General features: G+C 45.4%; 4 protein-coding genes and 2 pseudogenes across 4 annotated transcripts; 5 read left to right on the top strand and 1 right to left on the bottom strand.

The window, feature by feature from the left end:
- The first annotated feature begins 379 nt into the window (after positions 1 to 379).
- LOC138096991 (zinc finger protein 671-like) lies at positions 380 to 1,252 on the top strand (annotated as a pseudogene).
- A 19,143-nt stretch (positions 1,253 to 20,395) lies between these two features.
- LOC138096992 (zinc finger protein ZFP2-like) lies at positions 20,396 to 45,519 on the top strand. The gene is made up of 4 exons (XM_068993204.1): positions 20,396 to 20,428; positions 23,866 to 23,979; positions 31,806 to 33,009; positions 45,461 to 45,519. Exons 1-4 carry the CDS (start codon positions 20,396 to 20,398, stop codon positions 45,517 to 45,519), a joined length of 1,410 nt encoding a protein of 469 aa, XP_068849305.1.
- Positions 45,520 to 46,232: 713 nt separating this feature from the next.
- LOC138096993 (zinc finger protein 418-like) lies at positions 46,233 to 48,088 on the top strand. The gene is given in 3 exon segments (XM_068993205.1): positions 46,233 to 47,244; positions 47,315 to 47,419; positions 48,066 to 48,088. Coding segments are annotated over 3 exon segments (1,140 nt in total).
- A 340-nt stretch (positions 48,089 to 48,428) lies between these two features.
- On the bottom strand, positions 48,429 to 48,757 carry LOC138097113 (large ribosomal subunit protein P1-like). Its single transcript, XM_068993353.1, has 2 exons — positions 48,706 to 48,757; positions 48,429 to 48,637 (listed from the first exon to the last, which is right to left on the bottom strand). Exons 1-2 carry the CDS (start codon positions 48,755 to 48,757, stop codon positions 48,429 to 48,431), a joined length of 261 nt encoding a protein of 86 aa, XP_068849454.1.
- Positions 48,758 to 54,141: 5,384 nt separating this feature from the next.
- On the top strand, positions 54,142 to 64,372 carry LOC138096994 (zinc finger protein 256-like; annotated as a pseudogene).
- A 5,945-nt stretch (positions 64,373 to 70,317) lies between these two features.
- Positions 70,318 to 84,352, top strand: LOC138096995 (zinc finger protein 418-like). The gene is made up of 5 exons (XM_068993206.1): positions 70,318 to 70,341; positions 71,743 to 71,946; positions 73,261 to 73,387; positions 82,263 to 82,568; positions 83,070 to 84,352. Exons 1-5 carry the CDS (start codon positions 70,318 to 70,320, stop codon positions 84,350 to 84,352), a joined length of 1,944 nt encoding a protein of 647 aa, XP_068849307.1.
- Positions 84,353 to 143,449: the final 59,097 nt, after the last annotated feature.

Here is a 143,449-nt window from a genome sequence, read left to right on the forward strand (position 1 = left end):
CTCCCTACCACTCACCTGCCCCAATGACCCACCTCCTCCTGGAAGCTGTTTGTTGAACCCTGTACTCATGTCCTTGCTGTCAGGAGACCTCCCCCACTCTGTGATGTTCAGAGGCCTCACACGGCACAGCAACCCCTTCCTCAGCCTGTCCCACCTCACGCTTCTGTGAATAGTCCCATGGACTTACCCTGGGTGTGTCAGACATGTTTATGGTGGGGTTGTCCCCTCCTGAAAGTCAGCGTGTGTCTCGTTGGGCACTCCGCTGGCTGCAGACCATTGCCATGCAGTGGAGGCTGAGGCTGCTTCCTCTGAGCAGACTGTTTCTTCAGAAGGAATGTCACCATTTAGGACTCCTGTGGCAGCTCAAAGACCCAGCCATATGACATGTCTGGCCCAGCATCAAAAGACATCTTTCATCCTACTGAACAACCAGGAGGGGAAAGCCAGGCAGAAGCCACACAAGTGTGAGGCCTATGGGAGACAGTTCTGCTTCAGTGCAGACCTCCTTCAGCACCAGAAACAGCACAGTGGAGAGAAATTCTTCAGGAAGGATGAGACCAAGGACTCATGTGATGGAGAAGATCTATGAACACGGTGAAGACAGAATGCACATGCCGGCCCCCTCTGACCCAAAGCCCTGGGTCTCTCGTGACAGAATGACGTCCCCACAAGAGCACTGGCTGTGGGGAGCCCTTAGAACTGAACAGAAGATTAACAAACGCAGTGAATGTGGGAAATCATTCACCTAGAAAGACACGCTTGCTCGACACCGGAGAATCTACACTGGAGAGAGACCTCATGAGTGCAGCATATGTGGGAAATTCTTCAGCCAAAGCTGTGACCTTTTGAAACATCAGACCATACACACCGGTGAAAGGCCTTACAAGTGCAATGAATGCAGGAAAATTTTCAGACAGGTCTCTGGCCTGCTTGAACACAGGTGAGTTCACACAGGAGAAAGGCTCTTTCAGTGCAGTAACTGCGGAAAAGTCTTAGCAGCAAGTCGAACCTCATTCAACACCAGGAGGTTCACACAGGAGCAAGGCCGTACATGTGCAGTGAGTGTGGGAAAGTGTTCAACTGCAAATACACACTGATTCTGCACCAGAGGACTCATACTGGAGAAGAAGCGTGAGAGTGCAGGGAACGTGGGCGATCTCTTAGCCAATGCTCCCCACTTACTGTGCACTTGAGATTTCCTGGCAGTGCCTGTGAGTACAGCAGACCTAGGAAAGCCTTTGTTGTTCTCTAGTCACTAAGTTGGGTCTGACTCTTGGCAACCCCATGGACCATGGAGTTTCCCAGACAAGAATATTGGAGTGGGTTGCTATATTCTCCTCCAGGGGATCTTCCCAACCCAGGGATCAAACCCATATCTACTGCATTGGAAGGCAGATTCTTTACCACTGAGCCACCAGGGAAGCAGGAAAGACCAAAGACCAAAGTTGGACCGTAAAGGCTCCTGAGTGCCAAAGAACTGATGCTCTCAAACTGTGGTGCTGGAGAAGACTCTTGAAAGTCCGGACTTCAAGGAGCTCAAACCAGTCAATCTGAAAGGAAATCAACCTTGAACATTTATTGAAAAGACATACTGAAGCTGAAACTCCAATACTTTGGCCACCTGATGTGAAGAGCCGACTCATTGGTAAAGATCCTGATTCTGGGAAAGACTGGGAGCAAGAGAAGAGGGTGGCAGAGGATGAGATGGTTGGACGGCATCAGGAACTCAGTGGACATGAATCTGAGCAAACTCTAGGAGACAGTGAAGGACAGAGCAGCCTGGCATGTTGCAGTCCATGGGTTCTCAAAGACTGAGTGACTGAGCAACAACAAACCTTATTAGCACAGGAAGGCCACACTGGACAATGGCTTTAGAGTGCGGGGAATATGCTGTCTCCTTGTTCACCCTGACAACTCCCCGGAGTGAAGGTCTGAGCATGGGCTCTGTGAGGGAGCCATGAGTCAGAAGTGACACCTCACACATACGGACACCCACGACAGGAAGGCTCCCGATGAGCGCCCCATGTGTGAGTCGCTTTCAGGAGCTGTGGTACACATTCTCCACTAAGTGTCTTTGCCGGTGGTAAAGGGCATCCTGCACGTGGGAGAAGTCCCCCAACGTGCGCCGGTTACAGGCAGGCAGGCCGACCTCTACCTCTCCCCAGCCCCTGGGAGGAGTCAGGAGTGGCCTCAGCGGCTCACAGGGGCCTTATTTTCACCCTTTTACTGGGTTCAGTATGGAAAGGATCAGCACATGTGTTCTCCAGAAAGCCTGCAGAGATTTACCTTCGGGATGTCTTGGTCTCATTAGGATTATAAAATACAGTCTCCAAGTCCCCCAGCCTTGGAACCATGAGCCCCACACCTGCTCATTTTTGTACAATAATAAAGTCCTTACTCTGAGCTACCTGTAATCTTGAGGGTTCTGTTCACTGTGTGGAGTCTGTTAAGGACACAGTTGTGTTCTATCAGTGTGGAAAGGTTAACATTTCATGAGAACCCTCAGATTTCTGTGCTTCAGAGAGTCCAGGATGATGGCAAAGAATAGCTGTTCACTTTTGGCCCAGTTTGCATTGCTATCAAGGCATTATAGGACTGACTGCTGGGCCCCATCAGATACATGTGGCCTCAATGCTAGCTTTATTGGTAAGTATGAAGAAAGCCAGATGGTCCCTTGTTCCTATAGAATGCTCTCAAGCATTAGTAAGAAGCAATTGGTCTCTGGTATCTGCCAAGGAGCCTGAGTCCAGAATTTGGGAGGCAGGTGTCACTAACTGGATGTCCTACAGGAACCATACTGGTTCAGAAACACTGAGTATGCGTACTAAGTAGTTGGAGAGACTACAGCACCCTGAGGGGTGTACTTGCTAAAGGTCCTCCTCAGATATTCCCATTCGATGGCTATACAGGATGAGAGGGTATAGAAATTGTCAGGACCTCCAGTGCTATGCTTCTTCTATGGCCGAGTTCACCTGCATGACAATCTATAAACCTTCTGTGAATTTGCTGAAACTCGATGAATCAGGTTTTTTTTCTTACTTTTTTTTAAAATCACACCATGCAACATGTGTGACCTTAGTTCTCTCACCAGGGATTGAACCCACACACCTGAAGTGGAAGCACAGTGTCTTAACTGCTGGACCTCCAGGGAAGTCCCTAGGCTTGCTGAATCAGGTCAAGTCCATTGCTGTGTAGGCAGGAAAATGGGGGCTGAGAGAATGAAAATCTAGGATTCCAGAGATACGGGTTTTGTGACTTACCCGGTGTTTTTGGTAACTCCTGTTGAAAGAGGTTTAATCAGTTGTCAGTTCGCTGCCCTGATTCCCAGGGTATGAGGAGATGGTGGAATAATCATACAGCTGCCAAACATAGGATTTAGTTTGTCCTTTCTGTTTTCTTAAGGTGGGTAGTGTCATTTATTCAAGAACTCACACCTAATGTAGTCACTTATTCTTTAAGTAATCACTCAGTGATGTCCAACAGTTTTTGACCTCATGGACTGTCACCTACCAGGCTCCTTTGTCCATGGAATTCTCAGGCGAAAATGACTGGAGTGACTATATTTCAGCATACCTGAAATTTTGCTGTATTGAGCATTTGTTTCATCTAAGATAAAATTTGTTTTAAAACGGAACCAAAACAGTTCTAGCTTTGTCTCTAGGGACTTCTAAATATCTGGCTTTGACATTTTGCTAAGATAAGAATAACAGGATTTATTATGTGTTGTTTAATGTTAAAAACACCAGGGCTTCCCTGGTGGCTCAGAGGTTAAAGCGTCTGCTTCTAATAAGGGAGACCTGGGTTCGATCCCTGGGTTGGGAAGATCCCCTGGAGAAGGAAATGGCAACCCACTCCAGTATTCTTGCCTGGAGAATCTCATGGACGGAGGAGCCTGGTGGGCTACAGTCCATAGGGTCGCAAAGAGTTGGACACGACTGAACGACTTAACTAATGTTAAAAAATCCTGTGACAGTGACTTCCCTGGCAGTCCAGTGGTTAAGACTCAATGCTTTCAATTTGGAGGTCACAGGTTTGATGCCTGGTTGGGGAACTAAGGCCCCACATGCCACACAGTGTGGCCTAAAATCCTGTGACAACACTAAGGTCCATTTGATTACTGATGGTAACGGTTAGGCAGTCTGGCTTGACTGTTACCAGAAAGGCATAAAAGTCCCTGCTGATATCTTCTGACTTGAGCCTTCCGAAAGCCAGGAGTCACCACCCAGATATCCATGGCTTAATCCGGAAGTGCGTCACAACGCTGTGTGGATAACAGTCTGGGAAACTGCCTGGAGGTCTCTGACCCCCAATGTAATTCTGCATTTTCTTTGTCTTTTTATATCATATGCTGTGCTCTTTTTTTATTCTTTGGCCATGCCAAAGGGCATGCAGAATCTTAGTTCTCCCATCAGTCGTTGAACCCACACACCTGCAGCGGAAGCCCAGAGTCGCTTTAATTGCTGGATCGCCTGGGAAGTCCCTCAGACAGAACTTCTAAGAGGCCTCTCAAGGCAAGGGAAGCCGAAAGGGACTGAAGTCAGACATCTACCTAAACAGTTGGATGAATTCCTCTGTTTGTTGTTCAGATGCTAAGTTGTGTCCCACTCGTTGTGACCCCATGGGCTGCAGCACGCCAGGCTCCCATGTCCTTCCCTATCTCCCTAGGTTTGCTAAAACTCATGTGCGTTGTCCGTGATGCTGTCTTTACAGCACTGGACTCTACTTTCACCACCAGTCACATCCACAGCTGAGCATCCTTTCCCCTTTGGCCCAGCCACTTGATTCTTTCTGGAGCTATTAGTAATTACCCTCCACTCTCCCCCAGTAGCATATTGGACACTTTCCGACCTGGCCGGGGGTGGGGGGCGTTAATCTTCCTCCTCCAGTTGACCAGATTTTGTCGGAACTCTTCACTATGACCCCTCTGTCTTGGGTGACCCTGCACTACATGGCTTGTAGCTATGTTGAGTTATGCAAGCCCTTCACCGCAACAAGGCTGTGACCCACGAAGGGGAACTCCTCTCTTGTCAAGGTAACCCATATCATGTGATTCCTGAACTTGCTAGAAGGTGGCGACACTTACCTGTGAATCCTGTCGGCCGCGTGCATAGGCGTGTGCTCTGTCGCTAAGTCGTGTCTCTTTGTATGGACTGTAGCCCGCCAGGCTCCTCAGTCCATGGGATTTCCCAGGCAAGAAGAGTAGAGTGGGTAGCCATTCCCACCTCCAGGGGATCTTCCTAACCCAGGGATCGAACCTGAGTCTTCTGCACTGCTGGTGGATTCTTCAGCATCTGAGCCACCAAGGCAGTAACCATAATGCCACGAGAATAAGAAGATTCACTAAGAGTTTCCAAATTCTGGCGGGATCAGCTAGAGAGAAAAGATTTATCAAGTTGCTTTAAATCACTGTTAGCTTAAAGGTAAACATTTCCTTTTACCTGGGAAATACAGATTAAAAGCCAGTAATACTTCAGACAAACCCATAAAATTATATCTGTGTTCATCAGTTCACTGGGTCCCATGTAACTAATCCTTGACCTTTTGGTAACAGTTTTATAAAGCCTTTAGGGCTTCCACTAGAATTTAATTTCTTACCAAGTTCAGTGGCATGATCTGAAAGTTATTGAAAATCTCGATACAGATGTGCACAGAATCAAGCCAAGGAGAAGACCACTGTCTACCAGCCAAAGAGAAAAGGCTCAGAAGGAACTGAAGCTGAAACAAGTTCAGATTTCTTGACTCTAAATCTGTGGGAAAAGAAATTTCTTTTGTTGAAGCCACCCAGTCTATGGTGCTTTGTTATAGCTGCTCTTGCAGATAAATACAACCAGTAGGACACATGTCTGGGCTTCATGGTCCTAATTTGTGGTCTCAGTACCAGAATATTTTGTGGGTTCAGAAGTCACCCTGTGACTTCACTGGTGGCTCAATGGTAAAGAACCCGTGGCCAGTGCAGGAAATGCGGGTTCGATTCCTGATCCAGGAAGATCCCACCCTCCTCAGAGCAGCTAAACCCTGTGCCACAGCTACTGAGCCTGGGCTCTAGAGCCCGTGCTCCGCAATGAGAGAAGCCACTGTAATAAGAAGCTCACACACAGCAGCTAGAGAGTAGCCTCTGCTCTCTACAACTGGAGCAATGCCCAAGCATCAAGGAAGACCTGGCCCAGCCAAAAATGAATAAGTTACTTTAAAAATCACGCAGAAGAGGGAGCAGCTGCCACAACCTCCAATGCTTTCAGAAGCACCATGAATGTTTTCCTTGTTCTGTTGACATCACATCGTGCTCAGGCTACTGAGTGGAATCTCCCCCTGATCCTGCAAAGGAATCACCTGCCCTGAAATACAGAATTCACTGGTAACACTAAGGGGTGGGGGGACCATAATTACTAATCCAGAAGGCTGGATTAATAGAGAGTAGAGGAGGCTTTAGCCATCCAAATGGAGTGTACCGCTTCTAAAAGTGTGTCCACAGGGCGTCCCTGGTGGCTCCGTGGTAAAGAATCTGCCGCCAGTGCAGGAGACATCGGTTTGATCCCTGGTCTGGGAAGATCTCACGTGCCTTGGAGCAATTAGGTCCAGGTGCGACGACTACTGAGCCTCTGTTCTCGAGCCCAGGAGCTGCAGCTACTGACCCCACACCTTAGAGCCCTCGGTCCACAACAAGGGAAGCCACTGTAGTGAGAAACCGGCACATGCACACCGAGACAGAGCGGAGACCACACAGCCCTGAAGGCCCAGCACAGCTGAAAATAAGCACCACTTTAAAATAAATTTAAAAAGAGCAAAACGCGTCCACAGATGTTCTGGTGACTATGGCTGTGCAAGATGATTGTGCACAGAAATTCTTCAACCTTCAGATCCATGGAAAGTGTGACAGAGGTCACTCGGAGATAAAATAATCTCACAAATTCTGGATTCCCGTAAGGCTCCTGCTGTGCAGGCAGGAAAACAAGAATAAAGAGAAGGGAGATCTCATGGTCCAGGTGTATGGAGTCCGTGGCCCAGTCCAGCCGGCATTCGTGTTGATACAGGTGAAAACACCCTTCATTGCTTCCAGCAAAGGACATGAGACTGACCTGGCTAGGAGGAGAGGTTATATAGAGTCAATCTTGGGTTACCAAAGCTCATTTTCTGAAAAGAGTGGGAGACTTAGGTTTCTATTTTGAACTACTTTTAAAGGACTGTTAAAATATAATTGATAGGAATGAAAGTGTGCATGTCTAAAATTTACAGTTTGAGAAGTTTTACCACACATGCGAACCCGTAGAACTATGATCATAATACCTGTCGCTTGCACATTTACCTCATGCACTTTTTAAAAAAAGACTTATTTTACTTTTGGCTGTGCTGGATCTCTGTTGCCACAGGAGGGCCTTCTTCAGTTTCAGAGAGTGGGGGCTACTCTCTAGTTGTGCACAGACTTCTCATTGCAGGAGTGTTTCTTACTGGGGAGCCCAGCATCTAGGCATGTGGGCTTCAGTAGTTGTGGTGCACGGGCTTAGTTGTGCTACGGCATGTGGTGTCTTCGCAGACCAGAGATCAAACCTGTGTCCCCTGCATTGGGAGGCAGATTCTTGACCCTTGAACCACCAGGGAAGCCCTACCTCATGGACTTTTATAATCTCTCTCCCTGCATTTTCTGACCCTCCCAGCAACCATCAACTTACTTTCTCTACAGCAGATTAGCTTGCATTTTCCTGATTTTTATTTGATTGGAATCATAAAGTGTTTCCTCTTTTTTCCCGTGAGTTCATCATGATGCTGTCTTGTTTCGAGAGTCATCAGTAAGCCTTATACTAGTAGTTCACTCGGAGAAGGCAACGGCACCCCACTCCAGTACTCTTGCCTGGAAACTCCCATGGACGGAGGAGCCTGGTGGGCTGCAGTCCATGGAGTCGCTAACAGTCGGACTCGACTGAGCGACTTCACTTTCACTTTTCACTTTCATACATTCGAGAAGGAAATGGCAACCCACTCCAGTGTTCTTGCCTGGAGACTCCTAGGGACAGCGGAGCCCAGTGGGCTGCCATCTGTGGGGTCGCACAGAGTCGGACACGACTGAAGCGACTTAGCAGCAGCAGCAGTAGTTCATTTTTTTTTTATTGCTGAGAACTGTTTCATTTTCTGGATATGCGTGCATGCTCAGTCGTGTCGAACTCTTTGCAACCCCATGGACTGCAGCCCGTCAGGCTCCTCTGTCCATGAGATTTCCCAGGCAAGGATACGTGAATGGGTCGTTTCTTTCTCCAGGGGGTCTTCCTACCCCAGGGATCAAAGCAGGCTCTCTTGCATTGGCAAGCAGATTCTTTACCACTGAGCCACCAGAGAAGGTTACATGTGTACGTTCAGTCTGCATTATTAACCATCACCATCTTCCATCCAAGTATTCAGTAATACCATAAATCTAGCACGTTTCCAAGGTATAATTTCTCTCACCAGAAAAATGGGCTGTGTTCAAAGAAGGAGCTGAAAAATTCTATCTGGGGTCCCGTGGATGTTTGGTAGAAAACTAAGTTTAGCATGTGCAGGAGGAGACTTTGCAAGGCTGGGCAGATATCAGCATCTGGGGCTGCGAGCTGTTTGGAGGTTCCGGAAGCCTCACCAGCTGGAAAGAAAATCCTGACCAGCCAGAGGCGAGAGCCCTCCCTGAACAGGTTTGAGGATCAGCAGAAACCCAGAGCGGCCTCACATTAGCAGCCATCTGTTGCTGGAACACATATGCAACCTCCCCAAAGGGACAGTGGGAAGAGGGTCGGGAGAGACTGGAGGGCTGCAAAGATCCCTCCAACACAGCCACAGTCCCTGCATTTTCCAGGTTCATTGTAAGGGCTTCTCACCCTCTGAACAGCTTTCTTCAGAGTTCTTTTCATCTACCCCTTTCTGTAATTACTGACTGATGGTCTCTAACAGGTAGCTACCCTCCATGGACCTCACCACCATTTGGGGCTGCTTTCCCAGACAACTCAATTGCTGGGCAGGGTCCCTGTGGGCCTCCTGGTCCATGGTGAGGTTCCTCAGGAGGGCCAGCACCCAGAGACACCCGGTGGAAGGTCCTGCAGGAGCCCAAGGAGAAGGTTCCCAGGGGAAAGTGATGAGGGCTTTCCCTCTGAGGCCCTCCTGCTCCCAGCCCCTGGACCACATCTGACTGGAGATCGCATCTGAGAGGGGACCTTCAGGAGGAAGGTGCGAGGCAGGCGGTGCGCAGAGTCAGGTTGAGTCTTTTGCTGGGTGGGAGAACAGGGGTGGCGTGGGGACCCAGGCGACACACAGGAGGGTCCGGGCACTGCCAAGGCGATTTATTAATAGGTAGGACCTTCCGAGCTAAGTTCTCCCTTCTTCTGGGTCGAATTTTCTACAGCACAGCACAAAGGCAATGCCCTGCCCAGAGTTCGGGCTCACTCTTGTCTGGGGACTCCCTCGAGAGTCTCAGCCCCGTCCTCGCCATCTGCGGACTCCTCCTCCGCCCTCCGCCCACCCGCGCGCCAAGAACTCTGGACCAGCCCACGTCGCTCCCAGCTTGGGCGCCTCTAGGCTGCGGTCTCTGCAAGTCAGGGCCAAGCGCCGCCGCAAGTGGGTAATCCATGATTCATGGTTAATGGAGAAAATTACAGTGCAGTCGGGTAATGAATGACTTTCCTGTACTAAGAAAAATACTGTGTGTAGGGACATGTTGAACACACACACATACAGCCATTCAGTTCAGTTCAGTTCAGTCGCTCAGTCGTGTCCGACTCTAGGACCCCATGAATTGCAGCACGCCAGGCCTCCCTGTCCATCACCAACTCCCAGAGTCCACCCAAACCCATGTCCATTGAGTCGGTGATGCCATTCAACCATCTCATCCTCTGTCGTCCCCTTCTCCTCCTGCCTTCAGTCTTTCCCAGCATCAGAGTCTTTTCAAATGAGTCAGTTCTCCGCATCAGGTGGCCAAAGCATTGAAGTTTCAGCTTCAACATCAGTCCTTCCAATGAACACTCAAGACTGATCTTTAGGATGGACTGATTGGATCTCCTTGCAGTCCAAGGGACTCTCAAGAGTCTTCTCCAACACCACAGTTCAAACGCACCAATTCTTTGGCGCTCAGCTTTCTTCACAGTCCAACTCTCACATCCATACATGACCACTGGAAAAACCATAGCCTTGACTAGACAGACCTTTGTTGGCAAAGAAATGTCTCTGCTTTCGAATATGCTACCTAGGTTGGTCATAGCTTTCCTACCAAGGAGTAAGCGTCTTAATTTCATGGCTGCAATCACCATCTGCAGTGATTTTGGAGCCAAAAAAAAAAAAAAAAAGTCTAACACTGTTACCACTGTTTCCCCATCTAATTCCCATGAAGTGATGGGACCAGATGCCATGATCTTAATTTTCTGAATGTTGAGCTTTAAGCCAACTTTTTCACTCTCCTCTTTCACTTTCATCAAGAGACTTTTCAGTTCCTCTTCACTTTCTGCCATAAGGGTGGTGTCATCTGCATATCTGAGGTTATTGATATTTCTCCTGCCAATCTTGATTCGAGCTTGTGCTTCTTCCAGCCCAGTGTTTCTCATGATGTACTCTGCATAGAAGTTAAATAAGCAGGGTGACAATATACAGCCTTGACGTACTCCTTTTCCTATTTGGAACCAGTCTGTTGTTCCGTGCCCAGTTCTAACTGTTGCTTCCTGATCTGCAGACAGGTTTCTCAAGAGGCAGGTCAGGTCGTCTGGTATTCCCATCTCTTTCAGAATTTTCCACAGTTTGTTGTGATCCACACAGTCAAAGGCTTTGGCATAGTCAATAAAGCAGAAGTAGATGTTTTTCTGGAACTCTCTTGCTTTTTCCATGATCCAGCGGATCTCTGGTTCCTCTGCCTTTAGTGCAGGACAAAAGATATTTTTTTGCAAACATTGTTTTCCTGTACCAAGTATAATGATTAGAGGTTTTTCACTTTCTATGGTTATAAAGGAGTAATAATCCAAACTCGACATTCTACATTTTATTTTATTTTTTCAATTGTGCAGCTGGGCATTCAGGATCCTAGGTTCCCAGCCAGCGATCAAACTCTTGTCTCCTGGGAATGAAAGCACAGAGTCTTAACCACTGCCAGGGAAATCCCTACACGTTAATTTTTTTAAATTTAATTGGAATATAATGACACCTCATTGTGGTTTCTTCTTTATGCCTTTAGCTCCAGATCTTTTCCGGTAGGTTGCAGTTCTTTTAATCCATAGTTGTTCAGCAGTTAGTTGTGACTTTGGTGTGTTCCTGAGAGGAGGTAAGTTCAAGGTCCTTCCATTTTTTCTTCAAATTAAGCTTTTTAAATTAAGATAACAAATGTGCACTAATAAACTTTTGCAACCACAGTTCTAAAATTCTGCAGCTATAGAAGAGGTTTGGGCTTCCCTGACGGCTCAGCGGTTAAAAAATATACCTGCAATGCAAGAGACCCAGAAGACCCAGGTTCGATCCGTGGGTGGAGAAGATCCCTTGGAAAAGGAAATGGTAACTCACTCCAGTATTCTTGCTCGAAAAATCTCATGGACAGAGGAAGCTGGCAGGCTACAATCCAAAGGGTTGCAGAGTCGGACAAGACTGAGGGAGTAAGCACAGAGTGGATTCACGCTACTGACAGCAAGCTCAGGCACCCTGGCCACAGGAAACAGTGTAAGAATGGAATTGTAGAAAGGAGGAGGCCCCCCTACAGGGCCCCAAGAGCGGGCTCTTGTCTAACACTCGGAAAAGAATTGTCCGAGGAGACACGTGCTGACCAAGCAAGAGATTTTATTGGGAAAGGGCACCCGGGTGGCGAGCAGCAGGGTAAGGGAACCCAGGAGAACTGCTCTGCCGCGTGGCTCGCAGTCTCGGGTTTTATGGTGATGGGATTAATTTCCGGGTAGTCTTTGGCCAATCATTATAATTCAGAGTCTTTCCTGGTGGTGCACTTATCGCTCAGCCAAGATGGATGCTAGCGAGAGGGATTCTGGGAAGTGGACGGACACGCGGTGTCTCCTTTAGCCCTTTCCCGAACTCTTCCGATTGGTGGTGGCTTATTAGTTCCGTATTCCTGATCAGGATCTCCTGTCATAAAACAACTCATGCAAATGGTTACTAAGGTGCCTGGCCAGGGTGGGAGGTTTCAATCAGTGTGCTTCCCCTAACAACTCCTCCCTGAGAGACTTCATACTCAAGATACTTCTTGGGAATTGGGGTGGAGGTCTCTTTCTTCTGTAATTTCTTCCTGCTGTGCATGGGTGTATACCTGCCTAGCAGAGCAGAAGTCTCTCTCTATAAGATCTAAGTCAAGGTTTTGTTTTGTCTTGTTTTGCCTGAAACCAGCATTCACCCTTGTAATAACAGCAATTTAGTTTGAAACTGTGGGCTCCTCTCAGAGATGGAATAGACAGGGGCCAAACAGGAGACCTAACAGGATGGTCGTCTCTGGTCCCCGGAATCAGAAGGCAACATTTGGGGCGAGGGTTGCAGGGTTTGTGACCCTTTTTGATTGGTTGGTGGTGAGGCAACAGAGCTGTGCTCCAGGAATCTTGTGTTCAGTCTGAAGTGACCATCCTCCACATGGGTGGGGGCGCAAAGACATTGTTATGCATATTTTTTTGAGTTGGAACCAGGACTCTGTCTTGAGGCCGAACCAACCTTTGATTGTTTCTCCTGTTTCTGTATCCCCTCCCTTCCCTGATTAGCAATTGTTTGAATCTACAACTTTGGAACTCAGGGAAGGTCAAGGATGCTGAATGAAGCCTATATCCTACAGATAAGCAGTGGAGAACACAGAACAGATCTCTACTCCAGAGCCCCACAGAGTTCTGCTGCTGCTGCTGCTGCTAAGTCGCTTCAGTCATGTCCGACTCTGTGCAACCCCATAGACAGCAGCCTGCCAGGCTCCTCCGTCCCTGGGATTCTCCAGGCAAGAACACTGGAGTGGGTTGCCATTTCCTTCTCCAATGCATGAAAGTGAAAGTGAAGTCGCTCAGTCGTGTTTGACTCTTAGCGACCCCATGGACTGCTCCTCCGTCCATGGGATTTTCCAGGCAAGAGTACTGGAGTGGGGTGCCATTGCCTTCTCCAACTGAGTTCTACTCAGTTTTAATTTAGGGAACCAGCAACTATGACTGTCATAACTTCCTGTCAAAATGGAGCATAGGACTGCCCCAGCTTGGAGTATAGACACTGAATTGGAAGTATCTCTGAGTTCCAAGTTCTAGATCTGAGTCTTGTAGGATTAAAATCTCAATCCCTTGGTCTGCCATTTTGGTGTAACAGACCCAATTAGAAGTAGTTGGAGGAGTGATAACTGGAATTTAGTAGACAAAATAAATCTCATTTCTTTTTAGAAGAATAGGCCTGAAACCCAGTCGGGACCTGGCACTCTGGGGAAACTCGTAGCCAGGTAGCCAGTTACCTAGTTTTATAAAAAGTAAGGTTGCAGTTACTAGCTTCCAGCAGACATTGTTTTGAGAATGGTGGCATTTAAGCCTGACACAACACAGAAAACTCAAGTGTTTAGCAATACAATGTCTAATTTGAAATTACACCCATAGTGTCACCTAGTTATTTCCCAGGATGTCTGAACCATAGCTACTCCATTTTGACTTTTAATTGAACCTTGTCCTGAAAAGATCTATCTGAAGGCCTATTCTGCCAGTTTTTCCCAGAGCACAGACTGCCTTATTCCTGATTTTCACCCTGAACTCCTTTCAGGGGCGCTGAAAGTCAGCAGTTGCAGTGGCCATGATTTAATCTTTGTAGATGTAGATGGCAAGTGTCAGTCTTCAGTTGGCAGAGCCCTTTTTTGCTCATAAACTTGACCATGATTTTGAGGAGGGCATTTCATGACCATTTTATCCCATGGTGCTGAGAATGTCCATTCTCAGGTTTGGCAAAGATTTTGTTGACAGGCCACTCAATGTGCTGTTACTGAACTAGGCCATAAAACAGTATCCAAAATTCTCTGGACCACCTGTCTTACCAGCCTCTTGGTCCAGGAAAACATTCCCTCTTGTTGCTTCTTCCCATATCTAGAGTTACACTGTTACCATCATCTATCTCATATGGGACTATATATTATTTTATTAGAGGCCTCACACACACATTTGACAGTGTAAGAAACAGCAATTTTGTAAAACAGGTGAAATACAAATAACATAGCTAGCAGTATTAGTAAAGTCACAAGTAAGACTTAAGTTAAGAGCTTCCATTAGATGTAGCCCAGTATATCTCAGGTCATCTGACTTAGTCGGCTCTATAGAATCTTTATCTTCCAGGGAAATTATATATTGGCACCGTCTATAAGGCACATAACCCAGTTTTCTAATGTTACTAGACTGATTGTTCTTAGTATGATTTAACTGTTTCCAACACAGAGGAGACTTTAAACCTAAATTCCCATAGCCTGGTGTTATCTATATAAATCCACCCCATAATTGTGGGAGATTTTTTCCTCTTTTGCTGAAACCTTTCTTTTTGCTCTGATTGAGCTTGAGTAATAGAAAAAAGCTCAAATTTATGGCCAGAGTCAGAGCAGGCATTATTAATTGGCCCTATGAGGGGATCCCATCTAGTAATATCACAGTGACCTGAATATGACTATATATATATATATATATTTTTTTTTTAAGTAAATTTTCTCAGGGCCAACCAGTTAGAGTCTTGTAGTAGAGAAATTTACCAAGGTAACCCAGAACTAGACACAGGTAATTGGCCACAAACCCAACAACTGAATTGATTTCTAAAACTAGCATAGAATCAGGCCTATGATAGAAAAGCATTTGATTTATATGCAAAGGTCTAAGAAGTAAAGAAAACATAAATGACCATACAAATCAGGCCCAGCATCTTGGGCAAGCTGTCTCCCTCCGATGTCGTCGTCTTCTCATCCTGCTGTAGTGTAGTTTCTCCTGCTTGAGCATTATTTTAAGGTGAGATCGGGTCAGCTGTCTTCTCTATAGACCAATCCAGTGTAGGGGCCTTTGGAAATGGGAATTACTCTAAGAGTTAACTTCCCTTCAGTTTCATTGTGCATGAGCTAGTTAAGAGTACCTGATAAAAAAGTCCTTCCAGCCAGGTTGGAGGGAGTCCCTTAAATTATGTGTTATTCCAGTCCTGGTTGCAGGTCATGAGGCATCTGATCTTCATCCAAAGATAGATTACTGAGATAAGCTTCAGAAACAAACTTTAAGAATTCAATTAAATTTCACATTAATATCACATATCTAAGAGATGAGTCTTACTGGATGCAGACCTCCATTAACAAATTGGGATTTAACATTTTCTGAAATATCTTTTTCTCCCTAAAGTTACCCTCATTTTTATCAAACATAACCAAAGTAAGGCTAGTTTGTTCGCAAAATAAGTCTGTTCTCACTTACTTTGGTCTGATGATTTATATAACCATAATTGATTATAGAATTTTTATTTTGTTGAAACATTTATAGAGTCTCACTGAACTTTTAAAATAAACCAGGGCTGGGAAACTCACACCAAAGGCTTATCACAGATTTTGCCTAACAAATCTAGGTGAATTCTTCCCTTTTTCAGGTCTCAAACATTTCTTGAGATTTTTGTACCTGTGAGATAACCTTCCTAACTCATTTGATAAACTTACTAGAAACCTAAGAATTTCCAATTTTTGGAGGAGTCAGAGAGAAAATATAATTGTTTTGTTTATAACGTTTAATTTTACCAAAGTATTGCCATAATTAGTTTGAGAGGAAGGTTTTCCCTACTCCCTGAAAACATAAGATTCAAACCCATAATTTTTCAGAGAGAAACCATAAAAGTTGTAAGCTTATTCGCTGGTTCATTGAGTCCTTCTGTTAACTTTTGTGAAGTCAGGTTTTCCATTAGAATACCAGGACATATCAGAATGTTAAGAACTCCATATAATTTCTAGGATATCTGTATTAGTAATTTTACCATACATTATAACATGAGTGGATGTATTACTCATTTGATAATCTTTTCCATGTAATTTAACCAACCAAATAAACACAGTTTAATATCTCTCTTTGGGATGTTTCAGGGGCCCTCTGAAGCACCCAAAAGTTAGCTAGAGGTCAAAAAAACTTCAAAAGAATTCTATTTAGGAAGTTTTATCAAACTGATCAATTAAAAGGGTTTAGAACATTTGGTCACATTTAGTCAATGTTGATGGGTGTATCACTTAGCCTGTTGATATGTCACAATAGGCCTGAATACCAAGGCTGAAGGTCTAGTGAAAGTCAGCTCCACCGTCTTGGACCTAGTTGGCTCTAACCAGTTTTCTTATGGCTGTATCATTTCTAACAAAATCCATTTATCTAACTAATTGTAATCCAATTTTAGAAAATCCTGATCACGCATAACTCTTTTTAGTATTTTTTCATACCTTTTTCTTTCTTTCTTTCTTTTTTTTTTTTTTTGCTGAAAACACACTTCCTACTTTCCTTTAGCAACCAGGAACTAACTTTTATATTAGCATTTTATAGATGGGTGAGCATAAATACCAGCGATAATTTCTAAAACCCTTGCTTTCTTAGAATATTTTAGGAAGGCGCTAAACATTATTCATGTATAGTCCCAAATCTCTTTAGTTTCACTGTAAAAGGAAATTAGTGTTTAGTAGTAAATGTTTCAAAATCTTATTTTATTTGGAAATGACCTAACTATTCAATAGACTTCCAACACTTTGCACACTTGGCACAACCCTTAGAAATTTAAGTTACACCAATCTGGAGAGACTATTTTAGACAGGTATTTCTAAAGAATAATTATTCTTAATAGAGTTTATATAAAAGCTCATAACTCATTTACATTTTTTAGAAGTTTCTTCACTCGAGGTAATTTCCTTGTTGACAAACTTGTAACAGATATAATATAATATGGCTGGGTGGCATCACGGACTCGATGGATGCGAGTCTGAGTGAACTCTGGGAGATGGTGATGGACAGGGAGGCCTGGCGTGCTGTGATTCATGGGGTTGCAAAGAGTCGGACACGACTGAGCGACTGAACTGAACTGAACTGAAACCTAGGTACAATGAAAATATTCTACTTAATGTTAATTACTCTAAGACATGTCTATATTAGATAGGTCAACAAACAAACATTAATATCAGGTATTTAATACTGACTATTTCCCAGTTTACATGAACCTGGAATTTATTGTTTAATTTAGAATTATTTTATTTGTAAGCGCTTACCTTTTTTTAAGCCACATAAATAGAGCTCATTTGCAAATTAACCTCAAGAATATTACCCAGAGACAAAGACATACCAAGACATATTTAGACACACACAGTGCAAGATCTAGCTTCATTTTCTAAGTTTAGTCATGAATTAGATATTACAATAGAAAATGTACTAGTTTATTTTTTAAAAGTTGAAATAAATAAAAAATTTAAAGTCTTTTTCCCCTTTTCCCTCAGTCTCAGGAGTTAGAGATGGTCTAGATAAGCGTTCCTGAGAGCCCTGGTCTCAAGGCACAGGGAAAGAAAATCAAGTTCTAACAAAATGGTGGCAGGTCTAAACCAAATGGTGGCCAGACAAAGCAAAATGGCCATCAAAAATCACAACACAGAACACAGAGTTAAAAGACACACACATAAACCTGGCAGTCCTCATCAGAAACTCCCTTAAATACAAGAATACAGTCTCTCAGAAAACCACCTATAGAGACATAGAACTTCAGATCCAAGTACTAACATCAAAGATTTCAAAGGGAGGAAAGGAAACCAGGTTGAAAGAAGAAGGGGGAGGAGGCGGGAGACAGGGGCAAAAGGGGTGGCCTTACAGATGTCTCCTGCCACCTACAGATACCCAGGCATTATGGGACTTTACCCTGGGCCTCCAGAGAAGGGAGGACTGGAACTCGGCCCTACCAGAAATCAGACCAGACCAGAACCAGAATTCGAGTTCTCTGCCAAGAGGAGGTGATCAGTCTCCAATCCTCAGCTCAGGCTGAGGGCCCTTCAACCAGATTCCTGCGTCCAGGACCAGGAGACTAGAAAAATGGGGAAGGATAGGAAGGGTTAAGGAGAGGAAAGAGAGAGGGAAGGGGAGAGAGGTCAATAAAGTCTCTTGTTCTTTACCTGTCAGGGCACTCTGGCCAGTTGTCCATATCAGGAGGAGACCAAAGACTAAAGGGTCCCAGTTGCGGCCACTGGGTCTGGTCCATTGACAGGCAAGTTGGCCCCCGAGTGCCCCGAGTAGTTAGGATGTCAGTCTCAGCGAAAAAGAATCCCCGCCAGGGTCACCATTTGTTGCAGGAAGGCGGACCCCTTCCAGGGCCTGAAACTGGGCTCTTGTCTAACATTCAGAAAAGAATTGTCCGAGGAGACACATGTGCTGACAAAGCAAGAGATTTTATTGGGAAGGGGCACCTGGGTAGAGAGCAGTAGGGTAAGGGAACCCAGGAGAACTGCTCTGCCACGTGGCTCGCAGTCTCAGGTTTTATGGTGATGGGATTAGTTTCTGGGTGGTCTTTGGCCAATCACCCTAATTCAGAGTCTTTCCTGGTGGTGCACGCATTGCTCAGCCAAGATGGATGCTAGCGAGAGGGATTCTGGGAAGTGGACAGACACACAGTGTCTCCTTTAGACCTTTCCCGAACTCTTCCGGGTGGTGGTGGCTTATTAGTTCCATATTCCTTATCAGTGTCTCCAGTCATAAATTAACTCATGCAAATGGTTACTATGGTGCCTGGCCAGGGTGGGCGGTTTCGATCAGTGTGCTTCCCCTGACATATGTATGGCTGAGTCCCTTCACTGTTCACCTGAAACTACCACAACATTGTTAATCAGTTACACCCTAAAACAAAATAAAAAGTTTAAAGTTTGCAAAAAGAAATAATTTTCTGGTTGTTACCAATGAGGTAGTATGTCACATGAGGCCCTCTCCATCCCCCTCAAAGGAAGACGAGGTAATCTCACACCTAGACCCCTTCCATTCTCCATAGGTAGGTTATCTAAGCCTGAAAGCATCCTATTTATTAATGAATTCCTTTTCCTACTTTAAAAAACTTTTTCCTCTCTGTAGCCTTCAGAGTTCCCCGTTGCTCGCTACGAGGGTTGATGCTTAATTTGTGAATCAATCAATAAAGACAATTAAACTTTTAAAATTTACCCAGTTGATTTTTTTTTTTTTCTTGCCAGTTGGGACCTGAAAGGGATCTTTTCTATTGTTCCTAGTGATTCACACTGAAACTCACAAAAGTGACTCTAATGCTTCAGGCTACAAACATTTGAGAGCAATAACCAATTTTCTAGCAACCCATAGACTCATTTATGCCTGAATGGCTCTATTGAATCATGTCCCTCATACCTCAGTTGTGGATTGAAGCAGAAGACACAACCTAAAAGTTGCAAGTTGTTCTATTCAGGGATGTTACTCAGAATTTTAACTCTAGTAACAATGTCTCACACAGCTCTGAGGAACTGCTCCATAGAGTTAAGGGAAAAGCTGGGATATAGAGAAGGTGGTTTTTTTTTTTTTTTTTTTTTGCTGGAAAAAACAGGCAGTTGACCATTAGAGGATCACTGATAATCACAAAGAACAGGCAACTCAAGTTGATGATTTTAGTGCTTTTCTTCAGTGTTTGAGAGGATGCAAGAATCTGGGCTTCTTAACAGTAGTCCTTAGATATGCATCTGAACTATTAAGGGTCATTGTCCCAGGCACAGAATGCTTCCTGCCTGTCTGCATCCTGATTTCCCCTCCGGGAACACCTTTGGGGAACAGCAGCAGTGGCTGTGGCTTTGTTTCTTTTAGAACTGGTATGGGATCAGGAATGTGGGCAACGTTGTCTGCCCACAGTAACAGAGTTTGGAAAAGTCTAAAATAATAGACTTGCCCTCTGAGAGCAGGATGAGCTTGGGAGGAGTCTAAATTAATGTCTCTTCACGTCTTTAAGGAGTAAAGCTCCTCCCTCTGGGGAGGAGAACCATTTCCTCGCATTCTTCCGGCTAGCTGACAGGAAATGCTCTGGAAGTTAAGGATGGCAAACACCCTTTCATGGGGTCTCCAGAGCACCCAGACCACACGACCCGGAAGCGCCTAGGCAGAGCGACACCAGCGTTGAGCCAATGAGGGATGAGGATGAAGACTTTCCCCCAGTGAGTGTGCGTCAGGGGAGGGATTTCCGGTCTCATCGCCTAGCGCTCAATTTGCTTAGCGCATGCGTTGGAGCAGAGTACGCTACCGGGGAAACGTGGTGGGCCGTCGGGTATGGTGGTCCTCATGGAATGGTGAGGCGAGAAGGGGACACCCGCCGAGCCAGCCTGGTTGCCCCCCCTTTTTTTGGCGCCTCTCCTGTTGGCTCGCTGGTCGGGGACGGAAGGGTCCAAGAGGAGGCTCTGTCCCCGCTGCACTCGCCAGACCCGGGATAAGTACCGACACTCGCGTCCCTCTCAAGGCAGACTCCGATGGCTGCGGCGGTGCTGCGGGACCCACCTCAGGTAAACGCTCGTCCTCCCGGCCCTCACCGCCCTCGCCCCGCGCGTGCGTGCTAAGTCTCTTCAGTCGTGTCCGACTCTTTGCGACCATATGGACCGTAGCCGTCCATGTCCTCTGTCCATGGGATTCTCCAAGCAGTACTACTGGAGGGGGTTATCATGCCCCTACTCCCGGGACCCGACTCAGGGATCGAACCCGCGTCTCCTGTGTCTCTTGCACTGGCAGGCAGGTTCTTTTTGGCGGGGGGTGGGGGGTTAGGGAGCGGGGTGGTGGTTCCCTGATACATAAGTCGTGCATCAGTTCTAGGGAACGAATGGAGAAGGGACACTTGTTCTTCAGGAATTTAGTGGGGAGGAAGGAGGCAAGTGTGTACAGGCGTATGCCACTCAAATAGATAATTTCAGGGTAATTTTGTTAATAACTATAGATATAAAGATTGTTATAATAGCACTGAAAAAGGACATTGTTTTAAAAGTTCAGGTCAGTTGTTTTGAGTCAGGTTTTGAAAAATAAGAAGTATTTTGCCGAGTGAAGTAAGAGAGAAAATACATCCTGAGCAGAGGGACTAGAATATGTAAATAGCAATGATAGTAATAAAGGTCACAAACATAACAGTAAACACACAGTGCCTACCAAGAACTGTTTTAAACCCTCAGTATATGTTATTTAATCTTAATAGTAATCATGTGAAGTAGGTGATAATTCTTTTATAGAGAAGGAAACTAGCACAGAGGTAGTAACACGTTGTAGAGACTCATAGCTGGTGTACAGTACCCTAGAATCCCAAGCAGTTTGCCTCTTACTCCATGATGTTCTAAGGAACGAAAGCAAGAGGCTATATTTAATACATTTTTTTTTTCAGTTCCAAGCTTCAGACATAGAAAAGGCTTTCTGAATTATAACACATTTAATTTTATTTATTTATTTATTTTAATCGGAGGCTAATTACTTTATAATATTGTAACGGTTTTTGCCATACATTCACATGAATCAGCCAGGGTGTACCCCCCTCTCCCTCCTCCCTCCCCATCCTATCCTTCAGGTCATCCCAGTGCACCAGCCCTGAGCAGGGGGATTCTTTACCACTGTCGCCGCCTTGGGAAGCCCACGCTGCACCAGACACTTAAGTCAGGGGCCCATGCTCACTTGCCCGCAGCTCAGGCCCCGGGATTCAGGATGGTGAGGCGGTCGTCAGGTCGTTTCTGACCGCGTGGTGGAGAGTGGGAGAGCATGACAGACGGAGGGACCGTGAAATGCAGAGGCTTGTAGGTTGGACTAGCCGGAACCCCGGTACAACTTCTCTGTTTTCCTTTAGAAGCCAGATGCGGTGGGTCCAGAGTCAGGCCTGCAATGTTGCTGCCTGAGAAGTTGGCAGCAAGACTAAATTTGTTGGCAGTTTGTTATACAAGTAATGAGATGTTTGAATCGCAGGTAGGAGGTAGTTTTACCGAAATCTAAAGACGCTCCAACTAGTTGCAGAGACCAGAACAGACTAATAGAAGTACGGGGGGAGGGGCAGCAGGAGGCATGGGATGATTAATTGTGGTAGCCTAATTGATTATTCATGGACCAGAGGGACTGCGCTCGATGTCTCAGGAATTCTGGATCCATTTTTGGAGATGGGCCAAGCCAAATTGTGGGTCTCGGTGACAGAAAGGAAGTAGCGAGTGATGACCCTTAGGGTTTTGGCGCTAGTAGATGAAGGGATGGAAGAAGGCCCGTCAACTGGATGGGGACCTTAGCAGCAGATTAATTTTCCTTGGATATATTATGTTTGTTTTTGCTCTGTTAAGAGTCTGAGATGTTTCAGAGAAGACTGAGTGTAGGCAACGAGTGGGCAATTGACTGAGCAGGTCTGGAAAACTGGGAAGGTGTTCAGGAATGGAAATTTTCAAAAGTGATGACTGTTGTGTGGAGCAGCGTGGAGCCATGGATCACAGTTAGGAGGGGAATGCAGGTTATAGTAGGCATGTTAGTAGGTCAGAAAGACGTGTGTGCCCTGAGGAGTGATTCTTTTGCTCAGGGCCTGGATATGTTTGTGGGGATTGCAAACCCAAGTGAGGTAGAGAAGTGGCAGTGGGAACCGTGTAAGAGAGGTCAACCTGGCAGGTGGCCAAGGGTTGTGTGAGATGAATGGAGGAAAAATGGCTGAGGAGACCCAGGAGTAATTGAGACAAGAAGGCAGTGAGGCTGGGGCTACTGCTTGTTTAGTACTATATGGCTTCTTCAGGATTTTGTGATGAATTTTTATGAGATCTGGGATGTTTTAGTCTTGCTAGTGGATAAGGTCTGGGGCAGATGTCATTTATGAGTCACTATGTCTGGCTTAAAACTCAACATTCAGAAAACTAAGATCATGGCATCCAGTCCCATCACTTCATGCCAAATAGATGGGGAAACGATGGAAACAGTGACAGACTTTATTTTCTTGGACTCCAAAATCACTGCAGATGGTGACTGCAACCATGAAATTAAAAGATGCTTGCTCCTTGGAAGAAAAGCTATGACCTACCTAGACAGCATATTAAAAAGCAGTGACAATATTTTGCCAACAAAGGTCAATCTAATCAAGCCTGTGGTTTTTCCAGTAGTCATGTATGGATGTGAGAGTTGGAGTATAAAGAAAGCTGAGCAGTGATGAACTGATGCTTTTGAACTGTGGTGTTGGAGAAGACTCTTGAGAGTCCCTTGGACTGCAAGGAGATCAAACCAGTCAATCCTAAAATAAATCAGTCCTGACTATTGGAAGGACTGATACTGAAATTCCAATACTTCGGCCACCTGATGTGAAGAACTGACTGACTGGAAAAGACCCTGATGCTGGAAAAGATTGAAGGTGGGAGGAGAAGGGGATGACAGGATGAGATGGTTGAATGGCATCACCAACTCAAAGGACATGAGTTTGAGTCCATTCTGGGAGTTGGTGATGGACGGTAAAGCCTGGCGGCTGTAGTCCATGAGGTCGTGAAGAGCTGGACACGACTGAACGACTGGACTGAACTGAAGTGATGTCTTGTGGGGAGATTTTTAGGGCTGGGGTTTTTACAAAGGTTGAGTGGAGAGACAAGTGTTGTGGTTGAAAGGCAAAGCTGGCAGTAAAGAAGTTGAAGAGAGTTGTGGGAATGTGAAATTCATGTCTGGTTTTAGGGTGGCAAATATGGAAGGAAGGACTGGTGGCAGGTGGCAAGATTGCAGACCAAGCCCAAAGTTAGATGGCATTTGTGTGCACCACCACCCCTTCTACCTAGTGGCTGCTGAGGGCTGAACACATTGGTTAATGGGCTGTGAGGAGACAGTGGCATCTGTTGCACCAGGGCCTGGCATCTTCTCTCATGTTGGGAGCTCTGGTGGCGAATATCTGAAATGGATTTGTATGGACATGGATTGTGGGTTCTCAGAGGGATAATGTTCAAGCTTTCATCTGTCCCCTTCATGACAGGGCGGTGTGACCTTCCCAGATGTTGCTGTGCGCTTCTCCCAGAGGGAGTGGAGGCTCCTTGATGAGACTCAGAGACGCCTGTATCTGGACGTGATGCTGGAGAACTACACACTTGTATCCTCACTGGGTAAGACTCAGCCTCCCCAGTGACCTGGGCTGAGCTCTGTATCCTGCCTCATCTCACCTTTCTGAAGGAGGTGCTCTGTCCTCACGTGGTATAGGTGTTGGCACTGCCCTCTTTTCTCTCCAACCCCAATCCTTGCTGTACTGAACTCTTAATAGGGCAAGCGATTTGGTTATACATATGTATGTATACATCCATGTGTTTTCAGTTCTTTTCCATTAAATCGTTTACTATAAGTTTATTGAATGTGGTTCCCTGTGCTATACAGTAAATCGTTTATTGTGTACATGGTAGTGTGCATCTGTTAATCCCATACTCCCAGTTTATCCCTCCCTCACTTCTGCTTTGGTAACTATGAGTTTGTTTTATCTGAGTCTGTGTCTATTTTGTATATAAAGTTCATTCGTACTATTTTTTTTAGATTCTTCATATAAGTGATATCACATATATATGTTTTTCTCTGACTTACTTCACTTAGTATGATAACTTCTAGGTTCATCCATGTTGCTGCAAATAGCATTATTTCATTCTTTTTATGACTAGTATGTAATCCTCACCCCCCCCCACCCCCCGCTCTTCCCCACCCCCCTCCCAGACACACCTCACACCTTGAGGCTTTGGGATCTTAGTTCTGTGACCAGGGATTGAACTTAGGCGCCAGCAGTGAAAGTGCCCAGTCCTAACTACGGGACCTCCAGGGAATTGGCTGTAATTACTTTTTGACCATTTTATTATAATATGCTTCAATGAAGTTTTTGATTGAGCCTCATGTATCTGGATGTGTACTTTTTTCTCTAGTTAGAAAATTTTCAATCATTGTTTCTTTAAATGTGCTTGCTACCCCTTTCTCTCTGTTTGCTCTTTCCAGGACTCTGAAAATACAAATAATGTTTTGCTTTATGTTTCATAATCCGTGTATGCTTTCTTCACTTCATCTTTCTCTCTTTTTTCTCCTCACTGGATAATTAAAACACCTGTTTTCAAGTTCCTAGATTTTTACTTTTGCTTACTAAAATTTGCCTGTTGATACTGTCTTCATTGCGCTGTATTTCATTGTATTCTTCAGCAGCAGAATTTCTGTGTGGGTCCATTTGTTCGTTCGCTTTCTTTTTTAAACACATTTTTATTTGGCGAGTTTTGGCTCTGTGGGTCTTTGTTGCAGTGAGCAGGGGCTGCTCTTCCTTGTGGAGTGTAGGTTTCTCCTTGCAGTGGTCTCTTTTCTTGTGGAGCACAGACTCTAGGACCGTGGGCTCGGTACTTGTGCAGGGGCTCAGTCGCTACGGGCCATGTAGAATCTTCCTGGACCGGGGATCTTTGGCAGGTGGACTCTTAGAAGACTGGCCCACCAGGGAAGCTCTTGTTTGTTTGTTTTGAATGAGTGTCATCATTGTATTACTAAGGTAAACATTACGCCCAACAGATGAAGGTAATTTTACCAACTCGGAATTTGTGCAAGTACATGAAATTTCCATTTTTATTGTATGGTTTTCTCAGACTAGTCAGACCATTTCTTATGTATATTCCAGTGTAACTGCTTTGGAATGATTTTCAATAGCCATAACATAAGAATGTACCAAGGACTTTCAATCTAAACAGAATTCCAAGTGACTGATTTTTAGTTAAACGAGGTAAGAAATATGGAGGCTCAACAGGGAGGGGATATTTGTATACATATGGCTAATTTACTTTGTTGTACAGCAGAAATTAACACAACATTGTGAAACAGTTATTCCCCCAAAAAAGACTGATAATATCATCAGATTATTGATACTATCCTTTTTCAACAGACATTCAAAACACAAAGACAGCACAAAAAGACAATAAAAGCTTAAGCCCATAGTCATAATTTTTTGACAGAAACTTAAGTATCTTTCCTGCAAATCACCTGGGTCTCCCATATTTCCATCTAGTTTTCATTAGTTAAAAATAGATGTCTAAGGGATATTCATTGCAAAGAAACAGAGGAAAACAATAGAATGGAAGACTAGAGATCTCTTCAGGAAAATTAGAGATACCAAGGGAATATTTCATGAAAAGATGGGGTCAATAAAGGACAGAAATGATACGGACCTAACAGAAGCAGAAGATATTAAGAACAGGTGGCAAGAATACACAGAAGAACTATACAAGAAAGATCTTCATGACCCAGATAACCACGATGGTGTGATCACTCACCTAGAGCCAGACATCCTGGAATGTGAAGTCCAGTAGGCCTTAGGAAGCATCACTATGAACAAAGCTAATGGAGGTAATGGAATTCCAGTTCAGCTATTTCAAATCTTGAAAGATGATGCTGTGAAAGTGCTGCATTCAATATGCCAACAAATCTGGAAAACAGCAATGGCCACAGGACTGGAAAGTCCGTTTTCATTCCAATCCCAAAGAAAGGCAATGCCAAGAATGTTCAAATTACTGCACAATTGCACTCAAGTCACAGGCTAGCAAAGTAATGCTCAAAATTCTCCAAGCAAGGCTTCAGCAGTACATGGACTTCCAGATGTTCAAGCTGGACTTAGGAAAGGCAGAGGAACCATAGATCAAATTGCCAACATCTGTTGGATCTTAGAAAAAGCTAGAGAATTCCAGAAAAAACATCTACTTTTGCTTTATTGACTATGCCAAAGCCTTTAACTGTGTGGATCACAACAAACTGGAAAATTCTTCAAGAGATGGGAACCCAGACCACCTTACCTGCCTCCTGAGAAATCTGTACGCAGGTCAAGAAGCAACAGTTAAAACTGGACATGGAACAACAGACTGATTCCAAATTGGAAAAGGAGCACATCAAGGCTGTATTCTGTCACTCTGCTTATTTAACTTCTATGCAGAGTACATCATGCAAAAGGCCAGGATGGATGAAATACAAGCTGGAATCAAGATTGCCGGGAGAAATATCAGTAACTTCAGATATGCAGATGATACCACCATTATGGCAGAAAGCGAAGAGGAACTGAGGAGCCTCTTTATAAAAGTAAAGAGGAAAGTGAAAAGGCTGGCTTAAAACTCAGCATTCAAAAAACAAAGATCATAGCATCAGGTCCCATCACTTTATGGTAAATAGATGGGGAAACTAGAAACAGTGACAAACTTTATTTTGGGGGGCTCCAAAATCACTGCAGATGGTAACTGCAGCCATGAAATTAAAAGACGCTTGCAAAGCTGTGACCAGCCTAGACAGCATATTAAAAAGCAGAGACCTTACTTTGCCAACAAAAGTGCGTCTAGTCAAAGCTATGGCTTTTCCAGTAGTCACATGTGGATGTGAGAGTTGGACCATAAGAAAAGCTGAGCACTGAAGAATGGATGCTTTTAAACTGTGGTTTTGAAGAAGACTCTTGAGAGTCCCTTGGGCTGCAAGGGGATCAAACCAGTCAATCCTAAGGGAAATCAGTCCTGAATATTCGTTGGAAGGACTGATGCTGAAGCTGAAGCTCCAATACTTTGGCCACCTGGTGCAAAGAACTGACTCACTGGAAAAGACCCTGATTCTGGAAAAGTTTGAAGGCAGGAGGAGAAGGGGATGACGGAGGATGGGATAGTTGGATGGCATCACCGACTCAATAGACACGAGTTTGAACAGGCTCCGGAGTTCATGATGGACAGGGAAGTCTGACATGCTGCAGCCTATGGGGTCACAGAGTCAGACACGACTGAGTGACTGAGCTGAGCTGAACTGAACTGAAGGTGTATACTTCATATATATACCACCTTGCTTCTCATAACTTTCATTATTCAAGTTTTTAATACCCATAGAAGTCCAAAGGTGTAAGAATACGTAAACTGTTCTGGTAATAGGTAAGAGCAGACTGTTAAAAGCGTAAGTTGTTTGTGCTATTTCAGCGTAGTAGAATGTCTTCTTTTGGAGACCAAGTAGAATAATTCTGCTAAAAGATCAGTGCAATAAAGACAGTCAATGTAGAAACAGCCTTTCCCATGTATTAGCTGACACTCTACTGATATTAAGAGGATATAGTTGTTCTGTGTCTGCGTGAAAGTGTTTGATTATAAATATGTGTAATGATCTTGTATTGTTCCATTTCTTATTTTAATATGTCTTCTTAGCTCCCTGTTATATCGTATTAAGAATCCCATCAGTGATGTGATAGGGATTTCCGACCTGTTCATTTATCAATTTATCTGTTGATTCTTCACATCTGAGTGCCTTTTTGGAGAGTGGGCATACCAGAACCTCCAGTATCACTGGTTGAAAGTGTGGGGTGATTCTTCAGTCCTGTTCCTGTCAGCCAACCTTCACGAGTTCAGTGAGTACTGGTATCGTTAGTCACTTAGTCATGTCCGATTCTTTACGATCCCATGAACTGTAGCCCACCAAGCTCCTCTGTCCATGGAATTCTCCAGGCAAGAATACTGGAGTGGGTTGCTGTTTCCTTCTCCATGGGGTCTTCCCAACCCAGGCACTGAACCCAGGTCTCTCACATTGGAGGCAGAATCTTTACTGACCGAGCCACCAGGGAAGACCTGTCTTTTCATTTTTGTCTCTTTGTTAAACAACTTGTTTTGTTTATGTATTGTTTACCTTAGTTTGTTGAATTGTTGCTTTGTTGTTGCTTCACTGAACTGTGGTCAAACTATTATTTTGAACTCTTTGACCCTTTGTAGGTCTCCATTTCCTTGGGTGTGGTTTCTGATAAATTATGGTATATTTCTGCATTGGTTTCATGTTTCTTTGATTTTTTGCGTGTTTCCTGTAGCCTTGCATTTCCTTATGCTTATTTGATGGTGTAGTCATTTCTTCTAGGCTTCACATTACAGTTTTTGATGTGGGAAGATCTCAATCTGTGGTGGGTTCAAGTTTGGGCTGTGGCCATTCTGGCTCTGTGGAAGGCCCAGCTATGTTGTTTTCTGTGCAGCTTCTTCACCTGAAGTCAGTGTCAATAAAGATAATCAAGATTCCTCAATCAGCAAGGTTGCGTGTGTCTGAAGTGGAGAGGGCTGCTAGGGAACTCCTGATCTCTTTTTCTCCCAGAGGACTTTGTCACCAAGGGGATCCTTCTTGGTGCACTATCGACTGTTGGGTACCTGATTGGTTGTAGTAGCACTGGTGTCTGAGGTGTGTGTATCTGTTGAGGATCCACAGACCTGGGGTATTGTATACAGGCACTTTTGGAGGGACAGTAGTTCTGGGGTCTGGGTGATTGGATAGCCGCAGCAACCTTGGCTTTGGTTTGAGATATGTGGCTGTGCAGGGAGCAGCCATGGAATTTGCCTGGCTGCACATGTAGACAGTGGCTGTGGTTCTGTCAAAGTGGCATGTCTATAGCAAAGTTTTTTCTAGTGCCTGAGACACAGGAGTACATGGTGTAGTGATGGAGTCAGGGTCTGGAACGCTGGCACAGGTTTAGGAGGTGTGGCAGCCCTGCTTCTGGGTCAGCACAACAGCTCCTGCTGAGGGTGTTGCCCAGTTCCTTCATACTCACCAGGGCATCCACTGTGACCATGAGTGTCAGATAACTCAGTGGCAAAAGTCCCAGTGTCCTCTAGAGCAGGCATCCGTGTCTTCTGCAGCAGAGGCCACTGGGACTGCAGTGGCCCCTGACCTGTAGCTGAGAGAACTAGCCCAGTGGCAGCCCAGCCCTCATTTCCTAGTCGTTTCCAGATGTTGCTTTTAAGACACTTTCCAGTGATCCATTCTGTGTGCTTCTTCCTTTTATTATGTTTCACTGTGGTGGCAGTGGTGGTGGTGTTCAACAGTTAGGTTGTGGACTGCAGCACTGCAAACTTGTGTCTTTCACTGTCTTCTGGAGTTTGCTCAGATTCATGTCCATTGAGCCAGTAATGCTTTCTAAGCATCTTATCTTCTGCTGCCCCTTTCTCCTTTTGCCTTCAATTTTCCCCATCATCAGGGTCTTTTCCAGTGAGTTGGCTCTTCAGGTGGCCAGAGTATTACAACTTCAGCTTTAGCATCAGTCCTTCCAATGAGTATCTAGGGTTGATTTCCTTTAGGACTGACTAGTTGGATCTTCTTGCAGTCCACAGTATTCTCCAACACAATTCAAAAGCATCAGTTCTTTGGCACTCAGCCTTCTTTATGGCTCAACTCTCACTTCCATACATGAATATAATAGTCAGTTCTTCACTGGACTCTTGTGTCTTCCAAGGCTGATTAATGTCCTTCATGGACAGCTGTTTATTTTTCACTGGTGGGGAAGGGTGGTATCCCCTATTCTACTATTTTATTGATGTCACTCTGCCTGTGCTCTTTCCTGGGTCTGCTGTAGTGCTGAGTTGCTCTGGAACACCACCAGCCTTTCCCTTTTTCTTTTTCTTCCTTCAGTGCTCCATGTACCCAGTAATTGCGGTTATGGCTTTCTTAGGGAAAGGAATCGTTTGTGCATGATGGGATGGACATAACTCTAGCCATAGCACGGTGAGCTCAGTGGGCCTGGTCCTGCTGAATTATAGCCGGGGAGACTGTGGCATCAGGGCATTGTTTAAAATATACCAGGAAACTGTCTTTGTTCAGTGAAAACTTTGGTACTATTGCCAGTGACCACACCCCGTTTCTACTTTTACTCCTCCACTGTTGACTTTTTGCTGACCTGTCATTTCTGTTACTTTGTCATTTCTGCTATGACTTCCAGCAGAGGGATCATCTCCACCTCTCTGGACTCAACATCTTACCTGTGTCTCCTACCACGCTTTCTCTGTTACTCTCTGAACTTTGCCCATCATGCATCATGCTGTGAGGTGTGAATATATGCTTAAATTGACCTTGAAAAGCAAATGGTTTGTGATTGTGTTTTTGTGGCCGTGATCACACCCTTCTACTGAGCTTCACATCAGTCGTAGAAAAGGTCCTACAGGAAGCTGTGGACAGAGAAACAAGCACTAGACCCTGCTGCTTTTCCTTGTGTCACACTCTACTTTTGTGTCCTTTTCTTGCTGAGGTCTCCACCAGTTTCAGACCCAGTAATGCACAGCAGCTGCTGCTTAAACTGATTTCCAACTCCCTAGTCTTAAAAAGTATCCCATTTCTTTCAAGGTCATTCTTACATGAAATGGCCATACATTTATGGTGAACTAGCTCCCTCCCTATGAAATCAACGTGCACTTCACTAGTGTTTCTTTGCATTCAGGTTGCTGCTGTGGAGCAGAAGGTGAGGAGACACCCTGTGAAAAAACTGCTCCTGTAGGAGTCTCATGGACTGGATCTCCCACAGCAGCTCCATTTTCTCAGAAGACGCATCCCTGTGAGAAGTGTAGTACAGTCTTGAGATACGTTTTCCACTTGGTGGAGCAGCAGGGAACACAATGCAGCCAAAAACTGCTGAGGTGTGGGGCGTGTGCAAAAAAATTTTATATGCCTTTGAGAAGCTGTGTACATGAGGCTTTATCTTTTAAGAGCCCCAGAGTCCATGTGTCAGGGAAGCCTCTTAATTCTAGGAAAATCCTGGCCAGCATGGGACATCTGCAGGCCACTTATACTGTGGAGAAGCTGAATACAGCCACCCAGTGCAGATCAACTTCACCAAGCAGAAGTCATCATACCTCCGGAAAGTGCGAGAAAGTCTTCAGCCCTAAACACACACTTGTTCAGGACTGGAGTGTCTACACTGAAAGGCCATGTTTTGTGTGCAGGGAATGTGGGAAAACATTCAGGTACAAATCAACGTTTATTATGCACCAGAGAGTTCATCCTGGGGAAAGACTTCATTTGTTTATCAAAAGTGGCAAATCTTTTAGACAAAACTCAACTGTCAATCAGGATAAAAAAATTTATACTCATTCAGGATCAGAGAAGTGCAGCAAATGTGGAAAATCCTTAAGCCACACATCAGTCCTCATTTCTCCCCAGAGATTGCACAATGGAGAGAATAGTTCTATGTGCAGTGACTGTGCAGAGTCTTTGTACCACAGCTTTGTGTTCATTGGACATAAGAGAGTATTTTCTGGAGAGCGTCCTTATAGGTGTAGTGACTGTGTGAAATCTTTTACATGTAGATCTGCCCTCATTTATCATACGAGCTCTCACACAGGAGAAAGACCTTATGAATGCAATGAATGTGGGAAATCTTTTACCACTAACTGCATCCTCCGATGTCATCAGAGATCTCACACTGGAGAAAAGCCTTATAAATGCATTGAATGTGGAAAATGCTTCACCTCTAACTTCAACCTCCATAATCATCAGAGATCTCACACAGGAGAAAAGCCTTATAAATGCTATGAATGTGAGAAATCTTTTACCTCTATCAATGCTTTCCAGTATCATCAGATATCTCACACTGAAGAAAAGCCTTATAAATGCAGTGAATGTGGAAAATGCTTCACCTCTAACTTCAACCTCCATGATCATCAGAGATCTCACACAGGAGAAAAGCCTTATAAATGCTATGAATGTGGGAAATCTTATACCTCTAACAGTGGTTTCCAGTATCATCGGATATCTCACACAGGACAAAAGCCTTATAAATGCTATGAATGTGGGAAATCTTTCACCTCTACCAGCGCTCTCCAATATCATAAGAGATCTCACACTGGAGAAAAGCCTTACAAATGCAGTGAATGTGGAAAATGCTTCACCTCTAACTTGAACCTCCGTAATCATCAGAGATCTCACACAGGAGAAAAGCCTTATAAATGCTATGAATGTGGGAAATCTTATACCTCTAACAACGGTTTCCAGTATCATCGGATATCTCACACAGGAGAAAAGCCTTATAAATGCAGTGAATGTGGGAAATCTTTCACCTCTACCAGCGCTCTCCAATATCATCAGAGATCTCACACTGGAGAAAGGCCTTACAAATGCAGTGAATGTGGGAAATCTTTTATGTCTAGATCCTCATTCATTTATCATAATAGAACTCACACAGGAGAAAGACCTTATGAGTGCAGTGAATGTGAGAGATCTTTTATCTCTAGGCCTTCCCTCAGATATCATCAGAGATCTCACCAAAGGCCTTATAAGTGCAATGAATGTGGGAAATCTTTTATTACTAGTTCCCATCTCCATCGTCATCAGAGAATTCACACTGAAGAAAGGCCTTATGCATGTGGTGAGTGTGGGAAATCTTTTATTACTCCTGCTGTTTTTCATTGCCATCAAAAAATTCATTCTAGTGAATGGCCGTATAGGTGCAGTGAGTGTGGGAAATCTTTTACCTCTAAATTCAACTTTCGTTATCATCAGGGGATTCATTCTGGAGACAGGTTTTATGTAAGGTGCAATGAATGCAAGAAAACATTTACTACTATCAGTTCTCTCCGTAATCATCAGAGAGTTCATTCTGGAGAAAGACCTCATGAGTGCAGTGAATGTGGGAAATCTTTCATGTCTAGGTCAGCCCTCAAGCGTCATCAGAAATCACATGCAAGTGAAAGGCCTTTTGAGTGTAGTGAATGTGGGAAATCCTTTATCTTTAGAAGTACCTTAATTAAACACCAGAGAGTTCACACAGGGAAAAGTGCTTGCGTGTGTACTGAGTGTGGGAAATCTTATAATAGTAAGTATAGGCTTATTGAACACCAGAGTATTCACAAAGGTGAAAGGCGTTATGAATGCAGGGAATGTGGAAAATCTTTTAACTTTAACTCTGCCTTGTACTATCATAAGAAAACTCACACTGGAGAAAAGCCTTACAAATGCATTGAATGTGGAAAATCTTTTATTACTAATTACCTCCTCCGTATACATCAGAGAGCCCACACTGGAGAAAAGCCTTTTGAGTGCAGTGAATGTGGGAAATCTTATACCCTTAGTTACCACCTTCGTTGTCATCTTAGAATTCATACTGGAGAAAGGCCTTACAAATGCACCAAATGTGGGAAATCTTTTACCACTGGTTACCAGCTCCGTATACATCTGAGAAGTCACACTGGAGAAAAGCCTTATGAGTGCAGTGAATGTGGAAGATCCTTTAGCAGCAAATCTGGCCTCCATTATCATCAGAGTGCTCACACTGGAGAAAGGCCTTATGAGTGTGGTGATTGTGGGAAAACCTTTGTCCAGAGATATCATCTCATTATACACCAGAGAGCTCACACTGGAGAAAGGCCTTATGAGTGCACTGAATGTGGGAAATCTTTCACTCATGGCAGCAGCCTCTATTATCATCAGAGAGTTCACCGTGGAGAAAGGCCTTTTAAATGTAGTGAATGTGGGAAATCTTTTATTAACACCACTAAACTGCACTCTCATAAGAAAGCTCACACTGGAGAAAGGCCTTAGGAATGCACTAACTATAGGAAATCTTTTATGAACAAATCACTTTGAACATTTGAGAGTTTACCCTAGAGGAAGGCATAAATGTACAGGGAATGTGCAATTTCCTTGTTGAGTATGGGGACACTGGAGGAAATTGAGGGGCCATTGGTCTGAATTGAATCTCATTTCAAGTGTTTCTGAGAGCAGCATGAATCTTTATTCCTTATTCAGATTAGAGATTATAGGGTATTGAGGCACTATTGAAAGGTATGTATTCTCCAAGCCTAAAAGAACCGTGTTTCCTGATGTCCACAAATCTTTGAGCTAATCTCATTATTTGTATGACCACTGGGTCCAAGGGAAACCACAGTTGGTACAGAAACTCTGGTTTAATAGGGAGTGGGGGAAATTGCAGGCAACTTGGTGGAATGTGCCTCTCCTAAAAGTGCACCCTAATGTTTATATGACATTGACTTTACAGTATCAGTTTATATGCTGATTCTAGTGAATTTCACTCAAGGACCTTACTGCAGAGGCAGGAAAGGAAAAGGGGATGTGACTCTTGCGATCTAGGCAGCATTCCTGCTGACTCAGGCAGAAATGTACTTCATTGTCCCCATCTTCGCTACCACTGATAGAAGACTATCTCCAGAGGACATGAGGAGTGTGTTGGTGGGTTCAGCATACAGTTGCAGAACCTTTTTTTCCAAAAAGAGTAGGACATACAGGTTTGTTTTTTTTTTTTTTTTCATTTTGAGCCAATTTTTAAAGCTATATCAAAGTATAATTTACATTCACCAAACTGCAGCCATGAAGTCAGACCACTGCTTCTTGGCGGGAAACCAATGACAAATCTAAACGGTGTCCTGAAAAGCAGAGACATTACTCTGCCGACAAAGATGTGTATGGCCAAGGCTATGGTGTCCCCGGTGGTCACTTACGGTTGTGAGAGCTGGACCATAAAGAAGGCAGAATGGCAAGGAATTGATGACTTCAAAATGTGGTGCTAGAGAAGACTCCTGAAAGTCCTTTTCACAGCAAGGAGATCCAACCTTGAATATTCACTGGAAGGACTGATGCTGAAGCAAGTTTTCACCTAGGTATGAACCTCTTGATTCCTGATAATGCCGATATCTGTTAATGGTATGTTTACCTCTCCTTGCCCTTCCCACCTCTCCAATAACCATTGATGTACTTTCCCTTAGAATAGATAACATGTGCATTTTCTTGAATTTATCTGATTGGAGTCATAAACGGCTTACTATTTTTGTTTTCCTTTGTTTCATATTTCTTTCAGATTCATCCATGATATATACAAGTATCTCATCTCTTTAGTTTTTGATGAGTAGCATTCTTATATTTAGATGTACAACTGTTTATCCATTCATCTTTTTCTGAGCGTTTAGGTTATTTCTAGGTTTTCATTCTTGAAAATAAAGCTGCTGTAAACATTTGTGTTATTTCTTTATGTGGATGTATGTTCCTTTTATTGATAACTCAGGGGTGTGTCTGAGTCACTTTGGTAGATGAATTTTAACACCTGATGAAACTAAGAAACTCATTTAAAATGACTGTTCCCCTTTGCATTTCCATCTGCATTGTAGGAGTTCCAGTTTCTCAACTTCTGTACCAATCATTAATATCAGTCCTTTTAATAAGTGAGTCGAGCTGTCTCTGAGCTTTCAATTGGTTTTACTACATTTCCCTAGAGGTTCATGATTTTTGAGCATTTTTAATGTGCTGTTTACCAGCTGTATATCTTCTGTATAATTGCTGATCATATCATTTGCCTTTTTTAATATGTATCATCCCTGTTCCCATCACTTAAGTCTAGGCATTCAGCGAAACAATAAACCTAGCCCTGCTTTGTAGCTTTTGCAATTTTTAAAATTCTTAGGTTGTGAAAGTGGGATGTACTCAGGGAAGGAACTGATAAATTCTGCTCAGGTCCTCTGGGTGTTCAGTGGAAAACTAAACTTAGCATCCAGTTCCTTATGTTGTTTAGTCACTCAGTCGTGTCTGACTCTGAAACCCCATGAAGTGCAGCACGCTTCACCATCTCCTGATACGGGCTGCTTACGTTCTGAACGCTTTCTTCAAGGTTCTTGTCATCTTTCTCTGTTTGTAATTATTGACTCATGGCATCAGGTATTTCCCCTCTGTGAAGTTCACCACCACTTGGGGTGCTTTTTCAGAGACTCCAGTTGGTTGATGGGGCCACTGTGGGTCTCTCCATCCCGGTGAGACTTCTCAGGAAAACTAGAGCCCAGGAAGTTCCCCAATGGAACCTGATGTGGCCTTTTTGTCCAAGGCCCACATTGTCCAAACCACTGGCCATGTTTGATTGGAGGTGGCATCTCAGGAGAGGGAAAGCGGTGAGCCAGGTATGGCGCAGAGCAGGAGGTGGCAGGAAGGTAGTGGTGGTAATGGGGGCCCAGGGGAAACCTAGGTGTGGTGGCGCCCACCAAGGGAATTTAGGTAGGACCATTCAGGCTGAGTAACCAATTTTCTTGGGGTGAGGTTACCAGGGCTCATCCCTAAGGTGATGTGCTGCCGAAAGTCACAGATCCCTCTTGCCCTTGGAGGTTCCTGAGCAATGCAGGACAGTGAAGGCAGGATGCAGTCTTGTTGATCTGCTGACAGGCCCCATCTTGTGCCCAACATGTATGGTGTAAATGCCAAAGATCTCCTCGATGAGGCAAAAAAACAAGGCTTAGCCTCTGAGGCCACAATAAAGAGTTTCGGTCTTTGGAGCAAAGCGGAGACTCAATCTTTGTGTTGATTAGGTTGTCCAAGCTATATTATTAAGGGAGAAATTAATGTCAGACAAGAAAGCACAAATCAGAACTTTAGTACTAAGCAGGATAAATGGCAATAAAAAAACTACATGTAGGCATCAGTTTGAAACTCCAGGAAATCAAGGATTAAAGATTAAAAACTACATGTAGACATCATTTTGAAATTAAAGGAAATAAAATATTAAAAAGTCCTGAAATGACTTCTTGTGGTACAGTGGTTAACAATTCACCAATTTCAGATTGGGTGAAATTGGTCTTACAATGCAGGTGGCATGGGGTGGATTCCCTGGTCCTGGAAGAACCCATATGCCACGGGGCGACTAAGCCTGTTTTCCAGAACAAGAGAAACTAATGAGAAGTTCTCTCACCACAACTAGAGATCAGTCCCTGCTTGCTGTAACTTAGAGAAAGCACGAAGCAACAAAGACCGTCACCGCAGCCGCCACCTCAAAAAAAAAGTTCAGGGGGACTTCCCTGGTGGTCCAGTGTTTGGGAATCTGCCTGTCAATGCAGGGGACATGGGTTCTATCCCTGGTCCGGGAAGATTACACATGCCAGGGGCAGGTAAGTCCATGGGCCACAACTACTGAAGCCTGAACGCTTTAGAGCTTGTGCTCTGCAACACAAGAAGCCGCCATAATGAGAACCCCTCCCACAGCAACTAGAGAGTAGCCCCCACTGGCTTCAACTAGAGAAAGCCTGTGTACAGTAACGAAGACCCACTGTAACCAATAAAAAATAATCTTCAAAAATTGTTCAGGGAAAGTAAAGCCTGTTAAAGACAATCAACTATACTCCAATGTAAAATAAAGAGTTTACAAAAATAAAGAGAAATAAAAACTAAGGGAATTTTTTTTTCCAGTAAGACTACCATCTTGGTTCATTTGGGGTGTTTTTACAACAAAATACCACAGCCTTAATTTTTTTTTTTTTTTAATGAACATTTCTTTCTCATTAAGTTGGAGGCTGTGAAGTACCAGATCAACATACCAGAATGGATGAGTTTTCTGATGGTAACCCACTTCCTGGATCTTAGTTGGTGCTTTCTTGCTGTGTCCACATGCGATAGAAAGAGTTAGGGGTCTCTCTGGAGCTTCTTATAAAGGCATTAATACCACTTCCGAGGACTCCATCACCCTATAACTGAAACATCTCTTAAAGACCCCACTCCTAATACTAGCACCTTTGGGACTGTTCTTTCCACACACAACTTTTGGAGGAAAAACTCAAACATTCAGACCATAGCATCTGCCTTGCAAGAAATGTGTGAATTTCATTAGAGATGAGCAAAATTCTATAGGTCAAAAAGTACAATTAAAGAAGAGCACTGAGGAAGGAATACAGGTAAAGTTATTTTTCTCGTTCTTAATTGATCTGATAACAATTTGAAATAGTAATACCAACAACACATTCTATTATGTATGCTTATGTGTATGCATATCCTGTATATGTATGCTTCTATGTAAGTAGAATTGTGTAGTCGCTCACTGTCCGACTCACTGGTCGGACTGCAATACGCCAAGCTTCCCTGTCCTTTACCATCTTCACCAGAGCTTGCTCAAACTTGTCCATTGAGTTGGTGATGCTATCCAATCATCTCATCCTCTGTCGTCCCTTTCTCCTCCTGCTATCAATCTTTTCTATCATCAGGGTCTTTTCTAATGAGTCAGCTTTCTGTATCAGGTGGCCAAACTATTGGAGTTTCAGCTTCAGCACCAGTCCTTCCAGTGAATATTCAGGACTGATTTCCTTTCGGGTGGACTGGTTGGATCTCTGCCGTCCAAGGGACTCTCAAGAGTTCTCCAACACCACAGTTCAAAAGCATCCATTCTTTGGCACTAGGCTTTCTTTATACTCCAACTCTGACATCCATACATGACTACTGGAAAAACAATTGCTTTGACTAGATGGACCTTTCTTGGCAAAGTAATGTCTCTGCTTTTTAATATGCTGTCTAGGTTGGTCATATCTTTTCTTCTAAGGAGTAAGCATTTAATTTCACAGCTGCAGTCACCATCTACAGTGACTTTGTGGAGTCCAAGAAAATAAAATCTGTCACTGTTTCCATTGTTTCCCCATCTATTTGCCATGAAGTGATGGGACCTGATGCCATGATCTTTGTTTTTTGAATGTTGAGTTTGAGGCCAGCTTTTCCAATCTCCTCTTTCCGGACTCGATGGACGTGAGTCTGAGTGAACTCCGGGAGATGGTGATGAACAGGGAGGCCTGGTGTGCTGCAATTCATGGGGTCGCAGAGAGTCGGACACGACTGAGCGACTGAATTGTACTGAACTTTCACCTATGTTAAAAAGCTCTTTAGTTCCTCTTTGCTTTCTGCCATAAGGGTGGTGTCATCTGCATAGCTGAGGTTATTGATATTTCTCCTTGCAATCTTGATTCCAGCTTGTGCTTCAATCCAGCCCAGCATTTTCCATGATGTACTCTGCATGGAGATTAGATAAGCAGGGTGACAATATTCAGCCTTGATGTGCTCCTTTCCCGATTTTGAACCAGTCTGTTCCATGTCTGGTTCTAGCTGTTGTTTCTTGACCTGCATACAGATTTCTCAGGAGGCAGGTAAGGTGGTCTAGTATTCCCATCTCTGTAAGAATTTTCCACAATTTGTTGTGATCCATACTGCCAAACCCTTTCGTGTAGTCAGTGAAGCAGAAGTTTAGATGTTTTTCTGGAATTCTCTTGCTTTTTCTATGATCCAACGGATGTTGGCAATTTGATCTCTGGTTCCTCTGCCTTTTCTAAATCCAGCTTGAACATCTGGAAGTTCTTGGTTCACACAGTGTTGAAGCCTGGCTTGGAGAATTTTCATCATTACTTTGCTAGCATGAGAAATGAATACAATTGTTCAGTAGTTGAACATTCTTTGGCACTGTCTTTCTCTGGGAGTGGGGATAAAAACTGACCTTTTCCAGCCCTGTGGCCACTGGTGAGTTTTCCATATTTATTGGCATATTGAGTGCAGCACTTTCACAGCATCATGTTTAAGGACTTGAAATAGCTCAGCTGGAATTCCTTCATCTCCACTAGCTTTGTTCGTAGTGATTCTTGGTAAGGCCTCCTTGACTTCACATTCCAAGATGTCTTGCTCTAGGTTAGTGATCACACCATCATGGTTATCTGGGTCATTAAGATCTTTTTTGTATGGTTCTTCGGTGTATTCTTGCTACCTCTTCTTAATATCTTCTTCTGTTAGGTCCATACATTTCTGTCCATTATTGTGCCCATCTCTGCATGAAATTTTCCCCTGGTAGCTGTCTATTCTTTCCCATTCTGTTGTTTTCCTCTATTTCTTTGCATCATTCACTTAAGATTTTCTTATCTCTCCTTGCTATTCTTTGGAACTCTGCATTCAAATGGGTATATCTTTCCTTTACTCCTTTGCCTTTCACATCTCTTCTTTTCTCAGCTATTTTTAAGGCCTCCTCAGACAACCATTTTGCCTTTTTGCATTTCTTTTTCTTGGGTATGGTTTTGATCACTGCCTCCTATACAGTGTTACAAACCTCCCTCCATAGTTCTTCAGGCACTCTATCAGATCTAATCCCTTCAATCTATTTGTCACTTACACTGTATAATCACAAAGGATTTGATTATAAGTAGAATAAATGACAGTAATAATTCAAGGGACTAGAGGGAAGAACTGGGATTGTTGTGTTATGAGGTACACTATCTGTGAAATGGAGAATATTATTTGAAAGTAGACTTGGTTTACTTCAAACTCTAGTGTCCATGTGCTAAGATGCTTCAGTCATGTCTGAGTTTGCAACCCTATGGACAGAGGAGGCCCACCAGAGCAGGCCCACCAGGCTCCTCTGTCCATGGGATTTCTCAGGCAAGAAGACTGGAATGTATTGCCATGCCCTCCTCCAGGGGATCTTCCTGACCCAGGGGTCATACTCATGTCTTTTATATCTCCTGAATTTGCAGGCAGGTTCTTTATCAGTAGTACAAAGAAGTATAACCTGATATGCTAACAAGATAGAATGGAATCATAAAATAATGAAAACCACAAAAGCAGGAAAAGCATAGAAAACAAAAATTGGAATAAAGGGACTTCTTGGTAGCTCAGTGGTAAAGAATCTGTCTGCCAATGCAGGAGATCACGGGTCCAGGAGGATCCCGCATGCCACAGAGCAACTAAGCCTGTGTGCCACAACTCTTGAGCCTCTGCTGTAGAGCCCGGGAACCACAACTACTGACCCTATGCACTTCAACTACTTAAGCCTGTGCAACCTAGAGCCTGTGCACCACAGCAAGAGAAGCCACTGCAGTGAGAAGTCCACTCACTGCAACCAGAAAGTAGCCTCTGCTTGCCACTCGGTTCAGTTCAGTTCAGTTCAGTCGCTCAGTCGTGTCCAACTCTTTGCAACCCCATGAATCACAGCATGCCATGCCTCCCTGTCCATCACCAACTCCCGGAGTTCACTCAGACTCACGTCCATCGAGTCCGTGATGCCATCCAGCCATCTCATCCTCTGTCGTCCCCTTCTCCTGCCCCCAATCCCTCCCAGCATCAGAGTCTTTTCCAATGAGTCAGCTCTAAGGGACTCTCAAGAGTCTTCTCCAACACCACAGTTCAAACGCATCAATTCTTCGGCGCTCAGCCTTCTTCACAGTCCAACTCTCACATCCATACATAACCGCAGGAAAAACCGTAGCCTTGACTAGATGGACCTTAGTCAGCAAAGTAGTGTCTCTGCTTTTGAATATGCTCTCTAGGTTGGTCATAACTTTTCTTCCAAGGAGTAAGCGCCTTTTAATTTCATGGCTGCAATCACTATGTGCAGTGATTTTAGAGCCTAAAAAAATAAAGTCTGACACTGTTTCTACTGTTTCCCCATCTATTTCCCATTAAATGATGGGAACAGATGCTATGATCTTTGTTTTCTGAGAGTTGAGCTTTAAGCCAACTTTTTCACTCTCCTCTTTCACTGTCATCAAGAGGCTTTTTAGTTCCTCTTCACTTTCTGCCATAAGGGTGGTGTCATCTGCATATCTGAGGTTACTGATATTTCTCCCGGCAATCTTGATTCCAGCTTGTGTTTCTTCCAGTCCAGCGTTTCTCATGATGTACTCTGCATATAAGTGAAATAAGCAGGGTGACAATATACAGCCTTGACGTACTCCTTTTCCTATTTGGAACCAGTCTGTTGTTCCATGTCCACTTCTAACAGTTGCTTTCTCACCTGCATACAGATTTCTCAAGAGGCAGGTTAGGTGGCCTGATATTCCCATCTCTTTCAGAATTTTCCACAGTTTATTGTGATCCACACAGTCAAAGGCTTTGGCATACTCAATAGAGCAGAAATAGATGTTTTTCTGGAACTCTTTTGCTTTTTCCATGATCCAGCGGATGTTGGCAATTTGATCTCTGGTTCCTCTGCCTTTTCGAAAACCACCTTGAACATCAGGGAGTTCACAGTTCACATATTGCTGAAGTCTGGCTTGGAGAATTTGGAGCATTACTTTACTAGCATGTGAGATGAGTGCAATTGTGCGGTAGTTTGAGCATTCTTTGGCATTGCCTTTCTTCGGGATTGGAATGAAAACTGACCTTTTCCAGTCCTGTGGCCACTGCCGAGTTTTCCAAATTTGCTGGCATATTGAGTGCAGCACTTTCACAGCATCATCTTTCAGGATTTGAAATAGCTCAACTGGAGTTCCATCAACTCCACTAGCTTTGTTCGCAGTGATGCTTTCTAAGGCCCACTTGACTTCACATTCCAAGATGTCTGGCTCTAGATGAGTGATCACATCATCGTGATTATCTGGGTCGTGAAGATCTTTTTTGTACAGTTCTTCTGTGTATTCTTGCCACCTGTTCTTAATATCTTCTGCTTCTGTTAGGTCCATACCATTTCTGTCCTTAATCGAGCCCATCTTTGCATGAAACGTTCCCTTGGTATCTCTAATTTTCTTGAAGAGATCTCTAGTCTTTCACATTCTGTTGTTTTCCTCTATTTCTTTGCATTGATCGCTGAAGAAGGCTTTCTTATCTCTCCTTGCTATTCTTTGGAACTCTGCATTCAGATGCTTATATCTTTCCTTTTCTCCTTTGCTTTTCGCCTCTCTTCTTTTCACAGCTATTTGTAAGGCCTCACCAGACAGCCATTTTGCTTTTTTGTATTTCTTTTCCATGGGGATGGTCTTGATGCCTGTCTCCTGTACAATGTCATGAACCTCATTCCATAGTTCATCAGGCACTCTATCAGATCTAGACCCTTAAATCTATTTCTGACTTCCACTGTATAATCATAAGGGATTTGATTTAGGTCATACCTGAATGGTCTAGTGGTTTTCCCTACTTTCTTCAATTTAAGTCTGAATTTGCAAATAAGGAGTTCATGATCTGAGCCCCAGTCAGCCCTCGGTCTTGTTTTTGTTGACTATATAGAGCTTCTCCACCTTTGGCTGCAAAGAATATAATCAGTCTGATTTCGGTGTTGACCATCTGGTAATGTCCACGTATAGAGTCTTGTCTTGTGTTGTTGGAAGAGGGTGTTTGCTATGACCAGTGCATTTTCTTGGCAAAACTCTATTAGTCTTTGCCCTGCTTCATTCTGCATTCCAAGGCCAAATTTGCCTGTTACTCCAGGTGTTTCTTGACTTCCTACTTTTGCATTCCTGTCCCCTAGAATGAAAAGGACATCTTTTTGGGGTGTTAGTTCTAAAAGATCTTGTAGGTCTTCATAAAACCGTTCAACTTCAGCTTCTTCAGCGTTACTGGCTGGGGCATAGACTTGGATAACTGTGATATTGAATGGTTTGCCTTGGAGATGAACAGAGATCATTCTGTCGTTTTTGAGATTGCATCCAAGTACTGCATTTCGGACTCTTTTGTTGACCATGATGGCTACTCCATTTCTTCTGAGGGATTCCTGCCCGCAGTAGTAGATATAATGGTCTTCTGAGTTAAATTCACCCATTCCAGTCCATTTTAGTTTGCTGATTCCTAGAATGTCGACGTTCACTGTTGCCATCTCTTGTTTGACCACTTCCAATTTGCCTTGATTCATGGACCTGACATTCCAGGTTCCTATGCATCGGATCTTGCTTCTATCACCAGTCACATCCACAACTGGGTATTGTTTTTGCTTTGGCTCCATCCCTTCATTCTTTCTGGAGTTATTTCTCCACTGATCTCCAGTAGCATATTGGGCACCTACTGACCTGGGGAGTTCCTCTTTCAGTATCCTATCATTTTGCCTTTTCATACTGTTCATGGGGTTCCAAGGCAAGAATACTGAAGTGGCTTGCCATCCCCTTCTCCAGTGGACCACATTCATTCAGGCCTGTCCACCATGACCCGCCCATCTTCTGTTGCCCTGTAGGCATGGCTTGGTTTCACTGAGTTAGACAAGGCTGTGATCCTAGTGTGATTAGATTGACTAGTTTTCTGTGAGTATGGTTTGAGTTGAAGATATAGCTGTGACCTTTTCCTGGGAGAAGTGGGGTCTCCTTGATGAGACTCAAAATGCGTGTACCGTGATGTGATGCTGGAGAACTTGGCACTTATAACCTCCCTGGGTAAGAACCTCAAACCTTTCCTCGTGACCTGAGCTAGTGTCTGCACTTTCCTTTTCCCCAGAGACAAGCTTGTCCTTCTTGTGTCAGGACCACGGTCACTGGTTTTTTTCCCCAGTACTCTAAGTTGGTGCTGTGGTTGGTTGGGCTGAGGTATTTGTACTGCCATCCATTTTCCTTGAAGAGTCCCCACATCTGCTACCCTGCAGCCTCCCCTGGAAGGATCCAGGGTCAGGAATCTTCCATTCAGCCTAATATATCCCACCACACTTCCCTCTTCTTACTGGGTGACATCCAGATGCAAGTAATCTGTGCTCCTCAGGTTCTACTTCTTTCTTCTCATAAACATTTCCTTGTAACTGCCTTTGCTGGGAATTAATTCTCTGGTGTAGACCATGCACTTCTTGCAAGAACCTTTCCAAAGTTCTCTTAATAGTATTTAAATGTTTTCCTCTGGTTTATGATGTGATGAGTATGGGTCAACTGCTCCTATGTGGTGTCTTTCCCCTTGTATTTGCATCATCCAGGTCCCATACACTTGTTCATTTTGGAAGTGGAGTGGGGAGCTCTTATTTTTCCACAAGCTGGATATGAATTCCAACTCACCCAAGTAGGCTCAAAGGGCTGCTGTACAGTAGCACCCTATGGGAGTACATGATGCTAGTTCAAGTGATACCAGGAATTTGTTCCGTTTGACTTGAATTTTGATGGCTATTTCCAGTGACCACAACTTTTTCCCTCCATTCTTAATAGTGCTGACTTAATTCTGCATTGTGGTTCTTCTACTTGTAGTCCAACCTGTAGCTAATCCTTATATCTGTGAATTCCCTGTATCACCCATTTTCCTCCCTGCTTTATCTGTTCATTTTGTAACATTGGCCCATATATTTTCTATAATCAAATATATACCCATTCTTAAAATGTTCCTGACCAAAATCTACTTTTGCAGTCCTTTTTTCTCAGACCTGGAAATACTCATCTACATTGCAGTCATGTGTTACCAGCAGATACAGTCCTGCTGACAGTTGTTTGTAACTAATTTTTTTCCTTTTTTTTTTTTTCTTTGGTTAATGGCTGCGCTGGGTCTTCATTGTGAGACAGGGGCTTCTCTAGGTTGCAGCTCATGTGCTTGGTTGCCTGTGGCTTGTGGGATCTTAGTTTCCCAACTAGGGATCAAACCCATGTCCTCTGCGTTGGAACGCAGATTATTTACCACTTGACCACCAGGGAAGTCCCTGTAACTGATTTTTTAACTGTCATCAGTTAAGTAATTTTTCACCCTGCTTTTCTTCTCTTGACACATCACATGGTTATCTTTTTTCTCATGTGGTCTTCCCCCATCCTGTGGCCTTTATAGCCCAGTATTGCTCATGATAATGAGCATCATTATGATGATATTGATAATGTCATCAAGAAGCCAACTCCCTGTTCTTGTAAATAATCACACGGACTCATTCATGAGTTTGTCAGACACACACTGGTGTGTGGGCTCCCCCCTGCCCCACTAAAGTCAACATGTGCTTCACCAACATTTCTTGCTTTTAGGTTGCTGCCATGAAGTGGAGAACAAGAAGACTTCTTTTGAGCAAAATGTTTCTTTTCAAAGAATGTCAGGACTCCCAAGGCAGATCTATCCTCCAAAACGGCCCACCCCTGTGAACTATGTGTCCAAATATTGACAGACTTTCTGCACTTGGATGAATGTCAAGCAATACATTCAAAGCTGAAATTACATATGTCTAGGAAACGGTTGTATGTCAGCACAAAACTTCATCAGCATCAGAAGCAGTGCATCGGGGAGAAACTCTTCAGAAGAGATGTGGATAGAACTTCATTTGTGAAGAACTGCAAATTCCATGTGTCAGGAAAGTCATTAGTCTTCAGGGTGGTTGAGAAGGACTTCTTGACCAGGTCTCAATTTCTCCAGCAATGGGCTACTAACACCTGGAAGAGGTCAAACAGAACTGAGTGTGAGACAGCCTTTCAGAGGGGAAAAACTTATCCTAACTGGGGAGACGTTAGCAAGAAGTCACATCTCATTGTACACCAGAGAGTTCACACCAGGGAAAGGCCATATAAATGCAGTGAATGTGGGAAGTCATTTAGCCGAAACTCTGTGCTCTTTCAACATCAGAAAATCCACACTGGAGAAAGACCTTATGAGTGCAGTGAATGCGGGAAAACTTTTAATCAACGTTCTGCCCTTTGTTAGCATCAGAGACGTCACACTGGTTCAAGGCCTTATAAGTGCACTGATTGTGGGAAATCCTTTGCCGATAATTCCACCTTCATTAAACACAGGAGAATTCACACTGGAGAAAGGCCTTATGATTGCAGTAAATGTGGGAAAGCATTTTCCCAAAGGTCTTCACTCCTTCGACATTGGAGAGTTCACGCTGGAGAAAGGCCTTATGAATGTGGAGAGTGTGGAAAATCATTTAGGCAAAAGCCCAACCTTATACAACATTGGAGAAGTCACACTAGAGAAAGACCTTATAAGTGTGGGAAATTATTTAGCATCAAGTCCCATCTCATTGACCTCCAAAGAGTTCACACTAGAGAAAGGCCATATGAGTGTGGGGAATGTAAGAAATTCTTTAGCAAGAAGTCCTACCTCATTATACACCAGAGAGTTCACACCGGGGAAAGGCCATATAAATGCAATGAATGCGGGAAATCATTTAGTCAAAACTCTACGCTCCTTCAACACCAGAGAATCCACACTGGAGAAAGACCTTATGAGTGCAGTGAATGTGGAAAAACTTTTAATCAATGTTTTGTTCTTCATCAGCATGAGAGACTTCACACTGGTTCAAGGCCTTTGTAAGTGCACTGATTGTGGGAAATCCTTTGCTGATAATTCCACCTTCATTAAACACAGGAGAATTCACACTGGAGAAAGGCCTTATGAGTGCAGCAAACGTGGAAAAGCATTTTCCCAAAGTTCTTCACTCCTTCGACATCAGAGAGTTCACTGGAAAAAAAATCTTACAAGTAAAGGAAATTTGAGAAGCTGGTTAGCCCAAGCTGTTTTTCAAAATCAGAGAACTCACATTGGATCAAAGCCATGTAAGTGCCATGAATGTCAGAAATATTTTGCAAAAAGCTTCAGGTTCATTAAACACAGGTGTGTTCATACTGCAGAAAGACATTATATTGTAGGAAATGTTTGAATTCCTTTACCTACAACTCTAGTCTCATAGAACACTGTAATGTTCACACTGGATAATAGCCTTGTGGATATGACTAATGTGGGAAATTTTTTTTTAGCCAAAACTCTAGCCTCATTACATACTGGGGAGTTCACAGTCTTCACTTTTATGTCATTGAATACCACAAAGTTCAGAAAAAAGTGTTGTGCAGGGATGAATTTTTGGTCAGTGTAGCACTAGGGAGATCCCTTATGAGGGTGTTGTCTGTCTCTGTTGACCTCTTACATGCAATGAACCACTAATATTCCAGGTTTATGGGAGCTTCAGTGCATTTCTTAAGCTGCTCAGAGCCCTTACCAGATTCATGTCATTGCCAGTTCCATAGCAAAAGCCATTTCACCACTGTTGTGTGGCAGGTGTTCATGATGTACACTTTTGAACCACCCTGAGTCCAAGGAAGAACGTTTTGATGTTGTCCCATTTATGGGAGCCTTTGTAGTAAATCTGAGCTCTCATTCCTTTCTAATTCCTTTGATGGGTTACATCTCTGAGTTGACCAGTTTTTGTCTTAGACTACTCTGCTGGTGACTTGCAAACTGAGCCTACTTTTCTCAGTGTCTGTTGTGACTCCTGTGATGAGATTTTCCTCCCCTTCATGCCTCAAGCCCAGGAATAGTCTGCGTCCCATTGTACTGGTTTGTGTGAAAAATGAAGACCTTACTCTTTTTTTTTTCTTTTTTAACAGCTCAGCTTTTTATTGAATATGTTACTAAAGAGGTTTAGTCAAAAAGACCAAAGCCCATGTCATCATCAGATTCTCCAGATTCTTCTTTCTTTGCTTCTCCTTCCTTCTCAGCTGGGGCAGCAGTGATGGATGGGGCAAGACCGCCTGCTGGCGCAGCACCAGCTGCTGGGGCAGGTCCACCAGCCCCCACATTGCAGATGAGGCTCCCGACGTTGACATTGACCAAAGCCTTTGCAAACAAGCCTGGCCAGAACGGCTCAACATTTACCCTGGCTGCTTTTAATGACGGCACTGATTTTATCCTCCGTGACCTTGCAGAATGAGGGCAGAGGAGATGCAGGTGAGCTCTGAGATTGAGGCCATGGTGAGGGCAAATGCTAGGTGGGGGCTGCCAGGTGCGGTGCTAGTCACCAGATGAAGTGAGGGCCTCATCCCCAAATGGCCTTAGCTTCCTCGGAAGACCCAAGCACCTCAACAGCAGAGGAGGAGAAGGCAAGACCTTCCTCTTCAATCTTGGGATTTTATTCACTGCGGTGACTTGAAAACAGCTGGGTTCTAGCAGCAATCAGGGTTGAAAGGTTTTTTTGTGGTATTGCACACTCTACCTCAGAGGGAACGCTATGCTGTGAGAGTACCTCTCTCTAGTTTTGTCCTAGTTGCCATTGCTGCCCAGGGCCTCCAAGGAAAGACTGCAGGGATTTGTGGTTCTTATTTGTAGCCTGGATGCATTGGTATTTTGTTGGTTCAGATGTCAGTCTTTAGATGGGCCGTTGTGATACCTTTGCTGCTTCCTAAATCAAGAAAATTTTCCTGTTCACGGGGATCATGGATTGTGTCCACTTAGTAAGAGAAGTCTGTTCCCTAGGTCCTGCAGTGGGGCCATGTATCCACATACATAGAATTCCAGATAGTGGCGGCATAGGTTAGATTATACAGTCGTATAGGCAGGCGGAATCATCTGTTACAGGAACACTGGATTTGTAGGGAGGGGGAAAGGCTACCACAAGTGTGTGGAAATGTGTCTGTATTGAAGGGGTCTCCACAATATTCCAGGTACTACCTGTGAAGGATGAGCCAGTGCAGAAATCGTCATGGCATCCAGAACTATGTACCTTGTATAGGGAAGCTGTTGTGAGATGAAAAAATTCTCAGTGGTTTTGTAGTATCTATGTGATTTCACTTCAGATGTGTTGCTGTGCAGGAAAATGAAGATAGTGAGGATGTGCTGTCCCCACTGAATGCAATGTAAACCCTGCATTCCTGTTGAATTGGGGGGGAAGATTTCCTAGCAGTTCAGTAGTTAGGGCTTGGCACTTTCACTGCGGAGGGCTCAGGTTCAGTCTCTGCTACAAGCTGCAACCAAAAAAAATTAAATATTAAATTATTTTTTGAAGTTTCTGTTTTTTCCCTAACAAAAAAGATAGTGAAACAGCACAAACCTATGTTGGAATTTTATTTATTTTTTCAGTGATGTGACCTCTCTGGTATAAAACTAATTGTTTTTTTAATGTGGGAGTATTTCATAAACACTTTGTATACTGTACACAATGCAATAGCCATGTGCAGCATATACTTTTAAAGTTTAATCATTAATATTCTTGATCACTTAAAAATTTTTATTATAGTATGTGCCAATCTATGCTGTACAGCACAGTGACTCAGTTATATGCATATAGAGATTCTTTTTTTAAAATATTCTTTTCCACTATGATTTATCACACAGAGTTTTCAATATAGTTCCCTGACCTTGTTTCTTGATTAATTCTTAAATCTAGAAACTCAACATTTTCAAGCCATGATTTGCAGCTCTGAATACATAGGCTTTGAGTGTTCTCATTTGGTTGGCCATATTTATTTCCACAAGTCTAAGTAAATGTAGTCAAAATTCTATGTTATAAATTGATTTGAAATAGTTTTTGACTATGTGGTTATACAAGTATTCATTTTATACAGCATTTAGTTTGTTGTATTTCATTTTTCATTTTAGGTTATTGACATTTTAGCAACAAATAGATCTAAGAAGATACTCTTAACTAACATCTTTAAAGGAGGCATTGTTGGTCTAAGTTGCCTTTGGAAGCCTCATCACACCATGTATGGAAAGTGGTCCATTGGTTAATCAGAATTTTCTTTTGCTTGTGAATAAACAATACTGTAGGATCCACTTAGGGGGACTTCAGTTCAGTTCAGTTCAGTCGCTCAATCTGACTTCAGTTCAGATAAGTTCAGGTGTCAGACTCTTTGCAACCCCATGAATTGCAGCACACCAGGCCTCCCTGTCCATCACCAACTCCCGGAGTTCACTAAAACTCACGTCCATCGAGTCAGTGACGCCATCCAGCCATCTCATCCTCTGTCGTCCCCTTCTCCTGCTGCCCCCAATCCCTCCTAGCATCAGTCTCTTTTCCAATGAGTCAACTCTTCGCATGAGGTGGCCAAAGTACTGGAGTTTCAGCTTTAGCATCATTCCTTCCGAAGAACACCTAGGACTGATCTCCTTTAAAATGGACTGGTTGGATCTCTGCTGTTCAAGAGAGTCTCAAGAGTCTTCTCCAACACCACAGTTCAAAAGCATCAATTCTTTGGCGCTCAGCCTTCTTCACAGTCCAACTCTCACATCCACACATGACCACTGGAAAGGGCATAGACTTGACTAGACGGACCTTTGTTGGCAAAGTAATGGCTCTGCTTTTGAATATGCTCTCTAGGTTGGTCATAACTTTCCTTCCAAGGGGTAAGCGTCTTTTAATTCCATGGCTGCAGTCACCATCTGCAGTGATTTTGGAGCCCCCCAAAATAAAGTCGGACACTGTTTCCATTGTTTCCCCATCTATTTCCCATGAAGTGATGGGACCAGATGCCGTGATTTTCATTTTCTGAATGTTGAGCTTTAAGCCAACTTTTTCACTCTCCTCTTTCACTGTCATCAAGAGGCTTTTTAGTTCCTCTTCACTTTCTGCCATAAGGGTGGTGTCATCTGCATATCTGAGGTTATTGATATTTTTCCTGACAATCTTGATTCCAGCTTGTGCTTCTTCCAGGCCAGTGTTTCTCATGATGTACTCTGCAAATAAGTTAAATAAGCAGAGTGACAATATACAGCCTTGACATACTCCTTTTCATATTTGGACCCAGTCTGTTGATCCATGTCCAGTTCTAACTGTTGTTTCCTGACCTGCATATAAGTTTCTCAAGAGGCAGGTCAGGTGGTCTGGTATTCCTATCTCTTTCAGAATTTTCCACAGTTTATTGTGATACACACAGTCAAAGGCTTTGGCATAGTCAATAAAACAGAAATAGATGTTTTTTCTGGAACTGTTTTGCTTTTTTGATGATCCAGCTGGATATTGGCTATTTGATGTCTGGTTTCTCTGCGTTTTCTAAAACCAGCTTGAACATCTGGGGGACTTAGCTATAGATAATTTATGAATAAGTTAGAGCTTTCTCACTGGTGAAACCACCTAAATCCTGTGCCTTTTGTGTTACTTAAAGGGGCAGGATTTAGGTGGAAGTAGCTTGGTGTCCTTTGTGTGTGTGTGTGTCTGCTGAACCATGTGGCTTGCCAGATCGTAGTTCCTTGACCAGGGATCAAACCTGTGCCCCCTGCAGTGGAAGCACAGTCTTAACCACTGGACCACCAGGGAAATGCCACTCAGTTTCCCCTGAATTGGCAATTTCCACATGGAGGACCTCCATGTACATTCAGCATGGTTGTGTTCAAGTCTCTGGCATTGTCAAAGCCTTCCTAAATCCCAGGTTGGAAAAGAAAGTTTATTAGAACATTCATTTCTCTTCTGTGTGCACACAGTCCAGGCAACTTCTGACTGAGACAAGAAAAGCAACATTGGTTGAAAAATCTCTTAGACCTTTCCTGCAATGGATTTGAAGATTAATGAATCTTGTAGACTTAAAAGGTTAAAAATAATACAACCCCCCCTTTTATAAAGTTTTTTTAAAGGACACTAGAAAATGTAAGAAATTATACTAAGCTAATAAAGGAAAGAAACATTAGGCTTCTAATGGTTTGGATGGAGTCAGCACTTCACATTAGTAAACACAATCTTGCTCAAAGTTGTTTTCTCAAAGAAAAGTTTAAAAAATATAATTTTTAATGTTTTCCACTTATAGGTTACCAGGTGAGAAGAAACAGGAGACTCTCAGAGCTTTTGCATAATTTGAAGTGTCTTTAATCATTTGATTTATGTATATAGATATTTGTAAATTATATTTTTGAAAGTTTCTACAGTAGCCGTACCAGGATGACTTTTTGAACAAATAACACTTCATAATTTTAATTTTAAAACAAACTACATTTTCTGCCATGGAAAAGTATTATCACATTATTGTAGTTTATAGAAGACTAAAATTTAGTATCTAAAGATTTGGAATTTATGAATATACTCCAATGGGTCTATGGGTCAGCTAACTTGTTAATATTTCCACAAATAATTGTATCTGCTCAGTTCAACATCTTAATACGAAGTACCCTTCATTCTCTTTCCACCCTTTATGTCAGCTTCCTGAATGCTCACACCCCTTTACATACTTGTCCGTCATATGTACTTTTCTCTCTCTGGAGTATTCTTCCCAACACTCTACATTTAGTAAATCACCAAAAAATAATCATTGCAAACATTAAAAAAAAATATCTTCAGAGAATTTTCCCAGAGACTTTAGGTAAAATGCACTGGAGTGGTGGTGTGGCTGTTTCTCCTTGTCCTGAACTATGTAAGGGGTGTAAGGGTGGTGTCATCTGCGTATCTGAGGTTATTGATATTTCTCCCAGCAACTATAAAGGCAGGGATTCTGTTGTCTTGGGAATCATTGTCAGAGACCTGTTTTTGCATTCCTTCCTCAAGGTGGCGCAGCATCCTTTTCCTTATCTACACTTTTGTGTATTTGTCTATACCAAACACAGAGGAACAGTGCACTATTGTTTATTAGCTTAGTTTTCAGTGTCTTCATTCTGTGTCTAAGTGACTCTGCATAGGTCATTTGGGTTTTTTTGTTTGTTTGGCCGTGCTGGGATGCTTGTGGGATCTTAGTTCCCTCATCAGGGATTGAACCATGCCTCCTGCCTTGGAAGGGAGGAATCTTAGTCACTGGACCGCCTGGGTAGTTCCAGGATGCATTTGGATTGATGGATTTGAGAGCATCTGGAAAGGTGCTCTTAGACTCTAGGAACACGCTGAGCTTCGAAGAATTTGAAAGAAAATGTCTCCAAACACTTGGGTGATCAGTTACAGAGAGTAATCCTCAAACATCTGAGTGCATTCTCTTTAAGAAGGAACGCCCCACCTCAGTCTCTGGACTTAGGTTGTTATTTCAGCAAATCTCACAGTGTAGCTTCGCCGTTTCTCCTGGACGCCAGGGATAACTCAAAACTGGACCTTGGCCCCTGGATCCGTGGGAAAATACATTACCCAGGCGGCTGTGCGATGGGTGGCTGCTGACGATCACCCAATTAAGACAAAGAGAAGCCGCATTTTCCTGTGAGGCAATAATGTCTGGGCGGGACTTCCGGCCGCGACGCTCTGAGCGTCATTTTGAAAGTGCTAGAGGTTTTTCTTAATTCAAGCGCTTCGGTTACTCGCTGGGAAGGGGATGAGACTGAGAAGGGACCCGCTGCAGAGAGGCGGGTGTGAGGCTCGCTGACGCCGCCCAGGGCGCGCCGCGCCAAGACCGGGAGGGGCCCGCCGGGCGCGGTACTCCCGCTGCTCCCGGCCCCGCTCCGCCCACAGAGTCCGATGGCGGCGGCAGCGAGGGAGCCGGCTCAGGTAAACGCTGGTCCCCCTGGGCCTTCACCGCCCTCACCCCACCGGACACTAAAGCCCCGCGCGTCGAGGGGGTGGGGGGCGCCTGCTCACGTGCCCGCAGCCCAGTCCCCGGGATCCAGGCGGGTGAGGCCGCGTGGGTGGGGCTCTCTGTCTGACAGACGGGGAATGCGCCTGGGAGAGGGTGACGGGCGGAGGAACCTGCAGGCGCAGGGATGTGGCGGTGGTACTGACCAGGGACTACGGTCTAGCAATTCTAGTTGCAGCTGGGCCAGCCAAGGTTGCAGTGTTGCTGCGAGAAGGGCTGGCCATTTATGGAAATTTCCTGGCAGCCCAGTGGTTAGGGTTCTGCCTCTCTTGGCCGAGGGCTCCGGTTCAACCCCTGGTTGGGGAACTAAGATCTCACGAGTCCCACCGTGCGGCCAGAAAAAAAGAAAAGACCATTTATCTCATAGGTAATAGAGGGTTTGAATAGCAAGCGGGAAGTGATTGCATGCATACCAAAATAGGCTCCCTCTGACTGCCAAGAAAAGAAGGAGAAGGAGGAAGGAGATAGGAAGCACAGAGGTATTAATTGTAATAGCCTAGGTGTGTATTGATGGACCAGAGTGACTACCTTGGATGTGTGAAAAGTGGTTGAATTCTGGATCAATTTTTTGAGAAGGTGTTACCGAAATCGCAAGTCCTTGTGCCCCACACGGAGATCCAACCAGTCCATTCTGAAGGAGATCAGCCCTGGGATTTCTTTGGAAGGAATGATGCCAAAGCTGAAGCTCCAGTACTTCGGCCACCTCATGCCAAGAGTTGACTCATTGGAAAAGACTCTGGTGCTGGGAGGGATTGGGGGCAGGAGGAGAAGGGGACGACCGAGGATGAGATGGCTGGATGGCATCACGGACTCGATGGACGTGAGTCTGAGTGAACTCCTGGAGATGGTGATGGACAGGGAGGCCTGGCGTGCTGCGATTCATGGGGTCGCAGAGAGTCGGACACGACTGAGTGACTGAACTGAACTGAACTGTGCCCCCCACACAGTCAGGTCCATCAATATTAAAACAGAGTTTGGAACAGAGGTTTGTTACAGATTTGTACAAGGAGATGGGCGGCTCATGCCCTAAGAGCCCCAGAGTTACTGAAAACTTTCAGCCAGGCCCTTTAAAAGCAGAAGGCGAGGAGTGGGCGTGGTTAGTTGTAGATTTCTCCTGTCAGATCCTTTGTTCTTGGGATCAGTTCCTGGTCAGGTAAGGGTGTTCCTATAAGTCTGTACCAGATGAATGTTATTCTCTGTTCTGACAAGAAAGGGCAAAGTCCCAAGGCACAAATTTCACCCTCCAATGTCCCAGCCCTACCTAAGAGGAGGCAGATTGCAGTTGGCAGCTCCTTCAAGGCCAGGTCCCCAGACTTGCCCAGCTGTCATCCCTGAGGGAGCCAGGCACCCAACCCAACTGGCCCTCAGTCTCCTCAGTTCAGTTCAGTTACTCAGTCGTATCTGACTCTTTGCGACCCCATGGATCGCAGCATGCCACGCTTCTCTGTCCATCACCAACTCCCAGAGCTTACTCAGATTCATGTCCTTTGAGCTGGTGATGCTATCTCATCCTCTATTGTCCCCTTCCCCTCCTGTGTTCAGGGTCTTTTCCAGTGAGTCAGTTCTTCACATCAGGTGGCCAAAGTACTGGAGTTTCAGCTTCAGCATCACTCCTTCCAATGAATATTCAGGACTGATTTCCTTTAGGATTGACTGGTTTGATCTTCTTGCTATCTAAGGGACTCTCAAGAATCTTCTCCCAACACCACAGTACAGAAGCATCAACTCTTCAGTGCTCAGCTTTCTTTATAATCCAACTCAGGCTCCTCAGGCTGTCCAAAGTGGGGAACCAGTTCTCACAGACTGCAGACCATGCAGACGGCCACTGCTGTTACCTCGCAGAGACAAGAATGGGAGAGAGGTTCACTACTGCCTCACGGCCTGGGCCACAGCTAGTAGAGGGCTTTATGAGGGTGCTGAAGCCCTGCAGGACGTAATCCCCAGCCTGTTTGCTGGACTCCCCAGGTGACCCTCTGGCCCAAGCCTGGTTCCCCTGGAGGGCCTCCAGAAGAAGGCCTGAATCTGTCCTAGCTCCCTCTCCACCTGATAATCACCACACCACTGACCCTTGACTGAATCACTTTCCTAAAGGTCACTCATTGACATTTGGTTGCTTGTGGGGAGGGTCCTCGGAGGCACTGACCAGTGGCTGAGCAAGACTTATTGTTTAGTTACAGAGTAATGAGGCATAGCCATGGCTGCCTGCTAAAGGTTTTTCTTACCCTGCTCTCATACAAAGGGACAAATAAAATTATGGGTGTTGTTGATGACAAGAGAAGGGCAATTGTAAGGGCAGACCCTTGGGTTTTGGCCCTAGTAGACAAAGGGGTGGAAGCCCCATCAACTGGATGGGGGCCTTAGCAGCAGGTTAATTTTCCTTGGAAATATTATGAGTTTGTTTGGCTCTCTCAAGAGTCTGAAACGTTTCAGAGAAGACTGAGTGTAGGCAACATGGGCAGTTGACTAGGCAGGTCTGGAAAACTGGGGAACATGTTCAAGAATGGAAATTTTCAAAAGTGATGACCATTGTGTGGAGCTGTGGATCACATTTAGGAGGGGAATGCAGGTTATAGTGGCCATGATATTAGTAGGTCAGAAAGACTAGGGTGTGTGCTAAGGAGTAGTACTTTTGCTCAGGGTTTGTAGGGCATTGCAAACCCAAGTGAAGTAGAGAAGTGGCAGTGGGACCCGTGTAAGAGAGGTCAGCTTGGCAGGCAGTCAAGGCTTCAGTGGGATGAATGGAGTCTGAAATATGGCTGAGGAGACCCAGAAGTAATTGCGACAAGAAGGCAATAAGGCTGGGGCCACTTCTCATTTAGTACTATATGAGTTCTCCAGAATGTTGCAATGAACTTTGACAGGGTCTGGGATGTCTTAGTCTTGCTAGTGGATAAGGTCTGGAGCAGATGTCATTTGTGAGTCACTATGACTGGAGGAGAAATTTTTAGGGCTGGATTGTTTTACAAAGATTGAGTGGAGAGAAGCGCGTTGTGGTTGTTGAAAGGGCAAAGCTGGCAGTAAAGACGTTGAAGAGAGCTATGGGAATGTGAAGGTCATGTGTGGTTTTAGGGTGGGGAATGTCGAAGGAAGGACTGGCAGCACGTGTGGCTCAGCCCGGTGTCAGATCCGTCAGAGGACTGGGGTTGTAGTGGGTCTTCTTTAATTTCTCAAGCGTTCTCTGGATGCCAAGCACCAGTGTGCATGTATGTTCAGGAAGAATTCTATGGTGTGGTGCAGGGAGATGGCAGTGCTGTGGAAGTGCAACTGTAGAGTCTGAAACTGTGAGAGAAGTGCTGCCTACAGAATGATATGCCCATTGAGAGGAAGTGTGAACTGATGGCCTCAGGTTCCTCATGTTGAGTATTTACAAGTGAAGCATGTTCTTATCTTTGGCTGTGTCTGGATTCCCATAATTGGGGAGACTCTAGGGGAATTGCTTGGTTGGAGGGACAGGACATTGCAGGCCAAACCCAGAGTTTAGATGGCATCTGTGTGCACAAAATTCTGGAGAAGCCTTGTAGTACCGCCCCCCGCCCCCCGCCCAGTTACTGCCGAGGGCTGAACACAGTGAGTAAAGCAGGTGGTGAAGAGAGAGAAGGCATCACTGGCACCAGTGGAAGATGGGAATGGCATAGGTGTTTGGAGAGATGTGTTGTGGACTCTTAGAGAATGTTCAAGGTTTCATTTGTCCCCTTCACCACAGGGTAGTGTGACCTTTCCAGATGTGGCTGTGTACTTCTCCTGGGAGGAATGGAGGCTCCTTGATGCGGCTCAGAGACGCCTGTATCTGGATGTGATGCTGGAGAACTATGCGCTTATATCCTCACTGGGTAAGACCTTCAGCCTCCCTGCTGACCTGGGCTGGCCTCTGTCTGTATCCTGCCTCACGCCCCAGAAGGTGCTCTGTCCTCACATGGTGTAGGCACTGCTTGCTTCCCCAGGGTCCTGGGTAGTTGTGGGTAATAGGGCTGGGGCATTTGCACTGCCCTTTTTTCTCCCCTACATCCCTAATACCTGTTATACTGAATAGTCACAGGGAAGGGTTTGTGGTTCATACCTTCTTGCAGTAAGGCCTTTGGGTGCAGCTTGCTCGCCCTTTCGCTGAATGGGTCAGTGTGTCCAGATCCATGCAGTTTCTGTGGCCCCTCCTTTAGCTGACAATTCTGTTTCTGCCTGTTTATGGAATTGCAGCCCTTGTCATGGGGACTACTTACATGAGCATTGGCTACTCTTGATCTCTCTCCTATATAGTTCTTTTTATGATGTTTAGACCTCTTGTTTCCATTTCATCCTGTCGTCCCAACTTATTGAGGTATAACTGATAAAATTTTATGTACTTAATATATATACTATAGTCACTATTCTGCACGTTTGGTTCTTAGAACTTACTCATAATGAAGTGTTTTTGACCATCCCCCCATTTTTATAGCTCTCAATATTTGGCATTCTACTTTATGCTTCTCTAAGTTTGACTTTCTTAAAGATTCTATATTTAATAAACTATTTGTTCTTCTCTCTGTGGCTTATTTCATTTAGCATAATGTCCTCTAGGCTCATGATTGTTGCAAGTGGCAATTTTTCCTTTTTCTTGTCTGAATATTCCTGCACACGTAATCATGGGAAAGTTGGTGCGTGTGTGTGTGTGTACCGTATTTTATCACTTCATCCAGTAATGAACACTTCAAAATGTTTCTGTATCTTGGCTCTTTTGAATAATGCTGCAGTGAACACGCACATGCACCTGTTTCATGAAGAAACTGCTTTTGTTCCTTGGGATATATACCCAGAAGTTGGTGTGTTTGATCATATGGTAGTTCTACTTTCAATATTTTGATGAATATTTGTGGTATTTTCCATGACTACGTTAATTTACATTCTTTGCAACCATGTGCAATGGTTCCCTTTTCTGTGTATCCTTGCTAGCATGTTACCCCTCATTTTAAAAAAAACTTACTTTTGGCTGCACTGAGTTTTTGTTGCTGTGTGTGAGGTTTCTCTAGTTGAGATCGGTGGGGGCTACTCTAGTTGTGGTGCATGGGCTTCTTTTTTTTTCAATTGGAGGCCAATTGCTTTACAATATTGTAGTGGGTTTTGCCATACATTGACATGAATCAGCCATGGGTGTACATGTGTTCCCCATCCTGAACCCCCTCCCATCTCCCTCCCCATCCCATCCCTCAGAGTCATCCCAGTGCACCAGCCCTGAGTACACTGTCTCATGCATCGAACCTGGACTGGCTATCTGTTTCACATATAATATACATGTTTCAATGCTAGTGTCAAATCATCCCACCCTTGCCTTCTCCCATAGCGTCCAACAGTCTGTTCTTTACATCTGTGTCTCTTTTGCTGTCTCGCATATAGGGTCATCTTTACCATCTTTCTAAATTCCGTATATATGTGTTAATATACTACATTGGTGTTTTTCTTTCTGACTGACTCACTGTATAATAGGCTCCACTTTCATCCACCTCATTAGAACTGATCCAAAGATGCGTAGGCTTCTTATTGCAGCATCTTCTGTCGTGGAGCACAGGCTCTAGGGCAAGTGGGCTTCACTAGTTGTGGCGCATGGGCTCAGTTACCCTTCAGCATATGGAATCTTTCTGCACCAGGGGTCAGACTTGTGTCCCAGGCATTGGCAGTTGGATTCTAAACCACTGGATCACCCTTGGGGGGCGGGGGTCATGTCTTTTTAAATTTTTTTAAAGATTCGTTTATTTTTGGCTGTGCTGTCTTCATTGCTGCATTTGGACTTTCTCTAGTTGCAGCAAGCAGGTCAGCTTAGTTCCTTGACCAGGGATTGAACCTGGGTCATTGCAGTGAAAGAGCTGAGTCCTAACCATCAGATCTCTAGGGAATTCCCCTAGTTTTGTTTTCTTGAGTTTTTTTGTTTATTTTATAATAATCCTTTGGCTATTTGCTAAGTTTTGTGGTTTTATATATAAATTGTCAGATTTTTTGTTCTATTTCTGTGAAAAATGTCCTTGGGATTTCGATTGAGATTGCATTCAATCTGTAGATTGCTTTAGGTAGTATGGACATTTTATTTATTTATTTTTTCCAAGTTTTTTTTTTTTTAATTTAAATTTGATAATGTTAATTCATCCAGTCAGTGAGCACGTAATTGCTTTCCATTTGTATCTTTTTCAATCTTTCAATAATGTCTTAGAGTTTTTCATGTATAGGTCTTCATCCTTCTTGGTTAAATATTCCTAGGTATTTTATCCTTTTTGTTGGGATTGTTTTAATTTTTTTGCTAGCTCACTGTTCAAGTTTAGAAATTGAACTGTTTTTTTGTATGTTGATTTTTTACCCTGCAACTTTGTTGGTTATTTCTAATAGATTATTGGTGGAGTCCTTAGAGTTTCCTATGTGTAAAACCATGATATCTGCAAATAGTGAAAGTTTTACTTCTGCCTTTTCCATTTTGGATGCGTTTTTTTTTCCTTTTTTTCCCTTGCCTGACTGCTCTTTGGTAGGACTTTCAATATTACACCAAATAATAGTGGAGATAGTGGACATCTTTTTCTGGTTCCTGATTTTAGAGGCATAGCTTTTGACATTTCACCATTGAGCTTGATGTCAGCTGAAGGATTTGCCTTCTATGACTTTTATTATGTTCAGGTATGTTCCTTCTTTACCCACTTAATTCAGAGTTAATATTTTGTTCAGGATTTTTGCATCTGTGTTTATCAGAGATGCTAGCCTATAATTTTCTGTGTTGTCTTCATCTGGTTTTGGTATCTGGTGATGTTGCTACTGTAAAATGAGCTAGGAAGCATTCCTTTCTCCAATATTTTGAAAGAGTTTGAAAAGGGTAGGTATTTAATCTTTTTTGAATGTTTGGTAGAAGTCATCTGTGAAGCCAAGATTTTTATTTTCCTATATTTGCCTACAGTAAGCATTTATTGCTCTAAGTTTCCCTCTTTGAACTGGTAAGGTATTTTTTGGTTTCTTCTGAGATCCATTATTTTTCCATGATTGTGTTGTTTAATTTCCACATATTTGTGAATTTTCCCAGTTTCCTCCTTGTTACTGATTTTTTGCTTCAATCCATTTTGGTCAGCAAAGATACTTTATATTATTTCAGTCTCCTTAAATTTGTTCGACCTGGTTTTATAACCCATAGCATATGATCTGCTCTGGGCAGTATTCTGTATGCAGTTGAGGAGAATGTGTATTCTGCTGCAGTTGGATGTTATATTTTGTATATGTCCATTTGATCTAAAGTATATGTTCAAGTGCAAAGTTTTCTTACTGAATTTCTGTCTGGTTGATCTACCTATTGTTAAAGGAAAATATTGAAGTCTCTAGCTCTTTTTGTTTTTTTCCTGATTTTATTTATTTGACTGTGTCAGGTCTTAGTTGCAATACACAGGATCTTCTTTGTTTCACCATTTGGAATCTTTTGTTGAGGTACATGGACTCCCCAGTTGTGGTACATGGGCTTCAGTATTTACAGTACACAGGCCCTCCATTGTGGTGAGCTGGCTCTGGAACTCATGGGCTCAGAAATTGTAGCATGCCAGCTTAGTAGCTCTGCAGCATGTGAGATCTTAATTACCTTACTAGGGATTGAACCCCTGTCCCCTGCATGGCAAGGTAAATTCTTAACCACCAGACCACCAGGAAAGTTCTGTGAAATCTGCTTTCAGATTGGTTAACATCTGATGCATACATTTTCATGCTACAATGTTCAATGCATATACACTAACTATTGTTATAGTCCCTTGATTAACTGTTTTATCATTATATCATGAACTTCTTTGTCTTTTGTGGCAGTTTTTCACTTAATATTTGTTTTGTCTGAAGCTATACAGTACTTATGCTGACTTCCAGTTTTCCATTTGCACAGAGTATCTTTATGTTGCCTTCATTTTGAGCTCTGTGTGTCCTTAGCACTGATGTGTGAGTCTCTTTTTGACAACATAAGATTCAGTCTAATTTGGTTGCTGTTTTTGTTTTAAGATTTTGATGTGGACTATTTTTAAACTGTTTATTGAATTTGTTACAGTATTGTTTCTGTTTTCTGTTTTGGTTTTTTGACAGAGGCATATGGGATATTAGCTCCCCAACCAGGGATTGAACCCACACTCCCTGTATTGGAAGGTGAAGTTTTAACCACTGGATCTCCAGGGAAATCGTAGCCACTGTTTATTGTTTTCTGGCTGTTTTGTTGTTGATGCAGATGCAAATTTGTGATGAGCTTGACCCTTCCCTATAGTCAATATGTACTTGACCTGCATTTCTTTCTGTTCAGGTTGCTGCTGTGGAACAGAGAATCCAGAGGCACCTTCTCAACAGATCACTTCTCTAGGAGTGTCACAGGCTAGGACTCCAAAGGCAGCTTTGTCTACTCAAAAGATGAAACCTTGTGAGATTTGTGGTCCAGTCTTGAGAAATGTTTTCCGCTTGGCTGTGCACCATGAAACACAGCACATCCAGAAACTGTTGAGGTGTGCAGCATGTGTGAAACAATTCTGTTTTAGTGCAAACTTTCAGCAGCACCTGGAGCAGCACATGGGAGAGAAAACCCTCAGAAGCAGTGTGGACAAGGCCTCGTTTATGAAGAGCTGCAGCTTCCATGTGTCACAGAAGCCATTTACCTACAGGGATTTTGAAAAGGACTTCCTGACCGTCATGGTTCACCTGCAGCAACAGGCTGTGAAGAAGCCAAACACAGTCACCCAGTGCAAGTCAACCTCACATGGCAGGAAAACTCATCACACATGGGAAGAATGCAAGAAAGCCCTTAGTCCCCCACGTACACTTGTTCAGGACCAGGGTGTCCACACTGGAAGACCTTGTTTTGTGTGCAGTGAATGTGGGAAAGCATTCAGGTACAAATCCTCATTTGTTGTACACCAGAGAGCCCATGCTGGAGAATGGACTCATGTGTGTGGTGAATCTGGAAAATCCTTCAGGCAAAGCTCAACTCTGTGTCAACATCAAAGCATTCAGACTGGGGCAATGCAATACAATTGCAGCAAATGTGGGAAACTCTTAAGCCACAAATCTGTCCTCATTTCTCCCCACACGTGGCACAGTGGAGAAAACAGTTATGTGTGTGGTGAATGTTCAAAATCTTTTACCTCTAGCTCAGCCCTCACTTACCATCAGAGATCTCACACAGGAGAAAGGCCTTATGAGTGTAGCGACTGTGAGAAATCTTTTGTCTCTAGGCCTGCCCTCAGGTATCATCAGAGATCTCATACCGGAGAACGACCTTATGCATGCAGTCAGTGTGGGAAGACTTTTACCACTAGCTCTAACCTCCATTATCATCAAAGAGTTCACACTGGGGAAAGGCCTTATGAATGTAGTGAATGTGGAAAGTCTTTTAACAATAGGTGGGTTCTCATTCAACATCAGAGAGTTCACACAGGAGAAAGGCCTTATGAGTGTACTGAGTGTGGGAAATTGTTTAAGTATGGATCCCAATTGAATCAACACCAGAAAGCTCACACTGGTGAAAAGCCTTTTAAGTGCACTGAATGTGGGAAGTCTTTTAACAATAGGTGGACACTCATTCAACACTGGAGAGTCCACACCGGAGAAAGGCCTTTTGAGTGCAGTGAATGTGGGAAGTCGTTTAATCGAAGAAATAACCTCATCTTACACCAGAGAATTCATACAGGAGAAAGGCCTTATGTGTGCAATGAATGCGGGAAATCATTTACCTTCAGCTCCAGCCTTCGTTATCATCAGAGAGCTCACACTGGAGAAAGACCCTATGAGTGCAGTGAATGTGGGAAATCTTTTATCTCTAGGTCTGACCTCCATTATCATCAAAGAGTTCATTCTGGAGAAAGACCTTATGAGTGTAGTGAATGTGGGAAATCCTTTATCCAAAGAAATAACCTCATTATACACCAGAGAATTCACACAGGAGAAAGGCCTTATGAGTGCAGTGAATGTGGTAAATCTTTTACTTGTAGTTCCACTCTCCATTATCATCAGAGAGTTCACACTGGAGAAAGGCCTTACGTGTGCAGTGAATGCGGGAAATCTTTTATTACTACATCCAAACTGCGTTGTCATCAGAAAGGTCACATTGGAGAAAGGCCTTAAGAGTGCACTGAATGTGGAAAATCTTTTGTAGGGAAAATCTAACCCCTTTCACATCAGAGTTCACACAAAGGCATGGCACAGATATGCAGCAAATGTGGTTTCAGCATTCAGTTTAAGGGCACTGGAGGAAACTTTCTGAGGAGCCATCTGTCTTAATTGACTTTCATCCATCTACGCATAAACAGTGGGAGAATCCCTGGTTATGTGTGAAGCATGTGTGATTATGTTGCACTCTCCAACCTATCCCATATTTGCATCTCTGCCATCTTTGTTCAGTTCAGTCGCTCAGTCATGTCCGACTCTTTGCAGCCCCATGAATTGCAGCACACCAGGCCTCCCTGTCCATCACGAACTCCCAGAGTTCACTCAAACTCATGTCTATCGAGTCGGTGATGCCATCCAGCCATCTCATCCTCTGTCGTCCCCTTCTCCTCCTGCCCCCAATCCCTCCCAGCATCAGAGTCTTTTCCAATGAGTCAACTCTTCACATGAGGTGGCCAAAGTACTGGAGTTCAGCTTTAGCATCATTCCTTCCAAAGAAATCCCAGGACTGTTCTCCTTTAGAATGGACTGTTGGATCTCCTTGCAGTCCAAGGGACTCTCAAGAGTCTTCTCCAACACCACAGTTCAAAAGCATCAATTCTTCGGCGCTCAGCCTTCTTCACAGTCCAACTCTCACAGCCATACGTGACTACTGGAAAAACCATAGCCTTTACTAGACGGACCTTAGTCGGCAAAGTAATATCTCTGCTTTTGAATATGCTATCTAGGTTGGTCATAACTTTCCTTCCAAGGAGTAAAAGTCTTTTAATTTCATGGCTGCAATCACTATGTGCAGTGATTTTGGAGCCCCCAAAAATAAAGTCTGACACTGTTTCCACTGTTTCCCCATCTATTTCCCATGAAGTGATGGGACCAGATGCCATGATCTTCATTTTCTGAATGTTGAGCTTTAAGCCAACTTTTTCACTCTCCTCTTTCACTGTCATCAAGAGGCTTTTTAGTTCCTCTTCACTTTCTGCCATAAGGGTGGTGTCATCTGCATATCTGAGGTTATTGATATTTCTCCCGGCAATCTTGATTCCAGCTTGTGCTTCTTCCAGCCCAGCGTTTCTCATGATGTACCCTGCATATAAGTTAAATAAGCAGGGTGACGATATACAGCCTTGACGTACTCCTTTTCCTATTTGGAACCAGTCTGTTGTTCCATGCCCAGTTCTAACTGTTGCTTCCTGGCCTGCATACAGATTTCTTGAGGCAAGTTAGGTGGTCTGGTATTCCCATCTCTCAGAATTTTCCACAGTTTGTTGTGATCCACACAGTCAAAGGCTTTGGCATAGTCAATAAAGCAGAAATAGATGTTTTTCTGGAATTCTCTTCCTTTTTCCATGATCCGGCAATGTTGGCAATTTGATCTCTGGTTCCTCTGCCTTTTCTAAAACCAGCTTGAACATCTGGAAGTTCACAGTTCATGTATTGCTGAAGCGTGGCTTGGAGAATTTTGAGCATTACTTTACTAGCATGTGAGATGAGTGCAATTGTGCAGTAGTTTGAGCATTCTTTGGCATTGCCTTTCTTTGGGATTGGAATGAAAACTGACCTTTTCCAGTCCTGTGGCCACTGCTGAGTTTTCCAAATTTGCTGGCATATTGAGTGCAGCACTTTCACAGCATCATCTTTCAGGATTTGAAATAGCTCAACTGGAATCCCATCACCTCCACTAGCTTTGTTCGTAGTGATGCTTTCTAAGGCCCACTTGATTCACATTCCAGGATGTCTGGCTCTAGATGAGTGATCACACCATCGTGATTATCTGTGTCATGAAGATCTTTTTTGTACAGTTCTTCCATGTATTCTTGCACCTGTTCTTAATATCTTCTGCTTCTGTTAGGTCCATACCATTTCTGTCCTTTATCGAGCCCATCTTTGCATGAAATGTTCCCTTGGTATCTCTAATTTTCTTGAAGAGATCTCTAGTCTTTCACATTCTGTTGTTTTCCTCTATTTCTTTGCATTGATCACTGAGGAAGGCTTTCTTATCTCTCCTTGCTATTCTTTGGAACTCTGCATTCAGATGCTTATATCTTTCCTTTTCTCCTTTGCTTTTCGCTTCTCTTCTTTTCACAGCTATTTGTAAGGCCTCACCAGACAGCCATTTTTCTTTTTTGCATTTCTTTTCCATAGGGATGACCTTGATCCCTGTCTCCTGTACAATGTCATGAACCTCCATCCATAGTTGATCAGGCACTGTATCTATGAGATCTAGTCCCTTAAATCTATTTCTCACTTCCATTGTATAATCATAAGGGATTTGATTTAGGTCATACCTGAATGGTCATAGTGGTTTTCCCTACTTTCTTCAGTTTAAGCCATCTCTGTGGTCAAGGCCATTTCACACCTACCACCTAGCAGGTCCACATAGTGTGCTCAGGGAAATTTAACTCTGTCCCCCCATGTATTGGCCAAATCAGGAGTTACCTGAGCCCTAGGGGATTATTTCCTCCTCTGACAGTGTTGGGCATAGACCTAACCCAATGTTGATCCATAGAACATAATTTGACTGTGCTGGTAGTGCTCCAACAAAGACGACAGTTTTAAGGGACATGTTGGTGTCATGTGATACTTGTGATGAGTGTGTCCAGCTTGCAAGTCATGCACTCCAGAGCTCAGCTACACATTGCTTTGAACACAGTTCTGTTCCTGTGTAGGGTAGTTTATAAACTAGTACAGATTTCTAATCTACAGGCAGGAAGGAGGGAAAATTTTTTATAGATCTTACATGTTGTACCTGAGGAGGAGCAGCATCATGGCAGAAAATAACTTGGTGATTTTGACCAAATTTGCATTACTGCCCAGAGCCTCCTAGGAAAGACTGAAGGACTTTCTCTTCATTTGAAGCCTGTATGCTGTATATTTTATGAGTCTCAGATGACTCTTAAGGAAGGGGAGTGGTTCTGAGAACCACATCACTTTTTTCTCTTGGAGTTAAGATCACAGAGATTTCCACCACTGTTGTCAGAATGTCTTCCCCAGGTCTACAAAGATCCATGTTCCTTGATGGCCACAATCCACTGGTTGTCATTGGTTGTAAGAGGACCCTGAGAGATACAGAACAGTTGTATGGGGAACCATAGTAAGTATGGAAACTCTAGTATATAGTGTAGAAGACTGCAGCCAATTAGATGAAATGTACCTCTTCTAGAAATGTAGCTAGAGGGAATTCCCTGGTGGTCCAGTGGTTAGGACTTAAGATTTCACTGCCAAGGGCCCTGGTTCAATCCCTGATTGGGGAACTAAAATCCCATAAATCTCAAAGTGTGACCAAAATAAAACAAAGTGTAGCCAGCAATGTTTCTGTGACTCTGCTGCAAATCTCGGGACGTGTGGGCATGCCTGTCTTGTGTAGCTGAGGATGTTGTCAGGGAAATTAGTCAGGCTTTGAGGATCGCTGTAGCCTGTCAGTGATGTCCACCTCAAGGCCCTTACCATGCAGGGAGGAAAAAAGGGAAGAAGTTTCATATTCCAAGGATGTGGTTCTTGGCCTGTGCGGCACTCCTCCTGATGGATAGAAATGTTTGTTGCTTCCTGTATTTGCTGCTACTGAGACAAGACTGACCTTCCAGAGGGCATAAGGAGAGAGGTGCTGGAGTCAGTACAGTGTTTCTTAGCCTATTTTCCATAAAGAGTGGGACATGGTTTTTGTTTTTTTTTCCCCCCTTGAGCCAGTTTTTAAAGCTTTATAAAGATAAAATTTACCTGTAATCAACAGCTTATAAGTAAAATACACAGTTTTACAAATTTTGACATGTACAGACCTCTGAAAACATCATCCTACTCTTGATAATGACCAAATATGTCCTAGTGTGTTTACCTCATGTCTTTTTATCATCTCTTCTTGCTTTCCCACCTCTCCAGGTAACCATTTATATAATAGATAACCTTTGCATTTTCTTTTATGATGGGACTAAGCTGTTTTTTTTCCCTTGGTTTTCTTTGTTTTGTAATTTGAGATATGGGTATCTCTTTTTTTTTTTTTTTTTTTCTGAGTGATAGTCTTATCTTTGGATATGCCACTGTTGATTTACTTATCCGTCTCTTTATGGTTCTTTAGGTTATTTCTAGGTTCTGACTATTGGAAGTAAACCTGTTACAAACATTTGTGTTAGTTAACATGGATGTGTGTTTCTTTGGTCTTGTGTCAGTAACTTAAACTGGGATGTCTGAGTTACAGGATAGATCTAAAATGATTGCACCCTTTTTTTTTTCTTTTGCATATTAACTAGCAGTATGTTAGAGAGTTCCGCTTCTTCTACATCCCTGCTAATGCTTGATATGATTTATAGCAGCCCTCTTTAAAAACTGAATAGTGCTATCTCGAGGCTTCCCCAGTGGCCTAGTGGTAAAGAATCCACCTGCAATTCAGGAGACACGAGTTTGATCCCTGGGTTGGGAGGATCCCCTGGAGGAGGAAATGGCAACCCATGCCAGTATTCTTGCGTAGAGAATCCCATGGACAATGGAGATTGGTGGGCTGCAGTTCAGTGGTCACAGAGAGACTGAGTAACTGAGCATGCACACATACAGAGTGCTATCTCAGTGTGGTTTTAATTGCATTTTTTAATGATTTGTGGTTTTGAGCACTTTGCAAGTCTTTGCCACCTGTATATTTGTTTCTGTGCTGTTTCACTGCTTATTTGCTATTTTTTAATATGCATTATGACAGTTTCCCAATTCATTGACAAATAAGACACTGAAACAGCAAAGACGTGGAATTTTACTCTTTCTTAAATGAGTAATATTTGCCATATGGAATCATTGTTTTTAATACAGGTAGGATATTTCCTCATTTTTCTTCAAATTGTCTGAGTTACGCACAATGTCATGACCACATCCCACATGTATTTAAGGTAAGTCTGCATTATAAACATGACCTCCATTACTTAAACCCAGGTATTCAATAATACAACAAATGTAGTCTTACTTTATAGTGTTTCCCAATCACCACTAATTTGGAATGTGGTCAGAGAAGGAGCTGAAAATTTCTTTGTGTGTATGTGTGTTTGTGTTTGGCTGTGCCATGTGCCCTGTGGGATCTTAGTTTCCTGACCAGGAATGGAACCTGCACCCCCTGCATGGAAGCATAGAGTCTTTTATTTTTTTGAACTTTCTATTTTATAGTAGAGTATAGCTGATTAACCCTGTTGTGATAGTTTCATGTGAACAGTGAAGGGACTCGGCCATACGGTATGCATGTACCCACGCTCCCCTAAACTCGCCTCCCGTCCAGCCTGCCACAGGACATTGAGCAGAGTTCTTGTGCCATAGAGTAGGGCCTAACTGTCCTGGAAGTGCGAAGCCACTGGACTTCCGGGGAGGTCCTCGTGGAGCTGAAACATTCTATCCAAGTTCCCCCAGGCTTTTGGTGGGAAACTACACATGTGCAGGAGGGGACTGTACAAGCCCAGACAGGCAACAGCTCGGGGCACCGTGACCTGACTGGAGGCTCGCAGGCCTCAAAGACATAACTTACTGACCAGACGGGAGGCATGTCCCTGAACACACTGGGCCGTCCCTGGAAACCCTCACTGGCCTCACCTATTTAGCGTCAGGGTATCTGAGTGGTCATGCTATTCTGAGTTGCCCTGTCTGAATCACTGGTTACTTTGCAAGGGCTTCTTACGCCAAACTCTCCAAAACTCTTTATCTCTCCCTTCTGTAACTGTTGACTATTTGCAACTGCTTTTACCCTCTGTGGATCTCACCACGTTTGGCTGCTTTTCCAGATATTTGGACTTCAGGGCCACTACTCACTCCTAGTTGGGGCAGCGTCTCATAAGAACTGGGGTGGGAGTGTACAGGGCAGGGGCCTGGGGCATGCACTCTTCGCTCTCTACCTTAAGAGGGATATGTATCAAGTCTGCGGGGACACCTGTGATCTAAGGTTGTATCTCAGGAGAAGCAGTACATCAGAGAGTGCCAGACCCAAAATGTCAGTTGGGGAGGCTGGGATGGTACAGGGGTCGCAGGAGACACCTAGCATGTGTCTGCCCATTGTGGAGAGGCACAAAGGACCCTCTGCGCTGAATCCTTGTTTCTCCCTCTAAAATCACCAAAGGTTAGGCCCTGCCCAGAGTTCCTGGCAGATCTGCCCCTGAGGCTTCTGAGGGAGGCAGCGCAGTTCATGGGGATCCACAGGCTCTCCAACTTACCCAGTAGCACCCCACCATCCGCCACTCATGCATCCAGTGGTGGTTGGTTCAGTCGCTCAGTTGTGTCCAACTCTTGGCAACTCTATGGGCTGTGGCATGCCAGGCTTCCCGGTCCTTCTGTGTCAGAGAAACCCGTGTCCATAACTTTGGTGCACTCTGGTAACAGAATGCACAAGTTGGGATTCTGTCTCTGAAGTGAAAAAGCAGGACTCAGCCTCTGAGTCAAAAATCTCATATTTGGCCTCTGGAGCCAACTAGGGACCCACTAAGTGATTCGATTATCTAGGATAGATCATATTGTATATTGGCGCTTCCCAGGTGGTGGCGCTAGTGGTAAAGAATCCACCTGCCAATGCAGGTAGTTTGAACCCTGAGACAAGAGTTAAATCCCTGGATCAGGAAGATCCCCTGGAGAAGGGCATGGCTACCCAGTCCAGTATTCTTGCCTGGAGAATGCCATGGACAGAGGAGCCTGGCGGGTTACGGTCCGCGGGGTCGCAGAGTCGGACACGACTGAAGCGAATGAGCACACACACACATGAGCTGGCTGTTTCATGGAGTCTGAAATAATATCTTTTCGCCAACAAGCAAAGCCTCTCCCTCCTTTGAGGTATAAGAACCACCGTCCAGCGTTCCTCCTTAGTCCTTTGAGCTTACGTGCGTGCTCAGTCGCCTCCGACTCTTCGCGACTCCTTGGACTGTAGTCCGCGCCAGGCCCCTCTGTACATGGGATTTCCCAGGCAAGAATAACTCGAGTGGGTTGCCATTTCCGTCTCCAGGGGATCTTCCTGACCCAGGGATCGAAGCCTGCACTGCTTGGCCGATTGTTTACCACTGTGCCACCTGGGAGTGGATGCCACGGTCCCTCAGTTCAGTTCAGTTCAATTCAGTTCAGTCGCTCAGTGGTGTCCGACTCTGCGACCCCATGAATCGCAGCACGCCAGGCCCCCCTGTCCCTTAGGGGGTTGCAAAAACCAATGCTTCAAATGAACAATAACTCCGTTCACTGCGCCCCTAGTGCGCACACACCCAGAAGAGGGCAGGCCGAGAAGCTTCAATTAAGAGGCAACGACCAATCAGAGCGAGGGATTCCTGCGCCGGCGTATCGCTTTGGGGAGGGACTTCCGGCGTCCTCGTTGTGGCGGTGATTTTTTCGCGCCCGTTGGGTCCTTTCCGGCTGCAGACCGTTGTGTCGGGATCTAGGTGACCGCACCAGGAGGGTCCGAGAGGAGAGCCCGTACCCGCTGCACAGAGGCAGATCTGAGACTCTGCGACGCCGCCGGGGTGACCCGCGCTAGGCCCAGGAGAGGCCCTGCTGGGCCCGAGTTCTCAAGCCGCTTCCGGACCCCCTCCGGCCAGAGTCCGATGGCGGCGGCGGCGGCGGCGGCGCTGAGGGACCCGCCTCAGGTAAACGCTCGATCTCCGGGCCTGCACCTCCCTCACCCCAACAGACACTAAAGCTCGGAGCGCGAGGCTCCTGCTCAAGCGCCCGCAGCCGCGGGATCTAGGACGGTGGGGCGGTCGTGGGTGGGGCCCTGTGTCTGACAGTGACGGCTCGTGGGAGAGTGTGTCAGGCGGAGGGACCCCCCCGGCGCAGAGGCTTGGAGGTCGGACTGAGGCAGGAGGATGGGGAAACCTGGGTCCATCTTATATGTGCAGTAAACAAGAGTGTGCGGTGAAATCAGGCCTGGCCTGGCAGAGAGGTTGTTCCTTTATTCTGAGGGACTTGGGAACCATGGAGAGTTTTGGATGGACAAGGAACACTCTCAGGGCTTTAAAAGTTTTCAAAAACCCGTTCCGAGAAGGAACGTGCTGGAATGGGGTGACAGAGAAAGGCACAGGAAGTTGAGTCTTCGTCTAAGGTCTCAGGATCTGATAAGAGGCGGCACTGAGGACTGAAGCGCAGAGGTTAGCTGGTTGACGTCACTAGGTTCCAGCACCAGGTTGGGGATACAGGCGACGTGATACACATTGAGCCCAGCCATGGTTGCCTTCCTTTCCTCCCAGGTCCTGAAGGTTGAAAAGGCACATATGGAACCTACCTAAAGCAGGAGAGGATGTCTCAGCCTCTCTCTGGTTCTGGGTGGCTAATACTGAAACAAAGTTCAGAGGGAAAGTAGGCAGTGCTTCAAAACAGCATTCAGTACTTCCCTGGGTATGGGATCCCTCAGAGATCTGGGATACTACTAGATCATGGTTGATTTTGGTAAGCACTCTCTGGATGTCATGTTCCAGGTACATAGGTGAGGCCACAGAGATGCCTGTGATGTGGGGCAGGGTGGTGGGAGAGCTGCGGGAGTGCAACTCTGGGGTCTGAAGATGTGAAGGAGTTTTGGTCACCTGATGTGCACATCAAGAGGGAGTATGAGTTGAGGGCCCACAGGCCCTGGTGCTGGGGACTTAAGGGTAACAAGAAGACCGTGTTCGGCTGTGTCTTAGATGCACAATGTGGGAGTCCTCAGGGGAATTACCTGGTGGGAGGGATGAGGCCCTGTAAGCCAGGCCCAGAGTTTAGGTGGAGTTTATCCCTCCTGGGCACCGCCTTTTGTGGCTGAGGGCTCAACAGTGATTAACGATACAGTGAAGAGAGATCAGGCATCATTGGCACCAGACCCTGAGTTGACAAACTCTGGGGGAGGATGACTGGAATAGATGTGTGAGATGAATTGTGAGTTTTCAGAGAGAGAATGTTTATGGTTTCAGCTATCTCATTCATGACAGGGTGGTGTGACCTTTGAGGATGTTGCCCTGTCCTTTAGCTGGAAGGAATGGAAGCTCCTTGATGCGGCTCAGAGACGCCTGTACCATGATGTGATGCTGGAGAACTATGCACTTATATCCTCACTGGGTAAGACTGCCACCCTCCCCAGACTGACCTGGGCCAGGCTCTGGATCTCGCCTCACCCTCCTTTCCTCAAGGGCTGCTCTGTTCAAACACATGCACCTTGGGCACTGTTTGTTTCCTCGGCTTTCTGGTGAGTTGTTTTGATAGGTAGGGCTGGGTTGTTTGCACTGCCCTTGTCTCGCCTTGTAGCCCCAATTATTGTTATTATTTCCAAAAAGAGGGAAAAAATACTACTGTTTTCCTTTACAGGGTCATTGTAAGAATTAAATGAGATACTGATAGAGTCTCAATACTAATAATTGAATAAGCATAGGGATTTCTGTACTCACCCCTCATACGGATATATTTGAAGTCAGCAGTCTTGCAGTGAGGCTAGTGGATCGCATCTTCCTTCCCTGTTCCCTGACCAGGTGGTGTATCCAGATCCATGGCACTCCTGTGTCCCTGGGTTTGTTCCCTTTCATTGTCTCACATTTCCTCATGCCTCTGTATGCCAAGAGTTGAAGGCGCTGTCACGGTCATAACCGGGATCGTGGGCTGTTTTTCAAGCATATCCTTTATGGTTCTGTCTGTAGCGTTTAGAGCTCTTCTGTTCCTTTTCTCTTATTGAGTTATCATTAACAGCACTGTGTACATTTAAAGGGTACAGGGGTTTCCCTGATGGTCCTGTTATTAGGATTAGTTCTTTCATTGCTGTGGCCTGGGTTCAATTCCTGGTTGGGGAACTGAGATCCCACAAACCTTGAGGTGGTGAACTCTGGGGGAGGATGACTGGAATAGATGTGAAGATGTGAAATGAATTGTGGGTTCTCAGAATGCTTATGGTTTCATCTATCTCATTCATGACAGGTGGTGTGACCTTTGAGACAGCCAAAAAACAAAAAAAAGAATATACAGTGTGATGATTTTATATATATACACACATATTCTGAAATGAGGACGATAATAAAGTTAATTAACATATCCATGTCCTGATACATTTATCTTTTTCATATGTGTGAGAACACTCGGATCTGCTCTCAGCACATTTGAAGTGTACAATACAGCATTATTAACTATAGTCTCCATGCTATATTAGATCCCCAGAGCTTATTCACCTTATAACCAACCACCATTTTCTGTAGACCTGAGCCCCCATTCTTTGTTTCTGTGGTTTCAACTCTCTTTTTCAAGATTCCATATATAAGTGATACTGTACAGTATTTGGGCTTCCCTGGTGCCTCAGATGGTAAAGAATCTGTCTGCAATGCAGGAGCCCTGGGTTCGAGCCCTGGGTTGGAAAGATCCCCTGGAGAAAGAAATGGCTACCCACTCCAATATTCTTGCCTGGAGAATTCCATGGACAGAGGAGTCTGGTGGGCTGTGGTCCACGGGCTCACAAAGAGTCAGACGTGACTGAGCGACTTTCCTTCATTGAGTCATACAGTGTTTGTTTTTCTCTGGCTTATTTTACTTTGTGTTAAGCCCTCCAGGCTCATCAATGCATGCTTTCCTTTGTTATGGCTGAGTGGTAACTCCATTGTGTACAAATACCAGACTATCCATTTATTGGTATACAGATGCAGGCAAGGCCTGCCTCACAGATAGTGCAGGTTTGGTTCCAGACCACCCCAATAAGAAGTGAGTATGACCCTAAAGCAAGTGACAAAGTTTTGTTTCCCAGAGAGTGTAAGTGTTACGTGCACGCTGTGCAGTAGCCTAAGTGTGCAATAGCATTATATATAAAATGACAGCGAATAGACTTTCGTTAAAAAGAAGTCCTCGTTGCTAGAAAAATGTTAACAGGCATCCGAGCTGTATCTTTTTGCTCATGGAGGGTCTTCCCTTAATTTTGACTGATCAAGGTGCTGATTAATCAGGTTGCTGAAGGCTGGGGTGGCTATGGCAATTTTTTCAAAAAAGACAATGGAATGTCTCGCACGGATGGACTCTTCCTTTCATGAATGATTTCTCTGTAGTATGGAATGCTGTTTGATAGCATTTTACACACAGTAGAAATTGTTTCAAGGTTGGGATCAATGTTTTCAAACCCTATTGCTGCTTCATCAACTAAGTGTATGTAATATTCTAAATCCTTTATTACCATTCCAACATTCTTCACAGCATTTTCACCAGGGTACTTCATCTCAAGAAGCCATTTTCTTTTCTCGTCTGTTAAAGTTTGTTCTGAGATTGCCGCAGTTCAGTTCTCTTCCAGCTCCATTCTAATTCTAGTTCTCTTGCGTTTTCCACCACATCTACAGTTCCTTCCTTCACTGAAGTCTTGAACCTTCAAAGTCACCCATGAGAGTGGTCTTCAATCAACTTTTCTCCAGATCCTGTTAGTGTTGATAGTTTGATCTCTTCCCATGATTCATAAATATTCTTAATGGCATCTAGAGTGAGGAATCCTTTCCAGAAGGTTTTCAATTTACTTGACCTGGATATAGTCGAGGAATCAGGCCTTCCCGAGTGCTCGTGGTAAAGAATCCAAGTGCAAACGTAGGAGACATGGGTTTGATCCCTGGATTGGGAAGATCCCCAGAAAGGGAAATGGCAACCCACTCTAGTATTCTTGCCTGGGAAATCGCATGGAAAGAGGAGCCTGGTAGGCTACAGTCCACGAGCGTCACGAAAGAGTCAGATGTGACTTTGCGACTAAACAACAGCAATTAGAGGAGTTATTATCTATGGTGTCTATAGCCTTATGAAATGTATTTCTCAGGGTTGGCAGTCTAGTCTACTTGATCCATGGGCTACAGAATGGATGTTGTCGTACTAGGCATGAAAACAACATTAGTGTACATCTCCATCAGAGCTCTTGGGCGACTGGGTCCATTTTCAGTGAACAGTAACATTTTGAAAACAATCTTTTGTTCACAGCAGTAGGTCTCAACAGTAGTCTTAAATTATGCAGTAAACCATGTTATAAATATATGCGGTGTCATCCAGGCTTTGTTGTCCCGTTTATAGAATATATGAAGAGTAAATCTAGCATAATGCTTCAGGGCCCAAGATTTTCAGCATGATAAAGGAGCATTGGCTTCAACATCTAGTCACCAGCTGCATTAGCCCCTAACGAGAGAGTTTAGTGTGTCCTTTGAAGCCAGGCATTGACTTCTCTCTCACTGTGAAAGTCCTAGATGACATCTTCTTCCAGCATAAGACTATTTCATCTACTTTAACAATCTGTTGTTTAGTGTAGCTATGTTCGTTAATTAGCTTAGCTATATCTTTTGCATAACTTTGGTACAGCTTCTACATCAGCATTTGCTGCTTCACCTTGCGATTCTGTGTTATGGAGACAGTTTCTTTCCTTGAAGCTCATGAACTAACCTGTGCTAGTATCAGACTTTTTTTTTTTTTGCAGCTTCTTACTTCTGTCAGTCATCACAGAATTGGAAAGGGTTAGGGGTTGACTCCCTTAGGCTTTGGCTTAGGGAACGTTATGCCTGGCTTCATCTTGTATTGTTGTTCAGTCACTAAGTTGTGTCTGACTCTTTGCGACCCAGTGGACTGCAGCACACCAGGCTCCTCTGTCCTCCACTGTCTCCGGGAGTTTGCTCAAACTCCTGTCCATTGAGTTTGTGATACCACCCATCTGTCTCCTCCTCTGTTGCCTCCTCTTCCTCCTGCCTTCAGCCTTTCCCAACATCAGCATCTTTTCCAATGAGTCAGCTCCTTGAATCAGGTGACCAGAGTTTTGGAGCTTCGACATTTGTTCCCCCAATGAATATTCAGGGTTGATTTCTTCTAGGATTGACCAGCTTCCTCTCCTTGCAGTCCATCTGACTCTCAAGAGTCTTCTGCAGCATCACAGTTCCAAAGCATCAATTCTTTGGCACGCAGCCTTTTGTGGTCCAACTCTCATATCCGTCCATGACTGCTGCAAAAAATGTAGCTTTGAAGATACAGGCCTTTGTTGGCAAAGTGATGTTTCTGCTTTTTAATTAATATGCTATCTAGGTTTGTTATAACTTTCCATTCAGGGAATAAGTTCACTCAAACTCACGTCCATCGAGTCAGTGATGCCACCCAGTCATCTCATCCTCTGTCGTCCCCTTCTCTTCCTGCCCTCAATCCCTCCCAGCATCAGTCTTTTGCAATGAGTCAACTCTTCACATCAGGTGGCCAATGTACTGGAGTTCCAGCTTCAGCATCATTCCCTCCAAAGAAATCCCGGGGCTGATCTCCTTCAGAATGGACTGGTTGGATCTCCTTGCAGTCCAAGGGACTCTCAAGAGTCTTCTCCAACACCACAGTTCAAAAATATCAATTCTTTGGCATTCAGCTTTCTTCACAGTCCAACTCTCACATCCATACATGACCACAGGAAAAACCATAGCCTTGACTAGACAGACCTTAGTCGGCAAAGTAATGTCTCTGCTTTTGAATATACTATCTAGGTTGGTCATAACTTTTCTTCCAAGGAGTAAGCGTCTTTTAATTTCATGGCTGCAGTCACCATCTGCAGTGATTTTGGAGCCCACAAAAATAAAATCTGTCACCACTTCCACTTTGTTCCCTTTGATTTGCCATGAGGTGATGGGAACAAATGCTATGATATTAGTTTTTTGAATGTTGAGTTTTAAGCTAACTTTTCACTTTCCACCATTCGAGTTGCGGCTCCCTGTTCTGTTCCATTGATCTATGTGTCTTTTTTTTATGCCAGTACCATAATGTGTCAATTACTGTAGCTTTGTACTACTTTGAAATCAGGAAATATGATGCCTCTCGTTTTGTCCTTCTTTGTCAAGATTGCTTTTGCTATTTGGAATTTTTTGTGGTTCCCTATGAATTGTAGGATTGTTTGTTCTGCGGAAATGTCTTTGGGATTTTGATACAGATTGTTTTCTATCTGTAAATTGCTCTTGGTAAAATTAACAATATTAATTCTTGGAATCCTAGAACACTGGATATCTTTTCACTTATTTATGTCTTATCTACTTTGTTTCATCATCGTCATATAATTTTCAGAATATAAATTTCTCAACTCTAGGTTAAATTTATTCCTAAGGTTGTTTTCTTAATTTTCTTTTCAGGCAGTTTTTACATTAGTGTATATAAATGCAACTGTAACCGATTTGTATATTGGGGTTTTTTTTGTCCTGCAACTTTACTGAATTCGTTTAGTAGGGTAGAATTTTGGGGTTTCTACATATAAGACAGTGCTACCTACAAACACTTTTGCTTCTTCTGTTCATGTTGGTAAAGTGCTGGACTCAATATGCCAGCAAATTTGGAAAGCTCAGCAATGGCCCCAGGGCTGGCAAAAGTCACTTTGTATTCCTATCCTAAAGAAGGACAATGCCAGAGAATGTTCAGACTACTATACAACTGTGCTTATTTCACACGCTGGCAAGGTAATGGTCAAAATGCTTCAAGCTAGGCTTCAACAGTATGTGAACTGAGAACTTACAGATGTACAAGTTGGATTTAGAAAAGGCAGAGGAACCGGAGCTCAACTTGCCAACATTCATCGGATCATAGAGAAAGCAAGGGAATTCCAGAAGAACATCTACTTCTGATTCATTGACTATGCTCAAGCCTTTGACTATGTGAATCACAACAAAGTCTGGGAAATTCTTAAAGAGATGGGAGTACCAGACCACCTTACCTGTCTCCTGAGAAACCTGTATTCAAGTCAAAAAGCAACAATTAGAACCAGACATGCAACAATAGACTGGTTCAAAATTGGGAAAGGAGTATGAGGAGGCTGTATACTGTCACTCTTTTTATTTAACATATGTGCAGAGTATCTAATGCCAAATTGCAGGCTGGATGAATCTGATTACTGGCTGGAATCAGGATTGCCAGCAGAAATACCAGCAACATCAGATAAGCAGATAATATCACCCTAAGGGCAGAAAGTGAAGAGGAGCATCTTGATGAAGGTGAAAGAGGACAATGAAAAAGCTGGCTTAAAACTCAGCAATCAGAAAGCTAAGATCATGGCATCTGGTCCTATCTATCACTTCATGGCAAATAGACGGGAAAACAGTGGAAACAGTAACAGACTTTGTTTTCTTGGGCTCCAAAATCACTGCAAATGGTGACTGCAGCCATGAAATGAAAAGACACTTGCTTCTTGGAAGAAGAGCTTTATGACAAACCTAGACAGCATATTAAAAAGTAGAGACCTCACTTTGCTGACGAAGGTCCGTACAGTCTAAGCTATGGTTTTTCCAGTAGTCGTGTATAGATGTGAGAGTTGGACCATAGAGAAGGCTGAGCACCGAAGAATTGATGCTTTCAAATTGTGGTGCTGGAGAAGACTCTTGAGAGTCAGTTGGACTCCAAGGAAATGAAACTAGTTAGTCCTAAAGGAAATGAACCCTGATTGTTCATTGGAGGACTGATGCTGAAGCTGAAGCTCCAGTACTTAGGCTAGCTGGTGCAAAGAACCCACCCACTGGAAAAGACCCTGATGCTGGGGAAGAGTGAGGGCAAGAGGAGAACGGGGCAACAGAAGATGAGCTGGTTGGATGTCATCACCAACTTTTTGGACATGAGTTTGGGCCAATTTGGGGAGATAGTGAAGGATGGGGAAGCCTGGTGTGTTGAAGTCCCAGGGGTGGCCCAGGGTCGGACGTGACTTAGCAACTGAACAATGACATCAATTCTGGTTTGAATGCCTTTTCTTTCTTTTCCTTCCCTACTTACTCTGGCTGGGGCTTCCTGTACTGTGTTGAATAAAAACAGAAGTGATGGGCATCCTCATCTTGTTCCTGATGTTAGAGGAAAACTTTTTAGCTTTTGAGTGTTGAATATAATGTCGTTGTTGTTGTTGTTTAGTCATTGATTTGTGTCTCTTTTGTGACCCCATGGACTGTAGCCCCCCAGACTCCTCTGTCCATGAGATTTCCCAGGTAAGAATACTGGAGTAGGTTGCCATTTCCTTCTCCAGGGAATCTTCCTGACTCAGGGATCAAAACTGTATCCTGCTTGGCAGGCAGATTCTTTACCCCGGGGCCACCTGGGAAGCCCTGAGTGTGATGTTAGCTGTAGGCGCATCAGATGTGTTGAGGTACATTCCTTCTATATCTAGCTTGTTGAGAGTTTTTATCCTGAAAAGATAGTGAACTTCATCAAATGCTTTTTCATCGTGTACAGATATGATTGTGGTGTTTATCTTCCATCCTGACAATGTGTTTGCCACATTTTTTGATGTTGCACATGATGTTTAACCATGTTAGCATTCCTGGGATAAATCCTCCTTGATTGTGATGTATGATCCTTTTAATGTTCTGTTGGATTTGATTTGCAAGTATTTTGTTGAAGAGTTTTATATCTATGTTTATCAGGGCTATTGTCCTATAATTTTCTTCTCTTGTGTTATGCTTAAATAGCTTTGATAGCAGAGTAATGCTGTTCTCATAAAATGAACTTGTAAATGTTCCTGTTTCAAGTTTTTGGAAGACTTTGAGAAGGATTAATGTTAAGTCTTTAAATATAAGTGGATTTCCCAGTGATTCTGTCTAGTCCTGAACTTTTCTTTGTTGGGAGATTTTTTTTATTAGTGATTACATCTCCTTACCAGTTACAGATCTGTTCAGATTTTCTATTTCTTCATGATTTAGTTTTGGTTGGTTTTATGTTTATAGGAATGTTTTTCATTTCTTTAGGTTATCTAATTTGTTGGTGAAAAATTGTTCATTGTAATTTCTTCTGATTGATTGTGTCCTGCAGTATGAGTTGTGATGTCTCCTCTTTTATTTCTGACTTTGAGTCTTCACTCTTCATAATCTAATTAAGGACCTTATGTCTTTTAAGAAACTGACTCTTGGGAATTCCCTAGTGGTCCAGTGGTTAGGACTCTGTACTTTCATTACAGGAGCCCTGGTATTTCATTTTTGACCCAACATGTGATGTCTCCTAGAGGATGATACATGCACTCGAGAAGAATGTGTATTCTGGTGTAATTGGATAGTGTCTTTTGTACATGTCTATTAGGTCTGTTTGGTCTTAGGTGCAGTCAAGTCCAATGTTTTCTTATCCAGAGTGGGATCTTGAACCCTTAATATTATTGCAGCTATCTATTTCTACCTTCAGATTTGTTAATATCGGCTTTATATATTTAGGTGCTCCAATATTGGGTACATACGTATTTGTAATTTTTATCCTCTTGATGAATTGAGTGCTTTATCATTACGTAATGACCTCCTTTGTCTCTTGTGACAATTATTTACTTAAAGAGTATCTCCTCTGACACAGTATGATTACCCTGCTTGTTTTTTTTTTAATCCCTGCTTTTGAAAAAGATTTTTCTGTTTATTTTTGATGTGGTGGATCTTTCTTGCTGCGTGGTCGTTTTCTCTAGTTGTGGTGAGTGGGGGCTGTTCTCATTGCACCGCAAAGGCTTCTCATTGTAGAGTATGAGCTCTAGGTGCATGGGCTTCAGCGGTTGTGGCACACATGGGCTTAGTTCCTCTGCAGCATGTGGGGTCTTCCCAGACCAGGGATCAAACCTGTGTCTCCTGTATTGGCAGGTGGATTCTTTACTAGTGAGCCACCAGGGAAGCCCCATACTGGGTCTTAATTGTGGCACATGGGGTCTTCATTGCTACATACAAGATCTTTTTTTGTTTCATTTGCACATTTGTGCAGAGAGTTGCCCATTCCGATAAAGTGAATGTGTACCTCATCAGCATTTCTTTCCATTCAGGCTTCTGGAGTGGAGAGGAGAAAGTTGAGACTTCCTTTGCACAGAGTGTTTCTGTGGCAGTGTCACAGGCCAGGACTTCCAAGGAACCTTCATCTTCTCAGAAGACTCACCCCTGTGAAGTGTGTGGTCCAGTCTTGAGAGGCATTTTCCATTTGGCTGAGCAGCAGGGAACACAACACAGCAAGAAATTACTGAAGTGCAAGGCATGTGCAAAAGGATTTTCTTTCAGTACAGACCTTCAGCAGCACCAAGAGCAGCACAAGCAAGAAAAAACACCCATCATCAGCGTGGACAGGCCTTCATTTGTGGAGAGCTCCAATTTCCATGTGTCAGGAGAGCCTTTAACCAGCAAGGAGGTTGGGGATGACTTCCGAAGCACCTCAGAACATCTGAAGCAACAGGCCAGTCACACTGGGGAGAAGCCAAATACAGTCACCCACTGCATGGAAACTTTACAAAGCAAGAAAAGTCATTGTACCAGGGGAGAATGCAAGAAAGCCTTCGGCCCCAAACACACACTTGTTCAGGACCACAATACCTGCCCTGAAAGACAGCGTTTTGTGTGCAGTAAATGTGGCAAAAAGTTCAAGTATAAATCCTCATTTATTGTGCACCAGAAAGCCCACACTGGTGACAGGCTTTATGAGTGTGGTGACTGTGGAAAATCTTTCAGAGGAAGCTCAGCCCTCATTCAACATCGAAGAATTCATACTGGGGCAAGGCAGTACAAGTGCAGCAAATGTGGGAAATCCTTTAGCCAAGAATTTGTCCTCATTTATCCTCAGAGGAGTAACACTGGAGAAAACTGCCATGTGTGCTATCATTGTGCACAGTCTTCTGGCCAGAGCTCCATCTTTATTCAACAACGGACAGTTCACACTGGAGAAATCAGTTATAAATGCACTGAGTGCAGGAAGTCCTTTAAACGGAAATCTGATGTAATTGAACACTGGAGGGTTCATACAGGAGAAAGGCCTTACGAGTGCAATGAATGTGGGAAATCTTTTACTTCTAGCTCTGCCCTCCATTATCATCAGAGAGTTCACACTGGAGAAAAGACTCATAAATGTGGGGAATGTGGGAAGTCTTTTACCTCTAGCTCTGGCCTGCGTTATCATCAGAGAATTCACACCGGAGAAAGGCCATATGAGTGTATTGATTGTGGGAAGTCTTTTACCCAAATAAATCACCTCATTATACATCGAAGAATTCACACGGGAGAAAGGCCTTATGAGTGCAGTGAATGTGGGAAATCCTTTAGCCATAAATCTTACCTATCTCAACACCAGAGAGTTCACACTGGAGAAAGGCCTTTTGAATGTAATGAATGTGGGAAATCTTTTACATCTGGTTCTGCCCTCTGTTATCATCAGAGAGTTCACACAGGAGAAAAACCTTATGAGTGCAGTGACTGTGGGAAATCCTTTACCAATGGACCAATACTCATTCGACACCGTAGAGTTCACACAGGAGAAAGGCCTTATGAGTGCAGTGAGTGTGGAAAATCCTTTACCCAAAGAAATCATCTCAACATACACCAGAGAGTTCACACAGGAGAGAGGCCTTATGAGTGCAGTGAATGTGGAAAATCTTTTACCTCTGGCTCTGCCCTTCGTTATCATCAGAAAATTCACATTGGAGATAGACCTTATGAGTGTAGTGAATGTGAGAAGTCTTTCACCTCTAACTCTGCCCTCCGTTGTCATCAGAGAGTTCACACAGGAGAAAGGCCTTTTGACTGCCGTGAATGTGGGAAATCTTTTAGGGATAGTTCCCAGTTGAATCAACACCAGAGGGTTCACACTGGAGAAAAGCCTTATGAATGTACGGATTGTGGGAGATCCTTTAGCCAGAATTCGTACCTCTCTAAACACCGAAGAGTTCACACTGGAGAAAGGCCTTATGAGTGCAGTGAATGTGAGAAGTCTTTTACTTCTGTCTCTGCCCTTGGCTATCATCAGAGAGTTCACACTGGAGAGCGGCCTTATAAGTGCAGTGACTGTGGGAAATCTTTTACCAATAGCTCGATACTCGTTCGACATCGACGAGTTCACACAGGAGAAAGGCCTCATGAATGTAGTGACTGTGGGAAGTCCTTTACCCAAAGAATTCACCTCATCATTCACCGGAGAGTTCACACAGGAGAAAGGCCTTATGAATGCAGTGAATGTGGGAAGTCTTTCACCTCTCGTTCCACCCTTCATTATCATCAGAGAGTTCACACAGGAGAAAAGCCGTATGACTGCCTCAAATGTGGGAAGTCTTTTAGCCGGAAATCTAACCTCTCTCAGCATCAGAGAATTCACAGTGGCAAAAGGCCTTAGATGTATAAGAAATATATAGTTTCATTGTTCAGTGCAATGACACTGGACCAAACTGTGAGACACTAATTGCCTCATAGATCCAAACAGCAAGAGTAAAGAGATTCTTCATCATAGTTTCAGTTATGTGGGAAGCACATGTAACTGTGTTGCACACTAATCTGCTCTTGATAGATTTACATCACTTCCAGTGTCTGTCGCCATATCCATTTCACCTCTAACCTGGCAGGTCTCCACAGTATGCATCAGTCACTACCCCAGCATGCTCAGGGAAGCATACTCTGTTCTCTCATTTGTTGGAGGAAATCAAGATTAGCCTAAACCCTTGGGATGTCTTCATTCCCTTTCTGAGCAGCTTGTGCATGGGCCTGATGCAGTATCGGCCCAGAGAACATCAAGAGTTCATCTGGCACCTTGCAGAGAAGGATCACTATTTTCAAGGACATATTGGTCTGAAGATACTAGTGGTGAGTTTTTCTAGCTTCCGAGTCACCAATTAAAAATTGGCAGCCACTGCTGGCAGATCTGCCTTACCATGGCTTTGGTTTGTATAATAACAAAGACTTGACTGTTTAAGTCCTCCTTAATCCTGGACGTTCCGTTTACCATGATATCTGTTTTATAAACAGAATTGGGCTGTTAGAAGCATGAAGAGGTGTGCAACTTTCATGCGGGTATCAAACTTTCTGTGCTTCAGAGGAGACAATACAGAGGCAGAAATTAGCTTACTAGTTTTTGCCAAATTTGCATTTGTGCCCATGGCCTCCTGTGAAAGACTGCGGGGCTTTCTTGTCCTCATTTCAGGCCTGGATGCTATGATGAGTTTCAGGAGACTTAGCTCACCCTGAGGAGGAGTCAGCTGTGACAACATAACTGCTTCTGGGAGCAGCATAAATATTTTCCCTTGTTCACAGGGGATGTCAGCAGTGCTGAGGGAATTTCTTCCCCAGGTCTTACCAAGAGCGAGGCAGGTAAAAAAGAATAAAGATTAAAAAAAAGGAGAATCTCATCCACAAATGTATTTGTGACCCAGGCCACATTCTTGTTGACTCAGGTGGAAGGTCATTCATTGCTCATTCTATTTGCTGTCTTTGAGGTAAAACTGATCCACAAAGGGCCTGAGAAAGTGGAATGAATATAGGATTGCCAAATCTACTTTCCAGAAAGTTGGACATAGAGGTTTGTTTTCTGTTGTTGTTGTTTTTTAATCGTGAACCATTTCAAAAGCTATTTGTTGAGTTCTGACATATGTATGGAAGTAAAACCATCATCATAGTCATGGTAATGACTGTATGTTACTATATATTTATCTTATGACCTTTTATACTCTCTTTCCTTGCCCTTCACAGCCCTCCATGTAACCATTGATTTATTTTCCATGATAATAGATCACTTTTGGATTTTCTAGAATTCATATGATGGGAATTTACTCTATCTCTTGCTTTTATTTAAGTTGCCTAAATACTTGAAGGATCATCAATAATGTATGAGCAGCTCATACCTTTTTTTTTCTAAGAAATATTCTTGTTTTTGAATATACCACTATTATCTATTCATTTGTTTATGAACATTTGGAGTTTTTCTAATTTTTGACTATTGAAAAAGCTGGTAGAACATTTGTGTATAATTCTTTATGTGGATATATGTTTCATTTATCTTTACTTCAGTAACTCAGAGTGCAAAGTGTGAATCATATAAGATAGTTGGGTGTTAACTGAAACAAATTATCAAATTTTGATCTGAACTAATTATACCTTTTCTTCTTTTTTTGGTCACACTGTATGGCTTGTGGATCTTAATTTCCCAATCAGGGATTGAACCTGGTCCCTAAGCAGTGAACACCTGGAGTCCTTACCACTGGACTGCCTGGGAATTTTTGTTTTTTTTCATTCTTATTAGCAGTATTTCAGAGGTCCATTTCCTCTTGTATCCTAGTGAATACTTCGTTTGGTCATTTTTTTTTTTTTAAGGAAGTTGTCACTTTAATATATTGTACATATATATATATATATCTTTCTTCATAAATGGGGTAGAGGATAACCTTCCAGGATATTAGTGTTTTTATTAGGAATATGTTTATCTTTATTTTTAAAATGTTTATTTTTCTTCTCATCAGTTATTCTTAATTTTAACCCTTTTGATAAGTTTGTCATACTATCTCACTGTTTTTTTGTTTGCATTTCCCGAAGGATTCATGATCATTTTTCAGATATGTATTTGCTGTCTCTATATCTTCAGTGAAATGTTTATATTTGTCTCCTTGTCTATGAGTTTTGGCTATTTTCTTCCTTTCACAAAAGAACAATGAAACAGCCAAGTCATACTGGAATTTCACTCCTTTTGTGACTTTTTAATTTATGGAGTATTTTAATAATGGAACAATGTGTTCTATTTTTTTCAGTTTTTTTAATGCTATGTGCACTGTAATGGACATGTATATCATTCACTTTTAATCTGTGTTACTAATGTACTCTCCATCACTTTCTAAAGTCCAAGCATTTAATAAAACCACAAACCCTTGCTTAATAGTGTTTGCCCGGTTTCCTGATCTATCATCATGGGGTTTGGGTTGGAGCAGAACTCTAAAAGAAGGGGAACAAGATGGCATCAGAATGAAGAATCTCAGAGCCCAGCTGGGCTGGAAATAGGGCAGTAATCAAACTCCCCAAGCCCTGGCTCAGGCAGCCTGGGTTTGAATCCTGATCACAAAACATCATTATGACTCACAGGCAAATGATTGCCCACCTCTGGGCCTCAGTTTCCCCTTGTAAAACAGGTATAAGATGTGGCTCTACCCGTGAACTGTGGGAGATTGAGCTGGAGCACCCATCTGCTGCCCCGTGACTGTACCCACTACCTCCCTGGACCTCCCCACTAGCCTGGCCAGGTACCCCTCATTTCCCCTAAAGTCCCTGTGCCCCACTGGCACCTAGTGCATTTGAGAAAGAAATGGGGCTTCGGATAAGCCACTGACACACTCACCTGAAGAGGCTGCAGAGGGCTGGCAGCTCAGAATGGGTTCCCCTCCTGGGAACCTCTAGGCAACCCACTGGAGCTTCCTGAGCCTGTTTGCTGACTGACCTGGAGGTGATGGAGGTGCTTGCCTTGGTCTCTGTGAGAATCAATAGAAGTAACAAAACACTGAGTACTTAAGTGAGTGTCACACTGAGTGCCAAGATTCCAGGGTTTGCTTTATAAACATATTCTCTTTAATCCTCACAACTGAGAAAGTAGGAACTGTTGTTTTCCTACTGGCAAAATCCAGGGTCCAAGCGATGAAGTGGGTCCCCAAAGTCACACAGTGGAGAAGCACCTGAGTCAAGATGGATTCATACCCCGCAGTCTAGCTCCAAGACTTGAGATGTTTAATCTGTTTACCTCGGTACATGAAGCCCTCAGCCTGAGGCAGACACACAAAGATTTTTTTCCAAGGAGTCCCAGCTGCCTTTAGCTTTGTTGGAATCATCAACATAGCAATGTACCCATGTACCACCTGCCCTTGTAGTTCTCACTGTAATACCCTTGTCTGTCACCGCCAGTAGCTTCCCCCGCCGGAGGCTTTTCTCTCAGCTGCAACTGATTATATCCCAAGGCCACATCTTCCGTTTGAGCACAGCAGAGAGCTCAGCCTTCGAGAATCAGTGATTCTGAGCTGGGTGTCTCCACCCTCAGCAGCTGAGTGACAGCTTCTGACATCTTCTAACAACCAGGTAGGAGGTTTAACTTTCTCAGGTGTTTGTAACCTTCAGCTTGCAAGAGCAGACAGTCCAGAGGACCTGGTACCAGAAAATGATAATGGAGATCTTTGTGCTCCTGGTCTCGCTGGGTAGCAGCTTGCCTCTGCTCCATTCATGGACCCACTGCCTGTTGGGGCAGGTTGAGAAGACTGACTGGTTGAGAAGAACTTTGGCACACACCAGCCTTATTCCCTGCACTCTGCACATGTTCTGAACCCTTGTCCTCTCCTTCAACCTCTGTGTGTCCACACCAAGGATCTTTTGGTAAAAAAACACACTCCTTAACACGAATCCTCGCTGGAGTGCCCAGCAAGCTCTGGCCACGTCTGAGGTCCTTGTTCCAGATTCCACAGAAGAGGAGCTGACTGGCCCAGCCTGCTCGTGTTCCAGGTTTGCAGAGCTGTGGATGATAGGTGTGTCAGAGAATAGGGTGATTCAAACAGTACTTCTTGGAAGCCATTTGCTATCAGTTCACCAAGGGCATCTTCCCAAACCATACAATCCCAGTTAAAATGGGCTCTGGAATGCTACACCATTGTTGCTTATTTCTTTGGGCCTGGAGACCACAGTCTTGTGCTGCCTGAGGAGATAATTTTTTACAGTGTCCACAGAGACGACATCAAGTGGCACGGCTAGATGCTGAGAAAGCTGCTGATCTTTTTTCCCTGCTCTTTCCCTTGCTGCTGTCTGAAGAAAGTTTTGATACAGTGTAGTACTAGATCTCCATTTCCCCACTGTTCCTAATATCCCCCACTTTGGTGGGGGGCGGGGGGGCGGGCATCCAAACACGGACTTGAAACTAATGTTCCTTTTTAACAGAGGGAGCAGCCTTGAGCATAGCCCATGAGGTCCCTGGGACTTCATTGATTCGATTTCATTTTTCATGTTAAACTTCCACTTGTTGCAAGTCAAACTGGTTTTCCCAAATAGCAAACAGATACAAATATTCTTTTTAAGATACAGTCTACATGAGAAAAATAAGAGGTAGGTCATTTAAAAAAGAATTACGACAGTGGTCACAGCCAGGTTTCCCTAAGCACAGATAAGGTGTTGGGTTTGTTGCAGGCACTGTTAAAACTGTGTTCCTTGAATTCAAACATCCTGTCCTTAGCAAGTAAGGCTGCATGAAAACACATTTCTTTGGTTGCTGATGTATATAACTCCTCTAGATGAGCCTCTGAGGCAGATGAGATATTTAATAAGTAATTACCGATGGAATAAAACATGATGTGGCTCTCCTTCTACTCTTCTACCCCTTTCTGGTCTATTTTTCTTCAAGTTAGTTTTCCTCAGAGATGTCATAAATAAGAACTTCATGGTAGCCATGTTTCCAACAATCATGGACTCAATTCTCTCAAATTTAGGACTTAGTGTCCTTCATTTACCACCCATTGAAACTTAACCTTTTCTCAGGATTCACAAATCCTTTTTCTCTTCTAGTGATTTCAACAGTGCCCAATGGATGACCCAATTAATCAACATTAATAACTGTAATTTGTTCACTCTACAGCTATTTTCCTGAGATACCCTCATGTACCCTTGCAGTCACAACGACTCCTTTTATAGGTAAAATGATAATCACTTCCAAGCAAGTAGATGAGGTCATGGAATTAACAACTTCTATCTCTTGTTGGGTGCCCACTTTTTACCGCTACACAGATGCTGACATTTCAGCGATGCTGACAAGTATAACTTTGGTAAGTAGCCAATATCCACAGATTGATGTCATATTCTTAAAAGAAATAGAGCATGTCTCAGAAAATTCAAAGTGACAGAGAAGGGATGCATTCTGAGGAACCAAGAGGCATGGTGCCACCTTCTCTATTACACTTGCCTTAGGGCTACCTAGTAGTTTCCTCAACAGACTGTCTGGATTATATTTGCTCTTATTGCTGACCAAACACATTGAACCTCACAATGTCCATTCTAAAAGCTTTGTTCCCCACAAAGAGTAAGAAGACTGTTTTATTCTGTTTTTGAGTGGATATTTATGTCAATTGTTGGATATGCATTGTTTATCTTTTGGGAGCATGATTTAAAAACGGCACCTGTAGGAGTGTTTTACTAAGATGTCTCTGATGAGTGCCAGTGTTAAAATTACTTCTCAGATTTTTTTTTAGTGAAAGCAAGTCATGCAATGTGAATAAGATTGTAAGATACAGATAACAAGATAATCAGGGATATAAAGAATCTCAAAGCTAAAGGTTATCTAAGTATGATGTCATGTTTTATATGTATGTATATATATATATATATATATATCTTCATTATTGTTAATATTTTGCTCTCTTCTCTGGAAAGATCTCTGATGATTCAATGGTGAATCAGTAGGTTTCTAGTAGTCATGAGATGGCTTACTCTAACAAATCATACCCTGATCACACACTGATAGGTATCTTTCAGTCCATTTGTGGAGAGTGAGATATTTTTCCTTTTTAGACTTCTGTTACTCTAATTTCTTGGCATATTTATTATACTGCCAATTTCCTAATTTTGTTCAATTTTATAAAATGCCATATAAATCAAAATAATCACTGAGAAAATTGTTACTCAATCATACAGGTATGATTTTTCATATATAGAGTTGATTAAATTATTTTCTGATTCAAGAAAAATTTTTCCACCTCAGTTTTCGATCCACTTTAATATTTTATTGCATTATATATTTTATCTCTAAATTGATAATCAAGTTTAATATATGTATGCATCAATAAATTATTCAGTATGTACATGTCAGTAAAGTGTATTCCCAGGCACTCTGCTGCTGCTGCTGCTGCTAAGTCACTTCAGTCGTGTCCGACTCTGTGTGACCCCAGAGACGGCACCCCACCAGGCTCCCCCGTCCCTGGGATTCTCCGGGCAAGAACACTGGAGTGGGTTGCCATTTCCTTCTCCAATGCACTCTGCTATGTACTGTTAACTCACTAGGGTTTTCTCTTCCAGAATAAGTTATTGGATATATTTATTCTAATAAACATTTCTTTAAGTAAACTTTAACTAATAAGATCTGCAACAATAGTATTTTGTTTGCAATACATAAAGTAAGTGACCTCTCAGTATTTTTATTCATAATAGCCTTCTTATATAGAAACTTGGTTTATATCTATTATCATTTAGAAGTGGTTTTCATAATTTCTGTTTAATTTCAAAGGTTTTGGCTTTTTTTCAGTTTTTCCATCACATTTCTTAGTGTCATGTTTTTCAAATTTTTGTTTGTATTTCAGTAACACTGCATTTAAAATTTAAAATAGAATAAAGCTTCTTAAAAATTAATATTGATTTTTAATTTTATTGCATATATGCATGCCCATAATTTCTTGTTAATTATAATATTTTAAGTGATTTGAAAAGGATTCTTAGTTACATATGGGTCAACTTTGACTATGAAGATGTACTTCTTCATTTTCTCAAAATATATATATTCTTAAGATTATAGCATTGAAAATGCCAGACGCATCACCACTCCTATAAATCTTTTGAATATGTCTATAAATTCTCTCTTATTGTGACAGTTGCATTAACATTTCACGCTAACAAATACCAATAACTTAAAATTCAATGTTTCTACTTTTTATAAACTTTATTTTTCATAATCATTATCTTTAAATCATAAGCAACATACTCCAATTTTATATTTACATTATGCATCTTAGTTCTCTTTTATTTCAAAGATTTGTCTTACATTCTTGTGTTGTATTTGTCGTATATGTGTGTGTGCAAAGTCACTTCAGTCATGTCCGACTCTGTGACCCTATGGACAATAGCTCACCAGGCTCTTCTGTCCATGGGATTTCCCAGGAAAGAATACTGGAGTGGCTTCCCATTTCCTTTTCCAGGGGATCTTCCTCGCTCAGGGATCAAACCCGCGTCTCTTAACATCTCCTGCACTGACAGGCAGATTCCTTACCACTGGTGCCACCTGGGAAGCCCCATTTGTCATATATATATGATGGTGTAACTGGGTCCTTTGGGGTAATTTTCCATGTTTTCTAATGTAATTGCATTTCTTCTATAGCTTTAACATGTTCTCCATTGCTTCCAGTAAATGTATAATTACAGCCCGGGCCATTGATCTCTGGTCACAGTGCTCCAAAGGGAAGGCTGTCTTTTTCTTTTGGTTTCACCAAGCAGCATGTGGAATCTGTTTCCTGACTGGGGATTGACTCTGCACCCCCTGAATTGGAAGTGTGGAGTCTCAACCACTGGACTGCCAGGGAAATCAACATCAACAGATGCCCTGAAGTCTGAGTGTCTGAGTGTTTTTCTAAGTTAATGACTGATGCAGTAAAAACTTGTGTTCTAAGGCAAGTCAAGGATAATTTAAATGTGAAAATTTTTCTCTGTCCTTTAGCCTCCCCTTCCCCTCTACAGCATATCATATATCTGCATTATGCACCCCCCAAGACTCCCCATTGGCAGAAATACCTGCTTAACCCATGAAGAGCAACATTTTCCTAGCACCAACAAGACAACGCCTTAAAAGATAATGTGTCTGGGCTTCCCTGGTGGCTCACTGGTAAGGAATCCTCCTGCTCATGTAGGAGACAAGGGTTCCATCTGTGATCCAGGAAGATCCCACATGCCTCAGAGCAACTAAGCCCATAAGCACAACTGTTGAGCCTGTGCTTTAGGGCCCAGGAGCCACACTACTGAATAAACGTGCCACATAACTACTGAAGTCCCTGTGCCCTAGAGCCCATGCTCTGCATCAGGAGAGGCTACCGCAATGAGAAGCCTGCACACCACAACTAGAGAGTAGCCCCTGATGGCCACGACTAGAGAAAAGCCCAAGCAGCAAGGAAGACCCAGCATTGGCAAAAATTTAAATAAATTATTGTTTTAACAAAGATAACATGCCTATGCCTCCTTGATGGTGTAAGCGATCATGATAACATACCACTTGGTACTTACAGAGTCTGGATTTTGCCAATTATCTATGGCATTTAAAGTAGACTTTTGGCGCAAAAACCTACATAATCATGCTTTGATCTTTAACAAGCGTAACAGTTCTTAGAGTTTTCTGAGAGCATGTTCCTGGGTTATAATCCTATTTGGCCTGAGTAAAATGTTCCATTTCTTTCTTAGATTGATTGTTTCATTTTATGAAACCTTAGTTCCCCCACCATGGGTCGAACCTGCGGTCCCTGCGTTGCAAGCGCAGACTCTTATCCCCTGGACTGCCAGGGAAGTGCAGACCCATTAATTTTACTAGGATACAGTGGGTTCAGTTGTTATTAGGATTTCTTCCATCCAATATCTTTTTTCCCCCACTGAACTTTTCTCTTTTGTGCCACTGTCCGCTGCAGTTAATTGGGTTGAAGTAATTGATTGGTAGGGCTTCCCTGGTAAGTCAGTGGTAAAGAATCTGCCTGCCAATGGGAGAGACACAGGTTTGATCTCTGGGTCAGGAAGATTCCCTGAAGTAGGAAATGGCTACCCATTCCAGTATTCTCACCTAGAAAAATCCCATGGACAGAGCAGCCTGGCGGGCTACAGTCCATGGGGCAGCAAAGAGTCAAGTACGACTGGGTACGCTTTCTGCATGAAAGTCAAAGAGTTAGTCGCTCAGCCGTGCCCATCTCTGCAACCCCATGGACTGGGGGTTGCCTGCCAGGTTCCTCTGTCCAGGAGATTTCCCAGGCAAGAATGCTAGACTCCGTCGATGGAACTCTCCAGGCAAGAATACTGGAGTGGGTAGCCATTCCTTTATCCAGGGGATCTTTCCGATCCAGGGATCGAACCCAGGTCTCCTGCATTGCAGGCGGAGTCTTTACCATCTTAGCCACCAGGGAAGCCCTTCTGCATATTCGTCAGAGGGAAATGCTTGAGGCCTTCTCTTTCTTTAGCCTTAGGTAGTTGGCGCACAATTTCCCCAGCCTCCTCGCGGAGGAGCTCATCACTTTCGCCTGGAAAAGGGAACTACATGACTCAGAATTCCTTGCGTCAAAGGCAGTGTCCCTGAGCCTTTACTGGCTCAGGGAAATGGAGTTTCCGTTTGGGCACCCAGGGCCGGGCCGGGCCCTCCGGCTCCGCCTCCGGGCGGTCATTTTAACTGCCCCAAGCTTGAGCCAGGGCCAGAACGCCGGGGTGGGACGGAGAGGACGCGGTTGAGCAGGTCCGAGAGGAGGAGCTGTCTCCGCTGCACCGAGGCGGCCGAGGTTCGGCGCCCCCCGGGGCGCCCCGCGCCAGGCCTGGGGGCAGACCGCGGCTCGGGCAGCCCCGCCTCTCCCGCACCCCGGCCCCCCTGCGCTGGACGTCCCATGGCGGTGGCAGCGCTGAGGGACCTGCCTCAAGGGCGCGCTCGTCCTCCTGCTGCAGGAAGGCGGACCCCTCCAGGGCCCGAAACTGGGCTCTTGTCTAACACTCGGAAGTGAATTGTCCGAGGAGACACACGTGCTGACCAAGCAAGAGATTTTGCCGGGAGAGGGCACCCGGGTGGAGAGCAGCAGCGTAAGGGAACCCAGGAGAACTCTCGGGTTTTATGGTGATGGGACTCGTTCCCGGGTGGTCTTTGACCGATCATTCTAATTCGGAGTCTTTCCTGGTGGCGCACACATGGCTCAGCCAAGATGGACGCTAGCGAGAGGGATTCTGGGAAGTGGACGGACACGCGGTGTCTCCTTTAGCCCTTTCCCGAACTCTTCCGGTTGGTGGCGGCTTATTAGTTCCGTATTCCTGATCAGGATCTCCTGTCATAAAACAGCTCATGCACATGGTTACTATGGTGCCTGGCCAGGGTGGGCGGCTTCGATCAGTGTGCTTCCCCTGACATATATATGGCTGAGTCCCTTCCCTGTTCACCTGAAACAGGCTGAGCCCCCACCACCCTCAGCCCACCAGACACTAAAGCCCTGAGCGCCAGACGCCTGTTTCCGCTCCCACAGTCCAGGTCCCCGGGTCCCGGACAGTGAGGCAGTCGTGAGTGGGGCCTTGCGTGTCACTTGGGAGAGGGTGACAGGCAGAGGGACCCGCAAGTGCAGAGGCTTGGACGTGGAACTTAGCTGGATGGATTCGGGCATCCTGGGGTCCATCTGATGTCTGCAGGGAATAAACAACACGAGGCAGCTGTTAAGCCTGGACTAGCAGAGTGCAAGGTGTTCATTACGGTGAACTCTAGAAGCCACGCGGAGTTTTAAGAAAGAAAGTGCAGAACCCACATCGGAAGTTAAAATGTTTTCAAAAGCTATTCAAAGGAGAGAGATGCAGAGACATCATATTGATGACTCCGGGGTGCTCTGGCCTGTTTCATTCAGCCCGGAGAGTAAGATCAGGGGGGACTCTGGTCATTTGTGAGCATCACTAGGCCTGAGGTGCACCACCAATGGGCTAGGCTTTGAATGAAGGTTAGGTGGAGAGAAGACCGTTGCGACAGGTAAGGGGACAGCAGGTCAGCCTCAAAATAGCGTAGCGCCATGGATGTTGGAAATGAACAGGAGGTTGTGTGTGGCTGAGTCTCAGGTAAGAAATGGAGCCTGTCAGGGAGGCCTTTAATAGAAGATTTTGGCGCTGCCACCGCTACTAGGAGCTATGGGCAGTCTAGGGAATTACTGGATTCTGTATGCATTTGCCAAACATAACTGAATGTTGTCTGCTAAATTGTGGTATGAGTCCTAAAATTAAGTCCCAGTAGTATATGCTGCTTGGACACGTGTTAAAACTGGCAGGACCTCAAATGCCCTGAGCACCAGTTCTTCACCTTGCTTTGCTCCAGTGGATAGGGTCTCCTTAACTAAACGACCCTTTTCATTAAGGGGATGAGGCGTAGCTCCTGCTTGCCCCTCCGTAGTGGGTTTCAGTGCCCTGTCAGCCAGCCCTTTGGGGTTATTTAGGAAAGAAAATGACATCCTCCTTTGGAGAGCAGGGGCACCTTACCTTCTTGGTGCTCTAAAGCTTACATCCCACAGCGCTTGGTTGTCCACTGTTTTCCAGAGTGTGACACCATGTAGCCCTGTGTGGTGTGTGGTGTCCTCCTATTCTAGCTGTGAATATAGGATTAATAAGATGCTACTGATAACATCTGCCCAGTGTTAGTTGTCCTATGTTTGGTCATCACTATAATTCTAGGCAGGAAACCCATCCTCACCAGCGGAGGGAAAAGGATGTGATCAACATAGTTCAGCATAAGGGGAGGCCAAGGAGAGGCTTATAGAGCGGGATGGGGAGGTGGTGCTGGCTGAGGACACAGGACTGCGGTGTCCAGAGAGTGATGTGTACATGGAGAGGGTGTGTGTCTGGTGGTCCCAGGTCCCTGGTATTGTGACTTACATGACCTTGACCATATCAGGGTTGTTGCCTGGCAGGAGTGTTGGATTCCTCTATGTCAGACCCACAGTTTAAGTGTCTGTTTATGCACCTGTCTCTTGTCGCTGATGGCTGGACCCCATAATCAGTGGGCCCGTAGGGAAACAATGGCACCAGGGCCTAGTTTCTCCTCTGACTGGTGAGGTTGGGAGGAGGATGGTCATAGAATAGATGTATGGGGGAATGGATTGTAGGTCCTCTTGAGAGGGGCTAGTTTGTGATTTCATCTGTCCCAGTTATGACAGGGTGGTGTGACCTTTGAGGACGTTGCCCTGTCCTTTAGCTGGAAGGAATGGAAGCTCCTTGATGCGGCTCAGAGACGCCTGTACCATGATGTGATGCTGGAGAACTATGCGCTTATATCCTCACTGGGTAAGACTGCCACCCTCCCCAGACTGACCTGGGCCAGGCTCTGGATCTCGCCTCACCCTCCTTTCCTCAAGGGCTGCTCTGTTCAAACACGTGCACCTTGGGCACTGTTTGTTTCCTCGGCTTTCTGGTTAGTTGTTTTGATAGGTAGGGCTGGGTTGTTTGCACTGCCCTTGTCTCGCCTTGTAGCCCCAATTATTGTTATTATTTCCAAAAAGAGGGAAAAAATACTACTGTTTTCCTTTACAGGGTCATTGTAAGAATTAAATGAGATACTGATAGAGTCTCAATACTAATAATTGAATAAGCATAGGGATTTCTGTACTCACCCCTCATACGGATATATTTGAAGTCAGCAGTCTTGCAGTGAGGCTAGTGGATCGCATCTTCCTTCCCTGTTCCCTGACCAGGTGGTGTATCCAGATCCATGGCACTCCTGTGTCCCTGGGTTTGTTCCCTTCCATTGTCTCACATTTCCTCATGCCTCTGTATGCCAAGAGTTGAAGGCGCTGTCACGGTCATAACCGGGATCGTGGGCTGTTTTTCAGGCATATCCTTTATGGTTCTGTCTGTAGCGTTTAGAGCTCTTCTGTTCCTTTTCTCTTATTGAGTTATCATTAACAGCACTGTGTACATTTAAAGGGTACAGGGGTAATGGTCCTGTTATTAGGATTAGTTCTTTCATTGCTGTGGCCTGGGTTCAATTCCTGGTTGGGGAACTGAGATCCCACAAACCTTGAGGTGGTGAACTCTGGGGGAGGATGACTGGAATAGATGTGAAGATGTGAAATGAATTGTGGGTTCTCAGAATGCTTATGGTTTCATCTATCTCATTCATGACAGGTGGTGTGACCTTTGAGACAGCCAAAAAACAAAAAAAAGAATATACAGTGTGATGATTTTATATATATACACACATATTCTGAAATGAGGACGATAATAAAGTTAATTAACATATCCATGTCCTGATACATTTATCTTTTTCATATGTGTGAGAACACTCGGATCTGCTCTCAGCACATTTGAAGTGTACGATACAGCATTATTAACTATAGTCTCCATGCTATATTAGATCCCCAGAGCTTATTCACCTTATAACCAACCACCATTTTCTGTAGACCTGAGCCCCCATTCTTTGTTTCTGTGGTTTCAACTCTTCTTCAAGATTCCATATATAAGTGATACCGTACAGTATTTGGGCTTCCCTGGTGCCTCAGATGGTAAAGAATCTGTCTGCAATGCAGGAGCCCTGGGTTCGAGCCCTGGATTGGAAAGATCCCCTGGAGAAGGAAATGGCTACCCACTCCAATATTCTTGCCTGGAGAATTCCATGGACAGAGGAGTCTGGTGGGCTGTGGTCCACGGGCTCACAGAGAATCAGACACGACTGAGCGACTTTCATTCATTGAGTCATACAGTGTTTGTTTTTCTCTGGCTTATTTTACTTTGTGTTAAGCCCTCCAGGCTCATCAATGCATGCTTTCCTTTGTTATGGCTGAGTGGTAACTCCATTGTGTACAAATACCAGACTATCCATTTATTGGTATACAGATGCAGGCAAGGCCTGCCTCACAGATAGTGCAGGTTTGGTTCCAGACCACCCCAATAAGAAGTGAGTATGACCCTAAAGCAAGTGACAAAGTTTTGTTTCCCAGAGAGTGTAAGTGTTACGTTCACGCTGTGCAGTAGCCTGAGTGTGCAATAGCATTATATATAAAATGACAGCGAATAGACTTTCGTTAAAAAGAAGTCCTTGTTGCTAGAAAAATGTTAACAGGCATCCGAGCTGTATCTTTTTGCTCATGGAGGGTCTTCCCTTAATTTTGACTGATCAAGGTGCTGATTAATCAGGTTGCTGAAGGCTGGGGTGACTATGGCAATTTCTTCAAAAAAGACAATGGAATGTCTCGCACGGATGGACTCTTCCTTTCATGAATGATTTCTCTGTAGTATGGAATGCTGTTTGATAGCATTTTACACACAGTAGAAATTGTTTCAAGGTTGGGATCAATGTTTTCAAACCCTATTGCTGCTTCATCAACTAAGTGTATGTAATATTCTAAATCCTTTATTACCATTCCAACATTCTTCACAGCATTTTCACCAGGGTACTTCATCTCAAGAAGCCATTTTCTTTTCTCGTCTGTTAAAGTTTGTTCTGAGATTGCCGCAGTTCAGTTCTCTTCCAGCTCCATTCTAATTCTAGTTCTCTTGCGTTTTCCACCACATCTACAGTTCCTTCCTTCACTGAAGTCTTGAACCTTCAAAGTCACCCATGAGAGTGGTCTTCAATCAACTTTTCTCCAGATCCTGTTAGTGTTGATAGTTTGATCTCTTCCCATAATTCATAAATATTCTTAATGGCATCTAGAGTGAGGAATCCTTTCCAGAAGGTTTTCAATTTACTTGACCTGGATATAGTCGAGGAATCAGGCCTTCCCGAGTGCTCGTGGTAAAGAATCCAAGTGCCAGCGTAGGAGACATGGGTTTGATCCCTGGATTGGGAAGATCCCCAGAAAGGGAAATGGCAACCCACTCTAGTATTCTTGCCTGGGAAATCGCATGGAAAGAGGAGCCTGGTAGGCTACAGTCCACGAGCGTCACGAAAGAGTCAGATGTGACTTTGCGACTAAACAACAGCAATTAGAGGAGTTATTATCTATGGTGTCTATAGCCTTATGAAATGTATTTCTCAGGGTTGGCAGTCTAGTCTACTTGATCCATGGGCTACAGAATGGATGTTGTCGTACTAGGCATGAAAACAACATTAGTGTACATCTCCATCAGAGCTCTTGGGCGACTGGGTCCATTTTCAGTGAACAGTAACATTTTGAAAACAATCTTTTGTTCACAGCAGTAGGTCTCAACAGTAGTCTTAAATTAGGCAGTAAACCATGTTATAAATATATGCGGTGTCATCCAGGCTTTGTTGTCCCGTTTATAGAATATATGAAGAGTAAATCTAGCATAATGCTTCAGGGCCCAAGATTTTCAGCATGATAAAGGAGCATTGGCTTCAACATCTAGTCACCAGCTGCATTAGCCCCTAACGAGAGAGTTTAGCGTGTCCTTTGAAGCCAGGCATTGACTTCTCTCTCACTGTGAAAGTCCTAGATGACATCTTCTTCCAGCATAAGACTATTTCATCTACTTTAACAATCTGTTGTTTAGTGTAGCTATGTTCGTTAATTAGCTTAGCTAGATCTTTTGCATAACTTTGGTACAGCTTCTACATCAGCATTTGCTGCTTCACCTTGCGATTCTGTGTTATGGAGACAGTTTCTTTCCTTGAAGCTCATGAACTAACCTGTGCTAGTATCAGACTTTTTTTTTTTTTGCAGCTTCTTACTTCTGTCAGTCATCACAGAATTGGAAAGGGTTAGGGGTTGACTCCCTTAGGCTTTGGCTTAGGGAACGTTATGCCTGGCTTCATCTTGTATTGTTGTTCAGTCACTAAGTTGTGTCTGACTCTTTGCGACCCAGTGGACTGCAGCACACCAGGCTCCTCTGTCCTCCACTGTCTCCGGGAGTTTGCTCAAACTCCTGTCCATTGAGTTTGTGATACCACCCATCTGTCTCCTCCTCTGTTGCCTCCTCTTCCTCCTGCCTTCAGCCTTTCCCAACATCAGCATCTTTTCCAGTGAGTCAGCTCTTTGAATCAGGTGACCAGAGTTTTGGAGCTTCGACATTTGTCCCCCCAATGAATATTCAGGGTTGATTTCCTCTAGGATTGACCAGCTTCCTCTCCTTGCAGTCCATCTGACTCTCAAGAGTCTTCTGCAGCATCACAGTTCCAAAGCATCAATTCTTTGGCACGCAGCCTTTTGTGGTCCAGCTCTCATATCTGTCCATGACTGCTGCAAAAAATGTAGCTTTGAAGATACAGGCCTTTGTTGGCAAAGTGATGTTTCTGCTTTTTAATTAATATGCTATCTAGGTTTGTTATAACTTTCCATTCAGGGAATAAGTTAACTCAAACTCACGTCCATCGAGTCAGTGATGCCACCCGGTCATCTCATCCTCTGTCGTCCCCTTCTCTTCCTGCCCTCAATCCCTCCCAGCATCAGTCTTTTGCAATGAGTCAACTCTTCACATCAGGTGGCCAGTGTACTGGAGTTCCAGCTTTAGCATCAATCCCTCCAAAGAAATCCCAGGGCTGATCTCCTTCAGAATGGACTGGTTGGATCTCCTTGCAGCCCAAGGGATTCTCAAGAGTCTTCTCCAACACCACAGTTCGAAAGCATCAATTCTTCGGTGCTCAGCTTTCTTCACAGTCCAACTCTCACATCCATACATGACCACAGGAAAAACCATAGCCTTGACTAGACAGACCTTAGTCGGCAAAGTAATGTCTCTGCTTTTGAATATACTATCTAGGTTGGTCATAACTTTTCTTCCAAGGAGTAAGCGTCTTTTAATTTCATGGCTGCAGTCACCATCTGCAGTGATTTTGGAGCCCACAAAAATAAAATCTGTCACCACTTCCACTTTTTCCCCTTTCATTTGCCATGAGGTGATGGGAACAAATGCTATGATATTAGTTTTTTGAATGTTGAGTTTTAAGCTAACTTTTCACTTTCCACCATTCGAGTTGCGGCTCCCTGTTCTGTTCCATTGATCTATGTGTCTTTTTTTTATGCCAGTACCATAATGTGTCAATTACTGTAGCTTTGTACTACTTTGAAATCAGGAAATATGATGCCTCTCGTTTTGTCCTTCTTTGTCAAGATTGCTTTTGCTATTTGGAATTTTTTGTGGTTCCCTATGAATTGTAGGATTGTTTGTTCTGCGGAAATGTCTTTGGGATTTTGATACAGATTGTTTTCTATCTGTAAATTGCTCTTGGTAAAATTAACAATATTAATTCTTGGAATCCTAGAACACTGGATATCTTTTCACTTATTTATGTCTTATCTACTTTGTTTCATCATCGTCATATAATTTTCAGAATATAAATTTCTCAACTCTAGGTTAAATTTATTCCTAAGGTTGTTTTCTTAATTTTCTTTTCAGGCAGTTTTTACATTAGTGTATATAAATGCAACTGTAACCGATTTGTATATTGGGGTTTTTTTTGTCCTGCAACTTTACTGAATTCGTTTAGTAGGGTAGAATTTTGGGGTTTCTACATATAAGACAGTGCTACCTACAAACACTTTTGCTTCTTCTGTTCATGTTGGTAAAGTGCTGGACTCAATATGCCAGCAAATTTGGAAAGCTCAGCAATGGCCCCAGGGCTGGCAACAGTCACTTTGTATTCCTATCCTAAAGAAGGACAATGCCAGAGAATGTTCAGACTACTGTACAACTGTGCTTATTTCACACGCTGGCAAGGTAATGGTCAAAATGCTTCAAGCTAGGCTTCAACAGTATGTGAACTGAGAACTTACAGATGTACAAGTTGGATTTAGAAAAGGCAGAGGAACCAGAGCTCAACTTGCCAACATTCATCGGATCATAGAGAAAGCAAGGGAATTCCAGAAGAACATCTACTTCTGATTCATTGACTATGCTCAAGCCTTTGACTATGTGAATCACAACAAAGTCTGGGAAATTCTTAAAGAGATGGGAGTACCAGACCACCTTACCTGTCTCCTGAGAAACCTGTATTCAAGTCAAAAAGCAACAATTAGAACCAGACATGCAACAATAGACTGGTTCAAAATTGGGAAAGGAGTATGAGGAGGCTGTATACTGTCACTCTTTTTATTTAACATATGTGCAGAGTATCTAATGCCAAATTGCAGGCTGGATGAATCTGATTACTGGCTGGAATCAGGATTGCCAGCAGAAATACCAGCAACATCAGATAAGCAGATAATATCACCCTAAGGGCAGAAAGTGAAGAGGAGCGTCTTGATGAAGGTGAAAGAGGACAATGAAAAAGCTGGCTTAAAACTCAGCAATCAGAAAGCTAAGATCATGGCATCTGGTCCTATCTATCACTTCATGGCAAATAGACGGGAAAACAGTGGAAACAGTGACAGACTTTGTTTTCTTGGGCTCCAAAATCACTGCAAATGGTGACTGCAGCCATGAAATGAAAAGACACTTGCTTCTTGGAAGAAGAGCTTTATGACAAACCTAGACAGCATATTAAAAAGTAGAGACCTCACTTTGCTGACAAAGGTCCGTACAGTCTAAGCTATGGTTTTTCCAGTAGTCGTGTATAGATGTGAGAGTTGGACCATAGAGAAGGCTGAGCACCGAAGAATTGATGCTTTCAAATTGTGGTGCTGGAGAAGACTCTTGAGAGTCAGTTGGACTCCAAGGAAATGAAACTAGTTAGTCCTAAAGGAAATGAACCCTGATTGTTCATTGGAGGACTGATGCTGAAGCTGAAGCTCCAGTACTTAGGCTAGCTGGTGCAAAGAACCCACCCACTGGAAAAGACCCTGATGCTGGGGAAGAGTGAGGGCAAGAGGAGAACGGGGCAACAGAAGATGAGCTGGTTGGATGTCATCACCAACTTTTTGGACATGAGTTTGGGCCAATTTGGGGAGATAGTGAAGGATGGGGAAGCCTGGTGTGTTGAAGTCCCAGGGGTGGCCCAGGGTCGGACGTGACTTAGCAACTGAACAATGACATCAATTCTGGTTTGAATGCCTTTTCTTTCTTTTCCTTCCCTACTTACTCTGGCTGGGGCTTCCTGTACTGTGTTGAATAAAAACAGAAGTGATGGGCATCCTCATCTTGTTCCTGATGTTAGAGGAAAACTTTTTAGCTTTTGAGTGTTGAATATAATGTCGTTGTTGTTGTTGTTTAGTCATTGATTTGTGTCTCTTTTGTGACCCCATGGACTGTAGCCCCCCAGACTCCTCTGTCCATGAGATTTCCCAGGTAAGAATACTGGAGTAGGTTGCCATTTCCTTCTCCAGGGAATCTTCCTGACTCAGGGATCAAAACTGTATCCTGCTTGGCAGGCAGATTCTTTACCCCGGGGCCACCTGGGAAGCCCTGAGTGTGATGTTAGCTGTAGGCATATCAGATGTGTTGAGGTACATTCCTTCTATATCTAGCTTGTTGAGAGTTTTTATCCTGAAAAGATACTGAACTTCATCAAATGCTTTTTCATCGTGTACAGATATGATTGTGGTGTTTATCTTCCATCCTGACAATGTGTTTGCCACATTTTTTGATGTTGCACGTGATGTTTAACCATGTTAGCATCCCCGGGATAAATCCTCCTTGATTGTGATGTATGATCCTTTTAATGTGCTGTTGGATTTGATTTGCAAGTATTTTGTTGAAGAGTTTTGTATCTATGTTTATCAGGGGTCAGTCAGTTCAGTTCAGTCAGTTCAGTCCCTCAGGCGTGTCCGACTCTTTGCGACCCCATGAATCGCAGCACGCCAGGCCTCCCTGTCCATCACCAACTCCCCGAGTTCACTCAGACTCGCGTCCATCGAGTCCATGATGCCATCCAGCCATCTCATCCTCGGTCATCCCCTTCTCCTCCTGCCCCCAATCCCTCCTAGCATCAGAGTCTTTTCCAATGAGTCAACCGTTCACATGAGGTGGCCAAAGTACTGGAGTTTCAGCTTCAGCATCATTCCTTCCAAAGAAATCCCAGGGTTGATCTCCTTCAGGATGGACTGCTTGGATCTCCTTGCAGTCCAAGGGACTCTCAAGAGTCTTCTCCAACACCACAGTTCAAAAGCATCGATTCTTCGGCGCTCAGCCTTCTTCACAGTCCAGCTCTCACATCCACACATGACCACTGGAAAAACCATAGCCTTGACTAGACGGACCTTAGTCGGCAAAGTAATATCGCTGCTTTTGAATATGCTATCTACGTTGGTCATAACTTTTCTTCCAAGGAGTAAATGTCTTTTAATTTCATGGCTGCAGTCACCATCTGCAGTGATTTTGGAGCCCAAAAAAATAAAGTCTGACACTGTTTCCACTGTTTCCCCATCTATTTCCCATGAAGTGATGGGACCGTATGCCATGATCTTCTTTTTCTGAATTGTCCTATAATTTTCTTCTCTTGTGTTATGCTTAAATAGCTTTGATATCAGAGTAATGCTGTTCTCATAAAATGAACTTGGAAGTGTTCCTGCTTCAAGTTTTTGGAAGACTTTGAGAAGGATTAATATTAATCCTTTAAATATTAAGTGGATTTCCCAGTGATTCTGTCTAGTCCTGAACTTTTCTTTGTTGGGAGATTTTTTTATTAGTGATTACGTCTCCTTGCCAGTTACAGATCTGTTCAGATTTTCTGTTTCTTCATGATTTAGTTTTGGTTGGTTTTATGTTTATAGGAATGTTATTCATTTCTTTAGGTTATCTAATTTGTTGGTGAAAAATTGTTCATTGTAATTTCTTCTGATCGATTGTGTCCCTGCAGTATGAGTTGTGATGTCTCCTCTTTTATTTCTGACTTTGAGTCTTCACTCTTCATAATCTAACTAAAGTCCTGTCGATCTAACTAAAGACCTTATGTCTTCTAAGAAACTGACTCTTGCGAATTCCCTGGTGGTCCAGTAGTTAGGACTCTGTACTTTCATTCCAAGAGGCCCAGGTTTGATCCTTGGTCAGGGAACTAAGATTCTTCAAGCCGCATGGTGTGGCAAAAAAAAAAAAACCCTCTTAGTTTCATTGATGTTTTCTATCATTTTCCTAGTCTCTATTTCATTTTTTTGCTCTGATGTTTGTTATTTGCTTATTTCTGATAATTTTAATCTTAGCTCTTTTTCTCATATCTTGAGGTATAAGCATACGTTCTTTATTTGAGATCATTCTTTTATTCTTAACATAGGCATGTATTGCTCCAAACTATCCTCTTACAATTGCTTTTGCTGCATCCCACAAATTTTGGTGTGTTATGTTTTCATTTTCATTTCCCTAAAATATTCTTATTTAATTTCTTATTTAACCCGTAGGTCATTCAGGAGCGTGTCACTTAAATCCCAATATTTGTGAATTTTCCAGGTTTCTTCCTGTTAATGATTTCTAGTTTCATACTATTGTAGTTTGAAAAGATACTTGATATGATTTTCATCTTTGTGAATTTTTTATTATTTGATTTTTGACTCAAGATGTGATGTCTCCTAGAGAATGATACATGCACTCGAGAAGAATGTGTATCTGCTATAATTGGATAGCGTCTTTTGTACATGTCTATTAGGTCTGTTTGGTCTTAGGTGCAGTTCAAGTCCAATGTTTTCTTATCCAGAGTGGGATCTTGAACCCTTAATATTATTGCAGCTATCTATTTCTACCTTCAGATTTGTTAATATTGGCTTTATATGTTTAGGTGCTCCAATATTGGGTACATATGTATTCGTAATTTTTATCCTCTTGAATTGATTGCTTTATCATTACGTAATGACCTCCTTTGTCTCTTGTGACAATTATTTACTTAAAGAGTATCTCATCTGACATTGTATGATTACCCTGCCTGTTTTTTTTTAATCCCTGCTTTTGAAAAAGATTTTTCTATTTATTTTTGATGTGGTGGATCTTTCTTGCTGCGTGGTCTTTTTCTCTAGTTGTGGTGAGTGGGGGCTGTTCTCATTGCACCGCAAAGGCTTCTCATTGTAGAGTATGAGCTCTAGGTGCATGGGCTTCAGCGGTTGTGGCACACATGGGCTTAGTTCCTCTGCAACATGTGGGGTCTTCCCAGACCAGGGATCAAACCTGTGTCTCCTGTATTGGCAGGTGGATTCTTTACTAGTGAGCCACCAGGGAAGCCCCATACTGGGTCTTAATTGTGGTGCATGGGGTCTTCATTGCTACATGCAAGATCTTTTTTTGTTTCATATGCATGTTTGTGCAGAGAGTTGCCCATTCCGATAAAGTGAATGTGTACCTCATCAGCATTTCTTTCCATTCAGGCTTCTGGAGTGGAGAGGAGAAAGTTGAGACTTCCTTTGCACAGAGTGTTTCTGTGGCAGTGTCACAGGCCAGGACTTCCAAGGAACCTTCATCTTCTCAGAAGACTCACCCCTGTGAAGTGTGTGGTCCAGTCTTGAGAGGCATTTTCCATTTGGCTGAGCAGCAGGGAACACAACACAGCAAGAAATTACTGAAGTGCAAGGCATGTGCAAAAGGATTTTCTTTCAGTACAGACCTTCAGCAGCACCAGGAGCAGCACAAGCAAGAAAAAACACCCATCATCAGCGTCGACAGGCCTTCATTTGTGGAGAGCTCCAATTTCCATGTGTCAGGAGAGCCTTTAACCAGCAAGGAGGTTGGGGATGACTTCCGAAGCACCTCAGAACATCTGAAGCAACAGGCCAGTCACACTGGGGAGAAGCCAAATACAGTCACCCACTGCATGGAAACTTTACAAAGCAAGAAAAGTCATTGTACCAGGGGAGAATGCAAGAAAGCCTTCGGCCCCAAACACACACTTGTTCAGGACCACAATACCTGCCCTGAAAGACAGCGTTTTGTGTGCAGTAAATGTGGCAAAAAGTTCAAGTATAAATCCTCATTTATTGTGCACCAGAAAGCCCACACTGGTGACAGGCTTTATGAGTGTGGTGACTGTGGAAAATCTTTCAGAGGAAGCTCAGCCCCCATTCAACATCGAAGAATTCATACTGGGGCAAGGCAGTACAAGTGCAGCAAATGTGGGAAATCCTTTAGCCAAGAATTTGTCCTCATTTATCCTCAGAGGAGTAGCAATGGAGAAAATTGCCATGTGTGCTATCATTGTGCACAGTCTTCTGGCCAGAGCTCCATCTTTATTCAACAACGGACAGTTCACACTGGAGAAATCAGTTATAAATGCACTGAGTGCAGGAAGTCCTTTAAACGGAAATCTGATGTAATTGAACACTGGAGGGTTCATACAGGAGAAAGGCCTTACGAGTGCAATGAATGTGGGAAATCTTTTACTTCTAGCTCTGCCCTCCATTATCATCAGAGAGTTCACACTGGAGAAAAGACTCATAAATGTGGGGAATGTGGGAAGTCTTTTACCTCTAGCTCTGGCCTGCGTTATCATCAGAGAATTCACACCGGAGAAAGGCCATATGAGTGTATTGATTGTGGGAAGTCTTTTACCCAAATAAATCACCTCATTATACATCGAAGAATTCACACAGGTGAAAGGCCTTATGAGTGCAGTGAGTGTGGGAAATCCTTTACCCAAAGAATTCATCTCAACGTACACCAGAGAGTTCACACAGGAGAGAAGCCTTATGAGTGCAGTGAATGTGGGAAATCATTTCGCCAAAATGTTTTCCTCCTTCAACATCAGAGAGTTCACACTGGAGAAAGGCCTTACACGTGCAATCAGTGTGAGAAGTCCTTTAGATACATATCCAACCTCACTACTCATCAGAGAGTGCATACTGGAGAAAAGCCTTATAAATGCAGTGAATGTGGGAAATTGTTTAACCAAAGCTCTAACCTCATCACACATCGGAGAATTCACACTAGGAAAAGGCCTTACAATTTGGGCAATCTGCTGAGTTCTTTACCTACAACTCCAGTCTCTTAAAACACTGGATCAGGGCCTTATGAATGCAATGAAAGTGATAAGGCCGTTAACCCAAAGTCTTCACTCTTTGGAACCACAGATTTCAGAAGGAAAAACACGTCACATGTGTAGGATTGCAGAGTTTCCTTTTTCAGTGAATCTACGCTCGACATCCCTTCTGGTGGTACCATCTGAATTGAGCATCATACATCCAAACATCTGCAAACTCCCCAGGTATGTGGGAGCTATATTGTACTTTTTGACCTGGCCTCTTGCCAGACTTCTGTTGCTGACAGTTTCTGTGGCCAAAGCCATTTCACTTCTCCCACCTGGCAGGTATTCACAGTGTACAGCATTCAGCCACTCCAGGGTGTTCAGGGAAGGAACCTTGCTTTTTCCCATTCATGGGAGGGATTGTGAGAAGCCTGAGAAGCACTCATTTCCTTCTTGTTGCTTTGATGAGTTAAGTCACTGACATGACCCATTTTGGGCCCAGAGGACTCTGCTTGTTGCCCAAGGCTTCCAAGGAAAGACTGCAGAGCTTTCTGGTTCTAATCTGTGGCCTGAATGTGTATTTTCTGGGTTCAGAGGTCAGTCTAAGGAAGGAGTAGTCATTGTGACAACCTTCATTGCTTCTGAAAATAGCATCAAGTTGTCTTGTTCACAGGGTATATTGCCTTGTGTGTGCGCACTGGCGGGGAACATACTCTCAGGCCCTGCAGTGGAGCCATGTGCTCTCACACGCAGAATTCTGTAGGTAGTATCACCGGTTGTAAGATTATAGTGGGAATGGTAATTGTTACAGAAAGCACTAAATTAATAGTGGGAGCAGGACACTATTACAGACTGGTTGGATGTGCCCATTTAAAAGAGCGTCCACATTATTCCAGTCACTGTGGCTGTGAAGGATGAATATGTACAGAAATTCTCAGGCCTCCTAAATTGTGCATCTTGTATTAGCAGAGAGCATACAGGAGAAAATAATCTGAAAGTTTTGTGGTTTCTGTAATCTCTCTGAGCTATCCTCCTCAAGGCCATTTCTGTGCAGATAGAAAAATGAGGATAGAGAGAAAGGATATCCTTCAGTGAATAACAGACATTGTGACAATATTGAGTTGAGTCACTTTGGGAACAGTCTTTGTTGCTTATATTTTTGACCACTGAGGCCAACTGCCCCTCCCAAAGCATGAGGCAGAAAGTGGTGTAGTCAATATCGGGGATTTTATTTAAACAGTAAGAAATCCAGATTTGTATTTTGAATATATTTTTAAGTTTTAATAACCTAAAAATACTTGCAGTAAAATGCACGTAGTTAAAATATACACTGTGATAAGTTTTAACATTTATATAAATCCATGAAACCATCATCACATCCATTAAAAAACCAATCTACTTTCGTTTTTAACTTGTTTCCTTTTTTGATGTCGCTCTGACCTCTAGTCAACCATTGATTTGTTTTTCTTTAGATAAGTTTTAATTGTCTAAAATTGTATATGGTTAAAATCATGAAGTGTTTATGCTTTTCCTCTCAGGTACCCTTATGTGAAATATTTATCAGTGAGTAGTTTGTTTTTTTATATTGATGAGAAATCTATTCTGCGGATATACTACTATTTGTCCATTCATCTGTTTATCCTTATTTGAGTTCCCAGTTTTTGACTGTTGCAAGTAAAACTGCTGCAGATATTTGAATACAGTACAAGTTCTTCACATAGTTATGTTTCACTTTTCCTGTGTTGTCCTGTACTTTGGGCCGCAATGCCTGAGTTACAGGCTTAGTGAATGTATGACTTTTTAAAGAACATTATACTATGTTGAGATAGGAGAGGTTACACAAGAAAAAGATGAAAGCCCAGCAGTCTTCCTGAGCTCGGTGATGACCAGCAGTCTTCCTGAGCTCGGTGATGACCAGCAGTCTTCCTGAGCTCGGTGATGAGAGGCGTTAAGGAACTATATCTGTACAGACCCCGAGTCCACAAAGGGGAGAACACGATTTGCCATGCATTTTATCATGCAGGCTACTCCTGATATCTGTAGAAAATGACAAAAGCTTGAGGTGGGCCCCGAACCCTATCTTCAGCCTTGGTAGCGAAGGCCCTCAAGGTCTGTAACTACCAAGACTTGATGGAGGAGGCCAATAAGGATAAGAGACTAATAAAGAAAATGCAGCTCTTGGTTCGTTTGATTCAGCCACCACCTCGAGGGGACCTTGACGGACTGAGAAAGCTGGGCAGACCCCCAAGATGCTGCTTGGGCCTTAACCAATGTGTTTTGTCAGAAAGGGGGACACCGGAAGGGGGGATGTCTTGAGCGCCCTCCTGCGGGACACCCAAGGGGCTACCCCGACCAACCCCAGTTCTTTGTGAATAAGTTGGATGAGAGAGCCCACACACTGACTGATGGGTCCTCAGTGCCTGCCTGGATATAGATCCCGCTTGATCCATTTTCATTACCCCAGCAGAGCCTTGGGTCACCCTTGATGTAGCAGGTAAAACTGAATTCCTTGTAGACACTGGAGCTGCCTGCTCTGCTCTGACTTGGCCAGCTGGCCCTCTCTCCGTCTGTGGACTGTACTGTGACCGGAGTTGGTGGACAGCCAAATAGAGGGCGATTTAATCTCTCCGTGGCTTCCCAGGTGGCACAGTGGTAAAGAATCTGCCTGCAATGCAGGAGCCTTGGGTTCAGTTCCTGGGTCAGGAAGATCCCCTGGAGAAGGAAAAGGCAGCCCATTCCAATATTCTTGCCTGGAGAATTCCACAGTCAGAGGAACCTGGTGGGCTTCAGTCCATGGGGTCGCAAAGAGTCGGCAACGACTGAGCACATCAGCACACGCTGTAATCTAAAATGATTGTTTCCTTTTGTAGTCTTACAGAAGAGTTTGGAACTTCCAGTTCTTCCATATCCTTGCCAATATGCTTAGTCTTTTTAAACTTTTGACTTTTAAAATAAATGTGTAGCGTTATCTCACTGTTGTTTTAATTGCATTCCTCAGCTGTCTTATGATGTGGAGCATTTTTTCATTTTTTAAATTTCCCACTAGTGTATGTCCTCTTGGTAACTTTCATCCATTTTTATAGAAATAATTTTGACTGTTTCTCTTTTTATTAAAAAGATAGTGAAACAACAAAGACTTAATTTAAAACTTAATTCTTTAGGGATATAATTCCTAGCCATAAGAAAGAATTATTTTTGAATTCTGAAATACTATTTTCTAATTTTTTTTCTGCTGTATATAGTGCAGTGGCCCCATACAGCATATTTTAAGTTTAATCTGCATTACTAACATATTCCCCATAATCAAGCCAAGAATGACATTGTTTGCAGTTTCCCCAAAGTAAATATTCCCACTGCTGTCAATTTAAAACTTTGCCGAAGAATTGATGCTTTTGAACTGTGGTGTTGGAGAAGACTCTTGAGAGTCCCTTGGACTGCAAGGAGATGCAACCAGTCCATTCTGAAGGAGATGAGCCCTTGCATTTCTTTGGAAGGAATGATGCTAAAGCTGAAGCTCCAGTACTTTGGCCACCTCATGTGAAGAGTTGATTCATTGGAAAAGACTCTGATGCTGGGAGGGATTGGGGGCAGGAAGTGAAGGGGATGACAGAGGATGAGATGGCTCGATGGCATCACTGACTCGATGGACATGAATCTGAGTGAACTCGGGGAGTTGGTGATGGACAGGGAGGCCTGGCGTGCTGCGATTCATGGGGTCGCAAAGAGTCGGACACGACTGAGCGACTGAACTGAGCTGAACTGAATGTGATATCACTGACATGGAGTTTGAGAGTTGACAGCATGCCAGTATATTGTTTTCTCTGTAGTGATATTTTCTGGGCTTCCTAGGTGTCACAGTGGTAAAGAATCCCCCCTGCCAGCTCAGGAGACACAAGAGACATGGGTTTGATCCCTGGGTTGGGAAGATCCCCTGGAGGAGGAAATGGCAACCTACTCCAGTATTCTTGCCTGGAAAATTCCATGGACAGAGGAGCTCTGATTCCTTATCCTAAAACCACTGAAGTAGGTCTACTCAAAAGGTAAGAAATAGGCCCAGAAAACAAACCAAAAAAAAAAAAAAGTCGAGAATTTGACAGCACCACTTGTCACATGTGGTTCTTCCTAAATTTATTCAGCCATTGGGGTTACTATTGTGAAAGGAAAATCAAAGTGGAGTCTGTATGGAGCAGGGCTTTCTAAAATGGAGTGCAGAGGCTGTTAAGGACTGTGATTTATGCGCCTCTCAGCATGGATGGAATCTGATCTTTTGACTACTTATTGTCCTAATGAAGCCACCTAGAACATCTGCCAGGAACTCAGGATGCGTATCAAACCCTTACCCTAAAGGAACTCATGACCGCCTATCTACCTTTTGGATCCCAACCCTAAAAAACTCCTGATTGCTTAAGGACAAATATTTCCTAAATTGCATCAGACTCAGTCACAGTTCGTCACAAGGCAACTTGAAGAAACTCATGGCCTTCTGTCTTTGTAAGCCCCTGAGTCTCTTCTCCTGGAACACTCTTTTGGAATTACCTGATTCTGTGTCTCCTGAATTGCAGTTCTTAAAACTCCAAATAAGCTCTTTTCTTACTTGCAGCCTCCTGTGTTGTTTTGTGGTTGGCATTATGTGGTGTCAGAAGCAGGATACCAGATGCAGACCTGCACAGGCCCTCACTGACTCTGACACTGCCTTGGATTCAAGTCAGGTGCCTAGAAGAGCCCACTGAGCTTTTCATCTCCTTGGAGATCCCAGATCTTGGTGGTGAGTCTTCCTGTACTTAAGCCACCCACCTTGGGAAAAGTTCTAGTTTCAACAAAGGGTGTCCTTTGTTTCTGACTTCTGTCCTCTAGGATTTTGTTTCTGGTTTTGTTTGAGTGGTCTCCCCTATTTTTAAAAATATTTTATTGAAGTATAGTTGATTACAATGTCATGTTAATTTCTTTCGTACAGCAAAGTGACTCAGTAATGCCTACATTCTTTTCACTTTCCTTTCCATTACGGTTTGTCTGAGGATATGGAGCATAGTTCCCAGTGCTATACAGTAGTACCTTGCTTATACATCCTATACATAATAGACGGCCTCTGCGGATCCCACATTCCCAGTGCTTCCCTCTCCTACCCCTCCTCCGCCCTGGCAATCTCAGTCTATTCTATATAACTCTGAGTCTGTTGTCCTTTTACAGTGGCCTCAGTCCACCGACAGGGAAAGTGAGGCTCCAGAGCTAGCAGGCAGCCCTGCTGCTGAGACGAGGCAGAGCAGAGACCGGAACCCCCAGGCGGAAGAGTCTCAGCTGGGCAGCTATCTGTCTGCTGAAGACGCAGGTGCAGCCTCCAGTGGGACCCACAGCAGGGATCCCAGCTACTTTGGGAAGAGTTCCGTGACTGGCCGGAGTCCCTCGGCTCTTGGAACTCTCTGCTGTCCCTGCAGCCTCTTTGTGGGCCCCGCCACCTCTCTGCAGGCTCTCGACTCACAGCTGCCCCCTTGGGGGCCTCCTTCTAGGCCCGGCCCTACCTGTCCTCTACAAGCCCCCAACGCAGCCCCGTCCTTAGCCCCCTTTGGCACTGGGAAAAAGTCATGAGTGGGACTAGAGGGGCATCTCTTGCTGTGAGCCCGGCGGAGGTGGGGGTGCAGACGTCAATCCCAGGCTCACCCACCGTGTCCCCCCTCCCCTCTGACCTGGTTCCATCCCAAGAAACCTCTCCTCCTTGTTCCCTCAGGCTCCTCTCAGGGTCCCTCTCGGCCTCCCCGGGGGCCCTGTAGACTCTCTCCAGACGCCGCTGGTCCCTGGGGCGGTGTGCTCGGGTCGCCTAAACAAGGCCCCACGGACTGGGAGTTTTAAGCACCAGATTACTTCCTCACATTTCTGGAGGGTCAAAGTGTGAGATCAAGGGTTTGGCAGCGGTTTCTTTGGAGGCTTGCAAATGGCTGTCCTCCTGCTCTGTGTCTGCGTGGTCTTCCCTCCCACAGGGTCCGCACCCCGCAGGCCCAGAGCCTCTTCCCCAGGCGTCACCCCAAGCACGTGACTGGCCCTTGCTGCCGCATGTGAGTCGCCCCAAGGTTGCCGGTCTTCCTCCTCACGTCGCCTCAGGGTGTCTCCTCCAATCAGTGCCCGGCTACTCAGCTGTCACCCAGTGATCACTGTCGCTGATGTGGACCCTGGAAGAGACGCTCAGGACCAAGAACGTCCACTGTGACCTTCACCAGTCCCTGTCCCCATGGCGTTCCTCTCGCCCCCTCCAGCTGCTGAATTTAGCTCTCACCAGCCTCTAGGTAAAAGCAAACCAGTGACTGCCAGTGAGCATTCCTTCAGAACATTCCTAGTCCCTCCTAGGGAGCTAAACTTGACCACCGCCCGGAATGGATTAGGTGAGGTCTGGCCCATCTTGTACATCTTGCGCCTTTCACATGCAATAGGATGGCAGTGCCCCACACTGTCACACTGTTCCTAGATACGTGGAGGAAGGTCATATCTAGTACGTGAAATGTTTGTATCCAAGCTGTGTCATAGGTGTAGTACCAAAACACAATCACACTGTTCATGTTTCCAGATGGTCACATACAAATTATTTTATTCCACAGATACATACTTAAAAAGACAAGAGATTGAACTTCCCTGGTGGCTCAGTGGTAAAGAATCTACCTGCCAATGCAGGAGACCCTGGTTTTACCCTACTCCAAGAAATCTCACACGCTGAGGAGCAGCGGAACCCATGTGCCGCAACTGCCGAACCCACACGCCCTAGAGCCCGGGCTTCACAATAACAGAAGTACACTGCGGTGAAGAATAGCCCCGGTTTGGTGCAACTTGAGAAAAGTCCTCGCAGCAACGAAGACCTAGCCCAGCCAAAAATAAATAAATTAAAAACAAGAGATTTACTTCTTGTTGAAAATGGGGAATGAGATTTCCTTCCTCTCAGAGCATTTATCTTAGAAAACGTGTAGGAACTGTCTCATCTTTTTAAAATGCATGTCTTTGAAGACTTCTAAGAAGGCCTTTTTTCAGCTGGTCTCCTCCCCCCCGCTCCCCCCGCCCCCAGAGTTTTAGGACTCAGATGTCTTTCTCAAGAACCTGGGACCCATCTCCTCACACTGCAGACAGGGAAATAGCTCACCAGTCAGTTCTGGTGGGAGGATAGGAGTCTCACCTTAGTGGATGCTTGCTCCAACTTTAAAAACCACCTTCAGTTACAGAGATGAGAAGTCTGTGTCTCCTCTAGATAAAACCAATGAACTACACAGTCACCCCATTACCAGGTAAAATTAGGGCTCTGTGTGACAAACGGTATTGTCAGCTCCTCTTTCTTGAGGACTAGGGGAGTTAGATTTTTTTTTCCTGTCTTTACAATTTCCTAGTGGATTGCCTGTGATGCACTGTAATCCTTTAATACTTATTTTAACAGTAAAATTGATTTTGTCTCTTTATTACCTTGTGGAAAAGATTTCTCGATAGGGAGAAATTTTTGTTTTCATTTCCCTAACAGTCATCATCACGCACCTCTCCACAGGGATCAGACCTCATCACCCATCTCATCAGCAACTAGTGTACAGGATATACGGGGGAAGGGTGGCCAGTGCAACAGTATCAGAGGCACATCGGAATATGCCGAATTCAGACGAACTAATGGCAACAAGCTAAGAAACGAGAGTTTTACAAGGGTAGTGCACCCCATGTGTTAAGAGATCCGTGAGAGACAGCTAATGAATGCTTTTGGAATATATTTTGGATTCTGATTGCAATTAATCTGAGTTAAGAAACATTTTTGAAACAGTTCAGCATTGATAAAATATTTTTTTGATAAATAATTTTATGACTATTGAGTTATGAAAATACCTTTTAAAAAACTCAGTTCTGTAGAGACGATGCATTAAATAACGCTGTATGTGGAGTTAATACTTGGCCCCCCTTAGCTGCAGCAGATAACATCCCAAGACCTCCACGTGGATGCCTGAAACCAAGCCCTACATGTACTATGGTTTCCCTTATACATGTGCACCTGTGATAAAGATTGATTGTAACAATAGCTGTAATAAAAGTTAGTGAGGGGCTTCCCTGGTGGTCCAGCGGCTGGAACCCCTAGATCCCAATGCAGGGGCCCTGGGTTGGATCTCTGGTCAGGAAACTAGATCCCACGTGCCGCAACTAAGACCCGGCACGGCCAAATAAATATGTACTTGTTACGTGAATGTGGTCTCTCAAAATCTACACTACTGTAGTCACCTCTTTTGTGATGCTGTGAGACGATAGAATGTCTGTGTGGATTGCTAGACAAATGTACATTCACGTGGGAGGCATGAAGAGGGTGGTGAAAGATGGCTTATGCAGAAAGGCTTGCAATCAAAACCTCGTGAATGCTTTCATTTCTGGAATTTTCCATTTAATATTTTCAGACCTCTATTGACCTTGGGTCTCTGAGACCCCTAAAAAGCAAGTTTGTGAATAGGTAAGAAACTGGTAAGCTAGATCGCTGGTGAGGATGGGATGGATGAAATAAGAATGGCCATGAAGGCCTCCCCGGAGGCTCAGCAGTGAAGAATCCTGCTGTCAATGCAGGAGACACAGGTTCGAGTCCTGATGCAGAAGGATCCCACATGCCGCAGAGTGAATAAGCCCATTAAAACAAGCAAAGAATGGCCACGAAGTGATGGGTGATTGGTTCATCTGGCTTCATAATAGTCTCTCTTTTTGTATATATTTGAAAAAAGCCATAACAGAATATACAGTATGTCATTGTATCATTAATTTTCAAAACCCCCAAACCAATTTTCCTCCCTTTTTAAAAAACATTTATCCTATCCATATGCTGGGTAGGATAAATTTTAAAAAGCAGGAGGACAGTTGGTTTGGGGTCTTTGAACATGCATCAGTGCATCAAAAATTACTTATTAATAAGTGTGTGTAACTTAAGTCAATTATACCTATACATTCAACTTTTAAAATCAAACATTAAGACTTCCAACGCCTTAATCATATTAAATTCTGTTACTGTGTTCTTGAGGTTAATTGCAGCTACACTGTCTCTAAGGTGGAAATAGACTATATTGTTTGGGCTTATTTTATGGACTTTGCAGGCGGCGCAGTGGTAAAGAATCCATCTGCCAGTGCCGGGTTTGACCCCTGGGTCGAGAAGTTCCCCTGGAGTAGGAAACGGCAACCTGCCCCAGTATTCTTGCCTGGAAAATCCAACGGACCGAGGAACCACAGAGTCGGACGCAACGGAGTGACTAAGCACACAGCTTCAGTTTATACTTAATAGTCGGCTGCTGTATCTGCTACCGCTGCAGGCTCTCCCCCACGTTTCTCACCCCTCCTCCCTCTCCCCACTGGTGACCACCAGTTTGTTCTCTATATCTATGAATCTGCTGCTTCTCAAAAATTCATTCACTAGCATTTGTTGTATTTTTTAGATTCCACATATAAGTGATATCATACAGTATTTGTATTTCTCTAGTTGCCTTGTTTCACTTCGCGTAAATCCTCTGAGTTCATCCGTGCTGCTCTAAATGGCAAAATTTCATCGATTTTCTCTTTAGGACTGAGTAGAACTCCATTTTCCTTGTGTGTGTGTGAATATATATCAGTTCATCTGTTGATGGACTCTTTATCTTAGTAACTATAAATAAATGTTGCTATGAACATTGCGGTGCATGTGTTTTTTCAATGTATACATGTTTTTTTCAAAGTGTTTTTGGGTTTTTTTTGCACATATACCCAGGAGTGGAATGCTGGGTCATATGGTAGTTCTGGTATCAGTTTTTTGAGGACGCTGCATGCTTTTTTCCACAGGATATGCACCAGTTGGCATTCCCAACAACAGTGCACAGAAGTTCCCTCTGCATTCTCTCCAGTGTTCGTTATTTGTGTTCTTTTGGATGATAGCCCTTCTGACAGGCATGCATTTCCCTGATGATTAGTGATGTTAAGCATCTTTTCTTGTGCCTGTTAACCATCTGCATTTCCTTTTGGGAAAAAATGTGATTTCAGTTCTCTGCCCATTTTTTATTCGGACTATTCCATTGGCATTGAGTTATATGAGCTGTTTATGTTGGCTATTAACGCCTTATTTTGGTGGTTCAGATGGTAAAGCATCTGCCTGCAATGTGGGATACTTGGTTTCGGTCCCTGGTTTGGGAAGATCCCCTGGAGAAGGAAATGGCAACCCACTCCACGACTCTTGCCTGGAAAATTCCATGGATGGAGGAGCCTGGTAGGCTACAGTCCATGGGATCACGAAGTGTTGGACACGACTGAACGACCACCATATATATAACCCCTTATCAGTCCCATCATTTGCGTATATTTTTTTCCATTCAGTAGTTTTTTTTCCCCTATGGCTTTCTTTGCTGTGCAGAAGTTTTTAAATTAAGTCCGTTTGTTTGTTTTTACTTTTATTTCATTTGTTTTAGGGACAAGTCCAAAAAAGTATCACAGTGATTTATGTCAAAGAATGTTCTGCCTATGTGTTCCTCTGGGAGATTTAGGGCTTCTGGTCTTACACTTAGGTCTTTAATCCATTTTGAGTTTATTCTTGTATATGGTCATAGAGAATGTCCTCGTTTCTTTCTTTTACATGTAGCTGTCCAGTTTTTGCTGCGCCATTTTTTTTTGAAGAATTTCTGCATTGTATATTCTTGTTTCTTTTGTTGTAGATTAATTAATCATAAGTACATGGATTTATTTCTGGATTCTCTATTCTGTGTCAAAATCAGGGAGTGTGTAACTTCAGATCTTTTTAGAATAAGGTAAAATTTAAGTCATAAGGAGGCACACTCATGTATTGTTTCCTCTTAAGGTTGATAGACATCATTGTATTTCATCAAATCCAAGATTTCATCCCATTTTCAGAAGAATCATGATTATATGTACCACCGGAAAAAATACACAGCCAACTAAATCATGTTACACATTCAATTAAAAACACCCTGATTTCAGAGATGTGAAAACAAACATGTGTCTTAAAATTGACGAGATGTGATGTATAAAACTGGGTTGGCTGGAATGGTCAGCAGTCAGCATTCAGGCGAACAAAAGTGTGTTCCCACAGGGCTTCCACACCACGTCTGACACTCGTCATTAAACTGTTTGCTGTCTCTGTGCACCTGTTTTGTAGGCTGACCCCCCCCAAGGTGCTAGCTGGCGGAGTGTTAAGTCCATTTGTCTCAGCCAGAAATCTGAATGTCATACGGGTCGCCTTCCCTCCTATAGCTGACCCCTGTTCCTTGATTCTGCCTCTTCAGTTCCAGCAACTGCCTCTTCCAAATGGCTGAGAGTAACAACAATCGCACCGGAGCAGGCCTCCACCATCTGTCCCAGGCGTGTCCCAGGAGCCTCCGGACGGGGCTCTGTGTCCAGACTGCACGTCCCAGGAGCCTCCGGACGGGGCCCTGTGTCCAGACTTCACCCTTCCGCTTGATTCTCTCCACGACAGCCAGCGGAAACATGTTACCGCCTGGTGGGTGCCCGATTGTGCTCTTCACTGTCTGAGAAGGATGGCCAGGCACTGGAGCCAGTTCCCTGAACTTATTTCAACCCAAGGCGTGAGTGCCACAGGCTCTTTCACACCTGCCAGACAGTCTTCTTCCCAGGTGGCGCTAGTGGTAAAGAACCCACCTGCCAATGCAGGAGACTTAGGAGACGCGGGTTCGATCCCTGGGTCGGGAAGATCCCCTGGAGAAAGAAATGGTAACCGACTCTACTATTCTTGCCTGAAGAATCCCATGGACAGAAGAGCCTGGCAGGCGAGTCTGTGGGTTCACAAAGAATCAATACAACTGAAGCAACTTAGCAAACAGGCTGAAGGCTTCATCACTGCCAACTGCACAGAACACAAAACCCACAAACAGACGACACCAGGCCCACTCACCTGGCCAGAATCCTGGCCGTAGATCGTTAATCATTTGAATGTAGCTGTTTGTTTTTTTACCTCTTATCTAATGTGAGTAAAAATGTTTTATCTGGTGTGTTTGGCCAATATTTTTTCTTTCCACTTTGTGGCTTAACTTTTGGTCTTCAGAAGGAGGTTTTTCACCCAAGAGGATTTTGATTTTATTTTTTAAAGTAAAGTGTATTTAATTGATTTTTCTTCTCACGTGTGAGGCCTTCTTATAACATGTGTTGCAAATCAGAGCTCGTGCTCTATCTGAAAAGACCCATGGCCATGTCACTGTTTCTCTGTGGGATCCTCTCTAATTTTTTATACAGTTGTGCACTTTTTAAAGTTGGCTGAGGCCAAAATGGAGTGCCCTTTGGTGTGAGTCCTGAACTGTGTTTAGATTGGTTTCCGGACACATGCTTGCTCATTGCCCTATATTTATGGTGCCGGTGGTTGTTGTTTAGTCACTAAGCCGTGTCCTACTCACTGCGACCCCATGGACTGCAGCCCACCAGGTTCCCTAAGTCCACGGGATTTCCCAGGCAAGAATACTGAAGCGGGTTGCCATTTCCTTCTCGAGGGGATCTTGCTGACTCAGGGCTCGAACCTATGTCAGCTGCGTTGACAGGTGAATTCTCTACCACTGACCACCAGGGAAGTCCTGGGAAATTGGCCTCGGCCTGTTTGAATTTCCGGAGGCAGGTGTGTTAAGCAGGACTGGCTGGAGAAACCTCAGCCCGCATTGCAGTGGGAGCGGGCTTGGCCTGCATTCTCCCAGGTGGCCCGCAGAGCGCGACAACCCGCCTCTTCCCCAGGCGGGACCCGCGTCTCATGCCCGCGGGCTTGGTCCAGGGCACAGCTGGCCGGCGTTCGGTTTCCTGACGACCAGGCAGGGCTTTGGTTTGGGAAGAAAGCAGGCCTCTGTCCACTCCGAAGGTAGCTAGGTTTCCTCAGGACCTGCTGGGAGGGGACCCTGTGGGAGAAAAGCTGAGGAAAAAGTTGGGGGGTGCTGCCTGCCGGGGGCTGTCTGCAGGAGAAAGGGAGGAGAAGCCGAGCGAGGAAGAGTCTGACCGAGCTCGTCTTGTGCGTGGTGTGGAAGGAGCTCCAAGGACTTGAATTGGTGGGTGGATTTTTTTTACCACTGAGCCACAAAGCCTGGTATTCATTTTGGATGTAGGTGTTTGTTTTATGGTTCTTAGTACAATTTTAGGAAAACTTTCTCATCAGGTGTGTGGTGGGTAACTTTTTTGCTTTTTTCCTCCCACTCTGCGGCTTAGCTCTTGGGCTTCAGAAGGTTTCTTACCCTGCAGGATCTGTGTGTGTGTTTAATACATTGTGTTATTCTGTTTCCCATGTAGGAGGGCTTTTGGTGATGTGTGGTGCCAGTCAGAGCTCCTGATCGCCATTACGAGACACAAGGCTGTGTCCGTCAGTGCTCCTCCGCGGGGTCCTGTCTAATGTTTTCTGTCGTGGTGTAGGTTTCACAATTGCCTGGGGACAGTCTGGATGCCTTTGGTGTGACGCCTGCAGTGTGCGCGCAGATTGGTTTCGGGGCATGACTTGTTCTACATTTGCAGTCACTGCCCTGTAGTTAGGGTTGCAGAAGCCCTGGGAGAGTGGCCTCGGCTCGTTTATTTCCAGAGTGGTGTGCCCTGAGCAGGACGGGCAGGAGACGACTCGGCCCGCTCTGCAGCGGGAGCGGGCGCGGCCTGCATTCTCCCCGGTGGCCCGCAGGGGGCGACAACCCTCCTCTCTTCCCAGGGCGGGAGTCGCGTGTTCAGGCCTTAGGTCTCAGCACCGGCCCGCGCTTTGGCGCAGGGGCCACTCCGGGAGGGAAACTTGAGGAAACTGGGGGGCGGGGGGGGATGCTGCCTGTTGCGGGCTGCCAGCAGGAGAGAGGGAGGAGGTTTGAATACGCATCCCCAGCACAGGAAGGCTGAGGGAGAAAATTCTGACTTTGAGTTAGTCTTGTACGTGGTGTGGAAGGAGCCTGTTTTTTTGGGGGGGGTGGGGGTGGGGGGTTGCGATGTTCAGCCTTTGGGGTTTTATCTCAGGGTGATGGTGTTTTATCTAAGCCGGTCCCTGGCAGCTTGGTATGAAAGGAATAGACCACGTGTGTGTCTGATGCTTCCTGGGCTGTCTCTACACCTGTTTTTTAACCCATGGGCATAATTCTGGGATGCCCTTTATATTCCAGTTATCTCCAGAAAGGTACATCCTCATGCCAGTATCGCAGTGTTTCCTTTACTGTGAGTGTGGGATGCACATTTGAAATTGCAAGAGCCTTCAAATGTGGCTTTTTTACAGTTGCTTTAGGGAGGTGGGTGTGTCGGAGTTACATATTGTGGGGCGTCATCATCTGACCCCTATTCATCGGGATATGCCATTCACCGCTCCCCTTGTCTGACACACCCAAGCAGAAGTTCAGAAGACCTCCTGAACTTTTTAAGGTTTAGAAAATATGGGTAGAGCCTTCGTGCAAAAGAGCACTCTTGTTTTCCTTAGGATACAGATTGGGAAAGCAGGAGGTGTGAATGCCTGGTGGCCTGATGGCTGGTCTGCAGGTTCGGTTTGTTTGGTTTTGGAAAATGCTGCCAAAAGGTATCTCGAGGGGCTGTTAGGGGTGTCCCAGCAGCAAGAAAGAAGAGGTGCTTGCTGTTGCCCCGCAATCGGAACCGCGCTTTCTGGAGGAGGGCGGCAGTTGCAAGAGGTGTGTGATGCTGATCGTTTCCTTTTCCCTCGGGTGATACCGTGGGGGTCATCTTCCTGTCCACTTTCTAGTTACCTGTTTATCTTTGGAGGCCAGGGGCCTCTTCAGATTGGCACTCATTTTGAATGGAACTGTTTCCTTCGTGCTTCTTAGTCTAATGTGAATAAAAATTCCTCATTTTTTAAGTAAAAAAGGAGCTTTCTTTTTATGACCCGTTTTTTTTTATTTTTGGCTGTGCTGGGTCTTCACTGCCAGGTGGCTTCTGATCGTTGCAGCAAGCGGGGGCCACACTCTAGCTGCCCTGCCCAGCTCTCAACGCAGTGACTTCTGCTGTCACGGAACTGGGCTCTAGGGCAAGTGGCCTAAGCCGTTTCAGCACATGGGTTCAGTGTTTGTGGCTCCTAAGCTCTAGAGCACACGTTCAATAGTGTGGCGCTCGGGCTTAGTTGTCCCTTGGCACGTGGGATCTCCCTGGACCAGGGATCAAACCCCTTTCTCCTGCGTTGGCAGGTCACTTCTTTACAACTGAACCACAGTGGAAACCCTGCGCTCCTTTCAAATGTGGATTTGCTCTGTGGTTCTTAGTATAATGTCAGTAAAAATCCCTCATGTAGTGCGGTGGGGAGTACTTTTTCCTCCCACTTCGTGGCTTTTGTGCTCAGTTGCTCAGTCGTGTCAGACTCGGCAGCCGCATGAACTATAGCCCCCTAGGCCCCTCTGTCCAGCTTAGCTCCTAGGATTGGAAAATAGGTATTTTTGCCCTGCAGGATGTGTGTGTGTGTGTTTAATAAAGTGTGTGCTATGAAGTTTTGTTTCCCACGTGTGAAAGCAGCTGGCGATGTGTGTTGCCAATCGGAGCTCTTGGTCTGCCTGACCAGGCCCATGGCCGTGTGGGTGTTCCTCTAGGTGATGGTGCCTGATTTTTTCCATCCTGCCGTAGATTTCGAAGTTGCCTTGACATCTGGAGTGCCTTTTGGTGCGGGCCTTGGAGTGTGAGCCTAGGGTGGCCTGGGGGGATATGTTTGCTCATTGCCCTGTAGTGAGGTTGCCGAAGTCCTGGGATAGTGGCCTGACCCGCTTGAATTTCCAGAGGGCAGCGGCAGCAGGCGGGATGCAGCGGCAGCAGGCGGGATGCAGCGGCAGCAGGCGGGATGCAGCGGCAGCAGGCGGGATGCAGCGGCCCGCAGGCGGGATGCAGCGGCAGCAGGCGGGATGCAGCGGCAGCAGGCGGGATGCAGCGGCCCGCGGGAGGAGGGCCGCCTGCACGGCGCCGTGCGGCCGCAGCCTGCGTTCTGCCCGTTGGCCCGCAGAGGGCGGCCGGCCCGGCGCCCCGACGCCACCCACCCGCGGGCGCCGGCCTGAGAGCCCGGCCTCGGCCCTTGCCCGGCGCCCGGCTGTCGCGCCCCGGTTCTCCTCAGGACCGGCCCGCGCTCCGGCCCCGGGGAAACGCAGGGCCCTGTCCACTCGCGGGGCGGCTGGGCCTCCTCAGGCCGTGCGGGGAGGGCCCCCGGGAGGGAGGAGGTGAGGGAGCGCGGCGGTGCTGCCGCCGGGAGGGCGTCCGGGCCGCGGGGAGGGCTGCGCGGGCATCTTCCGCTGGCGGGGGGCCTGCGCGCGGCGCCGGAGCGCCCTGTGTCCGCTTGGTCTTCTCAGTTGTGATATTCCGTTTTCCAGGTGTTTTCTTAGGGGGACCGTCCTTTCGAGGCCGTAGGTCCATGGAGCTTGGTCACGAGTAAAGGCACCGTGTCTGTGTTGCTTTCTGGGCACTCTAAATGCCTCATGGTTTTTTTTTTCTTCTCATTTTTGCACACGAGTTTAGTTCCTCAGAGGCGTGTGGGATCTCCCCGGACCAGGAATTGAACCCATGTCTCCCGCGTTGGCGGGTGGATTCACCGAGCCGCCAGGGAAGCCCGGTACCCATTTTGAATGTAGGTGTTTGCTTTCTGGTTCTCAGTCTCATGTGAGTCAAAATTCCTCGTCAGGTGTGTGGTGGGAATACTTTTTCCTTCCACCTCTGGACCCTGCAGGATTGTTATTGGTTTTTTCTGTTTACTAAATTGCATGTTTGTTGTCTCCCCTGTGGGAGGGCTTTTGGTGATGCATGTTTCTAATCAGACCTCGGTGATGTAGCCGGCTGAGCCCGGGCCGCATGGATGTTCCTCTGAGTGATTGCGGAGGTTTCGCACTGAACAGTTCTCACCGACGCAAAGGGCTGTGACAGTGCAGGGGGGGCTCGCCGAGAAGCTCCTCGAGAAAACGCTGAGCGCAGATTCATTTGGTAACCTGTCTTGTCGTCTTGAACTAAGAGCCGCAAGACAGAGACCAGAACTCCGGGATTAAGAAGCTTCCGCCTGGAGGTCTGGAGGTGATCACGTGAGAGTCATAAAGAAAGGTCTTTGAAGATAAGGGGGTTTGTTCTGCGTGCAGAACAGCGTCTAATGCTGACGTGTCAGCCAAAACGTCTAACTTCAGGCTAGTGGGGAGCAAGCAAGGAAGAGGGATTGAGCAAGATTAAATTCCAGGAGATATTTCTGAGAAAGCAGTAAAACATGGTTCCCACAATGACCTAATTTTTTATATATTAAGGCAATGGCACCCCACTCCAGGACTCTTGCCTAGAAAATCCCATGGACGGAGGAGCCTGGTGGGCTGCAGTCCGTGGGGTCTCGAAGAGTCGGACACGACTGAGCGACTTCACTTTCACTTTCCACTTTCATGCATTGGAGAAGGAAATGGCAACCCACTCCAGTGTTCTTGCCTGGAGAGTCCCAGGGACGGGGGAGCCTGGTGGGCTGCCGTCTATGGGGTCGCACAGAGTCGGACACGACTGAAGCGACTTAGCAGTAACAGTGGTTTGGAAAACTGCCTGGAGCCAGTCGGGAGTGCCTTTGGATATGAGCCCTGAAGTGAATGCCTGCATTGGTTTGGGGGCACGTTTTCAATCATTTCCCCGTAGTTAGGGTTACAGAAGCCCTGGGATAGTGGCCTCGACTCTTGAATTTCCAGTGTTGTGCCCTGAGCAGGGCTGGCAGGAGACGACTCGGCCTGCTCTGCAGCGGGAGCGGGCGCGGCCTGCATTCTCCCAGGTGGCCCGCAGAGGGCGACAAGCCGCCTCTTCCCAGGGCGGGAGCCGCGTGTTCAGGCCACAGGCCTGGTCCAGGGCGCGGCTGACAGGCTCTAGGTCTCCGCAGGGCAGGCCAGTCTTTAGCTTCGGGAAAATGCGGGGCTGCATACATGTGGAGGGTAACTAGATTTCCTCAGGACCTGCTGGGAGGGGCCCTTGGGAGAAAAGCTTGAGGCTCCGTCCTCAGTGAGACTCGGCTCTGTTCCTCACAGAGCCCAGCTCGCTTCTCACTGAAGTTCCCTTCTCCTTCTCCCTGAGGCTTGACTTTACTCTTCTGAGTCCCGGCTCCCGTCTGCACAGAGGCCCAGCTCCAGAGCTCACTGAGGCCTGGGTCTGCTTCACACTGAGACATGGCTCTGCTCCTCACTAGGGCCTAACTCCAGTCTTCAGCGGGGCCCCGCACTGAGGCCTGGTTCCACGCCATACTGAGGTCCAGATCTGGTATTCAGTGAGGTCTGGCTCACTTCTCACTGATGTGCCATTCTCCATCTCTCTGAGGCCTGACTTTGCTACTCTGAGTCCTGGTTCCGGTACTCATAAGTCCCGGCTCTGGTCCACACGAGGCCTGGCTCCAGACCTCAACACTGAGAGCTGGCTCTGCTGCTCACTGAAGTCCAGCTGCCCTCCTGCCTGAGTCTCGGCTCAGCTCAGCACTCCAGGTCCTCTCCTCACTGAGACCCGGCAAGGCTGGGCCCCTCACCGGGCCTGGCTGTGGTCCTCAGTGAGGCCTGGCTCTGCTACGCAATCAGGTGTGCCCCCTTTCTCACTGAGGTCCGGCTCCCTCCTCAGTGAGTGAGGACAAGCCCTGCTCCACACTGAGGCCTGGGTAAGGTCCTCACAGAGGCCAGGCTCTCTTCTCACTGCAGTTCAGCTCTGTTCCTCCTTGAGGCCTGACTTTGCTTCTCTGAGGCCCGGCTCTGCTCTCCACTGAGAACCAGCTCTGGTCCACAGTGAGGCCTGTCTCCCGTCCTCACTGGGTCCCGGGCCCTCTCATCACTGAGGTTCCGCTCCGGTCCTGTGCTATGCTCTGGGGCCCGGTAGGGTCCGCACTGAGGCCAGGCTCCGCTCCTCCATGAGGTTCGGCTCCAGTCCTCAGTGAGACCCAGCTCCTCCTGCACTGAGGCCTGGCTCTGCTCAGCACTGCCGCACAGCTCCGCCCTGCAATGGGGCCTGGCTGTGGTTCTCGGTGAGGCCACAGTATCGTCCTCAGTGAAGCACAGCTCCAGTCCACGCTCAGGTATGCCTCCAGTCCTTAGTGAGTCCCGGCCCTGTCCTCACAGAGGTTCGGCTTGCTTCTAACTGAGGTTTGGTTCGCCTCCGTGAGGCTGACTTTGCTACTCTGAGGCCAGGCTCCCCTCCTCACTTGGGGCCAGCTCCACTGCTCAGGAAGGCCTGGCTCTGCTCCGCGCAGGGGCCTGGCTCCAGTTCTGAGTCCCTGCCCTGCACCTCACTGAGATTCAGCTCCAGCACTGAGTCCTGCTCTGGGCCTCACTGTGGTTCAGCTACCCTCCTCACTGAAGCCCAGCTTTCCTTCACTGAGAGTGAAGGTTCACCTCCACTCTTCACTGAGGCCCAGCTCTGGTCCTCCTCGAGGACGGAATTTGCCTCTCTGAGGCAAGACTCCATCCTGCACTGAGGCCCGGGTACACTCCACATAGAGACTGGGCGCCGGTCCTCTCTGAGGTCTGGCTCTGTTCCTCAGTGAGACCCAGCTTCTCTCTGACTGAGGACTGGCTCCACCCACACTAGGCCTGGCTGGGGTTCTCACTGAGCCCAGGTTGCTTCTCACTGGGGTTCTGTTCTCCCTCTCCCTGAGGACTGACTTGGCTACTGAGTCCCGGCTCTGCACCTCACTGAGGCCAGGCTCCCGCCACACTGCTGCATGGCTCCAACCTCGGTGAGTTCCCGCTCGCTTCTCACTGAGCTTCCATTCTCTTCCCGAGGCCTGACTTTGCTACTCTGAGTCCTGGCTGTAAGGCGAGCACGGAGAAAAAGAGTGAGCCGGACAGTCAGGCAGAAAAATGTTTATTATAGGAAGAAAGAAAGTGGTTTTAGAGAGAAACCAGTGCTCTCTTTTTACAGCCAACCCTTCTTATACCGTATTGATGGGAAATTGTGCCCCAGAGGGAGGGGGCCTCAGGTTATCCTGAGCCCCCAGCTGGGGTCTTATGGTCACGCAGTCGAAGGGGTCTCATGGCTGGGTGGTCGTGTAGTCTTGAGAAACTGGCACCGGCAGGGAAAAGCAGGGTATCACCTTAAGGAAAAAACAGGATGCCCTCAGGGCAATGTGGCCACCGTGACTTCATCCCTTGTTTGTCAGGGATGAAGGAATGTCACAATGGGCCATATTTTAACTATAGCCATGAGCCCCTTGAGAGCCCTAACACCGGCTCCCGTCCTCAACAAGGCCCAGCTCCGCTCCTCACTGAGGCCTGGCGCCAGTCTTCACTGAGGCCTGGCTCGCTTCTCACTGCGGTTCAGCTCTGTCCCTCCCTGAGACCTGATTTTGCTTCTCTGAGGCCCAGCTCTGGTCCTCCTTGATGCCAGACTTTGCTTCTCTGAGGCAAGTCTCCATTCTGCAGCAAGGCCTGGCTCCACTCCACACAGAGGATGGGCACCGGTCCTCAGTGAGACCCGGCTCCTCTCTGCCCTGCACTGGGGCCCGGCTATGGTCCTCAGTGAAGCCCAGCTCCACTCTTCACTGAGGGTCAGCTCCGGTCCCCAGGGAGGCCAGGCTTCGGTCCACACAGAGCCTGGCTCACTTCTCACTGAGGTTCTGTTCTCTTCCTCCCTGAGGCCTGAATTTACTTCCCTGAGGCCTGGCTCCTCTAGGGACCGAGAACCGGCTCCGCTCTCCACTGAGGCTCCTATCCACTCCTCACTGGGACCCACCTCCCTCAGCACTGAGGCCCGGGCCTCACAGAGGCCAGGCTCGCTTCTCCCCACCTTTCAACTCTGCTTCTCCCCGAGGCCTGACTGCTTCACCGAGTCCTGGCCCCACTACTTACGGAGGTTTGGCTCCTGGGCCTGAGGCCTAAGTCACACGTTATGGAGGCTCAGCTCTGCTTCTCCCTGAGGCCTGACTTTGCCTCTCTTCAGCCTGGCTCCGCTCCACAATGAGGCCCGGCTCTGCTCCTCACCGAGGCCCAGTCTGGTCCTGAAGGAGGCAGACTCTGGTCCTAAGGCTCGGCTCCGGCCTTCACTGAGTCCTCGCTGTGCTCCTCGCTTAGGCCAAACTTTGCTTCTCTGAGAGGTTCAGCTCTGCCCCTGGCTTGCTTCTCTCTGAGGTTCAGCTCTGCCCTTGGCTTGCTTCTCTCTGAGGTTCAGCTCTGCCCCTGGCTTGCTTCTCTCTGAGGTTCAGCTCTGCCCCTCTGAGTCCAGACTGCTACTCTGAGGCCCTGCTCTGCCCCACTCCACACTGAGGCCTGGCTCACTTCTCACTGAGGTTCCACTCTCCTCCTTGAGGCCTGACTCTGCTTCTCTGAGGCAAGTCTCCGCTCCTCACAGAGGCTCGGCTGTTCCTCTCTGAGGCCCTGCTCCACTCATCGGTATGGCCGGGCTCTGCTCCTCACTGAGGTTTGGCTCTGTTCCTCACTGATTCCCAGCTCTGGTCCTCATTCTGACCTGATTATGCTCGTCTCTCAGACCTGACTATAACAGGAGTCTCCATCAATATGGAACTTAAAACCACAACCTTCACATACTTTAAAATTGTTATATTAAAAATAAAGATAATTTTTTGCAACAATGTATAGAAATTGGAACTTTTAAATGTTAGTTGTCAAAATGTGATATGGCTCAATCTACTTATGCAAAACTTTGGCATCTTATCAAAAATATAAAAATTCAGTTATCATCAGTTTCAAAAAGTCTGCTCTTACATACATACCCAAAGAATTTTAAATAAATGTTGACATAAAAGTTGTATACCAATATTCACAGCAGCACTGTTCTCAATGCCCCTCTGAAAAAAGAATTAAAATGTCCATCGTTGGATTATTGGATAAGGAAAATAGGGCAGACCGATTAGATGTGCTATTTTATCATATAACCATATGATCAGTAGGTAGGGACTGGGGTCCGGCCCTGGCAGGATCCAGAGATATCTGAAGCGTGAATGGTGTCAGCGACTGAGAGAGATATAGAGATATAGAGAGAGATACAGAAAGAATGTTACAGTTATGAAAATAGAGGAGAGAAAGAGGTTGATATTCCTTGGTTTACACAGAAGGCCAATAAAGCCCCTGCACGGGACTTGCTCTGGTCACGAAGGCCTCAGGAGCCCTCTGGATGGGGTGAAGGCACAGAGCACCTTCTCGAGAGGGTCTTAGAAGCCCAGGCAGGAAAGTGAACTCAGAGGGCCTCTGTGCTCCAGGGGATCAACCTGAAAAGGAAGGAGAAAGAAAGAACGACATGGGGAGACCAAGCTTCATTGAGCAAGGCCCATCACTTTATTTTCAGAGGGAGCTTTTACACCCTGAGTTGTACATTGAACAAAGTGAAAAATGCAGAGTCAGCTCAACATTCCATCAGTATCAACTTTTATCGACACCAGGTTTCTTCCTGCAACCGTTTCATAAACAAGGGTCTTATTTTTCGTACATTATCTTCTGGCCTGGAGGCCTGTTGACATTTTATGACCCCTTTTTGATAAAGCTTGGTCAGCTAAAACACTTACTTTTCCTTGAAATGTTTTTTTCTTAAATTCCTTAGCCTGCATCACCCTTAAAGTACAGAGTTACATTTTTATGGAGCAAAGGTTCAGTGGGTTATAGCAAAGAAAGAACTTATTAACTCAAAGTCTAATGTTGCTAATGCTAAGGCTACTACTTGTTTTTTCTACATCTTAATATATGCACTCCCAGGAAAACAATGGATAAGGGATGTGGGAACTTGGCAGCAAGCATTGGCTCAACAATGTTGCAAGAGTCTGAATAAACCTGCCAAGTAAGCTAGAATGCTAACAGGGGGTTTGAATTGAAATACTCCTTTTATGCCCAGGAGATTTATCAACTAGAGCCCTAAGTTGATTTTTTCCAGAGAAAGGTGGTCGGGGATAGCCCCCTGTTAATGTCAGAAGAGTTGGTGAAAGGCATAAAACAGTAAGACAGATTCTGGTTTGGGGGTAGATGCTTGAGCAGGTCCAGGCAGTCCCTCAAGTCCTGATTTGCCTTTGCCCGTCAGGTCTCTTCCTCATGACCTTTGTCATGGGTGGGATCTGCCCAGGGAGTCCCTTGAGTCCTGAAGCCTTGCTTGTCAGGTCTCCTTCACATGACCTTGTCATGGTGGGATTTCCCATGCTGGCTCCCATCAGGTGGAGTCCTCAGACACTGAAACATAAAATTAACATATAACTCCTAGATTTGCCTACGGCCATGCCACCCTGATCACACCTGATCTCGACTGACCTCTTAAGCTAAGCAGGGTCTGACCTGGTTAGTATTTGGATGGAAGAATCCCTCAATTCCACTCCAGGCTGTACCTGCAAATATTTAAAAGCAAGGACTGGAACAGGTATTTGTACCCCATATTCACAGTAGCCAAAATGTGGAATCAAAACAAGTGTCCTTCAGCAGATGAATGGATAAACATAATGTAGTAATATACAAAATAGAATACAATTCAACCTTTAAAGTAATTCTCACACAGGCTTCAATGTGGTTAAACCTGGAAGTCAATATCCTAATTGAAACAAACCAGACACACAAGGACAAAGGTTATCATTCCACTAGTATGAGACATCCAGATAAGCCAAATTCAGACACAAAGTAGAATAAGGTTGCCAGGGATTGAGGGTGGTGAGTGTTTGTTTAATGGCTACAATTTCACTTCAGAAAAATGAAAATATTCTAGAGATGAATGGCAATAATAGTTTCACGACAGTGTGAATGTAAGTAATGGCATAGAAGTGTATCCTTAATATGATTCAAATGATGAATGTTATATGTCTTAATCACAATGAAAAGCTACTGATACATGGTACAAGGGAAAACACTGAAATTATCCTCAGTGAAAAAAGCCACCCAGATCGCATTCATCTTGTCTACTTTAAATCCATGAAGACTTTTAACATGAAGGAAAACCCCAGGGATGGTTCCAGAGAAAGAAAATCGCATTAGAATGGAGAAGGGACTTTGCACAAAGATGAGGGTACCTGGCGAAAGTTGCAGTGGTCTTATGGATGGGACTGCAATGTGGAAAGCATAATTATCCCTCATTTTGGAGTTGTGTGCAGAAAGAGAAGCCCTGTTTTAGGTAAAACGCACTGTAATACCTGGGTATGAGTGTAGCAAACTTTGTACTGCTATTTAAAGTTTAAATATTTGAAATTGACTAGAAAGTAAATTACTTTTCAATACGTGTCAGTAACATACCAGAAAATCAGAGATGAGATCAAACACTGCTAATGGAGGCCGAGACTGACTTACCCAGTTCAAATCCACCCGAAGTGGCGATGCTAGTTGCCCTGCAGAAGTCCACATAGTGTAAAAAGGCACCGTGGGAAGCGCACATCAGCAGCCATGCCTTAGGTGCTGTGGATGACCCTGATGTAGCTCAAACTGTGGGATTTCTGAATTCTAGTTTTCCACATAGTACCACCAAAAAATGCCAGAACTAAAAAACGAGTTCAGTAAAACTGCAGGATCATTTGTGATTCTCTACACTAATAATGTGGAGAAGGCAATGGCACCCCACTCCAGTACTCTTGCCTGGAAAATCCCATGGAAGGAGCAGCCTGGTGGGCTATAGTCCATGGGGTCGCTAAGAGTCGGACACGACTAAGCGACTTCACTTTCACTTTCCACTTTCATGCATTGGAGAAGGAAATGGCAACCCACTCCAGTGTTCTTGCCTGGAGAATCCCAGGGACGGGGGAGCCTGGTGGGCTGCCGTCTATGGGGTCACACACAGTTGGACACGGCTGAAGTGACTTAGCAGCACACTAATAATGAAGTATCAGAAAAAGAAACTTAAAAAAAAAAAAACCCACTTCCATTGACAATTGTATCCCCCAAAAAACTAGGAATAAATTTAACCAGGGACTTAAAAGGGCTGCACACTGAAAATGCTAAGACATTGATCAAAAAACTGAACAGACACAAAAAAATGCCATGTTATCCCATGCTCATGAGTGAAAATATTGTTAAAATATCTATTCTACCCAAAGCCACACACACGTACAATCACTACCAGTATTTCAGTGACATTTTCCACAGAAACAATTTTAACATTTGCATGGAGCCACAAAGGACCCAGAAGGGCCGAAGTGACCCTGAGAAATGAGAAGAGGCTGGTAGCGTCTTTCCCTTTGACTTCAACCCACATTAAGCAGCTAATGGCACCACAAGACATGTGGAATTGACACAGAAACAGGCAGAGACGAGAGCCCAGAAATAAACCTACAGGCCCATGGTCAGTCAATTCACAAGAGAGAACCTAAGCAAATACACTGGGGAAAGGCCAGTCCTCTCAATAAACAAGGCTGGGGAAAATGGACACCACACACAACACTGGACACCATCCTATACCGCAGACAAAAACTGACTAAAACCCCACAACTTTCCACATCAAACTTTTCCAGTCCTGAGTCCTCTGAAGACAGACACACTCAGCATCAGCCGCACACAGAAACTCTCTCCCCAATTTCCTCACCTACTCCTTCAACGGCACCTCCTCTCTGCAAGTCCTGAGGAGACCAGACTCCCATCAGCCTGAACCAAACCCCACAATGTCCCAAAGCTGAAGCCCCCGCGTGTCCTGAAGAAATAAGACTCCTATCAGCCTGAACTGAACCCCACAATGTCCCAAAGCCAAAGCCCCAGCAGGTCCTGAGGAGACCAGACTCCCATCAGCCTGAACTGAACTCCACAATGTCCCAAAGCCAAAGCCCCAGAGGGTCCTGAGGAGGCCAGACTCCCATCAGTGTGGACTTGACCCCGTGTTGTCCCAAAGGTCCCAGGCTTTCAGCATGGACTCAGCCACGAGTGTTCCAGAAGCCAAAGCCCCAAGCAGGCACGAAGGAGACCAGGCTTCTGTCCACTGCCCGAGGGAGCCAGGTGCACGGGCAGAGGTTCAGTGCCCTGGTGGGTCAGGGAGGGGACCTCTGCGTTCCCTGCCAGCCACTAAACAAGTGCAGACCAAGCTGCCCTCACAGCTGAGTGGGGACCCCACTCCCCTGAGGGCAGTTCTACTAGGTCCATTAAAGTGTGGAAATTCAAACGGAAACAGAGCCAAGGATCCCAAAACTTCTCCAAAATAGTCAAGGAACAATTAATTTATAGACATAAACACAGAAAATCGACATGATCTTGGGTTTAGCACACAAAAAGTCAATCCACAAAAAATATTGTGGGCTTTAAAAAGTAAAGATGTCTACTCCAAAAGACCTTATTCAGGAAATCAAAAGATAAGCCACAACCTGGGAGAAAAATGTTTGCAAAACTTGTGTCTGATAAAGGATTTGGACTCAAAATAGACCTCTTGAACAGAATCTGTAGACTAAAGGCAAAATGGACCTTTCCTAGACAGTGGGATTTATTTTACAGGGTTCTTTCCAGAGTGCAGTAGCTAACAGCACCAAAGCCTGTGCACATGTAATCCGGAAAGAAGCAACGCACAGACCGAGGGCAGACAGTGGGAGCCAGGCTCCTCACTGTGGGGATGGGAAGGGCAGACACACGAGGGGAGAGCCCCTGCCCTCATAATCGCACGCCAGTGGCTACCCAGTGGTTTCGATGGCGCCACCCAGGAGAGCCAGCTTTGCAAGGTTAGCCCTGCTGGACTCGACACCGGGCCCCTTTCCGCAGACAGGATGGGGTGGCTGTTCTCACGGGCCCCACGGTGGGAGAGCTCACGTCTGAAGAAGCCAGGGCTTGATCTTTCCCAGGTCCTCATTCTCCCCACATGCCCACCCACGTGACTGCTGTCTGTGCTGGTCTATATGGGACTGTGGTGATCTCCTAAAATGAGGGTTATTTTATTCATGGATAATGGGCTGAATTGTGGCCCCAAAAGCTGAGTCCCCCCAGAACACATAAACAGGGCTGTTATCTGGGGAAAACATCTCTGTAGGTGTAGTTAAGGATCTCAAGGTGAGGTCACCTCCGGTTGGGATGGCCCTCAATCCAACTGACCAGTTCCTTATGAGACAAATGAGGAAAGACCCAGAGGAGAAGCGATGAGAACACAGGCAGAGATGGAGGGAGGGGCCACCAGCCCACGGACCTCTGGGGCCCCTGAGGCTGGAAAAGGCAGGGAGGACCCTATTCTGGATGGAGGCAGAGATGGAGGGAGGGGCCACCAGCCCACAGACCCCTGGGGCCCCTGAGGCTGGAGAAGGCAGGGAGGACCCCCATCCTGGAACCTCTGGAGGGACCTCAGCCCTGCGCCACCTTGGTCTCAGGTGTCTGGTCTCTAAGACCGGGGGAGGATGAACTCCTGTTGCTTTAAATCTCCCAACACGTGGTCTTCTGTTAGGGAAGCCACAGAGAACTCACACAGGCCCTGCTCTGTAGGGTCCTAGAAGTGTGGGTCTCAGTAAAAGAGGATGGAGGATTACAGAACCCTTGGAGTCAGCATTGGGCTCCCCCAAATCCTGAAGCAGCGTCTGGATGTCAGAATGCTGCACAGGCCTCCCCAGGTTCTTACACCGGTGCACGTGGTGTGATGTCTCAGCCCTGACTGAGGAGGACATTCAGTGTCACCGTTCACGTTGCTAATCAACAACCCACCAGTTACGCAGGTGCAAATCCCTCAGGACGCCTGCTACACGGATGGACAATTCTGAAAGTGGCCAAGGGTGAGGACTGACACACAGCCAGCAGCCCTGCTGCCCTTCCACCCCACTCCCAAGGAGGGTCTGCAGTGGGAAGCTGGGGGACCCCATGGAGGCATCTCTAAGTAAATGCTGGCTGACCCCCAGGCTGGTTGCTCCTGAGCCTCCTCCAGCCTTCCCAGCTAAGACACCTGAATGTGAGCAAAGACCTCAGAAGTGGAGGCAGGGGCCTGGAACCACCCCAGGGGCAGCACACTGGCCGAGGTGGCCGTGCAGGCCAGGCGGGATGGTGCTGACCCCGGGGGCTCTTCTGGAAGTTTCCGTCTTCCTACCTGAGTTACTCCTCTGTGTGTTTTTGCCTCCTCACCTCTGCCCGGGAAGACTTCCAACAGCAGGCGCCAGCAACACAACCTCTTCCTTATCGAGTGGCAGCCTAGCAACTCCTGCAGAAGGCCCAGCAGAGCCCCGCGCAGGGCAGACCCCCTGGAATGCCACGGCCCCTCATTCCCTCTCGCCAGCCCAGCCCCGCGGCCTCTGACGGCAGAGAAGGTGGTGTCTGGTACCGCTGCAGGCGCCCTCCTGCCTTGAAGCAGGGCCTCAAGCAAGCACACCTGGGAAGGGCTGGCCAGCTGGGTCACGCTGCCCGGGTCAGCCGGTCCTCGCCCACCAGGGGCTCAGTTACAGAAAACTGGCCCTGCTGTCCCAGGGCCAAGGACCAGCTGTGTCCTGAAGGTCAGGATGGATGTGGGGCTGCAGCTCTGGTCTGTCTTCTAAGTATTTAACTGGCCTACAAGTGGGAGACAATTTCAAGAAGACCTGTCGTGTGTCCCTGGTGGTCCAGTGGTTATTAATCCGCCTTGCAAAGCATGGGACACGGGTTTGATCTCTGGTGATCCCTGGCCAGGATGATCCCACATGCCTCGGAGAGAGTGAAGCTATGCTCCGGAACCCACACGCTGCAACCGCTGAAGTCAGGCCATCTGGAGCCTGAGATGGCAAGAGAAGTCGCCACGATGCAAAGCCCGCTGACCTCGGTGAGAAGGAGCCCCCATTCCAGACAAGCAGAGAGGAGGCTCGTGTGCAGTGATAAAGACCTACCACAGCCGAAAGTAAAATAAATGAATGAATCTTCAAAAAAGAAAAGGCCTCTCCCCAGGAGAGGAGCCCAGGAGTGAGGGAGAGGAGGGGCGATGTGGCGGCCTGGTGGGCGGAGGCCAGATAACCCCCGTGGGCTGCCCAGGCGAGTCTCAGGTTCTGGACGGCTTCTGCCCAGGTGGCTTCACATCCTGGAAGTGCCTGTTTAAAAGCGCCCCTTGCCCTGGGAGGGCCATGGGGACGGAGCATCTTCTCTTTGTGACCAGCACAGGTTCTGACGAACAGCCCTGGGCAGCGCTGGGGTGAGGTGACAGCCGAGAGACACTGGGCTCCCGAAGCCGCCTGGGCATGTCTAGAGCAAGGCAGCACGGAGGAGGCGATGGCGGCCGCACCGGCTGCTGTTCACTCGCTCAGTCGTGTCCGACTTGCGACCCCCTGGACTGCAGCACGCCAGGCCTCCCTGTCCATCACCATCTCCCAGAGCTTGCTCAAACTCATGTCCACTGATCAGTGATGCCATCCAACCATCTCATCCTCTGTCGTCCCCTTCTCCTCCTGCCTTCAGTCCTTCCCAGCATCAGGGTCTTTTCCAGTGAGTCAGTTCTTCGAATCAGGTGGCCAAAGTACTGGAGCTTCAGCTTCAGCATCAGTCCTTCCAATGAACACCCAGGACTGATCTCCTTTAGGATGGACTGGTTGGATCTCCTTGCAGTCCAGGGGGCTCAAGAGTCTTCTCAGCACCACAGTTTGAAAGCGTCAATTCAGCCTTCCTTGTGGTCCAACTCACATCCGTACATGACTACTGGAACCACAGCTTTGACTAGACCAACCTTGGTCAGCAAATGTCTCTGCTTTTTAATACACTGTCTAGGTTGGTCATAGCTTTTCTTCCAAGGAACAAGCATCTTTTAATTTCACGGCTGCAGTCACCATCCACAGTGATTCTGGAGCCCAAGAAAGCAAAGTCTGTCAGTGTTTCCACTGTTTCCCCATCTATTTGCCATGAAGTGATCGGACCAGATAACATGATCTCAGCTTTCTGAATGCTGAGTTTTAAGCCAGCGTTTTCACTCTCCTCTTGTACCTTCATCAAGAGGCTCTTTACTTCCTCTTCGCTTTCTGCCATAAGGGTGGTGTCATCTGCGTATGAGATAATTTTCTTCCGGCAATCTTGATTCCAGCTGAGTTTCATCCAGCCCAGCATTTTACATGATGTACCCTGCATATTAGTTAAATAAGCTGCCCTGGTACCCATTTTTTACCGTAGCTGCTTGTTTCATAGCACTTTATATCGTGCAATACAAGTTCTTTATCACATGTGTATTTTGCAAATATTTTTTCTTCATTTCTGGCCTGGCTTTTGACTTTCTGGATAAGTGATTTCACCAGTACAATTTTCAGTTTTATAAAGTTTGCTATTTTTTCCCCTTCTCTGTGGATTTTCATGTGATGTGTTAGAAATAAAAGCTTGTGGTCTACATACAAAAGCCACAGCCATGTCGATTTTCTCCTATAATTTTAAAAAGTTTATATTTTGAATTTGCCTTTAGACAACTTGGAGCGTCTTTTGGTTTGAGTTGTAAAGTCTGTTCCTACATTCCTTTTGTGGTTCCCAATTGCACTGTAGTTAGGGTTGCAGAAGTCCTGGCATAATGGCCTCGACCCGTTTATTTCCACAGTGTTGTGCCTTGAGCAGGACGGGCAGGAGAGACCTCGGCCCGCTCAGCGGGCCCGCATTCTCCCAGTTGGCCCGCAGAGGGCGACAAGCCGCCTCTCTTCCCGGGGCGGGACCCGTGTGTGCAGGCCAGAGGCTCGGCCCCGGGCTCGGCTGACAGGCATTAGGTCACCTCGGGCCCGGCCGGTGCTTTGGCTTCGGGAAAATGCAGGGCTTTGTCCACGCAGAGGGTGGCTAGGTTTCCTCGGCACCTTCTGGGAGGGACCCCCAGGGAGAGAAAGGTGAGGAAAGTTGGGGTGATGCTGCCTCTGGGGCCTGGGGGAGCCGTCCACAGATGGCGACCTGCCTGCAGACAGTGCCGTGGACATCCCTGAATTCTTGGCCGAGTATTCGGGGGAGCGCAGGCAACGGGGCAAACGGGTTGTTCCAGTGGCTCTTGAGCAGAACTGGGGGACAGGGGGTCAGTCCCCAAAACCTGAGACGCACTCCCAGAATGGCAAGACGTGGTTCTTCCATCTGCCAGACACGAAGGGAGGGCTGGGCCCACTGGGCCACCCTCATTCTCGGCAGCCTTCTAGGAGGCTCACCAGCCTCAGCGCACGCTGTGTGTGAGGCTAGGGCGGGTCAGGTTGTGCCACAGGGAGACACAGTGGGGGGGAGGTTCCCCCAGCTTCCTCGTGACCCCTCCTTTCCTCGAGGGCCGCGGAACATCTCCCCTCCCAGTGACGGAGGGTAGTTCCCCAGGAAAGCTCATTAGAGACTTGGCTCCCACGTGGGGCTGGTCACGTGGTGTCCACCCTCCCCCTCCAAAACGCCAGCCCCCAGAAGGGGAGCCTCGCTCAGCAAGAACCACATGGTGTGCAGTGGTGGTGCAGGGGGCCGCCCCTCAGGGCACGGAGCTTTAGGTCACGAGGAGGGTGGCTTTCCAGCTCTCCTCAACCCTGCCACCACCCCTCTTGGGCAATTCACAAAAGCCAGAGTCTGCATCAGCACCAACCAGCCCAAAGTGAGCAGCGAGGCCCACACCAGCCCGGACGCTCCCATCGGACGCGAGCTGACCTCCACAAGCCAGCAGAAGTCCTCTCCGGGCAAGTCATTTACTTCTTGCGTCACGTTTATTCCCAGGCCTTATGTCCTCTTGAGCTTACTGTGAGATGGTTTTCTTTCTCTCTGATGCCAATTCGTGTGCAGGAACACAGCTGATCTTTGTGTACTGATTTCTGTTTCCTGCAGCTTCAAATACTGTTGGTGTTTTTCGGTAGTTGCACATGGAAAACTGCAATCAGAACACCACTGTTTCTAGAGCAGCCGGCTCATCCCGAACACCAAGAGGTGCCATGCCCTTCGAGCCTACCCCACCCTGCAGTGGTACACCGCGGATCACTTTGGGGGAGTGGCCTGGGTGGCGCTTGGCCTCCGAAGCAAGTTTTGACGTCTTCTCTAATTTCTGGCTCTTCGTTGACATGGTTATTTTGAAAAGAAATGTACGTAACTTCCGAACTCTAGAAAATTGTCGACAGCAGTAGAATGGGCTCCCATTTGCCATCTCACCCAGAATTCAGCCCTGTTTTACACAGAGCAGAAACCCTCTGCCAGGGAAGTGGCACATGACCTCCAAGTGAGGACACTATTTTGGTTTCTACGTTATAATCCAATCCACAGGGCCATGTCCCCTTCCACCAGCTGCCCCAACTCTAGAGAAACGTCTTCCCATTCTGATCCGTGTTTCTTTCTCTGGGACCATAAACAGATCCTTTTCCTCCTTGTCACCACCTCGATGGACTGAAAGTGCGCCTGATGAGCAGGCTCTGGATGGCCCTTTCTTGCGGTAACAGGGGTCAGTGCTTCACTCGTTGTTTGTGACTAAACGGACCTCGCACTTACCATCTGAGCCATTTTATGCACGCAGTCCAGTGGCATCAGCCACACACACACTGTTGCATAAGCATCCTCAGCATCCACGTCCAGAGCTTTTCCATTCTCACTGGTGAAACGCTAACTCTGAACACGAACCCCCTCAGTCTACTTTGTGCCTTTGAACTGCACTTCTCTGGACGCCTCCTACACGTGGAAGCTTCCCATGGTTGTCCTCTTGTGACAGGGCCATTTCACTGATCATGCCGTTGAGGCGCGTCTGTGCTGGAGCAAGCATCAGCACTGCCTTACTTGTGAAGGCTGAATGGCACCCCTCTGTGTGTAGCCCACACATGGTCCGTCCACTCATCCATCCAGGGACACTCAGGTGGCTTCCACCGCTTGGTATTGTTCACGGTGCTCAGAATGTGGACGTGTGCCCACATCTGTTCCAGGCCTTGCTTTCAATCTTTTGGGTATGATTCTCTCTGACCAGGTGTTTTAAAACTTTTAAAAGAACATTGGACAGACTTCCCAAATATCAGATTCTATTTAAAGTTCTTCTGAACTCCAGCTGACTTTGGGGTGCTTCAAAGGGCCCTGGAGCATCTCAAAGAGAGACCCTAAACTAATTAGGCTCATTTGGAGGGTCACACTGCATGGGGAACACTGTCCAAACTCGCTGTTGCTTGTGTCGGAAGGAATCCTGAGGCTCTCCCCAGTTTTATTACAGCCACCACACAGGGGAAAGGATTCAGGGCGTCTCCTGCTGTCTAGTCTCTCACCTCACACAATGTCCAAGAAATCTAAAGACCGTCTTCATTTCCTGGCCCTCGGGTCTTGAGCCCCGTGCTGCCTTCCACAGTGCCCAACTCCACTTTCTCCAGGGGTTCCTCCCTGCATCAGCGGAACGCCTTTCACTCAGTCTCCCAGGCTGGCTGCTGCCCAGAAGCCCCTGTTATAATCTCTATAGATGCTCAGTTGCGAGGAATACGCCCCAGGGTAGGGAAACTTGCTGTTGGCTCTACCTACCCTTTATACACAGCAGAGCCTCCCTCCTCAGGCAGAGTCCTGGCAATGCCCTGGCAGTGTGCAAACGTCCCTCTCCCCACCCACTGGGGACCCGAGAAAGGCCTGGGCCAACCAGAAACGTCTGGTTAGGCAACGGGAGAGTAGAGGATGCTCAAAATCCCACTGGGGGGACTTCCCAGGTGGCCCGGCGGTTAAGAGTCCACCAGCCAATGCAGAAGACGCAGGTTCGCCCTCTGGTGCCAGAAGGTTCCACGCACTGCGGAGCAATAAGCCAGTGCGCCTCAACTGCAGAAGCCCACGTACCTCAGTGCCTGTGCCCCCGAAAGAGAAGGTGCTACAAAGAGAAGCCCTCACACCACAGCCAAGGAGAAGCCTTTGCTCTCTGCAACTACAGAAAAACCCTCACACAGCAACAAAGGCCAAGCGCAACCAAAAATAAATAACATTTTAAAACCCATTAGGTTCAAAGGGAATTCGGATGATGCTCTGACCCCTTCAGGTTAAAGCCTCCTGGTAAACGTTTCCCGGACCCTAGATTCCATTTCTAGGAAAGTCCAGCTGAAGGTTGTTCAATATGGGAGGATCCCCTTCTAAGCCAGAAGAAACACCTCTGGAGTGTATCCTTAAGAACTGAAAGTTCTTAAAAATAGTTGGGCTAAGAAAGGAAACACTTAAAGTTTATTGTAACACTGCCTGTCCTTTATGGAAGCTGGAAGGATGGAGAGGAAATAGCCTGAAAATGGGTCTCTAAATTACAGTGCTGCTGCTGCTGCTGCTGGTAAGTCGCTTCAGTCATGACCGACTCTGTGCGACCCCATAGACGGCAGCCCACCAGGCTCTGCCGTCCCTGGGATTCTCCAGGCAAGAACACTGGAGTGGGTTGCCATTTCCTTCTCCAATGCATGAAAGTGAAAAGTGAAAGTGAAGTCGCTCAGTCGTGTCCGACTCTTAGCGACCCCATGGACTGCAGCCCACCAGGCTCCTCTGTCCATGGGATTTTAAATTACAATATCACCTTGCAGCTGGGTCTTTACCATCACAAGAGGAGAAAACGGACCTAGGTTCCCTATGTTCAAGTCTTCAAGATCCTTTCCCTATGTGGCTTTTGTAATTGGAGGCCTGGGGAATCAGAAAGTACTCCTGACATCTAAGGTGATTCCCTTCTAAGCTCCCCAACCTCAATGGGGAAACCAGCCTGCCCTGCTCCTCAGGAGCCAGCAGCCTTTCCAGAGCCACCTAGTCCTCTGGACCCCTCTGACTGACCCCAAATCCCACTTCCCTGAAACCTTTCACACCCTCTGTTACCCCAGAGGGCGAGCCAGTCCCTCCGTAGTCGGGGAGCCTCCTCTCGCCCAGGATGAGGGAGAGGGACAAATGGCGAAGGACAATCAGAGTGTCCGCGCCCTTCACTCTAACCGGCGGAGCCCAATGTGGAGACCAAGCCAATCTTCTCAGGGACCTAGGAAGTCTGCTGAAAGGTTTCAGGCCTGACTCCGGCCTCTGATTTCACCTGCTGCACCCAAGGAGAGCAAAGCTCCCAGACCGCAGCACGGGTGCACACTGACCGGCATGCCAGGGCCTCCGTGCAACACCCACTTCTGCCAGCTGTCAGGCAGACGGGGAATAGGAGACGCACACAGAGCCGGGAGCAGTAAACGCGCGGGGCCCTGTGCCTTCCCTCGTGGCCGATGCGAGGGCCGCGCTGCCACTGAGGAGGGGGGAGCCACGGCGGACCTGAAGCTGTCACCCAGGGAGGCGGGAGCGCCCAGTTCTCCAGCATCGCATCGCAGGACCAGCATCCCTGAGCCTCTCAGGCAGACCCCGCTCCTCCCAGGAAAATGCACGGCCACGTCTTCGAAGGTCAGGCCATCCTGCTACGACGGTGACAGGCAAAACCACAAAAGCCACACTCCCACGGAGCCACAATCCACTCCCCCCCTCCCCTCCAACACTGAGCCCACGCTCCTCCCACACTCCTCAACACGGAGGAAAACCAGGCCTGGTGCCCCTGTCTCCTCGCTGGGTAAAGCCCTCGGCAGCAGGAGGCATGTCGGCTCTGGGTGGAGAGAGAAGTGCGACTTCCAGAGGACAGCCCTGCCGTGTGGCCGGCCATGTAACCCGCAGGGCA

Source organism: Capricornis sumatraensis, chromosome 20 (assembly GCF_032405125.1).
Source record: "Capricornis sumatraensis isolate serow.1 chromosome 20, serow.2, whole genome shotgun sequence".
NCBI lineage: Eukaryota > Metazoa > Chordata > Mammalia > Artiodactyla > Bovidae > Capricornis > Capricornis sumatraensis.

What these genes read in the sequence shown, in the direction of transcription:
- LOC138096992 (XM_068993204.1), top strand. Translation starts at nt 20,396, where the DNA reads ATGGCTGCGGCGGTGCTGCGGGACCCACCTCAG. An exon ending in TGCTGCGGGACCCACCTCAG is followed by an intron (nt 20,429 to 23,865) that starts GTAAACGCTCGT and finishes CCTTCATGACAG; the next exon opens with GGCGGTGTGACCTTCCCAGA. An exon ending in AGAAAGGCCTTATGCATGTG is followed by an intron (nt 33,010 to 45,460) that starts GTGAGTGTGGGA and finishes CTTTTTTCTCAG; the next exon opens with ACCTGGAAATACTCATCTAC.
- LOC138097113 (XM_068993353.1), bottom strand. Translation starts at nt 48,757, where the DNA reads ATGGCCTCAATCTCAGAGCTCACCTGCATCTCCTCTGCCCTCATTCTG. An exon ending in CTCTGCCCTCATTCTGCAAG is followed by an intron (nt 48,638 to 48,705) that starts GTCACGGAGGAT and finishes CGTTCTGGCCAG; the next exon opens with GCTTGTTTGCAAAGGCTTTG.
- LOC138096995 (XM_068993206.1), top strand. Translation starts at nt 70,318, where the DNA reads ATGTCAGTTGGGGAGGCTGGGATG. An exon ending in CAGTTGGGGAGGCTGGGATG is followed by an intron (nt 70,342 to 71,742) that starts GTACAGGGGTCG and finishes GTCGGGATCTAG; the next exon opens with GTGACCGCACCAGGAGGGTC. An exon ending in TGTTCAGGACCACAATACCT is followed by an intron (nt 82,569 to 83,069) that starts GCCCTGAAAGAC and finishes ATCATCAGAGAG; the next exon opens with TTCACACTGGAGAAAAGACT.